This window comes from Cricetulus griseus, chromosome 5 (assembly GCF_003668045.3).
Source record: "Cricetulus griseus strain 17A/GY chromosome 5, alternate assembly CriGri-PICRH-1.0, whole genome shotgun sequence".
NCBI classification, from domain to species: domain Eukaryota; kingdom Metazoa; phylum Chordata; class Mammalia; order Rodentia; family Cricetidae; genus Cricetulus; species Cricetulus griseus.
In genome coordinates, this window is record NC_048598.1 from 123,202,485 (window position 1) to 123,346,663 (window position 144,179).

At 43.6% G+C, this 144,179-nt stretch overlaps 1 protein-coding gene and 1 non-coding gene across 4 annotated transcripts; both read left to right on the forward strand.

Moving 5' to 3' along the window:
• The first annotated feature begins 5,886 nt into the window (after nucleotides 1-5,886).
• Nucleotides 5,887-100,651, forward strand: Dcaf5 (DDB1 and CUL4 associated factor 5). Of its 3 annotated transcripts, none has more exons than XM_027418399.2 (9): nucleotides 5,887-6,015; nucleotides 31,949-32,092; nucleotides 36,775-36,811; nucleotides 37,680-37,819; nucleotides 39,512-39,641; nucleotides 60,130-60,343; nucleotides 75,604-75,670; nucleotides 89,212-89,339; nucleotides 96,035-100,651. In XM_027418399.2, the coding sequence occupies exons 2-9, from the start codon at nucleotides 31,981-31,983 to the stop codon at nucleotides 97,790-97,792; spliced, it is 2,586 nt and encodes an 861-aa protein (XP_027274200.1). In that variant the 5' UTR covers nucleotides 5,887-6,015; nucleotides 31,949-31,980; the 3' UTR covers nucleotides 97,793-100,651. The 3 variants fall into 3 exon arrangements, with proteins under 3 accessions (XP_027274200.1, XP_027274199.1, XP_027274201.1); XM_027418398.2 differs by having other exon boundaries at nucleotides 5,923-6,194; XM_027418400.2 differs by lacking the exon at nucleotides 5,887-6,015 and adding an exon at nucleotides 6,067-6,194 and having other exon boundaries at nucleotides 31,929-32,092.
• Nucleotides 49,241-49,320, forward strand: Mir1843 (microRNA mir-1843). The gene has a single exon (NR_105145.1). It is a non-coding gene; the product is annotated as a microRNA mir-1843 (primary transcript).
• Nucleotides 100,652-144,179: the final 43,528 nt, after the last annotated feature.

The window sequence follows — 144,179 nt, forward strand, 5'->3', positions numbered from 1 at the left end:
GGTGCTGCAAACTGAACTTGGGTCCTCTGCAAGAACAGTGTGTGCTCTTAACCTCTGAGCCACCTCTTTAGCCCCTTACAGCAAGATCGTTACAAAAGCAGTGGTTCTCAACCTGTGGGTTGCAACCCATTTGGGGGTTGCATATCAGATATTTACATTACCATTCTTAACAGCAGCAACATCACAATTATGAAGTAGCAACACAATGAAATAATTTTATGGTTTGGGGTCACAACATGAGGAACTGCATTAAAGAGTCGCAGCATGAGGAAGGTTGAGAACCCCTGAACTACAGTCATCTACAACGAGATATACTGGTTGATCATGAAGGGATTGGTTTCATCCAGGACTATAACAGGTGTTTCAAGGTATTAAAATAGTTGTCAGGATCTATAAATAACTTGTGCTTTTACAAAAAGTCAATCGTTAACAGTCTGCTGACTTTGTCAACAATAATAAGGCAGTTGTCAGTTGTACACTACTTTGCAAATACTAAAAAACAATATTTTTAAATTCTGTTCCAGTGTAGGCTCGGCATTTTGACAAGTGAGAAAACAGCTGCTTTTCAAAAGCTGCTCCAAAGGATATTTTGAAAAATGATATTTAGAAGTATTTCCATTACGGTATATTTTCTGTTTTGTTTATTTATTTAAAAATGCTAGGATCTCTATGTGGTCCTGGCTGGCCTGAGGCTGACTACATAGAGTACATTGGCCCTGAACTTGCCACAGTCTTCCTTGTCTCTACTTCTGTTGTGCTGGGATTATAGTTGAAGTCATTTATTGTTTGATAAGTGGGTCATCAGGCATGTTGACTGACACCTGTAATCCTGTAATCTGTGACACTTCAAGGTCAGCCTGGACTTCATGGTGAGACCCTGTCTCAAGAACACCCAAAACTCAAATCAACATATATATATATATATAATTTCTAAAAGCTTACAAATACCTGCATGAAAATAGTCTTATGTAACTCTGTATAATGGTAACTTTTTATCATTTTTTTATTTGAATTAGAAACAAGATTGAATTACATGACAATCCCAGTTCCCTTCTCCCTCCCGTCCTCCCCTACAACCCCCCAACTAAAACCCTACCTATCACATATCCTTTCTTCTAATCTTCACCTGATTCAACCTTTCTGCTCCCTCATGACCTCTGCATCCTTCCTCTTCTTCCCTTCTCATTCTTGTGGCTCCCTCCCCCCTCTTCCCTCTCAATTTGCTCAGGAGATAGTGACCCTTTCCCCTTCTCCAGGGGACAATGTTTGTCTCTTTTAGGGTCCTCCTTGATTACTAGTTTCTCTGGCAGTATGGATTGTAGGCTGGTAATCCTTTACTCTATGTCTAAAATCCACATATGAGTGAGTACATATCATGTTTATCTTTTTGTGATTGGGTTACCTCACTCAGAATGGTTTCTTCTAGTTCCATCCATTTTCCCGCAAATTTCAAGATTCTATAATGGTAACTTTTTAATGATTATATTTGTGTTCATGTGTAGCTTTGCAAGGTCTTAGGTTAATTCTCAAGCACCAGAGCAGGATATGGTGGCTTACTCAGTACCTCTACAAAGATCAGTGTGTCAAAGGCTTTGAGGTTATGGAAACATTGAGAAGTGGGCCCTACAGGGCGTACGTTAGGCTACTTGCTTATCCCCCATCAGGGTTTCTCTGTGTAGCCCTGATGTCCTGGAACTCTCCCTGTAGATCAAGCTGGCCTCAAACTCAAGAGGTCTGTCTGTCTATGCCTCCTGATTGCTGAGATTAAAGGCATGCACCATTATGCCCTGGCAACTAAATATGCATTCTTGAACTCTTTTAAAGAATTACGTGTTTATATAATCTGTGTGTGGATGGTGATGGTGGGATGCACATGCACACCAGTGGAGGTCAGAGGACAATTTAATGGAGTCAGTTTCTCCTTCCAACCTTATGTGGGTGTGAGCGTTGAACTCAGGTTGTCAAGCTTCCAACCATCAGGTAGCAAGTGCCTTTACCTATTGCAGCATCTCATCACCCAGTATTTTATATACATATACGTGTGTGTGTGTGTGTGTGTGTGTGTGTGTGTGTGTGTGTGTGTGTGTATATATATATATATATATATATATATATATATATATTATTTGGTTTTTCCAGACAGGGTTTCTCTGTGCAGCATTGGAGCCTATCCTGGCAGTCGCTCTGGAGACCAGACTGGCCTTGAGCTCACAGAGATCCCCCTGCCTCTGCCTCCAGAGTCCTGGGATTAAAGGTGTGCACCACCAACGCCCGCTTCTTCTTTTTTTTTTTTTTTTTGGTTTTTTGAGACAGGGTTTCTCTGTGTAGCTTTGGAGCCTATCCTGGCAGTCGCTCTGGAGACCAGGCTGGCCTTGAACTCACAGAGAGCCACCTGCCTCTGCCTCTCGAGTGCTGGGATTAAAGGCATGCGCCACCAACGCCCGGCTTCTTCTTTTTTTTAAGATTTATTTTCATCTGGGCAAGGTGTTGTTCACCGTTAATCCCAGCACTTGGGAGGCAGAGTCAAGCAGATCTCTGAAGTCAAGTCCAGCCTGGTCTTGAAGTGAGTTCCTACACATAGAAGCCCTGTCCCAGAAAAAACAAACAAACAAACAAACAAAAAAACAGATTTATTTTTATATTAGATGTACAAGTGCTTTGCCTGCATGCATTGCCTATGGAAGCCAGAAGAGGCTTCAAGTTCCTTGGAACTGGAGTTGCAGCTGATTGTTAGCAGCCATTTGGGTGCTGAGAATTCCTCTGCAAGAGCAGGCAGTGCTCTAAACTGCTGAGTCATCTCTCCAGCCCCCTACATTCTTAATATAGGCAAATAAAAATGTGGTGCTTCACCTCCTGAAGTTAGTTATTATGGGTAGAGTTAATTTGGCAAATAAAAAATATAGGATACACCAGTGAGTTTCTATTTCAGATGAACAATGATTAATTAATTAAGATGAGTATCCCCGATGTAAATGTACATTTCTCTCTTGCCAGCTAGTTCTCAAATTACCATACAGAGACTTAGTTTAACTGTAAATGCTTGGCCAAATAGCTCAGGCTTATAATTAACTAGCTCTCACATTTAAATTAACCCATTTCTATTAATCTATGTATCACCAAGTGACTCATGGTTTTATCTATCCTTTGGCATCTTGTTCTCTGGAGGGTGGCTGGCATCTCTCTCTGACTCTGCCCTCCTCCCGGCTAGCATTTTCAGTTTGGCTTTCCTGCCTAGCCTTATTCTGCCTTGCTATAGGCCAATCAGTTTTTTTAAATTAACCAATGAAAGTAATACATATTCACAGTGTACAGAAGGATTATCCCACAGCACCCCAAGAGTTCATGGACAGACTAATACTAAAACACAACTCACCATTCTTCTGAAATTCATATTGAACTGAATGAATGCCTTTTATTTTCTCTGGCAACCCTATTTATAGAAAAGGGGATAATCCAGAGAAGCTGAGGGTATAGTTCAGTGGTAGAACACTTGTCTAGCATGCACAAAGCCCTAGATTCAGTCCCTAGATTTGAAAAAAAAAGATAATAAATCTGTCCCGAATACCAGTAGGCTATAGAGACTAGGTGGTACTATGTCTTTGCTCTAGTTGGTCACTAAAAGTTAGGGAACTTTCCAGCAAAGCCCTAGAATTGGGCTAGCTTGTGACCAGATCCTGAACTATTTTTAGGCTGGGGTTTTTCCAGGGATTGGGGGGAAAAGAGAGTCATATTTAAAATAGTGGATTAGAGTATGTACTTAAGAGGGGGAGAAGAAGGTGTGCCTTACATATTGACAGAGTAAAGGCCATTTCAGACACATCATTACTAGGCCTCTCTCTACCCTGAGCAAATAAGGCAGGAAGGAATGATGACTTATTAATTCAAAGGAAACAGAGGTCCCTTTTTAAGTTGAGTATGTCAAGCAAAGGAACTGAGATGAGAAATAACCTTGCAATGAATGGATAAAACTTTATTGCTGTTGTTTTGAGACAGGGTCTCAAGCAGCCCAGGCTGACACTGAACTCCTGATTCTCCTACCTCCACTTCCAAGTCCTTGGATTACATCTCTGCACCACTGTGTACATAGGATAAAACTCTTTTTGTTTTCCAAGACAGGGTTTTTCTGTGTAGCCCTGGCTGTCCTGGAACTTGTTCTGTAGACCAGACTGGCCTTGAACTCACAGAGATCCTCCTGCCTCTGCCTCCTGAGTGCTGGGATTAAAGGCAAGCATTGCCACTGCCTAGCAGGATGAAACTTTAAAAAAAGAAAGCATTACATATTTTCCTATTTAGAGGCGCATATTCCATTAGGGCTCTCATTGTGTTTTTTTTGATTTGGTGACTTTCTAGTAAGTTTAGAATGTTACAATATGGACTTTCAAATTAACTATTTGCAAAAAGACGTAATTTTGCTTGCTAGGTGAACCTCTTCCATGTTCATCCCATCTTTAACGTAAGAATTTCTTTAGTCCATTTTTCATCAATGGTTGTATTCAACCACTCTTGTGCTGTCTCTGGTCCTCAGGATGTAATTCCTATTAAATCAAAACTGACACCTCCCTGTTTCAGGAGTTAATTACCACCAATGACAAAGGATAGTTTCTTGGGAAAGTACTACATTGAAAAGAGGACTTTCAACTGTACCTGGTAAAATTCCAGTGCACTTATCCAATTTCCTCACTGAGGTCAACTTGGGGACTACTGAAATGCAGCTACTTCTGACTTGTATTGTGACTGCTGGCTAACAGGTATGCATCCTCATAGCTCCACACTCCAGACCTTTGGCCTCACCACTAGCAATGAAATAAGATACAGCTAGGTTCTTACAATGTTTCTTGCAAATAAATCTGGAACCAATGGACAGAGGACTTTCTCAATTTAATTTTTTTTCCTTTGGTTTTTTGAGACAGGGCTTCTCTGTGTAGCTTTGGAGCCTATCCTGGCAGTCACTCTAGAGACCAGGCTGGCCTCGAACTCACAGAGATCCGCCTGCCTCTGCCTCCCGAGTGCTGGGATTAAAGGCGTGCGCCACCAACGCCCGGCTTCAACTTAATTTTGGCAATTTTCTTTTCACTTTTTTTTTGGGGGGGGGCGGGGTTGTTAGTGCTAGAGTTGAACCCAGGGTTTGAAGCTTGCTAAAAGCCCATGCTCCACCACAGAGTGACAGGCTCAGTCCCTTCTTTTAACCCCCCTTCTCTTTTCACCTCCGTATACCAAGTGTGTCCTATCTTACAGAACAATTCTGCCTTTTTTTTTTTTTAACCGATGGGCTGGGGGTGGGGCGGGCGAATTAGATAACCGAATCGGGGAATAGAAGGGTAGCGATAAATTTTTTTTGGGGGGGGACAGGTGCACTGACAAAAACAGACAACCTTCTTCCAGACGTCCAGTCCAATGCCGGGTTCCCTCATTTGGACAGGGGCTGGGCGCCCCAGGAGGCAGCCAGCAGCGCTGGGCGAGCCGGGGCCCCTCTGAGAGAGGAGGGGGAGCCCGCGGCCCGGCTGCCACTCTGATTGTTACGCGTGTCCAACTTCACAGAGTGCGGCGCGCCGGTTTGCACCGGGGCCGCCGTCCAGCGCCAACCGTGGTTCGGCGCGGGCAGCCGCCGCCGCTCAGCCACCGCCCGCCGTCACCCGGCAGCCGTCTGCGGGGGAGGGGCGGCTGGCGCCCGCGTTCTCCGGCCCCGCGGCCGGCGGAAGGGCCCCGCACCGCGGAAGCGCGACCGCAGCTGGGGATCAGCTGCTGGAGGAGGCGGAGAGGCGGAGCCTAGGGGGGAAGGGGAGGGAGGGACGCGACTGTGAGGAAGCCGCGAACGCCGCCGACCGTCTGCACACCTCGCTCCGTCTGCCATGGCTGGTTAAAGAAGCCTCGGGCTCGCCGCGCGCGCGGGGAGGGACGGGAGGGGAGCGGCGGCCGGCGTGCGGCCGAGGGAGGGGCGGCGGGCGCGAGCGGCGACGGCGGCGGCGGCGGCGGTTCCAGCATGAAGAGGAGAGCTGGCCTGGGGGGCAGCATGAGGTCAGTGGTGGGCTTCTTGTCCCAGCGGGGCTTGCATGGGGACCCCCTGCTCACTCAGGACTTTCAGAGGAGACGCCTGCGGGGCTGCAGAAACCTCTACAAGAAGGACCTTCTCGGCCACTTCGGCTGTGTCAATGCCATTGAATTCTCCAACAATGGAGGCCAGTGGCTGGTCTCAGGTAAATCAACCCCCTTCCTTCCCCTCCCCGCGCTTCCCGGTCCCCTCTCAGCTGCCCCTTGCCCTTCCCCGCCACCCTCCTGCTGCCCCGAGTCCCCACCCCCGCCCTTGCCAACCCCTCTCCAGCGGTGGGAAGATTTGGTGTGAAATTAATACCATTGCAGGGGGAGGGAGGAGGGACGGAGGGAGGGGGAGGGAAGGAAGGAAAGGGAGAGGAGAAGGAGAGGATGTCTTCTCTCTCTATGTGTGTGTATATATATATATATATATATATATATATAAATATATATATATATATATATATATATATATATAATATGGTTGACAGGTCCTTAATGCGCTTTATTCCAAGTGCAAAGTGGTCCCTCCGGATGCCCGCCCCACGAGTGTGGGTCGGGGAGGGGGGCGAGGTTACGGCTTGACTAAGTTGGATGGCAAACTCTTCCTCTGCGTAGTTTAAAAGGTGCGGGGGGCACTGGGGGAGGAGCAGGGATCGCAGTGGGGAGAGGCCAAGAGAAGCTCGAGTCCCGGTCTTCCGTGTCTTGGAGAAAATAGGCCTCGGAGCCGGAGGCCGGCGGTGACAGGGAGGGACAGCCCAGGGGCCAGCGGGGTCGGGGCGGGTGGTGACGGGCAGCTGAGAGGCGTCCCCTCCCCCGGGCTCTCTCAGGGCCCAGTCCCATCTCCCTCCACGCAGTGGCAGCCTCTTCCGCGTCTTGTTTTTATTATGGTTCGGAGAGTGTCGAGGGCTCTGGAGACCGAGGGACAGCAGCCTGAACTCGGGTGTTCTGCTCCAGGGGCAGGGGTTCGGGGCGACCCCTGAGGGACTTGCTGGCGGGAGGCGGGCCCCAGCACCCCCTTCACCCCGCGGCTCCTGTTGCTGGGCCGCTCGCCTTCTTTCCCCGCCCCCCCCCGCCCCCTTCCCCTGTTTTAGCTAGGCCTACTTGCCTCCAGGGTCTCTCCCCCCCCCGCCCCGCCCCCGGGGTGGGGAAAGTGGTGCAATCGAGGCCGGGGCTCCGGCCGGGCAGTGTAGGCCTTGCTCTCTCGGGGCTCCTAGCGACAGGCATCTGAATCGATAGCCTATTGCTCCCGGGGAGGCCGGGCCCGAGCGGTGGCGGCGCCTGCGTACGCGGCGGTCGGGGTCGCCGGCCGCCGCCCGCTCGCTCCTCCCTGGGGTCGCGGCCCCGAGCGAGGGCGGGTGGAGCTGGGCTCTCGCCGGGGAAGGGGCGGCTCCCACAAACCCGACTGCGTTGCGAAGGGCCTAGACCAGATCGGGCGTTCCCGCTCGCCTCCTTCCTCCGCTCCTTTTCCTACATTGGGAGGGTTGAAGGGGGAGCCCAGCGCTAGACGTGGCGCTTGACTTCACCCAGGTGGATGGATCCCCGAATGGCTTTCTCATTTGCGTCAGTGGGCCAGCTCTCCAGAAACTTAAGCGATTAAGGCAAAGCATCTGCCTTTGCAAGTAACAGGCGGAAGTGACACCATGAGTATGGTCCAGTTTGTGGGTAGCAGAGATAAGAGGTCTGTGATTATTTCATGATAAACCGGAGATTTCTCCAGAACTGACCCCACCTTTTCACACTGGATCATTTTCTCCTTGCATAGAGTTTGGACCCTAGATGACACTCCCACATCACCCCCAAGAAACCTAGTGTGCTACATTAAACAGCTTCCTTCCACACACCACGTCGTAGAATTTTTATCTAATAAATTTCAACTACAAAAATGGAGAAAGACCCCCTTCCTTAAAGGGTGTTTCTGTGTTAGTAATACAACTAATGTATTACGACAGAGAGAGGCTCCCAGACAGTCGGTTTACCTACGGAATGAGGGACTCTGAGGATACTCTTACAATGAGCTAATTAATCATAACCGACCACACATAGCCCCAGCTTAACACACTTTAGATATAAGCTTGAAATATAATAGTCATACCATAAAGTTATCCCGGTCAAAGTTAATGCATTTTATACTTTTTTTGTTTTGTTTTGTTTTTGAGATGGGTTCTCTGTGTAACCCTGGCTGCCTTGGAACTCAATCTGTAAACCAGGCTAGCCTCAAACTCAAGAGATTTGCTTGCCTCTGCCTCCTGGGCGCTGGGATTAATAAAGGCGAGCTCCACCACTGTCCAGTGCATTTTGCACTTAATCTTAAGCAAAAAGGCAGAGAGAAGTAATAGTTAATACATTTTTTAGAAGACCAGAAGGGCCACTGAGCTATGTGTACTCCCAGTATTATTTTGAGATCCTTACCTTGAGTACCTTTTGTTTTTGTTTTGGAGACAGGGTCTTGCTGTGTATGTAGCCCATGCCTTTTTCTATATCCTCTGTATTATAGTTGAGCCCCATTATCTCTAATCTTGGCCGGTTCATTTCTTTTTAATTTTTGTTTGAGAGTGAGTGTGTAGTTCAGGAGGGTCTGAACTCTGTATGCCACTGAGGATGACATTGAACTCCTACCGATGCTACCTCTCAAGTGGTGAGCTTTCTTTCTTTTATTTTTAGGAAACAGTGTCTCACACTTCTCCCAGGCTATTGTGGAACTCACATTGAAGTTCTAACTGGCCCCAGGTGCCTCAGCCTCTAGAGTGCTGGGATTGTAGGTGTGAGCCATGATGCCAGGTTCTTACCTTCAGTTTCTACTGTAGAAAAGGACTTTTCTACATAGGGGCAGGCTCTGGTTTTAGGTATTGGTTTCCTTTTCTGGTCCTGAGTTCATCCCTCTCCATCAGTTAATATTTCCTGGGTTCCAGCCAGCCTGCCCTTCCCCAGTACTCCTCCTGTCCCTGTTCTTCCTGTTTTGATGTGTGTGTGTGTGTGTGTGTGTTTTAATCTACTCCTGCCCTTGTTCTTAGTCCTTCCAGCAGTCAGTTCTTATTGGCCCTTTCAGTTTGACTCAAATATTTATTCCCAGAACACAAATTTTTTTTTTTAAAAGCAGCTCACCTTCCATTATTCGTACACAGCTTGTGTTAACACAGAGTTCTTCCTGCTTGCTTTTGACAAGGAAGCACCCTTGGGGATTGATAATACCCCGTAACTTGTTAAAGCTAATTAAAAAATATGTTTTCCCTTGAGAAGTCCTTTGGTGATCTTCTCACATTTAAAACTATTTGAAGTGTTATATTTTCATGCTTTTTTTTTTTTTTGCTCTCGTAGCCCAGGCTAGTATGGAGTAGATACTGACTCAGTGAACTCCTTGATCCTCCTGTTTCCACCTCACAGGTGGTGGGATTACAAACATGAGAATCCCTCCCCTTTGTAGTTTTTTTTTCCCCACTCATCACTGTCCCTTATTTACAATTATCATCGGAGGGGGTAATCACATACTAGTGTGAGACTAGTGCTCCTATTTCCAGTAAGTCACAATGATATTCACAATAGTATAATGGCATATCAGACTCTAGGATGGAAATTAGAGTTCTTTTGTGCATGTTGTTGTTTTTGTGTCTTGTTTGGATTGGTGATGTGTCTTGTTTGGATTGGTGAAGGCCCTTAGAGAATGGGGATACCTCTGTCATACTGTCTCTAGTTAATTGTTTTCATTTACCAATCGTTGTGGCAGGCCCACACTTTTTGTAATTAATACACAAGATTTGATAGAATTAAGACCTGAGACAAAAATATGTATTTGATTCCTGTGGCTGTATAAAGTGCTATTGCTTAAGGATACATCCTGTCCTAACAGCTGCCTTCCAGGGTTCAGTGAGGTTTACAGATAGTAAATGGAAAGGAAATCAGGACCAAAAAAGGTGTTCCACTATGGCAGCAAGGGTGAGAATAGTTGATGCTTTGAATTATTTGACATTTTTATTTTTATATTTAAACTTTTATTTATTTGTCTTATGTATATAGTTGGTTTGTCTACATATGTCTATGTCTGGTGCCCGAGGAACTCCTTGGATTGGAGTTACTGATGGTTGTGAGCCACCATGTGGTACTGGGAACTGAACCCAGGTGCACTGGAAGAGCAGCCAGTACTGTTAACTGATGAGACATCTCTCCAGTCTTATTTGACACTGTTAAGTTGTGAAAACTGGCCATGGTGGCATACACTTGAAATTCCATCCACTTGGGAGGTTAAGGCAGAAGACTGGAAGTGGCCGGTGTGGGTGTAATTTATCAAGAGTCTGTATTTTAAAAAATGCTTAGTTGTATGTATATCTATAGAGTGATTGGCCTAGGTTTTTTTTTTTTCGAGACAGGGTTTCTCTATGTAGCTTTGGAGCCTATCCTGGCAATCGATCTGGAGACCAGGCTGGCCTTGAACTCACAGAGATCCACCTGCCTCTGCCTCGAGAGTGCTGGGATTAAAGGTGTGCGCCACCAACGCCCTGCTTAACATTACTTCTAACATGAGAGGTAAGTCAAAACCTCTCACTTTTAAGAGTATTTTGTTTCTCAGACGGCGGTGGTGGCGCACCCCTATCTCGACAAACCAAAAAAAAGATTATTTTGTTTCTCATTTACATGTTTCACGTTCCAGATGTTTTTAAAGGGCCTAAAACGCAGCCTTCCTACCCCGGGTGGGACTCGAACTCACAATCTCTGGCTTAGGAGGGATTGGCCTAGTTTTTTAAGGCTCCCTGTCCAATTCTCTCAATCTGGGGTATACATACATACTCCTTAAAGTTCTGATCTTCTCTTTCTACCTCCCCAGTGCTAGGATTACAGGTATGTTCTATGACCATGGCTGGTTTTAAGGAAAATTAGTTTTTTTTGGTTTTTTTTTTTCATCAAAAAAGTTACTTTTGTTATTCTGTATCATTGACCAAACAAACAAACAAACAAACAAACAAACAAAAAACAGTGTCACTATGATACCTACTATGGAAGCAGTGTGGTATTGTGGCATGACAGAAATTGAAATTATTGCGAGGCTACTTAAACCTATGACCCTAGTTTTGTTACTAAGCCTCTCTGTGCTGTTTCCCTGGTCTGTACAATGGGAATACCAGGGCCAACCCGAAGGATTGTTGTGAGACTTAAGAGTAAGCAAAGTAAATGTTGGGTACTTAACAGAAAGCAGATTTCTCATAATAAAAATTGTTGATTTTCTTAACTTTTTTTGGTGCATAATTATATGGTGTTGCTCATAGTTGCCAGTTTGTTATAACACTGTTGGTAATAGACTGTGCAAATTGGACAGACAGTATGGTTTTGTGACTTTTGTTGTTACGATGCTGAGGATTGAACTCAAGTTCTGGGTATTCCAGGCAAGTGCTCTACCACTGAGCTATATCCTTAGCCTTTAATGGATTTTGTTTTGTTTTGAGACAGGGTCTTACTGTGTAGCCTTGAACTCATTATTTAGACCAGACTATCCTTGAACTCAGGATCCACTCAACTCTGCCTCCTGAGTTACTAGGATTAAAGGTATGTACCACCATGCCCTTAAGTATTTTTGAGATATCTCACTCTCAGTTTAGGCTGGCCTAAAACTCTTGATCCTTTTGCCTTGGCTCTAAAATGCTGGGATTACTAGTGTGGTTAGTTTTATGACTTTGTGAAATGAAGAGGCAATGTAATATGGAAAAAACCTGGGTTAGGGTGACATGTGATTTGAAGTTGGACGTCTTAGCAGTCACAGATTGTGTAATTTAGGTAAATTACTTCATTCTTCATAAAATAAGGGTAATAGATTGCTCAAACTACAAGACAGATAGATGGTAGTGAATGGTCAGTGAAATTGCCATGCATGAAAGTGCTGAGGATACGGATGTAGTTCAGTTAACAGATGGCACAAAGTCCTGGGCTCCATCCCCAGCACCACATAAACCTAGCACTGGATTAAGCTGTCAGGATGATTGATGCCTGTGATCCTAGTACTTGAGAAGTAGAGGCAAGAGGATCAGAAATTCAAGGCCATCCTTGGCTACATAGTGAAATTCAGGCCAGCCTAGGTTCATGTTTCCAAAGTCCAAAGCAAACCTATAAAAAGGGCACACAATTTGAAAAAGGGAAAAACTGAAGAGGTAGTGAATACTGTACATACTGGATCTGGGAGTGTGGTTCAGTGGTAAACCACTTGCCTAGCAGACATGAGATCCTAAATTCAAGTCCCACAACTACAGGTAAATAAACTACTCCAAAGTTCCCCTACATAGGTTAAATACAGTGCCCCTAAAAGGTTAAATCCAGAATATCCCATATATATATATATATATATATATATATATATATATATATAGTACTCTAACCTTGTTAGTATCATTAGGTTTGCTTGCAAGAAACACTTCATCCCTTGACCAATAATGCAATATATAACTTTAATATATATAGCTAATTATAAAGCATAAACTAGACTTTTAAAAGTAGTTAAAAGCACTGGCTACTCTTGGAGAAGACCGGGCTCAGTTCCTAGCACTCACATGGCTACTCACAGTCATCCATAACTCTTTGGATGATTGTAAGTACCCTCCAAGTTGAACATCTTTTTGAGATTTGTTTGGAAGACCAATCAGAAAATAGCTCTGTTTGTATCGGATATGAACTATAATATCTGTCTTACATCTTTTTTTAAATATTTTATTTATTTATTATGTATACAACATTCTGCTATAGTGTGTATATCTGCACACTAGAAGAGGGCACCAGATCTCATAACGGATGGTTGTGAGCCACCATGTGGTTGCTGGGAATTGAACTCAGGACCTCTGGAAGAGCAGTCAGTGCTCTTAACCTCTTAGCCATCTCTCCAGCCCACTTACATCTTTTTTTTTTTTTTTTTAATGTTTTACTGCATGTATGTGTCTGCACCACTTTATGCCTGATGCCCGGAAGCCAGAAGAGAGTGTCACATCTCCTGAACTGAAGTTATAGATGGTTGTGAGCCACTGTGTAGGTGCTGGGAAATGAACACAGGTCCTCTAGAAGATCAACCAGTCCCTTTAAATGCTGAACTATCTCTCCAGACTCTCTTATATCTTATAAATGTAAAGGTTTGTGTAAACAGAATCTTAGCAGTTTAAAAAAAAAGGGATTTCTTCTCTTTGGGAATGAAAGTTTGCTGTAATATTTCCTTTTCATTGAGGTTGAAGGCATTGGATTCTGTAGAGTTAGGAATTAGTAGCCCATATATACTAATTCTATATTACAGTAAAATTATTATCTCATTCTAGTGCTTACGACTAAATGTTAAGAAAAGTACCTCCAGCTAGCTAGGTGGTGGTAGCACACACCTTTAATTCCAGCACTTCCCCAGGAGGCAGAGGCAGGTGGATCTATGTGAGTTTGAGGCCAGCCTGGCCTACAAAAGTGAGTTCAGGACAGCCAGAACTGTTACACAGAGAAACCCTGTCTTTAAAGAAAAAGAAAAAGAAAAGTACTTCCAGAAGCTTTTCAAATAGCAGCTATGTTGTTCCAAAGTGAAGAGTTGTGAATAAGGAGAGAAATTTAGTTGTTTGGTCATGTTTTATAAAGGGAAATAGCTATCTAATCTATTGCATTTATATGGACCTCCAACATTGACGATAGGAGTCCATAGCTATGAAGACAGACTGAGATTCTCCACTCTTGCTAACTTAGTTGCCTTTGACTAAGTTATCCTCAGTGTCTCCTCATCCATGTCCTAAGGTCAGCAGTATCTCATGAGTTGTGATGAAGCTGACATAAGGGCCTTAGTCCTGGCTCTTGTCTTGATGTCCTACTGTTGCTACAGTTGCTGTTTCATTTCACCTCACAAATGAACAGAAACAAAGACATGCTCAAGTTGTGTCAAGCTCTCTAAGGGGGTTATCTTGCCAGTGTGGTCTATCTGTAGTTTCGTTGCCCTAAACACAGTTGTTTTTATTAAATCTGTGATGCCCCATAATGGGAGGTTTCCAGGATAGAGATAGGCATTCTCTCCTGTTGAGTCTCCAGTATTAAGCTGAGCTATACCTCTTACTATTGAAGGTCTTTGTTTCCTTTCTAGAATATTACTGAAAAAAGGAATCTGTTTTTCATTCTTAAGGCTGATTTCATGCAGTTACTATATAACTGAGAATGACCTTGAACTTATGATCCTCCTCTTCCTAAGTGCTGTGATTATAGGCGTAGGCTGCCACAGGTGGCTCAGAAGGAGGAATTTTTCTTTTGTAAATCTAGATACCTGTCAAAACCTTGTTACACAGCTTCCTTTCTTCTGAATTCCCATTCTTTATCAAAATTCTAGTTGTACCACCTTGCCTCACAACTGAAGGCGAAGCTTTTCTTTGGGATTGTCTGCTCCCCAAATAACCATACAGAGACTTATTAATTAAAGATGCTTGACCAATAGCTTAGGCTTGTTACTAACTAGCTCTTACAACTTAAATTAAATTAACCCATATTTCTTATCTATGCTCTACCTCATGACAGTACTGTTTTTTTCAGCAGGGCATGTTCATCTCCTGCTTCCTCTGCATCTGGCTGGTGACTCTACCCATTTCTTTCTAGTATTCTTTTTCTGCCTAGCTATCGGGCAGTTGGCTCTTTATTAAACCAATGAGAGCAAAACATCTTCACAGTGTATAAAAGGATTCCACAGGGCACTACTTAATCAGTACCCCTGAGGATTGTTTTTCTTAGTGATAGATAAGTTGACTGAGTTTGATGACTTAATAAATATACTTTAAAAGTTATTTTGCACACTCATATATGTGTGTGCATGATACTCATGATATTTGAGTGTGGGTCTCAGTACATGTGCCAGGGTCAGAGGGCAATTTTTGTGGAGTTGGTTCTCTTCTTCCACCTCCGTGTGGTTTCCAGGGATTGAACCAGGTCTTCAGGCTTGTGCAGCAAGTACATTTTACCCACAGAGTCATCTCCATAGCCTGCTTTATTATTTACTGTTATAACAGGTTCTGACAAGAACAACTGAAATTTGGATGTTTGGCAACTTCGGTTTAGTCTGGTGGGTGGGGAGTGACTGGTGGAGTCTGTATTGATTCAATCTTAGAATTGTTCAAAAAGATAAAAAGCTTTATGGTGTTAATTTTTCCTTTGAAAGAGTTTTGTAAAAGTACAGGCAGGTACAAAAACAAAATCATAAACTGCTCAAAGGTATGCATGGAGTAGCTGGTATAATCAGAGCTTATCATTTCCTATATCAGATGAGTTGAGACTGGAAAGAAAAATGGTCTGGGAATATTTACGTTTGCAATGGCTACTATGTTACTCCTCCATGGAGCCTTACTGTTTAAGCACTGGCAAACACTGTTTTCAATGTCTAGCTCTATTCTAATTGCTTTTGTTCTTTTGAGTGTCAACAATTCTATACTTGGCTTGTGTAATTCAATAGGGCTTTCACAATAGTTATCAGAATATGACAGTTATTAGATAATATCCTCTCATCCATTTGTTATTTTTGTTTATTTTGAGACAGAGTATCACTTTGTATCCTAGGCTGGTCTTGAACTTACAAATATCCAGCTGCCTTAGCCTAGTGTTTTGGGACTACCAGTTATATGCCTTTTATTTTATTTTACTATTTTGTGTGGACCTGTGAATGCACTTAAGAGTCATGGCATGCCCAGTGATGGTGGCACAGACCTTTAATCACAGTACTCAGGAAGCAGAGGCAGGGAGAATGTCTGAGTTTGAGGCCAACCTGGTTCACAGAGTGAGTTCAAGGACAGTCAAGGCTACAGAGAAAAACCCTGTCTCAACCTGCTACCCCCCTCCCCAAAAAAAGAGTCATGATTTGCAAAATGTATGAGGACAACTTGTAGGATTTGATTCTCCCTTCCCACGGTCAGACTTAGCAGTAAGTGCCTTTACCCACTGAGCCACTTTACTGACCCCTTAAAATAAATTTAAATCACTTTGTTAGTGTTGCCATAAATTTCATCAGAAGTAACTTCACACATTAACAAGTATTGAGTTCACTGTGGCAAATACAAGTTTTTGGAAATTCTTTTCACTTGAAAAGTTGAATTTTATCATAGGCTATATATACTGCTAATTATTTTCCTTGAGATCACAGGCTTATCTTGGTCATTTTTGAGAAAATATTGCCAAGTCCCTGAGTCTTGATAACCATAGTTTGTCTGTTTCAGTAAAAACTGGTAAAAATGGAAAAGACATCCAGTTCAGCAATGTTGAAGAAATAATTGTTCTGCATGCTTATGTTTTATTGAGTACTTGGAGTTTTATTATACAGAGTGTTAGGGAGTATTCTGTGGTTAATTTGATTTAATTATTTTTACTGTCTCATCAAGGGCATGTTAAATAAAGATGGCATTTTTGTTTTGTTTTACTGCAAGTGATTAGCAGTTATGAATACACTAATGAGGGGCTGGAGAGATGACTTTGGTCGAGCACTTGCTGTTCTTGCAGAAGGCCAGGGTTTTGTTCCTAGCACCCACTTACTGATTTACTGCCATCCATAACTCTAGTTCCAAAGGATCTATCTTCTGACCTCTGAAGGATACCAGGTCACACATGGTGCACTTACATACCTACAGGCAAAAAGACTCATGCATATAAATTAAGTAAATAAGCAAAAAATATAAAGAATACACTGACCAGTATAACTTGTGTTATTGCTCTAGTCAGCTCTGAGGTATCAGTGGTTTGCTTGTCATTACTTTTGGAATATATCAGTACAGTGTCAACACAATTTTAAAAAATGGCTGGTGAGATGGCTCATTGGCTAAAGGGCACATTGTGCAAGCTTGATATCAGTAGTTTGATTCCTGTTACCCACAGAGGATAGAGAAAACCCAAATCTCAAAAGCTGTTCTCTGACCTTGTGGTGGTTTGAATTAGAATGGCTCCCATAGGCTCATCTATTTGAATGCTTGGTTCCCTAGTTGATAGATGGTTTAGGTGTGTGGCCTTCTTGAAAGAGGTGTGCCAATGGGAGTGGGCTTTGAGGTGTCAAAAGTCTATACCTGCTCTCAGCTACTGCTCTAGCTCCATACCTGCTTGTCTGCCTCCATACTCCCCACCATGATGCTCACAAACTCACCCTTTGTAAGTCAGCTCCAAAATAAATGATTGGGTCATGGTGTCTCTTCACAGCAATAGAACAGTAACTAAGACAAAAGTAACCAGAGAGTGGTACCAGTTACTGTGACAGGTCTGACCAATAAGCACAGAACTGCTTATTGGTGGAATGTAGCCGGCTTAGGAAAGTGGCTGAATACTGTAAATGGGGATTAATGAGTAGTCATCCTAGTAGTAGTCATCCTAGTATGAACATGGAAGACGGTGTGCTGAGAGCAGTATGGACTGTGGGGGCCCAGCTCAAGATTTCAAAGTGAAATGACATTAGCAGCAGTGCTAGAGGCTGTTCTTGGGGTGTTTTGGCAAAGAATGTGACTGCTTTTTGGCCTTGTCCTAAGAATCTGCCAGATGTCAAATTGAAGAGTTTGAACTACTGCCATTGCTAGAGGAGATTTCAAGATAACCTAGTAAGAGCTATGCCATGTGGTTATTAGTAATCACTCTTGTGCAGATCTGCAATGAAAAAGAGCAAGTGGGGCAAAAGAATTCTAAATGTACAGTTTAGGAGAAGAACACCACCAGGAAATGTAATGTTGGAGCCAAATCCTATGTCCAAAGAAATGAGAAGTTTAAAGAAAGGCCTAATAACTAAATGGACTAAAGGGAGTTGTGCCCTCAGGGCAAGACACTACCCAAGTAAGCTTCCAAGTTGTGAAATGCCTGAAGAATCTTCTCCTAAGCCAGGCGTTGGTGGCGCACACCTTTAATCCCAGCACTCTCGAGGCAGAGGCAGGTGGATCTCTGTGAGTTCGAGGCCAGCCTGGTCTCCAGATCGACTGCCAGGATAGGCTCCAAAGCTACACAGAGAAACCCTGTCTCGAAAAACCAGCAAAACAAAACAAGAAACAAAAAAAGAATCTTCTAAAGCAAAGCAAAGTTCTTCAACAAAGCAAAGCATCAACAAAAATCTATGCAAATGTAATTCTTGGAGGGGCCAGATTCCTCCAAGCAAGCAGAACTTAACAGCTTCAACCAAAGTGGTACTGGTTTTAAAGCCAAGGATACAGGAGTAAGGAAGTTGTAGAATCTTCCTCAACAGTTCAGGAAAGCTACTGAGGCCAGGTGTGTGACAGGGGTGGTCCCTGCATGGAGGCCCAGAGAGACCATTGAGTGAAGCTGTGAAGGTGAAGCCTGGGTTTCCTTGGAGACCCCAAGACGTTGACGATGCCAGAACCATGAGGTTCCAGCCAGGGAGAGCCGCAGACAGGGTGTGGAGCCAGCCCAAGAGAGAAAGGATGTTGCAGTCAACAAAGCTGCAAGGAGTGGGGGATCTGAAGAACCATCTAATAAACCCTTCGACATCAGACATAGAGTAACAGGATTTGGAGTTTGACCCAGTGGGTTTCAGTCTTGTTTTGGTTCAGCACTTCCTATTTGTGCCCCCTCCTCCCTTTTGGAATGGTAATGTATATTCTGTGCCACGGTTTGTTGGAAGTATGTAATTTGCTTTTTGATTTTCCCAGGGGTTGTAGTTAAGAGTTTGCCTTGAGTCTCAGAAGAGACTTAGGACTTTTAAACAGGCTTGAGTCTGTGAAAGACTATGGAGACTTTTGGAATTGGACTGAATGCATTTTATTTTATGGTATAGCTATAGTCCTATGGGGGTCAAGGAGTGGAATGTGGTGGTTTGGATGAGAATGGCCCCCATGAGCTCACATATCCTTGAGTGTTTGGTTCTCGGTTGATGGGCTGTTTAGGAGGGATTAGGAGGTGTGGCTTTATTGGAGGAGGTGTGTCAACTAGGGGTAGGCTTTGGGGTTCCAAAAGCCCATGCCAGACCCAGTCTCTCTCTCCCTCCCTCCCTCCCTCCCCCCTCCTCCCTCCCCTCCCCTCCCTCCCTCCCTCCCTCCCTCCCTCTCTCTCTCTCTCTCTCTCTCTCTGTGAGTTCTTAGCTACTGCTCCAGAACTAACCACACCTGCTTGCCTTATTCCACCATCCCCACCCTGATGGTCAAGGTCTCACCCTCTAAAACTGTAATCAAGTCCCGCCTTGGTCATGGTGTCCCTTCTCAGCAATAGAACAGTAACTAAAACACCCTTCTACACTCTTGGATGTCTATTCATACACAATTTTTTTAAAAAAGCAAATGAGCCAGGCTTGTTGAAAACAATAGTAATAATCCCAGCTATTTGTGAGGGTAAGGCATGAATACTTTTTTTTGTTGTTGTTGTTCAAGACAGTTTCTCCGTGTAGCTCTGGTTGTCCTGGACCTCACTCTGTAGCTCAGCTTGCCTTGAACTCACAGAGATCCACTTGCCTCTACCTCCCAAGTGCTGGAACTAAAGGCATGTGCCACTACCTGCTAAGGCAGGAAGATTTTTAAGAGTTCTGTGCCAGTCATCTTAGACCTGGTGGTGTAGCTTAATGGGTAGAATGTTTGTATAACAAACATCCTCAGGCCTTGGGTTCAACCCTCAGTACACTCAGAAGGAAAAAGAAGAGTTGTTTTAGCTTTGCAGACTTTCTGAAGTCTTCCCAATACATTTTGAGACCAGCTGTTATTGAGACATAATATGTCATAAAGCATATTATGACAGCATTATATGTTAAAATTTTTTAATCAATTCTTTCTTGTTCTACTTAGTTTTTGCTTTTTAAAAATTTATTTTATTTTATGTGCATTGGTGTTTTATATGCATGTATGTCTGTGTGAGGGTTTCAGATCCCCTAGAATTGAAGCTCCAGACAGTTGTGAGCCAGCATGTGGGTACTGAGAATTGAACTCAGGACTCTGGAAGAGCAGCCAGTGCTCTTAACCTCTGAGCTATCTTTCCAGCTCTAATTTTTGCTCTTTTCATACTCCTTGTAACTAGATCATCTTGGAAGTTAAATTTTCCTTCAGAACAAATCTTTAAAAATATAATTTCAAACCAATGAGTATGAATTTTTTTTAAAGATTTTATTTATTATGTATACAGTCTTCTGCCTGCATGCCAGCAGAGGGCACCAAATCTCATTCAAGGTGGTTGTGAGCCACCATGTGGTTGCTGGGAATTGAACTCAGGACCTCTGGAAGAACAGTCAGTGATCTTAACCTCTGAGTCATCTCTCCAGCCCGAGTATGAGTATTTTTTATATTTTAAAAATGTTTTGTAGTTTGGTATTGTGGCAAACTCCTATAATTCTTGCCCTTGACAAATGGAGGCAAGAGACTCAGAAGTCCAAAACTAGCATCAGCTATATACTGAGTTTGAGGTTAGTCTGGGCTACATGAGATTCTGTCTCAAAGCACCAGAAAAATAAACAAAATACATTTGATATATATTGCCAAATAATCTTCTAAAGATGCATGTCCATTTTATTCTGAGTCTATCATGTCCACTGCTGACATTATTTTATATTCACCTAATCAACCAGTATGTAAAAATGGAGTTATTTAAATGAGTTTATTGCTTAAGTTCTCTTATAATTGTCCTTGGTTAATAGTGAGGTCAAGTACTTTTATCTTAAGCTTTGACTGTTGTGTAGTCTTCCTTTGGTCTGATGACAGTGCAGCTGATTACTTTGTAACCTTTTAATTTTGTTAAAATAGTTTTCCTGTGCCTTCTGAGATTATTCCATGCTTACAGTGTTTGCATTTGGGAGAGTCTCTGCCTGAGATTAGTGAAGCTAGCTGGTAATTTGAACTCTGTTTTTGTTTTGTTATTAATCTTCATCATATTAAAAGGATGCTACTCATGCTGTTAATTAGCTTTTTCTTTGAATTTACTTTGTCTATCCTATTTGTGTGTGTGTACACACTGTTGCATATGCATATATGGAGTTGCAGTTGCATTAGTGCCTGTGGAGACCAGAAGTCCATGTTGGGTGCATCCCTTAATCACTCTTCACTTTACTGTTTGAGAGAATCTTTTTTTTTTTTTTTTTTTTTTCTTGATAGTCTTACTATGTAACCCTGGGCTGGCCTGGAATACAGTATTGTAGACCATGCTAGCCTTGAACTCAGAGATCCACCTATCTCTCCCTCTGGAGTGCTGGGATTAAAGGCATGCACGACCCTCTGGTCTTGAGTTCCATTTTTGAAATGAGGAACAAAAGGGTCCTTGTTTTAAGATAGTTACATTGTTAATTGCATAACAGCATTTACAGGACCATTGTTGCTTTAGGGCTCCCACAGCCTTTGCGTTCAGTACATCTACTTGTGACTTGACTAATTCTATGTTTTTAACTTCCACACTTGTTAACAGCAAACCCTTTCTCCTCTTGTACAGTTGGAGTCTTATTTTTTTTTTTTGAATGTTTGAAATACCTTCATCTTGTTTCTCAGCAGTTGCCAGCTGTGTGTGCTGAGATAAATCTTTAGCATTGGCTTCTGAAAACCTATGTAGGTAACTGAAGCTGGGCTCCTGTAATCATCTGGTTTTGTGATGACAAGAGGATATTCTTAGATTTCTATGTAATGCCTCTCGTTATCCCTGGAATCTGTGGAAGACTCAATTGGGACATAGCCTTCCATTTCGTTACTGACCTCAGCTGCTGCTGCCGCTGCTTGTGTGTGTAGTCTGTGTGAATCTTAGCCCTCAAGCCCCGGTACCAATTACGGTTGGATTCTGTCCAGACCATGTCTTAACCTGAGGCTGTGGCATCTGTAGCACAGGTGGTTTCTGTGGATTCACTAGGCATTTTGTGTGGAGAAATGGACCCAAAATGGCAGCAGAAAGAAAGCAAGCCCTTGGCTGATGCCTTTTTTTATTTTTTTAATGTAGGTTCTAGGAATTGAGCCCAGGTCCTCCTTCTGGCAAGCAGTCTACTGATAGAACCATCTCTTTAGCCTCTCAAAGTTTATTCCCTTAAAAACAGTATTTACAAAGAAAACTTTTTTCAAGACAGGGTTTCTCTGTGTAACAGCCCCAGCTGTCCTGATCCATGCCGGGATTAAAGGTGTGTGCCACCACACACACACACACACACACACACACACACACACACACACACACACACACACACGGCTTAAAAGGAAATCTTATAGTACTATAATGTCTATGACTCTGTGGGTTATATTGTGCTAGTCTTTTTTAAAAAAATACATCTGAAAACTACAAAAATAATTTCTCCACTGTCTAGAATCATCCAGTTGTGTTTAGGAAGAGCAGGGGACGGATTGGATTTCAGTTCCCCCATTCCTCTGATAGTGGTAGCCCCTTGGACTAGTGAGCTTAACCTCTTTTGTATCTGTTTTTTCATGGGCAAAATGGAGCTATTGAAGAAAATGATCTCCCAGGTACCTTTCCAACCCTATTCTTGACTGTGTGAATAGAAAGCACACTCAAGCATGGTAGATTTCTTCTGTTTCTGCTCAGGAATTAGAGACATTGTCTGGGACGGGATTTGAGTTCAGATTTTAAAGCCATAACTTTATTATATCTCAAGACTACTAGTTGTCTGATTTTAGAGAAACCACTTTATTTCACGGGACTCCTGATATCCAATTAAAATGGTGCTTTGGCGCCCACTTCTTATTTAATGTAAAGTGCCCAAGCCAGAAGTCAAAGCAAGTCAGGCCTCATTTTTTTTCCCTCCTTCCTGAGGCAGGATCTCATTCTGTATGTCAGCCTGACTTCAAATTTACCTCAGTCCTTCTGCCTCTCAAGTATTGGGATTACAGGTGTGTGTCACCATGCCTGGCTCTTATTTTTTGACTCCTTTAAAATGGGACTAACTTTGCTGTTTTACTTAGTTGGGGGTGTGAAATAAAGATAAATAAACAGGCTTATCTTTCAAAATAAAAGTACTAGATAGGGTGCTAGCAGAAGTTAGTACCTGTAGATGCTATTCTGTCCCGCGCGCTCTGTATTTCTCGCCAGCAAGAAATACACGCAGGACACTCGGATCCTTCTGCAGACAAGCTTTAATGCATCTTGAGAGAGGAGAGCATAAGCTTACCAGAGCGGAGACACTAAACCAAGAAAACCATCCCTTATAAAGGCTGGCCAGCCGCCTGGGACGTGTCACCCCATGATTGGCTGCAGCTCATCCGGCCATATGACGCCACGGAATAGGCAGAGATCAAGGAATGGAAAATTACCCAGCGCCTGCGCAATAATCTTGTTTACATTCGGTGCCTGCCGGATGCAGGCGCCATCTTGTAATGGAGAATGCAGGGACGGCTCCCTACACTATTCCACCTCTGGTTTAGTTTGTAGCCTAGGGGAATGCCTTGAAGTTTTTATCTTCTTGCCTCAGCTTCCAGAGTAGTTTTAATTACAGTACTGTTCAGCAAGGCCTGATTCCACCTCTGGCCACTTCTGCACTAAGGTGCAGAGTCCACATGTAACCTTATTTCTTCAGACCTGCTGGTACTTGCCATTTGATTCCCCTTACCCATACACCAGGTTGGTCTCAAACTCACAGAGATCCACCTCCCTCTGCCTCTGAAGTGTTGAGATTAAAAGCATGCGCCACTGTTGTGCCCAAATTCTGAACCCCGGAAATCACCAAGAGACCCATTCCAAAGGAAAAGCAAAGAGTCTTTTCTTCCATCCGTTCATTTCGATGGGTAGCTGGAGAAGGACCCCAAGGGGCTTTGAGGTGGGAAATATATTGGGTAGAGCAAGGGGAGTGTCTAGGGTTCTGCAACAGCCTCAGGATTGGTGTTCTTCTGGGCTTGGGCAGCCTGTTGTTGTTTTTTTTTTTTTAACTTTGTTTTTTTTTTTTTTTTTAAGATTATTTATTTATTTATTAGGTCTTCTGCCTGAGTGCCAGCAGAGGGCACCAGATCTCATTCAAGGCGGTTGTGAGCCACCATGTGGTTGCTGGGAATTGAACTCAGGACCTCTGGAAGAATAGTCTGTGCTCTTAACCGCTGAGCCATCTCTCCAGCCTGGGCAGCCTGTTTTGTGTTGATTGGTCAACTGGTTGTTATGGCCCATTGGCCCTCCCAGGGTGCTTGCTATGTTCTGCATGTCACTGTTGTGCACTTGTACTGAAAAGCACACCCAGAGCCATAAAGCGCAGCGCCGCCAGCTAACTTCAGATTGGTTCCTTGCCTCGAGAGTATCTGACCTATAGTGACTAAGGCAGGAGGGGCAAGGTCAGGCAAGCACATGTTGAGTCTTTTCTGTAGCCTGTCATGGTGAAGGGGGCTTGTTCCTTCACCACCATGCCTGGTTTGGCTTAAAATTTTGTGTGTGCGTGCACCTGCATGTAATACTCACAGAGACCAGAAGAGAGTGTTAGGTCTCCTAGAATTACGTGATGTTGTAAGCCACCTGGAGTGGTTGCTGGAAACCAAACCTAGGTTCTCTGGAGGAGAAGCAATTGCGTTTAACTGGAGCTATTACTCCAGCCCCTTTTTGACTTTTTGAAACAGGGTCTCTGGAACTCAGTAGTCATATTCCAGGCTGACCTCAAACTCATGGCAATCCTGCCACCTCAGTCTCCTGAATGTTGGGAATATGTCACTACTGAACAATGGTTTTAACCAGATTTGAATTTCTGGGCATTTAAATAGTTTTGAGTCTTGACTACTCTCTTGGTCTTGGCCTGTGTGTCCCTATTTCCTCAAAGCACACTGTTTCCTTCTGAACTCATCTGTTCTGGACTATAAAGCAAGAGTGCCAGCTGACTGCTTTTGTATTAGCGTGGTATAGGATTTCATAGTTTTCTGCTTAGTGCTTAAGATCCTCTGGGAAAGGGTGCCCTTCTGTATCTTAAAAGCTTCTGTGTTATTTTATTATTTATTATTATTAATTAGTGATCTTAGTGCAAAGTGAAATGAACCCAAGTATCATCTAGTAGCTGTACTTTCTTCTACTTCTCAGAGAAGCTGAAGCTATTCATTATCTGAGGAAACCTGACCTTTGCTGCAGCTGTTGCTCAGTGGTAGAGCACTTGTGGCATGTGGAGGCCAAGCGTTGGATCCCTAGTGCCACCCAGAACAAACAAGCAACAAATAAACACATACTTGAGTCTGCTTGTCCTGTGCATGGCACTAAAGGCCTAGCTGTCTGTGAGGTACCTTTATGCTCCCTCGGGCACTCAGGAGAGAAGGTGGCCTCTTGTGACCCTGAGTTCCTGGGGACTTGACCAATTGGGGTATGAGGAAATGAAGAGAAGGCAGACACACATGCAGGACAGTTGGGATCCAGTGGGCTGTGTTTACTCTTCTGGGGCAGCAGCATGTCTAAGCACGGCACAGCTGGAGCACAGCTGGAAGAGGTTAGCTAGTCTGGGTAGAAGATCTCTGCAGGGGATTGCAGTCATCCAGGAGGCTAGAGTTGCTAAGGGTTTTGTTTATTTTTATGTGTATGAACATTTTGCCTGCATATATGTCTGTGTACTGCGTACATGCTTGTCAACATTAGCATCAACATTAGCAATGGACCAGAAGAAAATTTTGCTATTCTTCTGGGCCTCACTGGGGAAAGGCTTTGCTGCTCCCATGGTTTGAGACATTGTGATTGTTGACATGGCTGTGCCCATGTCACACAGTCCACATTCATTCAGGACTCTGTCCACTCTGCTCACATTCCCTCCTGGTTTCCTTGGCTCCCCATACTAGGCCTGTACTCTACTGAGGCTGAATCTATAAGCAGCCTCATGGCAGGCTCATGAAATACCTTAAGTGATCTTATTTTTCACTTTAACTGTTTGCAGGTCAGACTTGTTTTTTCAGACATTCTATCTTTTAAAATTGACTAGATGGGGCTGGAGAGATGGCTCAGTGGTTAAGAGCACTGGCTGCTCTTCCAGAGGTCCTGAGTTCAATTCCCAGCAATCACATTGTAGCTCACAACCATCTATAGTGAGATCTGGTGCCCTCTTCTGGCATAAAAACGTACATGCATGCAGAGCACTCACACACATAAAATAAATAAATCTTTTAAAATTGACTAGATGAAGATCCTGGAGAGATTATGCAAGCATAAGGACCAGAGTTCAGATCCCCAGCATCTGTGAAATCTACTACTGGCAACATTTGTGGTAACTCCAGTGCTTCAGGCAGAGAGATTTCAGAGGGACAGAGATAGACAGATCCTGGGAGCTTGCTGGCCAGCCAGTCTAGCCAAAACAGATAGCCACTGGTTCAATGAGAGACCATGTCTGAGTGAGAAAGAAAAAGAGAGAGAGAGGAATAGGGGGAGAGGGAGGGAGAAAGGTGAAGCGCTGTAGAGGAAGACACCTGATAACCTCTGATCCCAACACATACATACATGTGTGAGCACATTCCCACATGAGTGAACACACAGCACATACACACAAATAAAAACTTAAAAAAATAGATAAAATCTGGAGTTGACTTAGTGGAGGATAAAGGTGTAGCTTTTAGTGGTAGAACACTTGCCTAGTATTTGAGAGACTCTGGGTTCAAGCTGCACCACCATACAGACAAGGGAATTGGAACTAAAGAAAAAAGCAGAAATAAAATTGATTAGGTAAAGCATGGTGTGGTGATATTCACCTGTAATCCCAGCAGGGGACTAGGAGTTGAAGGCCAGTCCTGGCTGCAGGAAAGCCTGTCTGGAAGCGAAGCAGCAGGATTTGGTGAGGGATTCAGGGACAGGACAGTGCTAGCTCAGGCTCTTGAGTCCTCCGCTGACTTAAAAGCAGCAGCAGGGCTTCATTTCAGGCCTTGGTTTGTAACACTGAGTTTCTTTGCCACATGTGGTTGAAAGTGTGGTCTCTGCACAGGGTTCTTAGCACCTTGCCTAAGGAGGAGGCAAGAGGGGGTGAGGTGGGACTTCCCATTTCACACTTAGGGCAAGCCCTGCCACTGTGATTTCCCTCAGTGATACCAGTCTCCCATGGAGTTTGCTTTGCACCATCATATTTAATATTAAGGTCATTGTTGCTAATCCCAAAGCACTCAACAAGTAGCCATGCATTTCCAATGACTAAATACTTGGTAAAATTAAATCATCCTGCAAATACCCACAGTGATCAATGATAATGCTGTTTGGATGGTGACACACGTCCAGACTCTTAAGTGCAAAGGTGACACGCTTTTTTTCCAGCTGAGTGATTTTTTTCTTTTTAAATATTATAAACATTTATTGTGTATGTGTGTGCATGCCATAGCAGCATAGGTGTGGAAATCAGGACAGTTTTCAGTAGTCCTTGTGTGTTCCCAGGATTGAACTCAGGTTTGGAACCAGGAGTCTTTACCTGCTGAAGCCTCTCACTTCTGAATGCCTTTTCATTGTTGTTTTGTTTGAGAAAGGAACTCTCAATGTAGCCTTGCCTAGCCTGGCATTAAATATGTAGACCAGGCTGGCCTCTTCAGAGAGCCTCTCATTCCAGCCTCCTGAGTGCAGGGACTAAAGTTTAAAGATGTGTGCTACCACTCCCAGCCTATCTCCCCCACCCCTCCACATGCTGTAATTCGATTCCTGGCCAATGTTTTATTAAGTTTAGTAAGAGGTGTCCTCTATTTCTGTATGTCTTTGCAATAAGTATTCTAACCCATTGCGCAAAGCCTCATTTTCCTTTTCTGTTATGTTTAAAAAGTCCAGGAGAAGAGAGAGAGATAGAGATGGGGGGGGGGAGGAAGGGGAGAGCATGAGCGCATGTATGTCGGTTCTCAGGGTGTCAGATCCCTGGAGTTAGACTTATAGGAGTTAGTAAGCCACCCAGTGTGGGTGCTGGGAATAGAACTCAAGTCCTCTTTAAAAGCAGTGCCCAGCCTTAGCCTCTGAGCCATCTTTCCCACCCCATGTTCTGGATTTATTTATTTAGGTTTTTTGAGACAGGGTTTCTCTGTGTAGCCCTGGCTGTCCTGGAATTCCCCCTATAGACCAGGCTGGCCTCAGACTCACAGAGATCCACCAGCCTCTGCCTCCCAAGTGTTTAGATTAAAGGCGTGTGCTATCACGACCGGTAGAAGCTTTTGAGCATACACAAAAGTAGAATAATGTAGGGTTCCCATCTATAATTTTCTACATTTTCTTAATTCTTTCTTTAAAAATGATTTTTAAAAAAAATCTAGGCATATGCTTTATCACCTCAGTATATATTCCTTGCTGATAGACTTTTTGAAAAATATAACCACAGCACCATTATTTCTATAAGACATAATTTCTTATTTAAATGTAAGAAACTATAAATACAAATTAGATTTGACAAAATGTTGATAACTTGTTAGGTTTACTTTTAGTCTTGTTTGTTTGCTTTTTTATTGAAAATAGATTCTTTCTCATACATATATCCTGATTATAGTTTTCCTTCCCTCTACTCTCCACAGTTCCTCTCTACCTCCTTTCCTCTCCTTTCATTAGAAAAGAGCAGACTTCTAAGAGATTACAACTAAAAATGGTAAAATCTAATGAAGCAGAAACTATGGTATGTAAGGTTGGACATGTCAACTTAATAGAAGGAAGAGTCCAGTGGCAGGCACAAGAGTCAGAGACCGACTCATTCTCAGTCAGGAGGCCCATAAAAATACTAAGCTGACACCTGTAATGTACATGCAGAAGACCGGGTGCAGACCCATGTAAGCCCTGAGCTTGCTGCTTCGGTCTCTGTGAGTGCATGTGCTCCTTACCTAGTTGATTCAGAGGACCTGGTTCTCCCGGTGTCCTTCATTTCCTCTGGCCCTTACAATCTCAGAGGGATTCCCTGAGCTCTGAGGGGAGGGATTTGGTGGAGACTCTCTCCACATAATGTCTGGCTGTGGGTCTCTGCATCTGTTCCTGTCTGCTCCCGGAAGAAGACAATCTGATGAGTGGACACGGCACGGATCTCTGAGTATATAGCAGGATAACATTAGGAATCATTTTATTGATGCTCTTTTTTTTTATTTCATCCTAGGTCTCTGGGATATTTAGTCTCTGGTGTTTGGTCGTCCTAGCAGTGTTGGGTATGAGTTCCTTCTCCCAGAGTGGACCTTAGATGAAATCAGATGTTGGTTGGCTCCTCCCACAAGTTCTGTACCACTATTTCCCTGCAATGTACTCTTCCCACACCAAACAGACCAGAATGGTAGGGGTGAAAGCTCCACCCCTTGACTTCTTCCTGTTCATTGAGTTGCATGAAAGTTGCCCTTAGCAATAGTCCCCCTCTATAGGTTTACAGAGAGTAACCCTTTGTCTTAGAAACAGCTTAGGTTGTTTGGGGATTTCTGTGGGACCCCCTTCGCCAACAACTCAATTAAATGTAACCTGGAAGCCTCCCCTGGCACCAAGAGATGGCCATTTGAGATTCTGTAACTAACATTACTAGGAGTCCTCATTAGGATCACCTTCACAGATTCCAGGCAGTTTCTCCTGCACTAGGTTTCCACGCACCCCTCAAAAGCCCACTAATTCCTTCCCTGTCTCCCTGCACTCTCTCTGTATCTCCTCTCCCCCTTACTTTGTCCTGCAGTTTGGGGTAAGTGCAAAAGAACACAATTCTTGGATTGCATAATAAAAGTGTCTAGTTCTATAAGAAACCATCATAGTATGTTCTCAAGTGGCTGTCTATCCCATCAATCTCCTATCAGTAGATGCTCAGTCTTTGCTCATTTGGTGTTACCCAGATTTGTGCAACATATATGTATATATTTTTTCATTTCCTTAATGGTGTATTGCTTATTTCCCCTTGCTTATCTTTTTTTGATGATGTAGTTGTCATTTTAAAGTCAGATTGATGTTTTTTCTTTTAAGGGAGAAAGAGTTTATTTAGGTTCAAAGTTCAAGGGTAGAGTTCATCATGGAAGGGGAAACCCAGGTGACAGGAGCTTGAAGTAGCTGTCACATGATATCCACAGTCAGGAGAAGAGCAGTGAATGTATGTTTCGTGCCCCCTTTCAGATACTCAGATTATTTCTCATTATCTAGTTCTAGGGGTCCTTTATATAATTTGAATAACTTAAAAGATAGTGTCTAATTCTTTTCCTGTTCTGCAACTTTTTCTCTCTTAACAATGTAGTTCTTTTCCATTTTTACCATATTGAAAAGAAGTGTCCCTATACCAGCCTAAGAGCCACAGTGGGCACTGTAACAACTTCCCATAAAGTCATCTAGGCATGGCTATGGGGGTACAAGCAAAAATGTGCACCTATAATCATGTTCAGGACTTACTTTAAAGAAGATTTTCAGTTTTGTGTGTCTTGTGTGTCTTTGTACATGAGTGCAGTGCCATGGAAGACCACAGGAGGGTGATGGATCCTCTTGGAACTGGAGTTACCTGATGGGAATGCTGAGCACTGAACCCTGTTCCTCTGTGAAAGTAGTATACCTGCTCTTCACTGCTGGGCGGGAGAGGCCCAGCACTTGCTTTTTGGTTCACTCACTTAGGTGCAGGCAATACTACAGAGAACAAAACTGCCAAAATTCCTGCTACTGTGTAGCTTTTAAAAACTTGTTTTACACAAATGGATGATGGTACACCCTTTTTTTTTTTTTTTTTTTTTAAATCCTTAGTAAAGACCTTGGATATCTCTGCACTGGCTCTTAAGTCTAGTGGCTTAATGTCCTGTGGCATGACCTTGTATGGGCATACTTTAAGTGGTGCTAAGTATGTAGTTAGCACAGCTTCATCACTAGCTCGGCTATTTCATTCATTGTAGTTTTTAATCTTGTGTTGGTGGAGAGCCAGAGGCTCAGAGTTGCTGTGATTTGCTGCTCTTGTAACTTAATTTGGGGGGTGGGGTATGTTATTGTCTTGTATGGGAGAGATGACACAGCAGTTATGAGCGTTGGGTGCTCTTCTAGAAGACCCAAGTTGAGTTCTCAGCACCATGTCAGGCAGCTTACAACTATCTGTCACTCCAGTTCCAGGGGATTCAACACCTCTGGCTTCTGTAGGAAGCTGCACTTATGCACACACTACCTGCAGATACACACACCTACATACATATATGTTTTTAAGTAGGAATGGGTATGATTAGTTCAGTGGTGAACACTTGTACCTTGATAGCATGCACAAGGCTTTGAGTTCAGGCTCTGTGATAATAGATAGCATGCACAAGGCTTTAAGTTCATGCCCCAGTAGGGGACAGGAGAGAGAGGGAGAGAGAGGGAGTGTGTGTGTGTGTACCAAGTGGGAAATGCAATCTCCACTTCTGTTTCCTAGAATAGTCTTTATTAATAGCTTGTTCCTAATAGTTTGTTCCTCCTCCCAGACATCTATAAATGTGTAGAATAAGTATATTCTCATTCTCTAGGAGCTAGTTCATACAATATGCTATTGCTTTTGCAATTCAGAGCACTGAAAATTACACAGAGGTAAGAGTCGGGCTCCCATGAGAACTGGGTTACATCAACTTTTTAGTAGTGTCCAGCAGGCTCTTGGTTGTCTGTGTACTGTCCCATAGTCACTAACACCACATCAAAGATTGCTTTGCAAACTATTATGCTAGAAACACTAAGAGTTCTTTGGTTGCAAGCTGTAGAAACCAGTTCAAGTTCTTTTATCTAGTCCCCTCTCCCTTCCCAAGACTCTACTAGAAAGATTCCAGGTAATAAACAAATATTTAAACAGTAGGTCTCTAGAAAGACAGGAGGATCAATATTTGGTGAGGAGTGTGTTCTCAATGTCAGTGCTTATCTATTTTAATTTTGTATTATCTGTTTGTCAAAACTGGGAAAGGGATGGGAATAAAGTGGTAGAGCACTTGCCTAGTGTGCACAAGATAAAACAGTCAACCAGACAACAAAAGTAAAACCCAAACAATACCTGGGAGAATGTGGTGGTTTAGAGTTCATGTCCCTCACAGATAAAAATCCTGGATTTGCGTGCCTTCTCAGAATCTTCCATAGTTGGGTAGGTGTAGGTTCAGAAAGGATGGGAGTTGAGGTGGCAAAACCAAGTGTTAGCCTTGCAATCTCAATGGTTTTAACCCTAGATTCTTGTTGCCTGCTAAAGGAGGAGATGACCGCCGAGTTCTGCTATGGCATATGGAACAAGCTATCCATTCCAGGGTCAAGCCCATACAGCTGAAGGGAGAGCACCATTCCAACATTTTCTGCCTGGCTTTCAATAGTGGGAACACCAGAGTCTTCTCTGGAGGTAAGTGGAGAGACTGTACCTTGGGAAGTTAGTTAAGAGTGATAAGAGAACCTATTTTTCTTTCTACATCTTACTCAGCTGTGAAATTACTGCCTTGCCATAGTTGTTTAGACGTGTGAGTTAGGGTTCTATCCTCTTTCTCCCTACCCTCCATCCCTTCCTCCCTTCCTTGGTCCTTCCTATGGCAGAAAATCTTCATGTTGTCATTTGTTACAGTGCACACACAGGAAACAATAACCTTACTATATATGATGCACTGATTGTGCTTTCTATCCTGTTCTATCTCTTTTGAGATTTTATTTTTGTGACTACTGTACTTATTTTTAATTATTATTGCACATGAAGGTACGTGTTCTCCTTCTATCTTTATATAACTTCCAGGAATTGAATTTGAGTCAACAGGCTGGGTGATAAGCTCTTTGAGGTAAAAGAGCTTGTTTTTCAAAAAAAGGTTTCTCTGTATAGCCCTGGCTGTCCTGGGACTCACTCTGTAGACCAGGCTAACCTCAAACTCACAGAGATCCGCCTGCCTCTGCCTCCCAAGTGCTGGGATTAAAGGTGTGCGCCACCACCACCCGGCATTCTTTTACTTCCTGACCCATGTTTCCTGCTATAAATTGTCATCTAAAAAGAAAGATTTGACCATTATTTTGTTTTTTGAGACAAGGTCTCATGTAGCTGAGTCTGAAGATGACCTTATACTCTCTGACCTTTTGTGTTTGTCTTTCGAGTGCTAGGATTATAGGCATTTCCTGTCTTCCTTGTTTTCCATATCTGCTGCAGCTGCTTCTTTGGTGATGACAAAAGGTCTCAAATAGCCCAGATTGACCTTAAACTCTTATTTCAAGTTATGGGATTGTAGGCCAGTAACATTAGGCTTGATTTAAGGAGCATGCCATGGCAAGCATGTGGAGGTTAGAGGATACTTTTCTAAAGTTGGTTCTCTCCTTCCAATTATATGGGCCCTGGGAATCAAACTCTGCCCCATCAGGCTTGATTTTGTATGTATGTATGTATGTATGTATGTATGTATGTATGTATGTATGTATCCATCCATTTTTTAAAATTTATTATGTATATAATATCCTGCCTGCATGTATGCCTGCAGGCCGGAAGAGGGCACCAGATCTCATTATAGATGGCTGTGAGCCACCATGTGGTTGCTGGGCATTGAACTCAGGCCCTCTGGAAGAGCAGTCGGTGCTCTTAACCTCTGAGCCATCTCTCCAGCCCCCATTCCATCTATTTTTAAAAATACATACTCCGTGTGTGTGTGTGTGTGTGTGTGTGTGTGTGTGTGTGTGTGTGTGTGTGTGTGTCTGCATGAGTGTATTGCACGTGCATGCACTTGTACATGTGTAGAGGTAAAGAGAATATTGCATCCTTCAGAGCAGAAGCTGTGAGCATTTAGGGATGCCTAGCTTGATATGCAGGTTGCTGGAATTTGAGCTCCAGTTCTCATGATTATATAACAAGCACTCTTAAATACCAGAGATATTTTATCTCCCACTATTTCATTTTTAAAGATACTGGTTGTGACTCAATTTGGTGTCCTGACCTATAGATGACTCTTGTTTGAAAAGGAGTGTGTTAGGGTACAGTTGGAGTGGCTAACATGCCACTTGGCGATGGCTACTTCATTAGCCATTCTGACTACAAAATTTCTAGCCCTGCAGATCTTCCCACTGGATGTCTCCCATGTTTCAAAAGCATTTTAAATGCACTTGGCTGTTAGAACACTTGCCTAAGATGTGCAAGGCCTAAGTCATCCTCAGTAGGGCCAAAATAAGGGTTGAAGGGACAACAACTTTGAAAATCACACTAAAATAAACTGCTGAACATACACTTTCAACTTGTCAAAAATGCCGTTCTTATTTTGTGTTGATTGATTTTGCTTTGTGATAAGGTCTCCGAATGTATCCCAAGCTGACTAAAAGCATGAGATTCTCTACCTTAGCCTCTCGAGTGTTAGAAATCCAGGCATGTGCCACCATGCCTGGTTACATGGTTCATCTTAATAGTGGCCTTGAATTCACTGTGTAGACAAGGCGGGCCTTGAACTCCTGTTCTTCATAGCCCTGCTTCTAAATTCTGGGTTTACAGAACCCAGAATTAACTTGTCTTTCCAATGAACTTAAAGTCATGCTCCAACCTGCCTTTTGGTTTGTTTTGTTTTATAGTCTGTCAGACCTCTCACTCTTCTTCAAGTCATTGCTTATACAAATTTTCACTCACTTTTGTCTTTTGGAATGACTTCTTAATTTATTGTGTATGCACAATATGTGATGGCACATTGTGTATACAGAGGTAAAAGGGCAAGTTTATTATAGAGTTGGTTTTGTCTTTCTACCTTTATGTGAGTCTAGGGATCAACAAAGATCACCATACTTTTGTTGCAAATTTGTTGCTCCTAAGCCATCTTTCTCTGGCCATAAATTTTCATTAAAAAAAAAAAAAATTTGCTACATGCCTTTAATCCCAGTACTCAGGAGGCAGAGGCAGGTAGATCTCTTAGTACAAGGGACAACCTGACCTACAGAGCAAGTTCCAGGACAGCCTAGACTAAACAGAAAGAACCCTGTCTTGGGTAAACAAACAAACAAACAAACACAGTTGGCAGTGTTTTCTTTGACCCTCTAATGCCCACAGAATAAGGTCTAACCCAGTTGACCTGCCCAGCCTCATTTCTCTTGCCAACTAAACTAGTTGATGTCTTTGGTGACTTTGGGTGGCTTTATTTGACTTTATTCCTCCCCACCTTTTGACATTTCCTGAGGCAGAGTCTCACTACAGCCCAAGTTGGCCTAGCCTGGCCTGCTGCTCACTATGTAGCCCAGCCTGGTCTTGAACTTGAGGAAATCTTCCTGCCTCTGTTTCCTCAGTTCCAAGCCACACATCCAGCTTATCCTTATCCCATTAGCAGGAGTTTAATGAGTGTCTTTGATATCTGATTCTCTCTCCTGTGTACTTTCTCTCTGAACATGCAGGCTATAATTGTCCCTAAAGCTAAAAGTCCCATTGACCCACAGTTCACCCTCCTACTAGTTTGTGTAGTTGGATTCTTAAATTCTTTTTTCTTTCTTTCTTTTTTCTTTTTTTTTCTTTCTTTCTTTCTTTTTTTTTTTTTTTTTTTTTTTTTTTTTTTTTCGAGGCAGGTTTCTCTGTGTAACAGCTCTGGCTGTCCTGGAACTTGCTCTGTTGACCATGCTGGCCTGGAACTCACAGAGATAAGCCTGCCTCTGGAGCACTGGGATTAAAGGTGTGTGCCACCACCACCCAGCCAGACTCCAATTTTTTTTTTGTTTTTTTTTGTTTGTTTGTTTTTTGTTTTTTGAGGCAGGGTTTCTCTGTGTAGCTTTGGAGCCTATCCTGGCACTCACTCTGTAGACCAGGCTGGCCTCGAACTCACAGGGATCAATCTGCCTCTGCCTCCCGAGTGCTGGGATTAAAGGCGTGTGCCACCAATTCTTGAAGGATAGAATCTTATTTTCATGTCCCTAGTGCCCTATTGTATTAGGTATTAGTGTGAGTTCACTTATGTCATTAGTGTGTACTCACTGGAGAATTTATAGTCAGGACTTTGAGAGTTGCGATGACTTAGACCACGTCCTTACTGCTATTTTTTACCTTCTATTTAGATGTCTTTTGGCTATGTATTTGAAAGTGGGATATGTCTTTCATCTTATACACATGCATGCTTTGTTTTGGGCATTATAAAACATTTGAAGGCATATCATGAATGTAGTGTTTTAGATTCTTAGAATATGAATATAGAGAAAGTTGTGAAAGAAATCTTTACCATCATTTAGAATCACACTCATCATACTTTCATGTTATGAAGGATTAGGTAGAAACAACAAACATTTATTGGGGGCCTATCAAGTACTCAGCCCAACTCTGAGTGCTTTTATAGGCTCATATTCTTGTAATAGCTCAGTAAAGTCAGTAGTTATTATTCACAAAGACAGCCGAAGCCTAGAATTGTTAAGAGATTGTATTCCAACTCTAAGAAGTTGATGGTTGCTTTACCCTGGGGGTAGGGTGGGTTAGTGTGGATGAGTGAACTGTTTGATTATTCACTCATATTTCCCAGTTTATTTTGGTCTGATCCTCTGAATAATGCATTCTAAGAACTATCACCAGGTTTACTTGTTTTTCTAAACAATACATAAACTCTGTAAAGACCACTGTGCCCTTAATTATTTCTTTTTAGAGAAAATATGTGGCTTTTTGAGACAGGTTCTCATGTATCCTAGGCTGACTCTGAGCCTCCTCATCCTTCCGCCTCCACCTCCTCTGAGTGTTGGGATTGTTATGCCTTAAATTGTCTTCATATTTTTTTCTAATTTAACATTCCTATTTTGTATTATGCTGTATTTTTATATTTATTTATTTATTTATTTATTTATTGTGTGTGTGTGTGTGTGTGTGTGTGTGTGTGTGTGTGTGTGTGTGTGTGTAATACACATGCCATGGCAAACGTATAGGATGACTTTTCAGTTTTTCTCCTTCTACCATGGGTTCTAGGGACCAAACTTAGGAAATAAGTTGTCAATGCAAGAGCTTCCACCCACTGATGCCAATTTATGATATTTTTTTCCTGGAAACTTTAAAACTCCATATTGTCATGTGGAAGGGACTACCTTGCAGCATTATGAAATGTCTGTCTTTTTCCTTTGTAGGAAATGATGAGCAAGTTATCCTCCATGATGTTGAAAGGTAAATAGATTATTGGTGTGTGGCACTGACTGACCATTTTTTAGATGAACAGAGGCAAATAGTCCTTAGACATGGATTTTAGTTTTTTCAGAAAATAATATGGAACTAATATTAGTTTTCTGAAAAAAAGAAAATGATTCCTATACTAGCTGAGAAAAATTTTTATTTAAAAAAAGATTTGCAAAGTTGGCATGCAATTATAGAGATAAGAGGGAAGGGTTTTCCTCTTTAATATTTATTATTTATAAATAATAAAAATTAATAGTTAACAATAACTAACATTTGAGTTTCTGCTATCATGTGCCAGACACTATTCTAAGGGTACTTTATGCATTTAACTGTCACATTCATTTGGTGAGGGACGCTATTGTGATAGCCATGACATGTGTTGTTAGGTAACATAGGATCAGGTGATGCTGGGACTTGTGTATGGGGTTCTGTCCAGCTCAGAGCTGTTTTGTTAATCTCTATGCTAGTCTGCTGAGAGGCCCTCTCTACTTCTGCTCTTACCAGGTCTGGCTGCTGTTAAACTTCCCCTTTGTTTTTGGAACTCTTGTACTACTCTTGACTCTCCATACAAGCAGAATGAATTTTGGAAGTATTAAATATGCTTAGCATAAAGCTTAGCATAAATATTATGAAATTTATAAAGGCAGTACCTCTAAATTATACACATATATTATATACTTTTTTATTTGAACATTGAACATCACCTTTTAGCTAATTCAGTATCTTGTTGGTTTACCTGGGTTAACTTTGTCCTGAGAATGAAAGAAACTGAATCCTAGCTAGTTACTATAGGGCTGGGACTCTGCGTCATGTCTGTGTATATGTTTGTGCCAATGTGCTTCTCTCTTCTGTTTCTCAGCAGTGAGACCCTGGATGTGTTTGCTCATGAAGATGCAGTATATGGTTTGTCGGTGAGCCCGGTGAATGACAACATTTTTGCCAGCTCTTCAGATGATGGCCGGGTTCTCATTTGGGACATCCGGGAGTCTCCCCATGGAGGTAGGTCACTGTGTACGAAGTTGCTGGGTTGTGCTGAACAGTCAGATAGCAACTTCATTATGTATTTGCTTTATAATCTGCGTGTGAGTAACATTCAGGAAGAAGAAATCTAAGACTCCGACATGTAGCACAGATACGTTGACGCTGTGGGCTGTCGGAAGTGGAACACATTTACCAGACATTCTACAGCTGCCTGTGACTGTACAAACCCTGCCCCTTGGCACTGAGTGGCCCTAGGAGCAGAAGACGTGATGCTTCGTTATGGAGGGTAGCCACCTAAAGCTCCTTATGTGGTCTGGTCCACACATTGTAGGTTGTTTACAGAGAAGAGGGACACAGTGTACTTCTTGTTTAAGAACTGCACAGACACTCACCTTACCTCCATGTGGGTAAGTGCTGGCAAGTACATTCTGTCCCTGGGGAGTAGTCAGTGAACTCCTCCTCCCCAAGTGCTTGACAGTCTCTGACTGAAGGACTTGTTTTATTGATGCTGAGGTTCTTCAGGAAATGGATCTTCTTAGCTTATTTCCTGCCGAGGGATTTCCCCCTTACAGTTTCTTCTAATTGTACCGTCATGCCTACCTCTGTTTAGTTTGATTCTGTAATGATCAAACTGGTAACCTGTGGACTCGCAGTTATTGTCTTGCCGCCTTTGGCTGGCAGGACCTAGGTCTGTATTTGCTCATATATCAGACCTTTACAGGTTCAGGATAGCAAAGATGCCTGCCCTTGGGGTCAGCAGAGCTGGTCACAACAGACAGTATCTGCTGCATTTCTGGGTGCTTGTATGTACACTATTCCCTTTTCTGCATTGCTCCATAGCTGAGGTGGCTGAGTGCATCCCCTCCCCAGGGCCCTAAAGAGGACTGTATTTGGAAGTCATATATGAAGAGGTGGTTTTTGTCTTTGATTGATTGGAGCAGATCCCAGAGTATGTTATTCCAGTAGCAAAGGAATTCTTTCCTCACCAGGAGCTGATAATTTATGCAAAGGGTGCATGAGTTCCAGGTCAAGTTGATTAGGAACTGGCTGGACTCAAGGGAACTGGCAGCTCAAGTGTTAAACTTTAAAACAAAAACATAATCTGGGTCTTGCTATGTAACTCAGGCTGGCTTTGAACTTATAATCCTTCTCCCTCAGTTACAGAAAAGGGGCACCAGGCTTTTTTTTTTTCCCCTTCCCCAAGGAAGGGAAAACTGTGTAACAGTTCTGCCTGTCCTAGAACTCGCTTTGTAGACCAGGAACTCACAGAGATCCACCTGCCTCTGCCTCCCAAGCACTGGGTTTAAAGCTGTGCGCCACCACCACCTGACTTAACCAGAAGGGAAATTGCTATGTTGTTTTGTCTTCATTTGTTTATAAAACTTTCAATTTTAGAAATAATAAAGGTATAATAACTTTGCCAGGAGTTGTGAAAATTTCTTAGTGGAATTCATTTTTCATCTTTAAACAGCTCATTTTTCCCTTTGAGACACTAGGATCTGAGTATTATTGTTTAAAGTTTGGCTATATGCATTTGATTGATATTGGAGGGCCCAGGGAGGCATAAAGGTAGGGTGCTCGTGGGGCGTGCGCTATATGGAAGTGGTACCACCTTTGGGTTGGTGGTTAAGAGTATGTTCCTGCTTGCATCCACACTCCTGCTCAGCTGCCTGCCCCTGATAAAGCGGTGTCTCATTTCTGTTTTCACAGAGCCCTTCTGCCTGGCAAATTATCCATCAGCCTTCCACAGTGTCATGTTTAACCCCGTGGAGCCCAGGTTATTGGCCACAGCCAATTCAAAGGAAGGAGTGGGACTATGGGACATTAGAAAACCTCAGAGGTAAGCCCCAGATGTGTAAGGACTTTAGACTTTGCCTTCTTCATTTCTCAGGGAGTAGAGTCAGCCAGCAAGTATTGCAAGAACTTGTGTAGCAGCTCAGCTCAATTGAGCATCTCCTTTTTTCGTTTTTGTTTTGTTTGTTTTTTCAAGACAGACTTTCTCTGTGTAGCCCTGGCTGTCCTGGAACTAACTCTCTTTGTAGACCAGGCTGGCCTAGAGCTCACAGAGATCCTCCTGTCTCTGCCTCCTGAGTATGGGATTAAAGGTGTGTACCACCACTGTCCAATTGGGCATCTCTTAACATGTCTTGCTTGTTTAAAGCCAGCAGTTACCTATCCCTTCTCCTTCCTGTGGAGTCAGATATTGTAGTCTGGACTCTAGGCAGGAGTTTCTGGACAATTGTATGAAGAGATGAAGGTCTCCCTTGAGTGCCTCACTACTTGCACAGGAGCTCTTCTGTGTGGGGATGGAGTGGGGTTTCCATGTTCATTGCCACTGAGCTAGGGTTTCTTAACTTCAGGCCACAGGGTGTCCCTCGGTAGGCTTAAAGTAGAACTCCCAAAATTATATGGAAATTGTGTTATCTATTCATATAATATAGTTTTTGAGAAGGAAATTGGTTCACCTTTTTCATTCCCTCAAAAGGACTAGAGACTATAACAACAAAAAGTTCCCGACTAGTTCCGTGGGGTCTTAGAAAGCTAACTTGTTTCTTCTACTGTTATTATTATTAAATAAGTACACCGGCACAGTCCTAATTTGATTGTCTGAAGCACTAATTGGGAAACGTCAGGTATTATTAAGAGTGGTAGGGATGGGGCATAGAGGAGAGACTCTTCCGTGTTCCGTAAGTCCTGTGATGGAGGCAGGGCCTTTGTGGCACTTGTACATAGAGCTTGCTTTATAGTTAACGTCTCTAGAAATCCTGTGTGTAGATAATCTCTCACTCTGTGAAGCAATGTTGCAGAATGCCTTGGAAAGTAAACAAGGTTCTCTTTAATTAATGGACCCTCAATGAAACAGGCAGTTAAGTATAGGAGGCTTATCTTCCTTGATTTTCAGCCCTGGTTGATTCCCTTCACAGGGCAGTTCAGGGATTTGGAACTACTGCAGCAGAACAGTGTCCTTCGTGTTGAGTGGGTTCCCGAGGCTTCACATGGCTGAGGAGATTGCTTTTTCACTCTCACCCCTCCTGCTGTTCTAGTGCACAGAGTGGTAGGCCCCCTCGTGTACCTCTGCACTATGTGCCTAAGGCGAGAGCACTGTCTGCACAGAAGACAGGCCCTTAGGTTCGGCGCAGAGTTCTCTGTCATTATGTGCCATTTCAGAACAATGGTTCAAGCTCATCCATGCTACAAAAGGCAGAACGTGGACTGCCTATGCTAGCCTTCTCCTAGCCTGCTTTCTGCTCTACTTGTAATTGTAATGAATAGCTGGCAATTGGGGTGGAATACTAAATTCATCCCCAGTAAAGCTTGAGTAATTTATGATGTCACAGCAGTGTCTTGAGAGGAGTGTTAGCTATTTATTGTCTTAATTCTGATCCTCTCCCAAGTTCCCTAGTCAATTTCCTGCCGTGCACTGGATGGGCCCCTTTCCCTTTCCCCTTGGTTCCTCACTAAATGTATGGTTTCTTTTAAATTTTCTAAGACATACAACATTTCATGTTTGCTAAGTAGTAGGGACAAGGTGAAAGGATGTATTTGGGGGCAGTTCCAGGTCTGTATGGAAGGGCAGTGTGCAAAGGAACAGGTGGTGCTGGGAGAACAGGGCCTGTGGGAGGGGCCCAGACCCCTAACTGGTGATTTTTTTTTTTTAAACTTAATTTAACCTTTTTCTATTCATCTGCATTTTGCCTTGGGGCTCTTCCCCTGTCTTTCATTCTGTACGTCCTTTCCTGTTTCCTGTGTCTGGCTGGTTGGCCACCAGCATCTCCCTGGCAGGTGATAATTGTTTTATTTGTACAGTAACATCTATTGGATGTAGAGCTTTTATGTAGAAAAGTATAGAGATAAAAGGAAAAATCCATTTGAGTGTACATCAGTTCATTTCTTCTTAGTCTGTAGTCATTCTCTATAAAGGTATATATAGTGAATAGTTTCTTAATGTGTCTGTCTTTTTAAAACATAATTTAATGTATAATAAGTATACATCCTATGAATGAAGGAAATATGCAATAATACCCATGCTATCAACACACATTCATGTTCCACAGTACATGTGTGGCGGTCAAAGGACAACTTGTGGGAGAAAGTACACTCTTCCTCTACTGTATGCATCTTAGGGATCAAACTCAGGTCATCGGGCTTTTCTGTCAGTAAGTGCCTTAAATCCTAGCCATGTTGCTGGCCCTCAACTTTTGTCCTATCTATCTATCTATCTATCTATCTATCTATCTATCTATCTATCTATCTATCTATCTATCACTTCAGATGTCACTACACAGACCAAGCTGGCCTGGAACTCACAGAGATCCACCTGCCTCTGCCTCCCAGGGACTAGGGGATAAAGGTATGCTCCACCATATCCAGCTTAATTTTTTTTTTCAGTTAAGTATGTATTAGAGATCATTTCATATCAGCCCTTAGAGATCTGGGACATTCTTCAAAAGCTACATATTCCATTAATAGTGTGAACCTAGAAGCTAAAACTTGTTTCTGATAAGCAATGCTGTGTTGAACCTGGTTGTATGGCTATTTTGACTTTTGCAAAATGCCTGTAAGGAATTGGTGCACCAAAGGGTGTGTTTTACTTTAAAAGTTATTTATTTGTGTATTGTTTTTATGTGTATGTGTGTGAAGGTGAAGGGGGTACTATAGTAAGCATGTGGGGGGGGGTCAGAGGACAGTGTGCAGAATTTGGTTTTCTGCACCTTGTGGGTCCAGGGAATCAAACTCAGGTCATCAGGCCTTTATCCACGGAACCATCTGCAAGTAGGGTGTGGTCTTTCCCTCCCTCCTTTCTTTCTTTGGTTTTGTTTTTGAGACTGCATTTCATGGAGCCCGTCATTGACTGGAGCTCCTGATCCTCCTTACCTCTACCCCTGAAGCACTGGGACTGATGTGCACCATCATTTCTGTCCTTCCTCCCTCCCTCTCTATCCCCCTTCCTCCCTCCCCCGTCCCTTTCCTTTCATCAGGAGCCTGCTTACTGTATAGCCCAGGCAGCCACTGAACTGAACAAAAGATGCTATTATTATTTTTACTAGACTCCCCTCCTATTGCTGTTATTGTGGGGAGTGTACTACCCATGTGTACATGTGTGGGGAGTGTATTACACCATGTCATGTGAATGGAAGGCCAAGGACAGCTGTCAAGGGTCCATTCTGTCTTTCTGCCTTGGGTATGGCCTTCAAACTTGCATTGTAGGAGTTTTTGCCCAATGACCATCTTGCCTCCTTGTGCTTTGAACTTTGATCTTCTTGTTGCTGCCTCTGAATGATTACAAATGTGTGCCCCCATGCCTAAAGAAGGTGTTTTTGATTTACAAAAAGAAAAAAAAAAGTCAAATTGTACCCTCACCACCAAAGACTACAGTGATTTACAAATCTGCCAATTGTATTAGTGGCCATGTATTTCTCCTGGCCTGTACCAACAAACTGGTGCTAGCCTTCTGGTGGAAAATGATATTTATTGTTTTGGTTTCTTTAGTTATGACTGGAATTTTGTGTTTTCTCTGGTAACCTATAGTTCTTTAAGCACATGTTAAAGAAAAGCACCTAATAAGGCCAATGACAGTCTAGCCTGATTCTGTTTTTGGCTCTGTGGAGCACAGTCCCATGGGAACAAGATCTTTGCCTTGTTATTTCAACCCTTCTAATGTTCTACAAGGCTTTGTTGGTGCCAGGTAGAATGGGGCATGGAATACTCTTAGAGGCCTTCTTAATTTCACATTCTCTGGAATTAAAGGATTCAATTACAGCTCTTCTCTGTTTGAATTCCCTCAGTATAAGTTGGTATAAAGGAGAGGGAGAGAGGACTCTCAGTCTTTTCCATGTAGGATTAATTATGCTGAGTTGCAGTAGATAATTTGTTTCCTGAGTACAGCTCCCTAGAAACCCCAGCCCAGATCTTAGGATAGTTTGGAGGCCCTTGGGAGCACAAGCCTTGAACAGGATAGATCATTTCAGAGATACTTACAGAAAGAAATTTTAGGAGCCTTGGAAACCCCTTACAGTTTCAAATAAAATTTTATGTACTAATCTGAAAGCATAGGAAGTGGTTTTTGTTTTTTTTCTCTAGGACAAAAGATTTTAATTGGTATTGTGGCACACACCTTTAATCCCAGCACTTGGGAGGCAGGGACAGGTGGATCTCTGTGAGTTGGAGGCCAGCCTGGTCTACAAAAGGCACTCCAGGGGCTGCAGAGATAACTCAGAGGTTAAGAGCACTGACTGCTCTTCCAGAGGTCCTGAGTTCAATCCCCAGCAACCACATGGTGGTTCACAACCATCTGTTATGAGATGTGGTGCCCTCTTCTGGTGTGCAGATATACATGGAAACAGAATGTTGTATACATAATAAATAAATAAATAAATAAAAAGGCACTCCAGGCCAGCTAGGGTTACCCTGGTTTTGTTGTTGTTTTAAAGAAAGAAAAAAAAAAAAAAGAAAGCTTTTATCAGGTTTCATGCAAACCTCAGCCCAGAAAGACTATTGTTTGCCCTGCAGGATCTAGGGTTAGTCTGCTGTGAATCTGTACAAAGTTTATACGATTTCCAGTAGCATGTTAGTAAATTCAGGGTCTACTCTGAAGGGCTGTTGGGCTCCTCTTTTTTTTTTTTTTTTTTTTTTTTTTTGGTTTTTCGAGACAGGGTTTCTCTGTGGCTTTGGAGGCTATCCTGGCACTAGCTCTTGTAGACCAGGCTGGTCTCGAACTCACAGAGATCCACCTGCCTCTGCTTCCTGAGTGGCTATTGGGCTCCTTAAGAGCCATAAGGATGCCCTTCTGAGTATCTGTCCTCCTTAGTCCAGTTTATGGATACTAAGTTGTTGAGCATTTTCTTTTGCCTTCTCCTAAACCAGACTGCTCTACTTTAGCTTGAAGCCTGTACGTAGGTGTATGAGCACAGTCATTCTGTTTCACTGCTGCCCTGAAATAAACCAATGGGAGGGCTGGTTGGCAGAATAAAATGTTAGCAGTGGAAAGGACTTGAGTTAGCATCAGGTCTGACCTAAGAGAAGCTAAGGGAAGAGGCTGCAGAGCTTGAGTGCAGCGAAGCGGGGCTGGAGCCTTCGACTGAGTGTGATCTAGGCCGGTGGTTCTCAACCTATGGCTCTGAGATCCCCAAAAGACCACACATAGGAAAACATGGGTATTTACATTGCAATTCATAGCAGCAGCAAAATTACAGTATGAAGTAGCAGCCAAAATAATTTTATGGTTGGGGGCCACCACCTTAGGAGCCATGTGACCCTGAGCTGAGCTATGTTACTCTTCATTACCAGGGATAATGACAATTATATGAGTTTTTACCCTCTCCCTCTCCTCCCTCCCTCCTCCCTCCCTCTCCCCACTCCCCCCTTTCTCTTTAAAGACAGGATTTTTGTGTAGCTCTGGCTGTCCTGAAACTGCTTTGTAGACCAGGCTGACCTCGAACTCACCCAGATCCATCTGCCACTGCCTCCGGAGTAGTGGGAGTGCTGGGATTAAAGCCCTGAACTACCACCTTCCAGCTGACGTATGAGATAGGTTCTTTTTATTGTCTGGGATTTTTTGTTTTGGTTTTGCTTTGGATATTTGTCAGTTTGTTTTTTGTTTTTTTTGAGACAGGGTTTCTTTGTGCAGCCCTGGCTGTCCTGGAACTCGCTCTGTAGACCAGGCTGGTCTCAAACCCATAGAGATCCGCCTACCTCTGCCTCTGCCTCCTGAGTGCTGGGATTAAGAGCCATTAATCCCAGCTGCTGCCACTACCACCTGGTTTATTTTCTGTTTTTTTTTTTTTTTTTTTTTTTTTTTTTTTTTTGCCAGGGTCTTAGAGTCCAGGCATGCCTCAAATTTGCTATGTAACTGAGAATGACCTTGAATTCCTGGTCCTCCTGCCTTTTTCTTGTTACAGGCCTGTGCTATCACATGTGACTAGGTTCTAAGTTTTGTTTTTTTTTTTTTTTAGTATTATCCTTTAAAAAAAGTTTTGTTTATTTTATATGTATGAATGCTTTGCCTACACATATATGTGCACCACTTTAAAAGGTCAAAAGATCTTACATATCATTGAACCTTTTTCTGTATTAATAGCCAAAACTGAGTTAAAGGTTATCCCTTAAACTTCTTGGTGTATTCAAGGTCCCACAACTTTTTTTTTTTAGATTTACTTATTTATTTCCTTTTATGTGTGTGGGTGTGGGTGTTTTGTCGGCATGTATGTCTGTGCACTGTTGTGTGTGCAGTGTCTGCAGAAGGGGCATCAGATCCACTGGAGTTGGAGTTACATATGATTGTGAGCTGCCTTGTAGGTGCTGAGAATAGAACCCAGGTCTTCTAGAAGAGCAGGCAGTGCTCTTAACCACTGAGCCATCTCTCCAGCCCAGTCCCACCACTTCTTGAAGACTTAATATTAATCTTAAAACCTCAGATTACTTGCCTGGCCCTAAATTAGAAAGTTCATCTGTAGGAGTTTGGGTGGTGATGACTGGGCCATAGGGAGGGGAAACTTGCATAATTGACTAAAAAGAGAGAACTTCACACCTATGTATATTTTACATGGTCAAACAAGTTGTGATTGGTTCCATGTAGATATTTCTGATGTATTTCCACAACCTCCCTCCTTTGTCAATGCCAACATCCCACTTACGTCATGCTCGGACTGTTGCAGCAGCCTTGGAATAGTTTTAGAACTGTGGTCTTCTGCCGTCTAGAGCCTGGAAAGAGAGCAAAGCTTCCCCCGTGTTCTGCCTATCTCACTCCTTCATTGCCTGTTTTAGCTGTCTGCTCACCCACCATCTCTTTTCCTTTCAATCTGTTTAGGCTCTGTCAGGAACTAACAAGTAGCAATTTATGCCAAGTAGCAATCTCTAGCTTTGACAAGGATAATAGAGAAAAACCAGGAATTCCTATTTACCTTAGTGGATGATATTTTAGGCATTGTATAAACGATACATGAAAATATGGGTAGTGAGAAAATACAAATTCCTACTTGTATGGTTAGTTTCTGTCAACCTGACACAAACCTAGACTTACCTGGGAAGAAGGAATCTCAGGTATAGAATTGCCTCCATCAGATTGGCATGCAAGTGTGTGTATGAGACCTGTTTTTGATTGTTGATTGATGTGGGAGGTCTCAGCCCGCTGGGGTGGTGCCACCCTGTGCAGGTCCTGGGAAGAGGTGTAGGAAAGGGACCCTGAAACAGTGCAGTAAGGAGCAGTCCTCTGTGGCCTCCCTTCAGTTCCTACTCTGGCTTCCTCACTGGCTTTCCTCGCTGCTGATGGGCTGTGGCCTGCGAGTGAGCCAAGTAAACCCTTTCCTCCCCACGCTGCTTTTGTCTGTGTTAATCACACTGACAGAAGCAAACCAGGACACGACTCTTAGAGGAAATTGCTCTTGGGACCTGGGCTGGCTCTTTCGATCTCTAGGTTGAAATGTCTGCTCTTTGAGACCTGTGCCAATCCTACTTTAATAGAGACCAAAATAAATGTGACTCCTTGCTTTATGGACCATCCAAGAAATGTCTGCCATATTGCATTTGAGGGTTCCTCAAATAAAATTGTTAAAACCTGGCATCCAACATCAAAGCCTTTGGTATTTGCTTCAACTTGGAAGAATGAGGCTCTCCTGACCTTGACCTCTTCTCTTAGCAAAATAGTCAAGGCATTTGAGACAGGGCCTTGCTAAGTCTCTCTGGCTAGCCTGGAATTCACAGTACTGACAAGAGATCTGCCTGTTTCTGCCTCTGCTTCCCAAGTGCACAACAAAGGTGACAGACTTCTTAAATAACCAGTTGGACACTCTGCCCCCAGCACTCGAACCCACGTGCACATGTACACGCTCACACTTACATAATTAGTTCTGTTCATAAAAGAAAATGTTACCAAGGCCAGGCGGTGGTGACACACACTTTTGATCCTAGCAGTTGAGAAGCAGAGGCAGGTGGATCTCTGAGTTCCAGGCCCGTCTGGTCACAGAGTGATTTCCAGGACATCCAGGGCTACACAGAGAAACCCTGTCTTGAAAAAACAGATTGGATTTCATTAAAATTAAGAACTTTTGTTAATCAAAGACAGCATTACATCTGTGAAAAGATAAGCCAAGGACAGGTACTGTATGTGTAATACATATTGAATAAGAATTCATATCCAGAGTATATAAAGAAGTATGAATCTGTAAACAATAGAATTCCATTTTTAAGTAATTTAAAATTTTTATTTTGAATGTATATGGGTATTTTGCTTACATGTATGTCTGTAAACTCTCTTTCTCTCCCTCTGTGTGTGTATGTGTGTGTGCATGCACATGTATGTGCGTGCACACGTGTGTCTGGTGCCCAAAGAGGTCAGAAGTAGGTGTAGAACTCCCTGGAGTTAGACATGTGGGTGCTGGGAATCTAAGCCAGGTTCTCTGGAAGGTCAGCCAGTGCTCTTAACCACTGATTCATCTCTCCAGCCTTTAAGTTCCATCTTTAAAATGAGAAGAAATGCTTTATCAAATAAGATAACCAGAGAATAAGGATTTGAAAGTTTAAAATCTCTGGCTCATAACCAGAAGTGAAACCAAGAGGATCATCTTTACCTGAATGGCAGGTTCAAGGCCAGCCTGAGTTAATGAGACTTAAAAAAGTTAAAGTTAAAGCTTTGCAACTTCATTACTCACAAGGCAACTGAAAAGGCTCAGAATGACTACAGTGGAAAAGATTGATGGTGTGACAAGGCTGTGAAACTAATGTAGCCATCGTAATTTGTACACATGTGAATAGGTACAACTGTCAGGGAAAACTGTCAATGTCTACCGAGGCTAAACATAGGACCCGGCAGCCTCACTCTTAGCCCTGCCTAAGGGATATGACTATCTATCTATTTTCAATGAAGATAAACACAAGCGTATTCCCAGCTGCTTTATTCACAGTAGCCAAAAGTTGGAACAGCCTAAGTGTCCAGTGAAGGAAAGTGGATAAGCAGGAGTGTATAGCAGCCATGTAACAAAACATGAAAAGAACAAACACGCTGACGTGGATGAGCCTCCTGGTTGTAGTTTTGAGTGAAAGAAGACAGCTTAGCCTCTATGATTCCGTTTGTGTGGCATTTGCAGACAGGCAGGTTATAGGTTTCAGCATAGTGGTTACCCCAGGGCGGGATACTGACTGAGCTTAAAGTCATCTCTTGATCTAGGTGTGGTTTGTTGGTGTACATACACTTAAGAAATAATGTGTTTATACACACAGAGTTAGAGCATAGTACTGTATTGTGTTCATTGTTGTGCGTAGGTGCATGGTACAGAGGATCAAACCCTGAGACCTTACACTTGATAGACATTCTACCAATAAGGTACATCCCAAGCTTGTGTTGTATCGGAAAATAAGTTTAGCAACAAAGAATCCAAAATGGAAGCTGCAAACCCAACCATGTAGGCAAAGGAGAGATGTCTTTTGTCTGCAGAAGGCAGCAGTCCTACATGAATATGGAGGTCTCTGTCTGACTTAGGGCAGCTGGCTAAGTCTGATCGTTCACCTCCATACAAGCTTTTAAACTGTCTCCCTAAATATTGTTTGCCGTATTATCTTTGTTCAGTATCTGCTGATCAAATGTACTATATTACATTACAAAAGCAAACAAAGAGGAAGCCAAGTGAAGTCATTCCTCCATTAAAAAAAGAAAAACAAAGAGAAAAAAATAATCCAAGGCTACTCTTGCTTCTGCGTATTTACCTTCTTCCCTGTGAGTCCAGTGCCAGTCACAACCCCAATAACTCCATAGAGAGCTGACCTGAAGAGACAAAGAGAACAGGATCAGCAGGCCCCAGAAGTTTAGATGACATGGTAGGAAACTACAGCAGAAAGCCAGGCCTCATTGGAGTGGTTGTCAGATCAATCATCTCTCATCAGAGGACAGCTAGTAAGAACCTCCGTCCTTTCCACCCTTCTCCCCTTCCCATCTCTCTTCCCTTTTCTTATTTTCTTTGTATTTTGAGACAAGGTCTCACAGTGGGGCCCGAAATAGCCTTAATTTCTGGCAGTCCTGCTGTGTCAGCCTTCCAAGTGCTAGGGTTACAAGGGGGAGCCACCATCCCGGGCTTAGCTGTCCTTCTCTCCCACTCATCTTTACCATACAATACTTGTGTAATGTTCCACCCACTGGAATGCTTGCAAAAAGCCTGCTTTCTCCCCCAGCACCATATTCCCTTCTTCTTTGCTTTGTTAATGTGGTCCTCACTCTTACAGTTTTTCTTGGTGAAACCCCAGAGTCCTGCATAAGTTTCCTGTCATTACCCATCCTCTGATTATTCCTGGAACCTTTTGAGCTCCAAGACCCTTTCTCCGTCTCATAGTCATTACCATCTTTCCATTGGTGCTGTCTGCACTGGCTCTTGACCTGTTATGTTTAGTGCAGATTCTTAAACATGTTTTGCTGTTCTTTTATACCTTGCGTGGGTTATCTTTGTTCATATACATACCCCCAGAACCTATATTGTGTAGGGTGCTATAAAAATATAAGTATTTTTTGAGTGAATAAACTATTTTACTAGATAAAAAAACAAAAGCTGCCTAAGCAGTCTGCCTTTCTCTGTGTAATCTTTCTTCTCCCTGGACACTAATCTCCCACATAGAAACAAACACAAGATAATTTGTTCTTTTAAATTTTTTTTTAAGATTTTGTGTTATAGGCATGTTTATTTTGTCTGTATCTGCATCTTATATGTGCCTAGTGCCTGTGGTGCTGTGATAAAGTGCGAGGGGAACCTAGGCGGATTCCATGGCAGGCGGAGGGACAAACTTGCCAGGCAAACAACTTAGTGAGAAGTTTTGTTAGAAAGGGAAAGGGGAGTAGAGAGACACAGAGACAGAGGGGACAGAAGATAAGAGGGAGACAGGAAAAGTTCTGTCTGCCCCAGGGGAAAGCCGGAAAGAGTGGGAAAGAGAGCGCAGAAAGAGGGTGGGCGGAGGTCTTTCTTTTAAAGGGGTCCTTTGTACCTGGGCTGACCAGGGTACTGCCTGAGTGCATTCTGCCCGCTGACAGGAGCAGGCCAGCATAATGCCTGAATCCTTACACATAGTGCTATGCTCATCCCTAAATAGTTTGTTCTCAGTGTTCTTTTTTAGGGCTGAGGTGGGATTAAGACCAGTGTAATCTCCATCCTAGTCGTCTGTATTTTCAAAGTGTAATAATGTGGACCAGAGACCTGTATCTAAGGACTAAGTCCTCAGGTACAGACATTCTTGTTGGGCTTTGGGGGGTTGGGGGGAGTAGTTAGGCGGAAAAAGACCAGGTATTCTAGTGAAGTTGCTTTCTAGCTTTAAGTCACGAGGTGGCGCTGTGAAACCAGTTTTGCTCACTGATGGACTCTAGCTAGGCTCGCATGTCCTCCTGACATCATGTTTGTCAAACATCAAGATCACCTGGTTGCTGCTTGAAGCACTCTTTAGTGAAATTTGTACCCAAGGGTTGAATTTTTGGTACAGACCAGTGGTTCTCAACCTTCCTAATGCTGTGACTCTACAGTTCCTCATGTCCTGGTGACCCCCAACCATAAAATTATTTTTGTTGCTACTTCATAACTGTAATTTTGGTACTGTTAGGAATCATAATGTAAATATATTTGGAGATAGAGGTTTTCCAAAGGGGTCATGACCCACATTTTAAGAACCACTAGTCTAGAGACCTATGAGCTGCTGGTTTTAAGTAAATACTCTATAAGCAATTTTAGCAACTTGGCTTTTCTCCAACGGTGCAAGGTATCGCTGGTTATGTAGAGAGGTCCATGTTGAATGGTCTACATGGCAAGTTCCAGAACAGCCAGGCTTACCTAGAAAAATCCTGTCTCAAATTTTTAAAAAATGTGCACACACACACACACACACACACACACACACACACACACACACACACCCTGTCTCAAATTTTAAAAAATTTGCACACACATGTACACACACAAACACAGATACACACACCCGGTCTCAAATTTAAAATACACACACACACACACACACACACACACACACACACACAATCCATATAGCCTGTCATATGGGCTAGATATTCCCTTTATGTATGCAAAGATATCTGTCAGAAATTTAGTTAGCTCTTTTAGTAAAATTTCAGTTTCTAGATATTCAAAATTTTGGAAAAACAAAAGCATCTTGTGGACAGGAGATTGATGTTTGAGTTTAGTAATATGAGACCAGTATGGGAAGCAAGGGGGGGGGAGAAGAAAGGGGAATAAGAGTGTACCATCAGTCATTTCTGTGGAACAGTAGAGACAGTGGCAAAGGAGGAGAGGCTCTTTGCTCCCAGCTCACATAAAAGCATAGTTAAGGGTTTATCGAGTTACTAAGCACAATTAAGTGGATATTATACCTATTTCTAGTGTCTTCCAGTATTCTTTGTATTCTATATGTTGAATTATAGAGATTACAAAATGTCCCAGGTTCCATATAGGTGACCCTAAAACAGAAACTCACATGGAGAGATTTTCTCCCTTTTTATTAACTTTACTTTCTCCTCTCTGCTTGCAACATGAACCAGCTCTGATGCCTGAGTTGTAATATCAGTGCCTTGACCCAAACATTAGTGTTCTGGGGAAGTTGGTGCCAATGTGTATTGGAAATCTTGTTGGCATCACCCAGGCAGCATGAGATGAGTTGCTTAGCCATGGATTTATGGTCATGGACTTTGTAGGGTCTATACTTGGAAGCTTTTTCAGTTCCCCATTGTGGTGGTTTGAATGAGAATACCCCCCACCCCCACAGGTCACCAGGGAGCGGCACTATTTGAAGATTAGGAGGTGTGGCCTTGGAGGAAGTGTGTCACTGGAGGTGGGCTTTGGATCCATATATAGAACTCTCAGCTACTTCTCCAGCATCCTGGCTGCCTACGTGCCCCCATACTCCCCACCTTGCTCACTGCCATGACAACAATGGACTAAACTTCTGAAACTGTAAGCCAGTCCCAATTAAATGCTTTCCTTTATAAGGGTTGCCATGGCCGTGGTGTCTCTTCACAACAATAGAGCACTGACTAAGAGACTCATATTTGAGCTAGACATGATGCTCCTAATCACTTCCTTGGCCTGTTTTCTTTTCTCTTCCAAGGTCTTGGCTAAGTATTTTTTATCGTGCTAGAGCAATAAAGAGGTCCTGCTGAGTGTTTCCTTCCTGTACCTTAAACAAAAACCAACAAACCAAGTGTAGAAGTCCACAGTAGTATGGGCTACAGGGTCTGGTCCTCCTCAAATCCTGAGGTGCTCTGCCTATAGTCTAAGGTCTTGCATGCTGACCCTACATCATCTCCTACTCTGCTCATGTTGCATTTTACAGCAAGTCACTGGTTGAAAATATTTTGGAAATAACCTGTTATCCCTCTTTTAGGGATGTTTTTACTTGACTCATTTTAATGTGTTGACCAGTGCTTCAAGATGTCACCCACATTTGGGTATGCAGCAGCAGCCATTTCTTGAACAGTAAAGAGAGTGGCAGCTTTGTCATTGGTGTTTTGAGCTGGGCAGTGGTAATGCACACCTTTAATCCTAGCACATGGAGATGGGGGTAGAGGCAGGCAGATTTCTGTGAGTTTCAGGACAGCCAAGGCTACATACCTTGTCTTGCCGGGCGTTGGTGGCGCACGCCTTTAATCCCAGCACTCGGGAGGTAGAGGCAGGCGGATGTCTGTGAGTTCAAGGCCAGCCTGGTCTACATAGCGAGTGCCAGGATAGGCTCCAAAGCTACACAGAGAAACCCTGTCTCGAAAAACCAAAACCAAAACCAAACCAAACCAAAACAAAACAAAAGACCTTGTCTTTAAAAAATAAAAAATGGGGGTGGGTTTCTGAGAGCAAGTCAGGATAGAGGCATTCTTATATAAAACTACTCAGTTCTTGCTGGGTGTGGTGGCAAATGCCTTTAGTCCCAGCACTCTGACAGGCAGAGGCAAGTGTATTTACATGAGTTCCAGGTCAGCCTGGTCTACAAAGTGAGTTCCAGGACAGCCAGGGCTACACAGAGGAAATCCTGTCTCAAAATGTAAAAAAAGAAAATCACTCAGTCCTCATAGAGGAATGAAGATTTTCTTTTTCCAGGGAATATGTTGAGGATGGAGGGTCAGGTAGAAACAGGCATTGTAGATATTGTTGGAGGAGTGGTACTGTGGTCTCAAAGGGAATTTTTCTGGTAATAGACCAGGGCCTGCAAAAGTTTCCATATCGTTTGGTTTGCATTTCATTGAGACTCTGGTAATCGCTCTCCATTCCAAAATGGAATCATGTTTCTGAGAAGTCTACATTTTAAAAAATTGTTTTTTCTTTGACAATTTCATATGTGTATATAGTATATCTTGAGCATATTCAGTGCCCCCCCCATTGTCCTCTCTGATTTCCGTCCCACTGCCACCAAACCCCTTCACCCCAGCAAGCTCCCCTCCTGCTTTCTTATTTTTTAGACAGGGTCTCACTATGTGCCCCTGGATGTCCTGGAGTTCTCCATGTAACCAGCTGTTCTCGAACTCACAGAGATCCTCCATCTCTGCCCAAGTGCTGGGATTAAAGTAATGAGTTTAATTAAAGCTGCTTACATGAGCATAGGTGTGGAATTATGAGGGTGTGGGAGCAATTCACCAGTGGCTACACTCCTAAAGACAATGGCTCCTTCTCCGCAGTGGCCAGTAACTACCAATAGCTCCTTAGCCAGGAGTACAGCTCCTGATGGGATGTTGATGGGCTCAGTCTCCTGCAGGTATCACACACAGCTGCTGTGTGAGTTCAGGGCAGATTGGTCATGCTCCAAAGAGCACTCCAGAGCACTATTTCCTACCCCCTTGCTCTTAAATTGTTTTTATCATCTCTTCAACAGTTCTCTGAGCCTTGTAGTGGGTGGTAGGTATGCCCTGTTTAGGGTTGGTCACTCAACAGTCACGAGGCTGTGTATTAACTTCTGCCCATTATAAAAGCTTCTTTGGCTGGCAGTAGTGGCACAAGCCTTTAATCCCAGCACTCGGAGGCAAAGGCAGGTGGATCTATCGCTGAGTTAGAGATCAGCCTGGTCTAAGAGTGAGTTCCAGGACAGCCAGGACTGTTTCACAGAGAAACCCTGTCTCAAAAAAACAAAAATAAATAAATGGGGGTGGGGGCGGGGGAAAGAAGCAAGTATAAGAGCTTTTCTGACCAAGACTAAGAGCGGTACTCACCTGTGGGCATAAACATAAAGATTTAGGATTGTCGAGATGGTTCAGTGGGTAAAGTCACTTGCCATAAAACCTGATGATCTGAGTTCAATGCCCAGGACCCACATGGTAGAAGGAGAACCAGTTTCCACATGCAAGTACCCATATGCATGTATACACACAGAAGAGAGAAAATATAATAATCATAAATACTTAACAGATCATTTGGCAACATATCCATTTAGCAAGCAAACAATATTGTGTTCCTCCCTGGAGCCTATGGCCTTCCCAGCCATGACCCTTTGACCAAGTTTGCATACAGTACCAGGGGTGGGTTCTGTCCTGTGAATGCAGGCCTCAAATTCAATAGGAGTGTGGCTGGTCACTCCCATAACAGGCCACTATTGCGCAGTGGGCACATCTTGCCCAGGAGGATGGTATTGTAGCTTAAAATGCAGTGTCCCCTGCTGGGTACTTGGATGGTTTTTCTGCCCCAGTAGCCTGAATAGCATCTTTCAGCACTGTGAAAGCTAGCCAGTAGTGAGGGAACGTCCCCTTTCCATTCAAGCTTGGTTTCTCTGTCCTGTAACCAAGTGTAGTGTCTTCAGCAACATCTCGTTCTGGTGGGCAGCCAAGAGCAATGATGATAGTGTGTATTCTTTTGAAGCGTCCCTGATGGATAGATAACTCATAGGGAAGTAAGAAGTATCCAATGGAGGGATTTTGATTTAATAATCTAGAAGCAAACATTATATCTGTATGCAGGGGACCTGAGTTCAAACTTTTTTTTTCCTTTAATACAAGCTAATTTTCTAAATTTAAAAATTTTATCAGGAATGGTGGTAGCACATGCCTTTAATCCCAGCACTTTGGAGGCAGAGGCAAGTGGATCTCTATGAGTTTGAGGCCAGCCTGGTCTATAGAGTGAGTGCCAGGGCAGGCTCCAAAGCTACACAGAGAAACCCTGTCTTGAAAAACAAACAAAGAAAGAAACAAAAACTCAGAAATTATTACATTTGTTTGTGTACATGTGTGTGAGCACACACATGCCACAGTGCAGATGTGGTATCAGAGGACAACTGTTGGGTGTTGATTCCCGCCTTCTACCAAGTGGGTCTGGCGATGGATCTGGAGTTGTCAGGCTTGGTGGCAAGTACCTTACCTGCTTGAAACACCTCTCTAGCCCTCCATATACCTCTTTAAAATGCCCCTGGTTTTAGTTAACTTTCCCCCTCACCACCACCTCCTCTCCACCCCCCACTTAAGTCTTTGTACCCCTGGAATCCTCCCCCAGTACTCATCTCATATCATGTATGTTCTACTACTGTTACCACAGCTACCCAACCCCACTCTGCTGCCTTAAGTCCCTCCTGCCCCTAATCATGAGCCCTTTTAGCTTACTGGCCTCTACAGAAAATCCAAGTTAAACAATCGTCTAAAAGTTCAAAGGTAGGATGTATATGATAGAGAACATATGGGGGCCTGGGTTACCACACTCAGAATAACATTTTCCTCCAAATTTCATAATTTCAGTTTCCTTTACAACTGAATAAAATTCCATAGTGTGTAGGTCCCACATTTTTATTATCCACTCAACAGTTGATGAACATCAAGACTGATTCCATTTCCCAGTTATTGTGCCCAAGAGTGGTATAGGTGGGTCTTAGGAAAACCTACATTTTAAAAACTTCTAGATCACCTTTAATCCTAGCACTGTAGAGGCAGAGGCAGGCAGATCTCTATGAGTTTGAGGCCAGCCAGAACTACATAGTGAGTTCCAGAACAGTCAGGACTATGTAGAGAAATTCTGTTTCAATAACAATTTTTTTCAATAAAAATTAAAGTTGTAGATATCCTCTAGCCTCTAATGGGGTCTTAGTGTGTCGTTCATGTTAACCTTCAACTCGTATCTCCTGAATGTTGTGATTATAGGTGTATGCCATTATGCCTGGTCTCTGGATGACACACTCTGTCTCTGTCTGTCTGTCTGTCTGTCTGTCTGTCTGTCTGTCTCTGTGTGTGTGTGTGTGTGTGTGTGTGTGTGTGTGTGTGTGTGTGTGTATGTGTGTGTATGTATCTGTGTGTGTGTGTGTGTGTGTGTGTTTATACTCTGGAGACCAGCAGAGGGCATTAGGTCCCCTGTAGCAGAAGTTACAGAAGTGAGCCCCCCAACCTGTGTGGGAATCAAACCCAGGTCCTCTGGAAGAGCAGTACATGCTCTTAACCACTCTAGCACTGAGCTATAGAATCTTGAACAGTACTGTCTCCTGACTGATGATAAACTGCTTTTAAGCCATTTTTCCTGGCAAAATAAGCCATTCCTTATTCTCACTGAGAGTGGCCAGCCACATTCTCCATTCCTGCTGAGAACTAGCTATTCATGAGATTCCCTTTCTGGAGTCAAGGTATCATTCCATCCTTCTGGAAGGATTCACATTTTGTTCTCTATGAAGCACCCCCTAACTACAGCAGACATTTAGACGTCCTCTTCGTGTGAGATGAATGTTCCTACCCAGAAGTGCAGGAGGAGAAAAATCTCCAGAGCCACAGACACCTGCACTGTGACCAAATTACATGTAGCGGGTCAAGAAGCTTGGGTGGGAATAGAATAGACCCACAGGCTGGTGCTGGGCAGGCTCCTCTTTAGGCCTGACTGGAATGGACAGAGAAAATTGCTGTTAACTGATGGAAAGGGGTTGGTAGAGGCCCCAGCTTCTGTCGGGGGACCTGAGCTAAAGCAAACCCTCTGCTGTGTGGGTGTGGCTGACCAAGCTTGTTTCTGTTGAGTCTTGTTTCACCCCCACCCACCCTCAGCTCCACAGATGCTGGTCTATTTGCAAGCTCCATGCTGACTGTAGCCTGAAAGCCTCTCATTGTTTTTAAACTCATGTTTAGATAACAGCACATGCCTGTGGTGGCCAGGGCACCCCATAAAGGAAATGCCTGGGCTCCAACAGCCCAGTCTTTCTTTCTCTGTGTGAATGTGTGAGTGTGGCTTGTACTCAGGGCATTATAAGATCGTTATTTCTTTGCAGGGTTTATTACTTGGGGACTTGAGGGATTCTAGGTGTCTCCGTGGTTCTTGGAGTTCTGGGATGGTTTTATGTCTTTGCTCCCTTCCATCCATTCCACCCAGGAGGATTGCAGGCTATTTTATTCCAGCCTTGTCTCTACATACAGCTGGAATACCACAGCATTCCCTCTCCTTGGTGAGAAGATTGCTCTGGGAGGGTGAGGTAGGCATGACTGTGGCTGGTGTTGGCTGGCTGTTCTTATGACCATGTAGGTTGGCAGCCGTCATGACTTTTTCAGAGCAACTCTTCCCATAGGTTATCTTCATTGTCATCACTCTCCTACCCCCCAAAGCTTTCACTTGGATGGCTCAGTAAGCCGTCTGCTTTTGCAGAGGACTCAGGTTAGCTTCCCAGCACCCCCTTGGTAGCTCACAGCCATCTATAACTCCAGTTCAGTGGGGCTGATGCCCTTTTATGACTTCCATGGTACCAGGTACACATATAGTAACATTCATATTTGTAGGTAAAATATACCAATACATAAATTTTAAAAAATCTAAATCTGGGCTGCATATGTAGTTCATTTGATATTGTTTGCCTACCATGCATGAAACCATGGTTTCAGTCTTCAGCACCACATGCGAACCTGCTGTGGTGGCTCTCACGTGTAACACCGGCACTCAGGAGGTGGAGACCTGAGGATCAGTCAGGCATATCAGGACCTTGTCATCAAAAGAAGTTATTTAGAAGAAAGTTTTTTTTTTTATTTCCTGTGCATTTGTGTTTTGCCTGCATGAATGTCTGTATGAGGGTGTCAGATCTCCTAGAACTGGAGCTACAGATAGCTGTGATCTGCCATGTTGGTGCTGAGAATTGAACCTGGTCCTCTGGAAGAGAAGGCAGTGCTCTCCAGCTCCCACCTCCACCCCCCACCCCACCCTGCCAAAAAACCTTTTAAGTTTTTTAGGTATGTGTTTTGTGTGTGTGTGTGTGTGTGTGTGTGTGTGTGTGTGTGTGTGTGTGTGTGTGTGTGTGTCTCCCTCTACCATATGTGTCCTTGGAACTGAGCTTGCATGTCAGGCATCTTACTGGTTCATCTTTTAACAAATTAAAAATAGAAATAAATGCTGCTTATGCTTGTGTAAGCATTGAAAATTACCAGGAAAAAGAGTAATGATTCTTGTGTTTCTAATACAAAAGAGAAATATATTGCTTAAAAATACATTATTAGTTAATCCCAGCATTCGGGAGGGAGAGGCAAGGCAGATCTCTGAGTTTGAGGCCAGCCTGGTCTACAGAGCAAGTTCTAGGACAGCCAGGGCTACACAGAGAAACCCTGTCTTGAGCAACCCTAGACCCCCTCCAAAAAAAGAAAATCCATTATTGGACAATGGGGGTAGACACTACTCCCTTCACCAGGGTCTTTCAAGTGTCTATTTGGGGCATGGTTAAACAAATAATTAATGATTTTAATGTCTCCTTTTTTTCAAGATAATGTTGATACCTTTGCTATTAATTTTTTTACATTTATTTGTGTATGTGTAGAAGTCAAAGGATAACTTTCAGGTGTCTGTTCTTTTCCCACCATGTGGGTCCCAAGGTCCAAAGACTTTGCTGCAAGTACCCTTATTACCCACTAAACCATCTCGCCCTTAGTAATCTTTTCTTGTAAAATTATTCGCAATTTATCTTTGGAGGTTGAAAGAGAGGGTGACATTTTAAGTAACTTATTTTAATGTAACCAAGGAGCCTGTTCCTTCCCTTCCCCTTCCCCTTCCCCTTCCCCCTCTTTCATTTCTTTCATTTTTCTTTCAAGGAACCTTTTTGTTGTTGTTGTTTTGTTTTGATTTGGTTTTTTGGCCTTGTTTTGTTGTTGAGACAGGTTTTCTCTGTGAAGCCCTGACTGTCCTGGAATTCCTTCTATAGACCAGACTCTTGAACTCAGAGATCTGCTTGCCTCTGCCTCTGAGTGCTAGGATTAAGGCATGTGCCACCACTGCTCAGCTTCAAGGAGCCATTCTTAACATAATTATTATATTCAAATAGGAGATGCTCTTGCATTTTAATGCCCCTTATTACAGGCCTGCCTGGACAGAAGCTAATTAAGTGTGTTTTGCAGGCTTTTATCCTATCTGCCTCAGATTTATTTGATCCTTGTACTTTTTGCCTTCCAGTTCTCTCTTGCGCTATGGTGGCAACTTATCTCTCCAAAGTGCCATGAGTGTGCGATTCAACAGCAATGGGACCCAACTCCTGGCCCTGCGGCGGCGCCTGCCTCCTGTCCTCTATGACATCCACTCCCGCCTACCAGTGTTCCAGTTTGACAATCAGGGTTACTTCAACTCGTGCACTATGAAGAGCTGCTGCTTTGCAGGGGATCGTGACCAGGTCGGTGCCTTCGCCATCTGCATCCCTATGTCTTACTATATTGCTCTCAATTTCTCTTTTGTACCACATGAAGTAGAAACTGTTGAGAGGAATAGTGATTCTGATATATAGTGTTTTGCCTGCTGCATGTAAGGGTGTCAGATCCCCTGAAACTGGAGTTACAGTTGTGAGCTGCCATGTGGGTGCTGGGGGATTGAACCCAGATCCTCTGGAAGAGCAGTCAATGCTCCCAACTGCTGAGCCATCTCTCCAGCCCCTGATTCTGATATTTTTGCATCATAGTAAAACTGTCTTCATCCAGGACGCCAGGGGTACATTCATTCAAGGAACACCCTGTAAAACCAAGTCTAACTACAACATGGTTCTAAGCAACTAGCTCTGCCACATTTGTGAGTGGATGTTGAGATTCTAAGAAGGTGCCATTTTAAAGAGGAGCTTGTGGCAAATTATTCTGCCAGTGGAAGACATTTTAGTAACAGACGATGAATGAAAACCCACACGCCTTCCAGGAGACATGTATCTTGGATGGCATCATTTTCTTGAATGAAATGGCCTCAGCAGCTTTGTTTGAGAAAAACATCCTTCGTAAGACTGTCCAACCCTAGATGTGTGTTTATAGTCTTTTTCAAATTGCTGGGATTGGAGATACTATTGTTGACTTAATGGGGACAGTTTAGGGTCTAGAGAGAAGATCTAGGGGTTAAGCGTACTTGCTGTTCTCTCAGAGGACCTGAGTCCACATCAGGCGACAGCCCACAACCACCTATAACTCCAGCTCCAGGGTATCCTCTACCTGCTTCTCTCCTCTGAGAGCACCCACACATAGACGTACAATTGTGCACATAAATAAGCTAAAAAGGTGGCAGTTTAACAGTGGACTTGGCACACTCACATCTGTCTGGGCCATAGGAATTCTGAAGTAGTTGCCTTACATCCAGATGGGGGAGAAAGAGATGCTAGTTTCTTACTAATGCTGTGGACCCATCAGCTGTGCCCCATTTTGACATTAAATTTAACACAGGCAGCTGGTAATGGTAGCACACACCTTTAATACCAGTACTCCAGAGGCAGAGGCAGAGGCAGAGGCAGAAGCAGATGACTCTCTGTGGGTTTGAGGCCAGCCACTATTTACATAGTGAGTTCCAGGCCAGCCGGAGCTGCATAGTGAGACTGTCTCAAAATTAATCAATCAGCCAACTAATTAATTAAGGTCTCATAAGCTGTGCCTCATCTCTTTAGGGATATTTTTTGTTTGCTTTTTTAAAGAGGCATAAAGAATTCCTTGAATTTCAAAAGACCCTGGTTTTCTTTTTCTTTCTTTCTTTCTTTCTTTCTTTCTTTTTTTTTTTTGTTGTTGTTTTGTTTTTCAAGACAGGGTTTCTCTGTGCACCCCTGGCTGCCCTAGAACTCACTCTGGAGATCAGGCTGACATTGAACTCACAGAGATCTGCCTGCCTCTGCCTCCTGAGTGCTGGAATAAAAGGTGTGCACCACTACCACCCAGGCTAAGATAGTCACCTTTTATAGGTAGAGAATAGGTATCCAAATAATGTAGGATTTATTCTAGGGTCTACTTAATTGAGATCCACATTGAACACCACTAGATGGCCTCAGTTAGATAAGGGGTGTCACCTCTGGAAGGCCACAGAACCTAAATGATTTTGTTTTTATTTGTCTGTGTGGTATTATAGACTTCAAAAACAATTGTGTATGTGTGTCTGCATGAGTATGGGTATCACGTGCATGGAGACTAGAAGAGGGTGTTGGGTTCTCTGGAACTAGAGTTAACAGGTGGTTATGAGCTACCGTGTGGGTGCTGGGAACCAAACCCAAGTCCTCTGCAAGAGCAGCAAATGCTATTAACCATTGAGCCATATCTCCAGCTCTCCACTTCCTTTTTTTTTTGTTGTTGTTGTTTTTTTTTTTTGAGGTAGCTCAGACTGGCCTGGAACTCACCATGTAGCTGAAACACCTTAAACTTGTTGATCCTCTTTTCCTGAGTCACATGTTAAGGTTACAGCTATAAGTCACCAACAATCAATGCTGATGCTGTTCTGGAGATTGAACCCAGGGCTTTGTGCATGCTAGAGAAGTACGCTGCCAACTGAGCCACTCTCTCAGACAGTTTTTTTCTTGAGTGGAAAGAAAAATTGTGCTCTAGAGATGAAGTAGTAGGATTCAACTTTGTTATGTAGAATGATTGATTTGATTTTGTGTCACTGTGGAAGTGTCAACCAGGCCTCCTTGTCCCTTTTTTCCTTTGTGTTTTTGTTGATCTTTTTCTATCATCTTTTAACCTGTTATACATGGGATTATTTTCTCATGACTAATATGAATATATAATAAATGTAATAATTTCTTCTCTTACTGCCAAGAAAGTAGGCTGCAGGAAAGATGAAATAGGTAAAGAAAGTAGATACTATGTTTTCTTCAGACTATATTAGCATCCAAAGCATATGGTATCTTTAAAACACTCAGATCAAAGGCCTCTGCCGACAGGTAGACCCTGGTCTCTCAATCTTAGCACTTAGTATTTTGGCCTGATGAGTCTCTTCTGTGATAGGTTGGTTGTTCTGTGTGTTGTGAGATGGGTAACAGCAGGGGGCCTCTCCTCACTAGATGCCAATAATGTCATCCTCATTTGTCCTCCTGAAAGACAAAAAAAAAAGTCAAACATGGCCAAACGCCCCTTAAAAGAGGAATGTGTTCCCTGGTTGAGAAACTAATCTAGAGATTGTAAATACCCAGCATGCCCAGAGGCACTTGGGTAGGTATTGTCAGAAGCAGAGCCATGTAAAGTGGGTTTTGCCTTGTAGATTAATATATAATGATAAAAAAACATTGAGCGAGGGCAGTGGTGGCACACGCCTTTTTAGTCCCAGCACTCAGGAGGCAGAGGCAGGGGGATCTCTGTGAGTTCAAGACCAGCCTGGTCTACATGAGCTAGTTCCAGGACAGCCTCCAAAGCCACAGAGAAACTCTGTCTCGAAAAAACAAAAACAAAAAACAAAACAAAAAACCCAAAAAACAAAAAACATTGAGTATCTTTTGATTTTCTTTGTTCAGATTTGACTAAGTTATTTTTATGGCTTTTATCCTAGTGAGAGTTTATAGACATTATAGTTTCTTTGATAAACTACATTGCTTTTGGGTTACAGTAAATTTTTTTTTTTTTTTTTTGGATGAAGAGGATGTGAAAGTTATTAACTCTGGCCTTGAATCAGTCTTCAGTCTACTTGTATCCCCCTTATAGATATCAGAGACATCTAACCCTGTGGGTTAGGAAATAGATTTATGTCTGACATTTTTGTTTATTCCTTAGGGACTAAGAGCATAGCTAACCCATCATTGTCTTTTCTCCAAGTCCCAGGATGTAGTAAAAGCACAATAAATACTTGCTGAAGTCACTCGTTGAGTACTTTGATCAATGTGTGGTATTTAGCTTTCTGGACAGAAAGCTTCTACAGCTGTAAATCAGGATTGATAATCATTTCTTCTGTTCAACTTTGAGAGGCCTTGATTAGGATGAATTAAGTAATGGATTTATGATGAAACTAGTCCTCTAAGCTCATAGTTTTAAGTGTACAAACAGTTTTAAGTGCCAGACAGATTTACTGTCCTAGTCGTGGAACATGTCTCTCAAAAGTGATTCATAGACTCTGACTTCCTCCACAGTCAAGGCTTACTCAGCCAGTTAACTGTGATCTCTACAACTGGGAGTATTTTACTAGTCCAGACAGGATCTTCTTGCTGCTTTTAAGTTGTTTGGGATAGGGTCTCAATATATTTGCCTAGTCTGGCCTCAAACTTGCAATCATAATGTCTCAGCCTTCTAAGTGGGTAGGATTACAGGCATTTGCTACTACTTCCATGTTTATATTGTCATCATTCCTATGTCTATACTCTGAAAACTCCCGTACCCTGGGGCTCTGTGCTGTGCACTCTTTATTTAGTCATAGGCAGGGTAATCATCCTAGAGAGGAATTTGAGAATTTCCATAATAGGAATGAATGAACATGGATGATCCTATCTATCTGAGACAGCCTTCTAGCTTTTAATTACAAGGAAATTAGTCAGGCCCATGAATGGATTCAGATATTGTGTCGGAGGGCCTGAACTTATTTTATTTTTTTTTTACTATCTTACATTTAGTAGGTAGTTTATTTGCCTCAAAATAAAATTAATATTTTGAGAAATAAGACCAAGGAATAAAGTATGAAATATTGCTGATACCACTTTGTGTCTTATAAGTTCTAATCACAGAGCTTTCAGAGATCATTTTGAACCAATTCTTACTTTTGAGAAAGCTGAGGTTCAGAAAGGTAAGGAGCCCAAATTGCACATGTGTGCTTACAACTGATACATATGTGTTTACAGCAAGGACTAGAACTCAGACTCTTAGGAACATGACAGACTACAAAAATGAGTGAATTTGTCTGGAGTACACAATAAGTGGAAACTCTGGGCAACTGGAAAGCCTGTATTCTGTTAAAGTGGGGTAGCTTCCACTCAGTTTCAGTCCATCACCACCATGACAGCCTCTGTGTCGTCAAGTAGATGATTTTTTTCTTTAAACAAAGGTAGATTTTCTTGTGAAATCTTTTTTTTTAATTACTGTAGCAAGTTGATACCTCACTGTAATAATAGAGCAAATCTGTGTGTTATCTGTACTCTGATATGGGCCATCATGAGATCTCTGTGCCTTACTCCACAGGGTATTTTATCTCATGTTTGCTTTCATGGTCTGTCTGATTAATAGGTGAATGAAAACAATATTTCCTAGCTTTGTGTCTTTTAAAAGTAATAAAGCAGATGTTTGCTGAACATTTATTATGCTCCAGATGTTATGGTGGCCCAGTTCACATGATCTTGCATGGTTTGATTTTCAGTCAAAGCTCTCTCTATAGTTTTCTATCCCTGCTTTAGGCTGGCTACTAATGCATGGTTTGTTTATCTCTAGTATATTTGAAATATCCAAATTTAATAATATTCACTGCTAGATTAGGTGACAGTAGCATTTAGTTTGCTCAATATCAACAGAAACAAAACCCTAATAATAGATTTGAGCTTTTTCATTTCTTTTTTTTTTTTTTTTTTTTTTTGAGACACAGTCTCACTATGTTGTAGCAGGCTTTCTTTTGGCCACCAAACCAGCTCCCAAATCATGACTCGGAAACTTATTATTAGTTATGAATGTTTGGCCTTATCTTGTGCTTTCCCCAGTAGCTCTTATAACTTAATTTAACCTGTTTCTCTTCATCTACATTTTGCCTCAGGGCTTTTTACCTTTTTTTCATTCGGTATGTTGTTCTACTCCATGTCTGGCTGATTGGCGGGTAGCCCCGGGCATCTCCCTTTCCTTCTCCCTCTTTTCTCTCTCCCTTTCTCCTGTGAACCTAGATTCCTCCTCCTACTTATTCTCTCTGCCTGCAGCCCTGCCTATCCCTCTCCTGCCTAGCTATTGGCCATTCAGCTTTTTATTAGACCAATCAGGTGCCTTTAGGCAGGCAAAGCAACACATCTTTCTTTACACCATTAAACAAATGTAACACTTCTTTACATAGTTAAATATGTGGCCCTGGCTGGCCATGAACTTTTGGTCTAAAATGATCCCCCAGCCTCAGCTTCCTCCCTTGAGCAGTAAGGGCTACATGCTGCCTGCCCCATTCTTGGACTTGATTCTCAGCAAGTACACCTAGTTCTAGGGTCTAGTGAGTGACCTTGCAGCAGAACAGCATTCCTTCCCTAGTTCTCAATAGTTCTCTCTTCTTTCACAAATCCTTACATTTTGTTGGTTTTCTTACTGAAGCTGGACTGGCTACATGTTGTTCTAAGGTTTACAATTCCCTGTATATCCTGGCAAGCAAAGCTCTTCACAGGGTTGAAAAGAATGTTACTATTCCACCTGCTGGCTTTGCTGGTGCACACTCGGAGGGCAGCACTTGCCTTTTATTCCCTTTCTTTAATAATTCTTTAAATGGCTCCTGTTCTAGCCTGGGTCCAGCAGAATGCTCAGGCTTCTGAGAAGCCAGCGATTTCGTGCTAACAGCTTGTATACCTGGAAATGGACATGCTGATTATTTAAAAATCTCCTCTTTTTAGTCTCGATTAATGGTTAGGCCTGCTTGTCTCTGTGTCTTGCTGAAAGAGGAATGGGGAAGGAAAGAAAAATAGAGGCAAGTGTTCTTGAAAAGGCTGCGCAGCAGGGTGACAGAGCATTGGGATCTTTCTAGTGGAGTTGACAGTTGGCAAGGGCACCCAAAATCATGGCAGTGAAATCATTTGGTCCCCTCTTCCCAAAAACCTGTCTTGAATCCAACAAAATGACCACAAATTTGTGGCCTGGCTTCAGACATGATGTCACTGCTTGCCCTCTCTCTGTTGATGCAGTGTGTGGGGGTGGGTGTACAGTAGGAATGTATATGTAAAAACCAGATTGAAGAATTGCCCTGTAAACTGTAGCTCTAGTTTCTAGACATTCATTTGACCCCACATGTGATATATTCTTCTTCATAGGAAATAAAAATAGACTTTTTCTACAGGAAAATTTAACTCTTGGGTTCCATCCTTTGGTTTGTGTTATGACTTTAGGGTATTGTCCCACTTCCCTGCTTTCCCAGAGTGGTTTGAAATGTCTGGGAGTGTTGGGGTTGACCCAGGACTAAATTCACTTCCTTTGCTATGGTTGTGACCTTTTCTCATAATCATGAAGTGGCCTTCGTGGGCCAATGAGGTCCAGCTACATACAGAGCGTATGGCCAATGAATTCCTTGTATGTATTATTTAGGGAGTGAATTTTTAAAGGTTGTTTTTGTTTTTATGTGTGTGCACGTGCGCCTCAGTACTTATGTGGAGGACAGCCTTCGGGTACTGTTCCTCACCTTTCCACTTTGTTAGAGATAGTAAGTGTGAGACGGAGGTCTTTTTTGTGCTTCTGATTGCCTTCTAGGCGCAGGCTGAGCATTAGAGATGATTCTTATGTGGGTCTGGGGAGCCACAAGCATAGCAAGTGCTTTTACCTGCTGAGCCACCAGGGAGTAGATATTTTACTTGTTTGTGTATTTTGTTTTCTTGAGACACAGTCCTACTGTGTAGCCCTGGGAGACACGGAACTGGCTACATAGACCACTCATGGAGATCCATTTACCTCTGATTAAAGGCATGTACCACCATGGCCCGTGATCGGATATTTTAGAGGATTTTGTTTTAACCAGGTGCAGACCTGTGTAGTTGCGGCTGCAGAGGCTGAGGCAGGAGGATCCTACCATCCCCAAATAAAAAGTTGAAGGAGGACTAGGAAGGGGTATAGCTCAGTGGTGGCATGCTTGCCTTCCATGTGTAAGGTTTTAAAATTTGATCCCCAATACCAGGGGTGGGGGGGGTCGGGGGTGGATTGAAGAGAACTTGTTTATTAAATCCGCTATTTTGAATTCTTTTAAACCTTGGGCCATTTTGAAAATCTGAGAGCTGTGAACACTATCAGAAAGTGCATATAGCCAGACGATGGTGGTGCATGCCTTTAATCCCAGCACTTGGTAAAGAAAGGAAGATCTCTTGAGTTCGAGGCCAACCTGGTCTACAGAGTTCCAGGATAGTCAAGGCTACACAGAAACCCTGTCTCAAAAAACAAAACAACAACAACAAAAAAACCATTGCATATAACCACATAATATTGGAGCTAATGTTAAGGGTTTACAGGACTCCTGAGTCCTGAATGCTCAGCTGTTGTCAATCTTGAACAAAGGAATTTTTCCTTGGGTGAAGTTCATCCTGTAGTCCATTTACTGACTCAGTTTAAGAACTTAGAAATCAGGGAAAGCCCACTAGAGGTGGTCTAATAATAACTGTTGGGCTGAAAACTAACACAAGGTAATGTGGATTTGTTCTTAGGTTAGGGACAAGTGGAATTGCTGTGTTCTCTGTAACACAGCATGACAGTTCTCCTTTAAGCACAACCCTAGATAGGAATGTGGACCCACTTGGAAGCCTCCACAGACATTAATGAAGCAGGATGGGTCATAGTACCTGCTCTGCCTGCCAGCCTCCTTCAACATTTAACTCAGTCAATAGCTTTGCCTCTTTCTCCTGCTTCCTCAAGGTTTGGAGGAAAGGGAAAATCATCTTCTTGAGAATACTTAGAACCTTTACTTAAGTAATGTATACAGTTGGACTCCAGTGAGACAGTCTAGTCCCTGGCTATCAAAACTATGGCCATTGGAGGGAAGACTGGGTACTGATGCCATTTGGCTAGTGCCGCTTCAGCCCAAACCTAGGTTTCCAAAATGAATTTACAGAAATTCTTATCCTCAAGTAAGTCTGCTGACTTGGACAGAGCTTTTTGTAGAAGGTTTTTTTTTTTTTCTTATTAATTCATTTGAATATTACCAGCTGCTGTTATGAAACATTTTTTATTAATCTATTTTCCCTACTCAGACCTCATAAAATTTAGTTATTAATAAACCAAAGAATTTTAGGAGTTTAATAGAGCTGAAATGCCAAGTGATCTAAAACAATGAGAATAATCTAACTCCACATGAAAAGCTAATATTCTTATATGTATGAATATGTATGTATGCTCCTCCTCAGTGTGTAAGTATGCATATGTGCCCCTCCTTCAGGTGTGTATATGCATATGTTCTCATCCTCTGGGTGTGCATATATGTATGCTTTCATTAAGAGCCAATGCAATTCTATTTGTCTTATTACCAGTTAAATCTGTTGCTTGCCCTTTTCCAGAGAAAATTTGCTGTAATGCTTTAGATAATATTTGTGGCAGGTACTAGTATAAATAAATGGTATAATCAGATGTGTATTTATACAGGTAGCAAACCTTTCTCTGGAAATGATCTCTATAAAGAATCTGTCACAAAGTTGTGCAGCCTTATTTTTTTCCCCTTCTAACAAAGGTCAGGGGAGCTAAAGAGCTCTGTTTAATTAAATAAAGTATCTATTTCTCTTCTATTACTGATCCTGGCCAGAGAGCCATCTGGTTTTCCTAGCCTAGTCAATAGTTAATTAGACAGACATGCCATTTACTGGAGAATAATCAATCAATTACTGTGGAAGAAGCCTTTGGAGAGAACTAAGTTGATCAACACACAATGAGTAGTGACTGATGGGTGTATTTTCTTCAGTAGATGTAAGGGAACATTGAAAGCTGTGCAGACATGCAAACCACACACACGCTTGCATGCATAAGCGCGCACGCATACACACACACATGCATGCATATTTTTGTGTGTGCTTATCTTTCCATCCATCCAGCCCTCCACATAGCTGTCAAGAGAACAGCAAGAGATTTTTTTTTTCTCTTACCAAAGGGCCTGTTGAGACCTCTTCTGAGTATTAATTGTACTATGTCCAGCGGTTGGCTTGTCTCTCTTGATTTTTTTTCCTTTTAACTCAGATTATTTTTTTGTTGATTACCATATTTATAAAATCATATAAAATAAATGATCCAGAGACTGATATTGTGGTTCAAGCTTCAAGCTGAATTTCAGAAAAGCAAAGTAGTGGGCTACTAGTTTCTTACTCTACCTTACACTGAAAGGGCTGATCCTGTCTCCATGAGCTCTCACGAAGCCTCAGACTGTTGCCTTTCTCAGCATGGGTGGAGAATGCATGACTCGATCTTCAGTGTGGCTGGAGAATGAATGCCTCCTACTCATCTTGCTCCTGTCTTATATACCCGTCTAGTGCTGGGATTAAAGGCGCGTGATCTGTTACTCTTTTAGACGGATTCAAGCTCGTGTATCCCTGGGTGGCCTTGAACTCAGAGAGATACATCTACCTCTTAATCCCGAATCCTAGGATTAAAAGTGTGTAACACCACCTCCTAGCTTCTGGCTGCTGGGATTAAAGGTGCATGCCTGGCTTCTATGGCTTGTGGCTGACTTTGCTTTCTGAATCCTCAAGCAAGCTTTAATAAATAATAAAGAATGTATCACTACATTGTAGCTGCTAGAAATTTACCTGTAATCCAGATAGTACTTTGAAATCAATTTTTCTGTGGTAGGCCTAATTTAGATCTTTATTTGATTTGAGATTTCAAGTCATTAAAGTGTGTGTATGTGTGTGCGTGTGCATTTATGTCTTGGAAAGAGAAATTTCTAGAGGAAGTTGTTATTTAAGAGATGAAGAAGGGGAAGATGGTGTGTTAGTTACTTTTCTATCGCTTTGCTAAATCACATGGCCAAGGTAACCTATAAAAGAAATTAATTTGGTTTACAGTTTCATGGGGTTAGGGCTCATAATGGTGTTATGAAGGAACAGATGAGTGCTCACATCTTGATTCACAAATAGTGATGGGACGGAGAGGGGGAGAGGAGAGAACAAGCAAATCCATAGTGACACACATTTCTCCAAAAGGCCACACCTCTTAATCTTTTCCAAACAGTTCTATAAACTGGAGACCAAGGATTCAAGTATATGAGCCTATGGGGACAGTTTTCGTTCAAACCATCACAAATGACTCAGTGGTTAAGAGCACTTGTTGCTCTTGCAGAGGACCCAGGTTCGAGTTTCAGCACCCACATGGTGGCTCACAACCACCTGCAACTCCAGTTTCAGGAGATCTGATACATGCACATGGTACACTTATATACATACAGGTAAAACATTCGTACACATAAATACATTTTTAAATTTTTTTAAAAGAGAGATGAAAAAGTAGGCGCTGGAGAAATGGCTCGGTGGTTAAAAGCACAGTTTGTTCTTCCTGAAGAACTGAGTTCAGTTACCAGCATCAACACCAGGCAGCTCACTGGTGGGTCTGGTGACATGGCTCACCAAGCCTGCCAGCCTGTGTTTCATCCCTTTGATCCATATGGTAGAAGGACAGAACCAGCTCCCAAAAGTTGTCCTCTGAGTTCCACATGCCTTCCATGATACAGGTGGCCACTCACATACACAGCACACATACACTTAAATAAATAAATATCACCGTGGGAAAATCTCACACATTACTGTGAAGTTTTACAAGAGGACTGAGGCTGGAGATCTGATAGTTCTAAATCAGTCTAGGCCAATAGTGAGACTATCTCAAACAGAGGTGGGGAAGGAGGGAGGGGAGGAACATCAGGTTAAGAGAGGAGGAGATGAGGAGGAGGAGGTAGAGGATGGTCAAGGGAAAATGGAGAGGCTGAGTAAAGTCAGAAGACCAGGAGTGCAAGGCTATTTTTAAGTTGGAGGACAGCCTGGGCTGTATAAGACTCTTAAAAATTAACTAAACAAAACAATTTTTAAAAACCCAATTAAAATTAGGTGTCAAGATAGAGACTGTTAGAGCTGGGGAGCTAGCTAGGTTGGTAAAGTGCTTATATGTAAGTATGAGGATCCAATCCAGCACTCCACACCCCAGCCCCAGTATTCTCACAACCCATGTGGGAAACTGGATCATGATGGCCCAGTCTTTAATCCAGCAATATGGAAAAAGAGATACCAAGAGAAAGAGAGAAATTACACCTCTGTTTTGATTTAGTCCAAATGATTATTATCATTTATGTTAATAAGATGATATACTGTAGATTTCTCTTGGTATTGACTGGCATGAGAGCTCTTCTGTTTTTGTTCAGTTTCCATTGTACCCCACAGCAGAATGCTTTTGAGAGAGCCCACCAGGACTTAGTTAGTGCCTTGAGCACTAACCATTAGGCAGTCCTCACTCAGTCTGAGGCTTCAACTAGCCCAGCCCTAGGAGGCAACTTTAGGAAAGGAGATTCTTCCAGTGGTGAAATAAATCCCTCTCTACACCAGGCCCACAGCTTTGAAAAACAGCAGGGCCTGATGACAAAGGCCTGTGGTCACAAGTTCAAGGCCAGCTGGGGCTAGCTAGTAAGACCCAGTCTCAAGACAGTGGTTTTTAAAAGACTTGAGAAAGAGTTGAGTGGTAAAGTACCACTCAGAGTATGTGGGGCCTAGGTTCACTGGCTAATTAATTTGTTCTGCGTTTTGTTTTGTGACGGGTTCTTTCTGTGTAGACCAGGCTGACTTGGAAATGTCGTTTAGGCTAGGACCTTCCTCACTCAGCTCTTTGCTTCAAAGCCTTCTGAACACTTGGATTACAGGTTTGAGACATTACACACAGTTTACTAATTTATATTTTGGAATAGCTCAGAATTCTCTGCCCTTTTCTGGAATAGTCTTCTCCCAAATAGCCACATAATTTGCTCCCTCATTTCCTTCAGGGCTTTGCTCAAAATGCCTTTTTATCAGAGAGGCCTTCTGTGAACAACACACACACACACACACACACACACACACACACACACACACACACACACAGAGAGAGAGAGAGAGAGAGAGAGAGAGAGAGAGAGAGAGAGAGAGAGAGAGAGAGAGAAACAAGCTGCCCCACCACTCCCTAATTCTCTACCCTGAGATGATTTGCTTTTCTTTTAACATTTACCCACCCTGGGAGCATCATGTATTCCTTCCTTCCTTCCTTCCTTCCTTCCTTCCTTCCTTCCTTCCTTCCTTCCTTCCTTCCTTTTTCTGTTTTTGGGGGGGTGTGTTTTTTTTTGGGGGGGGTTGGTTTTGGTTTTTTGGTTTGGTTTTTTGAGATGGGGTTTCTCTGTGTAGCCCTGGCTGTCCTGGAACTCAGTAGACCGGGCTGGCCTTGAACTCACAGAGATCCGCCTGGGCGCATACCATGTGTGTGTATCTTTCTTGTTCCTAGTGTTGTACCCTTTTTCCACTTTATATAAGATGATAGGTCCATGAGGGCAGGGACAGAGTCCCTTTTTGCCAGTTCTTTATTTCCTTCCCTGGATCAGTGCTCAGTACATAGTAGACACTCAATAAATATTTGTTTAAAGAATAAAAGAATGAACTCATTTTTATTTCAGACTCTCCCAGTTAACAGTATCCCAGGCAGCCAACTGTTAATGTTGGCAGGAGTTCCACAGACAACCACTAAATGCTGTAAATGAAGTCCTCAGGGCATCTTGTAATTCCAGTGTTGGTGAGCACTTACACACTTACACAGTCTGACTAGATAACAGTGGGTCGAGACCCCCTCCCTGGAAATTATCCCAAGCAGTTCTCTCCTGGTAGATAGAAGAGTCGTTTTAAGGGACGAGCTTCAGAACTTGTCTTATCCCCAAAAGCATTTAAAGCATTCTAAGCATTTTCTGTGTGTTTGAGTAGCTAGCATATTACAACCAACATGCTTAACTCTGTGGGAGCATTTTCTTCCTTCTAAGGCTGTCTTCTGAGTCAGCGTTCTGTCTAGGCCGACCCTTTAACATTCCCAGGGCTCTGCCCCAGGGAATACTAAGCAAGTAGCAAAGTACTGATCCTTCAGTAAAGTAAGACCTCTGATAAGCATAGCCTTGCTGTACTTTTTTTAGTATGCGTTTTGTTGTTGTTTGTTGTTGTTGTTGTTGTTGTTGTTGTGATTTAGTTTGGGGAAGGAAGGAAGCAGGAACTCTATGGCAGGTTTACAGCCTCTTTTAAGCAGAACATGGAACAGCGAGATATTGACAAGAGAGTTTTATTCTGTACATACATACATGCATACATACAGGCATGCATGCATGCATGTAATTAGTAGATGGTTCTTTTGTGTTCTGGCTCCCTCCACCTGTGTCTTATAGTGGGTGCAGTTTTCAGGTGTAACTAATTCTTTGGAAATGCAGTAAGCAACAGCAGAGCTGTTGGGAGGGTAGAGGAAGTCTAAAAGAGCCGCCTTGCCTAGAGGGCGAGGATGTAAAGCACAAACTTCCATGTCAGGTTCTTTTGTCAGGACAGGAAGCCAGGCTGCTCCTAAACTGCTCATATCAGTCTTTGGTTAATGGCTGCTCCTGTGCAGTTCTCATTTCTTGGTGTGATCTGCCGATCTGCCGAAAGGCTTTGGAGAAAGCCTTTGGCATAGAGATGTGGAGCCTGGCAGGAGGTAACCCGAGGGATAAATAGGGGGCTGCACCCGTTGATCCCACAGGCTACAGGAGAGCCATGGCTATATCTTTGGCCCTCGTGACTCTGAAGCTAGCTTAATGCTCACACTGATCTTGTCTCCACTCTTATTATGGTTTTAAAAAATCCATTTCCTAGCCTTCAAAAACTTTGAGAAGCATGAATGAGAAGTGAAGGTAGGGCAGTTACAGTGAAGCTATGCTCTCCTCAAGGTTGGGGCATCGAGGAGAAAGCGCTGATTTAGTATCTTCACCTGCTAAATGAGAGAACCAAGTTGGTTGTTCTCCAAGAATGAATGGTGGAACCCAGATGAGACCCTAATGTCCCTAATCTACCACCTAAGTGGTTGACAAATCACTATGTAAATTTGCTCAAGACTCAAAGGTAATATATTACACTCCAATTGAAAAGTTTCCTTGCAGTTCGAAAGTTGGAATCCAGGAGCCCAGGAATTTCACAAGATTAACAAATGATGTACCACTGCATGCTACCCCAGAGGGGCTGATATGCCAGCTACTCTCTTGCTTACAAAGACATGCAAAGTGACACCTGAATTCCCAAGGGGCTTGCATCAGGTAGACAACGTAAAGCATGTAGGTATACAAGTTGCTAGGTTCCATTAAGAGAATACAGGCTCGGCAATTCCCAGAAGAGTTGGAGACAGGATCAGTGTGAGCACTAGGCTAGCTTCAGAGAACGTCATGAAGGCCAAAGATGCACACAGTGTGTTTGTGTGTCTAATTAATTAGATCAAGCAATATTGACCCCTTTCAGACCAGGCAATTTGAAGCTGCTACATAAAACAATGCTATGTCCTTGGCACTGAGTCATGTTTGGGTTGGCGGCAGCTTGCTCCTCCAGGATGTCAGGAGGATGCAGAGAAATTTAGGATGCTTGACCTCACATTAATGATCTCTATGAAGATCTGTTTTTATTTCCTACTTTGTGGTCTGTGAATATTTGTGCAAGGCCATTTGCTTTGTGACACCTAAAATATATGACAGTTTATACTGTTTTTTAAAATTGTGTGTGTGTGTGTGTGTGTGTGTGAGAGAGAGAGAGAGAGAGAGAGAGAGAGAGAGAGAGAGAGAGGGAGAGAGGGAGAGGGAGAAACATGATGCACATGATCTGTTCTTGCCCTCCACTGTGGGATCAAACTCAGGTCATTGGGCTTGCACGGCAATTGCTTTTGCCCACTGAGACATCTCACTGGCCCTGTTTTAAATAAAATTTCTTTACAGACTGATATAGGTATATCACAAGGCTAAATGTTGTATTACATATGTAATTGAATAATCATCTCCAATTATAAAATAATATATACAATATCTCTTTTGTTCCAACAGTATATCCTTTCAGGCTCTGATGACTTCAACCTGTATATGTGGAAGATTCCTGCAGATCCAGAAGCAGGTTAGTATGTCTCACTGTGGATAATACAACTCTGGTGGCTTTCTTGTCCCACTGTGGAATGCAGTTCCCTGAGAGAACACTATTACAAGAGACGGGTATACTTCTTTAAAAAACTTTTTTTTAGATTTTTATTTCATTTTATGTGTATGAATGTTTTGCATGTTTATGAATGTATGTATATATGTGTGTCTGGTACTTTCAAGTGTGAGGTCCCTTGGAACTAGGCTTACAGCTGATTTTGAGCCACCATGTGGCTGATGGGAAACCAACCTGGGTCCTCTGCAAAAGCAACAAGTGCTCTTCTCTTCAACCCTCAATACTTCTTTCTTTTAAGATAAGCAGCTTATCAAAAAATGTCCAAGGGAATTGTAAAAATCAAGATTAGAAGAAACCAAGTCATTTATACATGGTCATAACTAGCACAAGTGATACTTAGATATTTTTTCCTAAGAACCTCCTTTCTTTTTTAAACATTTATTTTACATTTACTTATTGAGTGTGTGTACGTACACATGCACAAATGCACATTAGCCATGGCTCACATGTAGACGTTAGAGGACAATTAATTTGCCAGAGTCAGTTTTCTCTTCTACCATGTGGGGCCAGGGATTGAACTCAGGTTGTCTGGCTTGGCGGCAGGGTCTTTATCCACTATACCGTGTCTCTAATCCCAGAATCTTTTCTACGTTCATTCACTCTTTATGAGTGAGATTGGAGGAAGTTCCTGGAAATCGGGATTCACTATGTACTCCAGGCTAGCCTGGAGTTCTGAATCCTCCTGCCTGAATCTCCAGATTGCAGAGATTCTAAGTGTGTGCCTCCACACCCTACTCCTAAAAATCTTTCCTTTGACCCTAGGAATTTCCTTTATATCCTGTCTTGAAGGATATTCCCAGAACACTTAAACATTTTTATTATTTTAAATTGTGTGTGTGCCTGTCTGTCTGTAGGTATGTGCACATGAGTGTCAGTATCCTTGGAGTTGAGAGGCCTTGATCCCTTGGAGTTGGGAACATGGATTCTGGGAAATGAACTCTAGTCGTCTACAAGAATAGGGAGCTCTTGTCTTCTGAAGCATTTCTCCAGCCCGGGAGTCTTTCAGTTTTTTATTGTTGTTGTTATTTTATTGCTGTTAAATGCTTTCCCTCATCCATCACATATCCTGCTTGTTGTTTTATATGTGATTGGTTCCTTGGTGATGTTAACTAAAGGAGGGCTTCTCTGATGATGGGCAGGACTGTTTCTTGAGGTTTGGTAACCCCAGGCATCAAGCAACCATTCCTATATTTGCTCTAGATATATTCTGACAAAAGCCTATAGTTTTTCATAAATTGAATCTAAGTCATCTTGAGTTTTTAACATTTTTTAAAGATTTTATTTATTATGTGTATAGTGTTCTTGTTAGTATTTAGGCATTTTACTGGCCTGTCCTTGGAGCTCTGCCAAGATATGTCCTCAGCTGCTGCCACTAAGAGCACCACTTTTATCTATTCAGTATTCTCCCTTTTAAATGGGCCCTTCCCACCTGTGTCATTGTCTGTACCTCCTTATTCCTATTAGGATGTTTTTTTGGAAATCCAGTGACCATTTTCCTAATGTTATTGTTGCAGTTCTGTCTGCATGTTTGCCTGCAGGCCAGAAGAGGGCATCAGATCTTATTATAGATGGTTGTGAGCCACCATATGGTTGCTACGAATGGATCTCAGGACCTTTGGAAGAGTAGGCAGTGCTCTTAACTGCTGAGCCATCTCTCCAGCCCAGTTTTATGTGCATTGGTGTTTCGCCATGTGTGTCTGTACAGACAATTGTGAGCTGCCATTTGGTGCTGGGAATTGAACCAGGGTCCTCTGGAAAGAGCAGTCAGTGCTCCTAACCCCTCAGCCATCTCTCCAGCCTCTCAATGTCATTTTTTTTTTTTTAAAGATTTACTCATTTTTAATTGTATGTATTTTGCCTCCATATTAGTCTGGTCTGTACACCATATGCGGACTTGGTGTACTTAGAGGTCAGATTCCCTGGAACTGGAGTTACACATGTTTGTGAGTCCCCATGTAGGTGCTGGGAATCTAACCTTAGTCCTCTGAGCAACAAGTGTTCTTCTAACTGTTGAACGATCTCTCCAGCCTCTCAAACCTCATTTTTTCAATAATGGCATTCTCACCTATTTAATATTACCTGCTGCCAGAAAAATGTCTTGTTTTTATTTTGTGTATGCTCAGCTCAACCATCTGCTATAGGTGATCATGGACGGCATCAAACTGGAAATGATCATCAGAAAAATAACAGAGGACTCTGCCAAGTAAATGGCACAAAATATGTCTGGTGGTCAGAGTTGAGAACGTTTTTTTGGCTCTGTCTGTTGCTGAATGAATAAAATCACTACCAAACTTTTAAATGGGGGTAGGGGTAGGGTTTATCTAATATTTATGGTCTAATTACTAAATAAGTTAAAAAGCATTTTCCTTCTGGAATTTGGAAGTGTAGAGAAGCAGTGTCACTCTCAGGCACAGCCAGATGTCCAGCAGTGTGCCAGAGCAGAGAGAGCTGTGGTCCTGGAGTTCATTCTGGAGTTTCCCACCCCCACAGATCATAGATTGATTAGCTGAGAAATAACCTTTGGGCTTAATTGTAGCTTTTACCTGGACTTGCAATGTTTTTAATTATTAAACCAATGTAACTTTTAAAATAGAAAGTAAGTTACTCCCCCCTCCTCCTTTTCAGGAACTATTCTCTGTCGTCTTTTCACACTTGTATAAAGAAAAATGGGAATTATTGACTGACTGGGGGTTTGTTTGTTTGTTTGTTTGTTTGGGTTGTTTTGTTTTTTCTTTAGGGTATCCCTCAAGTCCTTTGTGTGCTCGCCTCGGGGAATGAGCTTCTTAGTCTACCAGGGGTTCAATACCAGAATAGCACAAACCTGACAGATTAAAAGATAAATTTTAAAGCCAGGCATAGTGGTACACACCTTTAATCCTTGCATTTAGGAGGCAGAGTTCAAGGCCAGCCTGGTCTACATAGCAAGTTCCAAGAGAGCCATATAAAAAGACCATATCTCAAAAAAAACAAACAAAAAAACCATTAATTTATTCCCTCATATTTCTGAAAGTTGGAAGATCAAGGTATCACCAGTAAATTGTGTTTCTCTCTTTGGCTTGAAGATGGTCTTCCTCCTATGTCCCTGCTTTTCTCTGTGCATGCACTCCTGATGTTCCTTCCTCTTCTTGCAAGGTAGCTCTCAATTCCCTCAGTTCTGAAGGGGTTCTTCAGAGATGGTTTATTTTTCAGTTCCTCAAGGAAGGGAGGCTGGTGCTTGCTGCACTGATTTCTCTCTGAGTCTGTCCTGTGTCTGTGTGTTAGTTATTCCAGTTGGTGGATTCTGAAGATACAGTGAGAATGGTCCAAAGGGAAAAAAGTCTTTGCCATGTTGATTTTTAAACTGTGCTACCTGGTGATTCAGAAAGCACACCCAGGGCCAGGCACACACCTTTGATTCCAGTACTAGGAAACAGAGACAGGTAGATCTCTATGAATTCCAGATCAACCAGAAATAAATAGTGAGACCCCAATCTTTAAAATAAATAATAATAAACCAGAAAGTAGAGCAGGTTTCATATAAGCTGTTGAAGGCCACAAACCTCACATCCACTTACATTACACTTGAGTTGGCCAGAAGCCCATCATTTCTACACTGGCTAGTGCTGGCCTCAGTGTCAGGGTCTCTGTTTGCAAGGGCAGGGCCATATGGTTTCCCTCTTGTTGGTTTCAGTAGCTGGTAGTTGTGGGCTTTGCTTTCTCTGTATGTCTCTCCAGCATTATTACATCATCAGTCACAGAAAGCCAGTTCCTTTAATCAGCATCTTGTTCTACATGGAATGAAAGTCCCTTTTGCAGCTATTTTTAGGAAGCCTTGACTCATTTGGGAATCTAGCCTTGCTTCCACTACCCGACAGAACCCACCCACATTTTCTCGTCTATGTGTGGACTTTCTGGGCATCCTTCTTCTTTTTTCTCTACTTGTGCTTTTATTGTAATTAAATTATTTTTATTGAAGTCATACATGTGTATAACTTTTAAATCAAATAATTACTTAAAGCCTTCTCTGCTTTGATAAGAGCTTATAATTTATCCATTCATTTGCTTAATTTTTTGTAGTTCTTGAACTTTGGCAGGGAGGTTGAGTTTTCCTTGTTATTATTTTGGTTTTTTTGTGTAGAAAGGGTTTCTCTGTATAACCCTGGCTGTCTTGGAACTGGCTCTGTAGATCAGGCTGTCCTCAAACTCGGATCTACCCGCCTCTGTCTCCCAAGTCCTGGGATTAAAGGCATGCACCACCACACCCAGTTTATTTATTTTGAGACAGGCTCTCACTATTGTAGCACTGGTTAACCTGGGACTTGCTATGTATCTCAATTCTATACAAAAGCTATCGGAGGGACAGTTAAAATATGACTGTAAAGGCGAGCAAGATGGTTCAACTGATAGAGATGCTAGTGTACAAGCCTGAGTTCAATCCCTGGACTCCACAAGATGCCTGGAAACAAAGACTGTCTTCTGACCTCTACCCAAAGTACTGTGACAAGAATAAGCCCACACCCATGTGTGTGTGTGTGTGTGTGTGTGTGTGTGTGTGTGTGTGTGAGAGAGAGAGAGAGAGAGAGAGAGAGAGAGAAAGAGAGACAGAGACAGAGACAGAGACAGAGAATTTAAATTTAATCTGACTATAAGAACCATGCAGCAATGATTCTCCTAGATTTCCAAGTTTGTCTTTAGTTCTACCTTCAGTTTATGCCCCCAGAGTGAAACCTTTCAGATTCCTGTCAGTTGACAACACCCAACTTAAATGGGGTGTGCAGTTCCTGGCAGGTGGGCTCTAGAGAAGTGTGTGATGATGTAACTGCTCCCTGTGCATGTTCTCAGCCTTCTTCAGACATTGCCAGGTGGTGGTGGCTCACGACTTTACTCCCACGGGGGAGGCAGAGGCAGGCAGATCTCTGAGTTCAAGGCCAGCCTGGTCTGGTCTACAGAGCCAGTTCCAGGACAGCCAGGGCTATACAGAGAAACTCTTGTCTTGAAGAAGAAAAAAAGGAAATGCTTGACATCTTTTTATATGATTATATTTTTAAAACATAATATGATTTAAATTTTTAAATTAAAATTTAAAAATTATATTTACTATGTTGTACACAAGCATACATGTACACATCTGCACTCAAGCACACATACCCATGTGCCTGGGGGCATGTGGAGATCAGAGAACAACTTTTGGGAGTTTATTCTCTCCCACCATAAGGTTCCTCAGGGTTGAACTCAGGTTGGAAGATTTACGAGTAAATCCCTTTACTTGCTGAGCCATCCTTCTGGCCCACTAATTTTTAAAGGCTAGCAATTAATTCATAGTTTAAAAAAAAAAAAAAAGCCTGCAAGTTTCAGCCAGGCCAGCTGCCCATGTGAGACCTACATGTGGCCCTTGAGTTTTTGTTTTGACTTCGTCAATGAGAAATGATTTAATCCATCCTACTGCCTTTTTAAATTATCTGATTCTGGACTGAAGACAAGAATGGTTTCCCTCTCTAGTCATACTTCTTGAATATAAAACACTAAGGTGAGCTAATAAGGGAAGCTGGCTGATTATTATGTATCTTAATGTCACAATTAATTCATGACTCTAAATGACAAGTAATCAACATTAACTGAATGCCTGCTGTGTGCTTCACAGTGAATGCCAAATGCTGAGAGTCCTGAGTGTGAGCCAAAGTCAAGGGCATTATTTTTCCTTCCTCACCTTCCTGTTCAGAAAGACTATTGATTAGTTGGTCTGCTCCCCCCGCCCTTTTCTTTTTGTGTATTTGGGATGTGGTCTCTTTTTTTTTTTTTTAAAGATTTTATTTATTTAGTATACAACATTCTGCTTCCATGTATATCTGCACACCAGAAGAGGGCACCAAATCTCATAATGGATGGTTGTGAGCCACCATGTGGTTGCTGGGAACCAAACTCAGGACTTCTGGAAGGACAGCTGATGCTCCCAACCTCTGAATCATCTCTCCAGCCCTCTTTTTTTTAATATTATACAAATTTTAAAGAAAATTTTTAATGCAAATCATTCCAACTTAATGATTTGGCCAGTGATTCATGTAAGACTTCAGATTGGGCTGAGGAGAGCATTTCTTATTTGTAAGACCCATACCCTGTAAAATGTCTTCCTAGCAGGATTAGATCACCTTTTTTAGTTGATAGAACTGGGTTTTGTTTTTTGTTTGTTTGTTTTGTTTGTTTGTCTGTTTTGAGACAGGGTTTCTCTATGTAGCTTTGGAACCTCTCCTGGCACTCACTGTGTAGGCCTTGAACTCTCAGATCTACCAGCCTCTGCCTCCTGAGTGCTGGGATTAAAGGTGTTCACCACCAAGACAAGTCTCAAAAGCAGGAATTGTCTAAGGCAATTTCTCCTGTAAAATGGCCCCACCCTTGCTATTTTTTTTAAGATTTATTTATTTATCATGTATACAGTGTTCTGTCTGCATGTATGCCTGTGCTCCAGATGAGGGCACCAGATCTCATTACAGATGGTTGTGAGCCACCATGTCGTTGCTGGGAACTGAACTCAGGACCTCTGTAGGAGCAACCAGTGCTCCCAACCTCTGAGCCATTTCTCCAGCCCCTCTTGCCATATTTTAATTATTTAATAGTCCAAGAAGCTTTCTGAAAACAGTATATAGAAATAGAAAACATGGGCAGCCAAGATGCCAAAGGCCTTTGCTGCCAAGCCTGTTACTTGAATTTGGTTCTCAGGACCCATGTGATAGAAAGAGAGAACCATCCCGTACAAGTCTGCAAGTTGTTCTCTGGCCACCACACATATACTGTACCGTGTGTATACCCACACATATAAGCACACACATAAATAAATCTTTTTTTAAGACAGGGTCCTGCTATGTAGCTCCGGCTAACCTAGAACGCGCTATGTAGAACATGCTGGCCTTGAATTCAGAGATCTTCCTGCCTCTGCGGCACTACTGTTGCTAGGAATATTATGATCAGTGTAGATACAAAGCATTTTCTTTCTAGAGTTAGGTATGGAAGTAATAGATTTGGCAAAGTAGTGGGTGAGATAGGTTATTCTTTAAGTATTTGTGTTTCTCTTTCTTCTAGCTTGTGTAGGCTTTAAGGTTTTCACAGATAGAGCAGCTTTCCCTTTAATACCTGCTTTAATACCATATTTATTTCTTTTCTTCTCTTTCTCTGCCTCTGTGTGTGTGTGTGTGTGTGTGTGTGTGTGTGTGTGTGTGTGTTATTGTGTTTGAACCTAGAGCCTCTTGCATGCTCTAAAGCTTACCACTAAGCTATATATCTCTAGCCCTGGCCCTATTATTTATGGAGAAAAGTAAAATGCAGATGTAGTGATAGTCCTATTTTTAATTTCCATATCCATTCATCTTATAATCGGGGACACTATGAAAACACTCCATCTCTTCCAAACTTTCTTTCTATGTAAAATAAAAATGATGGCATCAACCAAAGTGATAATGTCTGCTTTCTTAGTGTTACTATGAGAGTACTTAGTCGCTAGCTATTCAGTGATTATTCTTCCTCACTTAAGGTTTCTTCCCTTTCTGAGCACTCGCTGTTAAAAAAAGGCAGGCTGGAGACATTGTCCTTTGCATCCTTGTGAATGACTGACACAGTGGTTTTCTATGAAGACTGCTAGAGTCAAGAGTCATCTAAAGGGTTCCCTTTTCGACAAACTTTGCTTGACTGGAAGGGGAAACCCATGCATTTTCACTATCAGCCACCTCTACAGTCAGTAGGCTAGAAACAGCTGGAAGGTGTATTTGTCAGCCAACATGTATGTGTAGACAATATCTCTTCTTTTTTTTCTATATGTAACTTTATTTTGTGTGTGTGTGTGTACATATGCACAAAGGTCAGAGGACAACTTACAGAAATTGGATCCCAGGGATCAAACTGCTCATCAGGCCTGGGAGTTGCCTCTACCTGCTGAGCCATGTCACTGGCCCTCTTTTGCTTTTCCTAGATGTAACTAATTTGCTCTCAGTTAGGCTTAGGCATCTGGTTTGTGCCTTCCTTGTAACTGGAAAAACAACTGTTTTCAGTTGGTCACACATAGTTGGCTGCAAACACATGTGAAACACATATGAAGGAAGAGCTCAGTGTAATTGTCTCTTTGTACAATTAAACATTGCTGCTTGTGGAGTCCTGGAGCTCTACTGATAGTGCTGTTGTCCCCATCTGGCTTCTCTCATCTCTTCAGTGGTTACATGTTCCCCAAGAAACAGCCACTAGCTCCCTCTGTCTTGTCAGTATCCTTGATTGTGTTTCTCTGTGATTTGAAACTTAAACACTGAACCTGTTGGTTCAGGCGTTTTGGAAATGTAAGGTTTCTTAAGACCTTCTTTTGCCCTTCATATTTGTAAGCTCTAACTCTACCAGTGGAATCAAAAATGAAGTAGGCTGATTTTCTCAGCAGCTCTTTACCAAACCTTACCTTTGCAGTTTATAGCTCTAGCTTACTCCTTCAAGCTTTGTTCCAGAGAGTATGACAAGGGGCTTAACTTGCATGGGTTCACGTACTGAGTATCTTAGATAAGATATTACTACAAAATTGTTTGGATAGATCATGAAAAGATAAAATACTTTTTATTTTTCTTCACAGTGCTGGGGGGAGCTTAACCCAAGGCCTTGAATACACTAAGCAAATGCTGTACCACTGAGTCACACTCCCAGCCAATAAATACTTTCTTGACTTAAGAATTTCTTATATAAGAGGGGTGGGGAAAAGGGAATTACCTGCATGTGCATATACTCAACTTAAAAGTGATTCTGGTTAGGTATCTCAAGACTGTTGTGGGATATTTATACACTGTGAAGATGTGTCTTTACCAAGGAGCCTTCTGGTGGGTTTAATAAAAGGCTGAATGGCCAGTAACTAGGCAGTGGAGCATAGACAGTGTTTCCAGGGAGGAGGAAGAGGAGGAGGAATCGAGGCATGCAGATTTTGCCCTAGACCCTAAAGACATGGGACATAGGGTACAGAACAGAGGTAGCCGTGCCTTGTGGCAGAGTGTAAATTAATAGAGACAGGTTGATTTAAGTTGTAAGAGCTAGTCAGAAAAAATTCTAAGCTAAGGCCAAGCTTTCATAATTAGGAAGTCTACAGTCATTATTTTGGGGCTGGTAGTCCAAAGATAGTCCAACAAGAAAGCTTGCTACCCAAGATGCGACAATTCCAAGGTTCATAAAAAGATAATTAAGAAGAGTGTGAATAGACTCTAGCAGCTTGGTAAAATTTTCATGGAACTGACATTTTAAAGCATCATGAAGTATAGGTGGGAGTTTAACTTTTTTTCTTTGCCCTTATTGTAGTAAAAATGCTAATAGCAACATCCAGCTAGGTGGTGGTGGTGGCACATGCCTTTAATCCCAGCACTTGGGAGGCAGAGGCAGGCGGATCTCTGTGAGTTTGAGGCCAGCCTGGTCTACAGAGTGAGTTCCAGCCAAGGCTACACAGAAAAATCCTGTCTCCCAAAAAAAAAAAAAAAAAAAAAAAAAAAAAAAAAGGAGAAGAAGAAAAAGGGAGGAAGGGAGGGAGGGAGGAAGAAAAGAAGAGAAAGGAAAGAAGGAAGGAAGGAAGAGAAAAACGTCCAAAATTAGCATCAGGTCATAGAGACAAGGAAACATAATCCAGATAAATCCATTTGCTGGGTAATAGAGCCTACAAGTGGAGTTGGTTTGTTTTTTCCCTTGTATTCTACAGTCTAATATATTTATGTTTCAATTTGCTCATCAAATATTTATTGAAAACATGCTGCTAGGCAATGTTCTAGAGACTGAGATACAGCAGAGCCAGAGTCCTGCCATCACAGAGTTCGCCTGTCCTTCTTCCTGAGTATGTTTATTTGTTTAAACTGTTTACTAGCATTTTATTTGTTGATACTCACTATTAGTGACTAATAGGTTATGATTCACCAAATCATTTACATAAACTGTACAATTACATCTAAATTAGGCCATTTGGAGCCCAAGAACCAGAATTCGGAGCTTTAGCTTTTCCCACTTGCAACTCTTTTTTACCTTCCCTGGGTATGTAGGCATATCAAATAGGTATACAAATCAGTTACTGATAATAAATGATAAAAAATTGCTTCAAAACAATTATTTGGTGTCCATGTAATTTTAGCATTTGCATTAGCAAATTCGCATTCTAATGCAGCAGACATGCTTGTTCATATACTTACTGAACTACTGGAGATTGACTTATCACCTTGGGCTTGCTGGGCACTGCTCCACCACTGAGCCGCATCCCCAGCTTGATTATTTATTTTTATGTAAGGAACAAATTCCACCTTGGCTGAGTTTTTGATACTGCAGACATAGAGCATCTTCAGCATTGTCCAGAGCTGATGGATACTTTGATTCTGTAGTCATCAATACAGAGTATGCTGCTTCACGTCAATAGGTAGTACAAAGTGACAGACCATATTTGGGGACATTTGAAAATTTGTGGGGCATTCTGACCTAAAGCCAAGCAAAACTCATTTTAACAATTTTTTTTTTTTATGAAACTCAAGTTAGCAACTCAAGCAGCAGGTTTTGGAATTGAACATTTTAGCACAATGCAGTCCAGAGATACGCTGAGGCTTATTTGTGCTTCTCTGCTGAGCAAAGTGCGTAGAGAGCCCATCCACTGCTGTGGCTCTGGGAAATACCACCTCGGTTGCCCTAACAAATGGCAGAAATGCTTCCTGTACCTGCTTTACCATCAGAGCCTTGGCCCTGATGACCTGAAACCCTGTTCAGATTTGCTGGATACCAGTTTGGATAGAAGGAGGAAAAAAACCACAGTAGGATTAAACAAAACACGGCACTAGCTTTAATCCAGTTTCTTTACTAGTTACCACCTGAATTTGGGGGTAGGGACAAGAATAGGGTATTTAAAAAGTTGAATTCAGAGAACCATGGCCAGGCTGTTCCTTGACAAATCAACCTTTCTTACAACAGAAATAGACACATGGCTGCTCATGATAGTTAGTTTTCATTGTCAACCTGGGATTTCTTGGGAAGAGGGTTGCAGGAAGGATTGTCTAGATGAGGTTGGCCTGTAGGCATTCTCTGGAAGATTGTTTTTTTTATTTATTCTGGATTTTTTTTTTTTTTTGAGATGGGATCTCACTTTGTAGCCTTGGTGTCATAGAACTCACTATGTAAATCAAGCTGACCTTGAACTCAAAGAGATACACTTCCTCTGCCACCTGAGTGCTGGAGTTAAGGGTGTGCTCGCCACAACCAGCTGGAAGATTGTTTGGGTAGCCTTATTTGATGTGAAGTGTACAGGACCAGTTGGGCCCTGGACTGCATGAGTAGAAAGCTAGCTGAATACCAAGCATGCCTGCATTCCTTCTCTCTGCTCTTGACTATGATGTGATATGGCCAGCTGTCTCAGGTCCTGCTCCAACACTTGCCCCTAGTAATGGACTATACTGTGGAATTATTAGCCAGAATAAACCCTTTCTTCCCTAAATTGCTTTTTGTTGGGATGTTTTATCACAGCAATAAAAGTAAAACTAAAAGGTGCACCTGAGGGAAGCTGTGAGCCCTGTGTCTAGACTGCTGTTGTGTGCCCTTAGGTTCCCATGGATCCCTTTCCTCTCCCTAGACCCAAGCCATCTTTCGCTCCTCCCTCCCACCCTCAGACACTTGACATTGTGACACAATGTGTTAGGCTATATACTCTTGTCCTGGGAAACATGCAGCCCATGGGCCACAGGTCAGACACACCTGTATCCCACTATATCAGCCTACTTTATCCATGAGGCAAATGAAGAATCATGCCAGGAGGACAAATGCAGAAAAGCTCCTAGAAAGAGATTAACTGGGGGAGGCACATTGTTGTAGTCATTGTTCCTTCACTGAGATATTGGGAAATGTCTGGAATGAGTGTTGATCCAAGTATTACCGGGAGTGGAATGGGGTACATAGAGCAGAAACAGTATTTAATAGTCATTTACCTCCATGGTAGAAGCACAAAGAAAGTATCCATTGGTCAAATAACACTCTTTGGTTTGTGTCTAGACGCTCCACACTCTGTCTTATTAGCTTTACATGTACTTAGTTGTAGGTGACTCAGAAGCAACTCTGTTCAGAATGCAGTGTATGTGTTCTGTATGGATGTAATTGTGTGTAACTATAAATGTAATGTAGCCATTGCAGTGTATGTTGTGCCTCTGAGTCTATCCCAAGTTAGTGACAGTATCTTTACTGTGTTAACACATTCCAGACACTTGGTACTTCTCTCATTCTCTAAACAAGATGTTCTTTAAAATATTGCTTTCAAGCCGGGCATGATGCTACACACCTTTAAGCCCAGCACTTGGGAGGCAGAGGGAGGTGGATCTCTGAGTTTGAGGCCAGCCTGGTCTACAAAATAAATTTCAGGACAGCCAGGGGTACACAGAGAAACCCTGTCTCAAAAAACCAAAACCAAACAAAAGATAGAACTTTCTATCAGTGGACTATTGACTGGAACTGTACATGTTGTTTTCAAGGCCCACTTTGTAATTTAAAATTATTTTTAATTATATGTATTTATTTACTCTGTGGAGGGGCAAACGTGCCATAGCACATGGAAGGAGAACAACTTCTACCATGGTTGTGAGGCCCTAGGATTGAACTCAGATTATGAGTCTGGCAACAAGTGCTTTTATCCACTGAGCCATCTCACTGGTCCTTCTTCCAACTCTTTTCTGGAGACAGGGTTTCTCTGTGTAGCTTTGGAGCCTGTCCTGGCCCTCACTCTGTACACCAGGCTGACCTTTCAAACTAACAGAGATTGGCCTGTCTCTGCCTCCCAAGTGCTGGGATTAAAGGCGTGCACCATCACCACCCGGCTGGATGTTTCTTTTATAGCATTTTTACTACAATAAGGGCAAAGAAAAAAAGTTAACTTCTACCACCCAGCCCTACTTCCAACTCTTAATAGTTGCTTACTATGAATGTGATCCAGGTCTCCTTTGTCTTCAGTTCTCCCCGCTGTCAAAGGGCAAAAAAGGATTGTTTGCATTGTTTTCCTCCCTCTAATGTCATCTTAATATAAACTGAGAGTTTAACAGATTAAAGATGTCTTGTGTATTTAAATCATCACATATTCCTGGGTTTGCATGTTCCTGGCTTAGCTGCATGACTCGTCCCAAGCATTCAGTTTGATTTTGCTCTATTGCTTTGTCTAAGATGACATATGGATTAGAATTTGGAGACCAAAAACTTGAAGTTGTAAGTGTCTTTGGGTCGTTGACAGTGGAATTGCTGTGGGTGGTCGTGGGCATTGCTTACAGGCTAAATAAAGGCTCTAGAGAAGAGCACATATGCTGAGAGGTGTTCCATCCCTCTTCCCATGGCAACTTTATCTATGAGATTATGCATTCTGTTCTCAACTCAGTGGTAAAAAATCTCAGCTCCTATTCAAAGTTGTTTGTGCCATTACTGGAACCTGTTTTATCATCTGATTTTGTTTCCTTCTGTCTTCCCAGGTGGCATTGGCAGGGTGGTCAATGGAGCCTTCATGGTGCTGAAAGGGCATCGGTCCATTGTTAACCAGGTCCGGTTTAACCCTCACACGTACATGATCTGCTCTTCTGGTGTAGAAAAGATTATCAAGGTGAGGCACCTTCCCTTTCTGTCCTCTTTAGGGAAACACTGGTAGTTCATGATTGAAAGAAACCAGAACTATGTCTATAGGGATTTATAGATAAATATATTGAGCATTTATCAAAATTCTCAATGAGTGCCAAGAATGGTGGTCTATTGTCTATAACCCTGACACTTAGAGCTGAGGTTAGGAGAATCACAAGCCCAAAGCCAGCTGTGCTACAAAGCAAGACTCTGTCTTTAAGTGGGGAGGGTGTCAGTGATATTGACATATTATAAAATATTAGAAGTTAATATTTTAAAAGTAGGTAGGGGGCAAGCTGTAGTAGTATACACCTTTAATGCCAGCACTCAGGAGGCAGAGGCAGGTGGATCTCTGTAAATTTGAGACAGCCTAGTCTACAGAGTTAGTTCCAGGACAGCCAGGGCTACATAAAGAAATCCTGTCCCCAAACCTACCCACCTTCCCCCCAAAAAAGTAAGTGGGACATGGTGGGACATGGTGTGGTACATGTTTAAATGTATTTAATACTAGCTCTCAGGAGGCAGAGGCCGGCAGATCTCTGAATTTAAGTTAACATAGTCTACACAGTGAATTCAGGCCAGGCAGATTTACACAGTAGGAGCCTGTCTTTGTTGCTGTTCTTGTTGCTGTTTTGTTTGTTTGTTTTTAGAGGCAGGGTTTCTGTGCATGCAGTCCTGACTGTCCAGGAACTCACTTTGTAGACCAGAGATCTACCTGCCTCTCTGTCTCCTGAGTGCTGGGATTAAAGGTGTGCTCCATTATACCCTGATCTTTTTTGTTTTGTTTTGTTTTTCAACTTTTTTTTATTTGAATTAGAAACAGGATTGTTTTTACATGACAATCCCAGTTCCCTTCTCTCTCCTGTCCTCCCCTACCACACCCGCACAACTATAACCCTATCTATCACATATCCTTTCTGCTCCCCCTGGATGGTGAGGCCTTCCATAGGGTGTCATCAGAGTCTATTGTATCCTTTGGGTTAGGGCCTAGGCCCACCCCTGTGTGTGTTGGCTCAGGGAATATCCCTCTATATGGCATGGGCTCCCAAAGGCCACACCTATGCTAGGGATAAGTACTGAACTTCTACAGGAGGTCCCATAGATTTTCGAGGCTTCCTCCAGAAACCCATGTTCCTGGGGTCTGGATCAGTCCCATACTGGTATTCTAGCTATCAGTCTGGGGAGCAAGAGTTCCCTGGTGTGCATACATATATATTCCATAAATAATCCCTTCATGTGCTTATCAGTAACTGCTAATCAAACCAGCTTATTTTTATGGAGGGCCTATATACAGTTCTCAGTCTAGATTTGATGGCCTTAAACCAAATTTTCAGGCTACTGGCCCAGCATCCCCTGACTTCCCTTTGGCTTTGAGTTGTATCTCCAGATCTACTTTTAAAACTAGTCGGCAGGCTTCAAAGCAGGAAGTGTATTCTGTGTTACATTCAGTGGCTTCTGATCCTGGCTGCTGAGTTCTGTTCTCCACTCCCGTGTGATCTGGAGAACCACTGTCACTTCTGTTACCTAGCCTCCAAGTTCATATGTGAAGATGTCCTGCTGTATCCTAAAGGTGGTTTTGTTGTAGTCTTTCCACCCCGTCTTGTGTAGTGACCCCTAAGTTTTAGGAGGGAGAGGATGTAGATACATCGTCTGCAATGGAGTACTCTGAAGTCTCTCATATTTACAGCTGATGAAATGTAAATTACAGAGTGCTGTTGGGGTCATGTGGCTAATGTGTGGCAATTCAGGCTAGAGCCTTATTCTACCACGTTCACCATGCTGGTGGCAAGGGAGTGGACAGCTGACTGGACCATCTCAGTTTCCTTTACTTAGACAGTCATTGAAATAGCCCTGTCCCTCACATTACTTCCCCCTTTCCTTTGGCCTATGAGTAATAGGTTGGCACTGTAACATGCCCTTTCTAGGCCTGTTGACGTCATTCTCTACAGCGAGCTTTCTGCTTGGGCATCTCCTTTAGAAGAGAAATTCCTGTTTGGCATGTGCTCGGATGCTTCTGTGCTGAGTCTACCCAGATATTGTTTAGTCAACTGAAGTCTTAACTCTAAAGGTCATAGGTTGGAAACTGGCCAAGTTCTCAAGAAAGAGGAGAAAATGTTTTCTCTGTGAGGTTATCCAGACTGAGCTGTGGAACTCACTGCTCCCAGGTTCCCATAGGAACAGAGAGGCACAGTTGACCATTTAAACCTTAAATGTGCACAGTGAGAGAGAAACCCAAGGGGCTTCTCAACTTCAGTTCTCACAGGTGTTTCCCCATCTGTGGTCTTGCTGGGAATAGCACAGGATGAAAAGCATTACAGTTTGGGTTTGGTGTTGCACACTCAAGAGGCTGAGGCAGGAAGATAGCATATTCTCAGGTCAGCCTGAGCTACCCAGTAAGGCTTTGTCTCAAAAAAAAAAAAAAAAGAAAGAAAGAAAGAAAGAAAGAAAGAAAGAAAGAAAGAAAGAAAGAAAGAAAGAAAGAAAGGAAAGGAAAAATAAATGCAGGAGAGGCAAAGGGAAGGATAAGGTTGAAAGTAAGTGCTTGCCCTTCTCTGTTGGAATTACTACCCTGCCTAAGATTACATCATCCTGAAAGATCCCTAGTTCTCAGCAGTCTCTGTGTGTGTCCTGTTTGTAAGAGAGGGTGTGCCACACACCTGCCTTGGGTTTTACCAGGGCCTGACAATTGCTATTTAATCAAATGTTACTTTGCTGCTTGTTGGTTCAACAGGGTCAGGTCATCGGCTCCAGAAGCATCACCTACCATGAAATCTGATTTTCTGTGTCTACTCTCCTTTCTCCCTGTCCACATCCTTTACTGCCATGTTTTCAACTTGGAAAAGAGCCCTCTTTCAGAGAGCCAGTCTCCTCTTCACATCCAGAACAAGTCCTCTGTTTGCCTGAATGCCCACACTTAGCAAAAGAAGGGATTTGTTTTATGGTGGGGGGGGAGTGGGGTGTAGATTCTTTTTTCCCTCAAATCTCTACTTTATGTCTACTGGATGCTGTTCATGGTAGGCACTGTGGGGAGCATAAAGATAAAGAAAGATCTCACAAGTTTCCCTAGGAATTGATGGCCCAAAACGGGGGAGAGATAAAGATAAAGTGTTCCCAAGACATGGAGACAAAACACTATAGAGAGGGATTTTTCTGATTTGGGAAAATCTCAATAGAGGTCACTGTTTGAACCATCTTTTCAGCCCTTAAAGTTTAAATGCTGTTCCAGGGACCCATATGGTAGAAGGAAAGAACCAACTCCTGCACTACAGTTGTCTTCTGACCTTGATACAAGCACTGTGGTTCGCACCTACACACACACACACACACACACACACACACACACACACACACACACACACACAAATAAATAAATGTGGGGGGGGGGACGACAAGTTTTTTGTTGTTGTTGTTTGTTGTTGTTGTTGTTGGATTAAAAAGTATTAGTTCACCACTTGCTCTGTGCCAGGCATTGTGCTGGTGAAGAAATGTTCAGAAATAGGAAAGCGTATGGCTGTTGAGAAAATGATCTTTAGTTGTCAAAGGCAGAGGGTAAGGAGAGGGCTAGAGTATCGTCTAGAGTACCTGGAGGGCCCCAGAGGGTCCTGGCAGCTGGCAGCCACATTGCAGAGTCTGTAAACCCCACTTAACAGTTGAGGACCTTTACCTAGGTACAGGTGATGATGGTCAAATTCAAAGGACTTACACAGAGAAGAGGACTTGGAGCTGCTACTTCAGCATGTCCAGGCCACTCTATTCAGACATTTGCTTTCCATAAGAACTGAGTTTTATCCTTTTCTGCAGTAGCTTGAGAAAACTGTACTGTTTCAAGAAAGCTGCTCAGATTTCAAGGAGGCACACCTAACCACTTAATAAGTATCAGGGTCTCCCTCCCCTTCTCAGAGTTGTCATTTATTAAGAGATAGTTGTAATATAGATTTAAGCACAGTTGCTAAAATAGAGAGCGGGCACTTGAAAATGACTACATACCTAAGATGCAGGTTTCCCAAATAAATCTAGCAAGTTGGGTTTTTTTTTTCATTGATTTGCTTTTAAAAGAATAATTTGTGTGTGAGTGTCTTGTCTGCATGTATGTGTGTGTGATACCACATGTGTGCAGATGCCTGTGGAGTCCAGAAGGTATCAGATCCCCTGGAACTGGAGTTACAGGTGATTGCCTGCAACTGCCATGTGAATGCTGGGAACTGAACCTTGATCCTCTGGAAGAGCAGCCAGTGCTCTTAATCACTGAGCCATCTCTCCAGCCCCCAGCATTGCTTCACTTTTGAATTGTTAACTTTGAGGTAAAGAAATGGACAGTTTCATAAATAATTGAAATGATTCTGGACCAGGATAATAGGGAATCAGTAATTCTGATATCCAGCTAAAGCAGTTTGATCTTAAAGCTTTCTGGCTGTGGGGTTCAGCCAACACATTAAAGAGAAAGCAGCCTGGCGATTAGTGCTTGGCTATAGCTTCTGTCATTTTATCATCCTCACATGTGTGGTTGAGAAATAGAGGCTTTCCAGGGTGAAGGCATCTGCTTAGGACTGTGGGAAATGGTGGAATTTGGGCTCCTGCTGCTCTCAAATACACACTGACTTCTAGGAGGGCATTTGTTTCCCATCGAATCTTAGGACTACATTAGGGCCCATCTAATCCACTGTTTAGATGAAGAGCCAAGCCTCACCCAGGATCACCAGTTAGTTAGGAGCTAAGCCTAGGAGCCCACTTTCCAAGTCTCCTGCCTTTTGATCCAGTCATATTCCATTACCCCAAGCTCCAGAAATACGTAGTTCAGCTCAACTCGTCACATTCCAGAGCCCAAATAAAACTGACTTTTAATGTTGTGATTTTCATTCCTGAAGAGAAAATGTGGGGGCCAGGAGATTAGAACTTTTAAAAAATGGCTTGTCAAGGGGCTTGAGAGATGGCTTAGTGGTTGAGAACACTGGCTGTTCTTGCAGAGAACCTGGGTTCAATTTCCAGCACCCATGTGGTACCCCCTAATTGTCTGTAAGTCCAGTTTCAGGGGATCCGACTACCTCTTCTGGCCTCTGAGGAAGGCAAAACACCTATATACATAAAATAAAGTTTTAATTTTAAAAGTGACTTGTGGTCGGGTGATGGTGGCACATGTCTTTAATCCCAGCACTGGGGAGGCAGAGGCAGTTGGATCTCTGTGAGTTTAAGGCCAGCCTGTTCTACAGAGCGAGTTCCAGGACAGGCTCCAAAGCTACACAGAGAAACTCTGTCTGGGGTAGGCGGGGTGATTTATGAAGTAGTTAGGCCATTTCTGTTAGCAGAGTCTGGAAATTTATGAAGGACAAGTTGATTTGTTGTCGTATTAGGGAAGATGGCAAATAACTTTTGTTTTGTTTTGTTTTTTGGTTTTTTTGTTTTTCAAGACAGGGTTTCTCTGTGTAGCCTTGGCTGTCTTGGAACTTACAGAGATCCGCCTGCCTCTACCTCCTGAGTGCTGGGATTTAAGGTGTACACCACCACCGCCTGACACATTTTGGTACTTTTAAACTGGGAAAATGAAGCACTTGGCTCAGAATTAAAAATGAGACCCAGAAAGCGTCCTAAGGTTCCAAGGACAGTATAATATATCTCGCCTCTTCCTGAAGCTGAGAAAATTACCTGTGAAGCAAACAAGAGCCTCCCTGGTTAACAAAACCCAGTTTCCTGGGTAACCAATGCCTGCAGTGCCAAGAAGGAGGAGCAGTGTAGGCAGTTGTCTATTCTTACCAAGCTCCAATGAGTAATTCTTATTGGTTAAAAATAGTATATTACAGCACCAGGCAGTGATGGTGCACACCTTTAATTCCAGTACTTGGAAGGCAGAGGCAAGCAAATCTCTGTGAGTTTAAGGCCAGGGTAGCCATGGCTACACAGAGGAAACCTGAAAAGTGGAATGATAAAGCTGAAATCTCTTAGGGGTGTCTGTGTGTGTGTGTGTGTGTGTGTGTGTGTGTGTGTGTGTGTGAAATCTGTTGATCTGGATGATGTGGATAGTCTAGTGTTCCTTTTTTACACAAGATCTTACAATGAGGCCCTAGCAGGCCTGGAACTTAACTGTGTAGACCAGGCTGACTTTGAACTCAGAGAGATCTGTCTGCCTCTGCCTCCCAAGTGCATCACCATGCCTGGCAAGGTATATTTTCAAATGTACCACCTAATTAATATTCAAGTCATCTTCCACCCCTCCTTTTAGATTAAGGTTATAATTTCCAATGTACTGATAGAAAACATAAGAGGAAAGAGACAATATGGGGGTTATCCTCCACCTACAGATGTCCTGAATACAGTCTAAGTCTATGCTCTAACTGGCGTTTACCCACCTCTAAAAGTCTCACTTTAGATACACATTGTATAAGAACCAGTTTACTGAAGACTTCTGTTTTGTCTAGGCGTTGGTGGCTATTTGTTTTGTTTTGTGTTTACATAAGTTCTGGCTGTGTAGCTCAGGTGGTGAGGCCTTGTGATCCTCCTGTCTCTGCCTCCCAAGTGCACTCCAGGAGTGTACCGTTGTACCTGTAAAGAAAATAGGTTTAAAGTTGCTCGGTGACTTTAATATGAAGACATCTGGGAGAAGCTCTTCTTTAGTGGTGTTTAACATGGCCAGCTATCGAACACTTCCCATTCAATCCTGGTTGCTTTTGTTTTCCGTCTTCTATGTAGATCTGGAGCCCATACAAGCAGCCAGGATGTACAGGAGACCTCGACGGTCGGATTGAAGATGATTCCCGCTGCCTCTACACCCATGAAGAGTATATCAGCCTTGTATTGAACAGTGGGAGTGGCCTGTCCCACGACTACGCTAACCAGTCTGTCCAGGAAGACCCCCGGATGATGGCTTTCTTTGACTCTTTGGTGCGCCGTGAGATCGAGGGCTGGAGCTCTGACTCAGACAGTGACCTCAGCGAGAGTACCATCCTTCAGCTGCATGCGGGGGTCAGTGAGCGCTCTGGCTACACCGACTCAGAATCCTCAGCCTCACTGCCCCGCTCCCCACCTCCCACAGTGGACGAGTCTGCTGACAACGCCTTCCATCTGGGGCCATTACGTGTCACCACCACAAATGCAGTGGTGTCAACCCCAGCAACGCCGACCTGTGAGGATGCAGCCTCTCGCCAGCAGCGCCTGTCTGCTCTGCGGCGCTACCAGGACAAGCGCCTCCTGGCCCTGTCCAATGAGTCCGATTCTGAAGAGAACGCCTGTGAGGCTGAACTGGACACAGATCTCTTCCCTCGGCCAAGGTCGCCCAGCCCCGAGGATGGATCCAGCAGTTCCAGCAGCTCTAGTAGCTCGGAGGAAGAAGAGGAACTGAACCAACGCCGAGCCAACACCCGGCAGCGAAATGCCATGCGGAGGCGACAGAAGACCCCCCGGGAAGAGCGGCCCAACGCTCCAGTCAAGCCCACCAACACCTACATTGGGGAGGACAATTACGACTACCCCCAGATCAAGGTGGATGACCTCTCCTCCTCCCCTAACTCCTCCCCTGAGCGGAGTGCTTCCAATCTGGATATCCAACCAAGCCGGGCACCACCAACTGCCAACATGGAATCAGTAGAGCGAAAGATTTATAAAGCTTACAAATGGCTCCGCTACTCCTATATCTCTTACTCGAATAACAAAGATGGAGAGACCTCTTTAGTGTCAGAGGAGACAGATGAAGGGAGAGCAGGAACCAGCTCCAAAGACAACCCAATCCCTTCTTCCAGTAAAGAAGCCTGCTGCCCAACCCAGAGAGATCAGGAGCTGCCCCCTGAAGGCTGCAGCAAAGACGCTTGCAAAGAAGGGACTTCCACCAGAAATCCCAGCAGTGGCGCATGCCATGAGCACAGTAGCCATCCCTGGGCAGAGGTGCCAGAGGGCACCTCTCAGGACACTAACAATAGCGGCCCTCTAGAACACCCTTTTGAAACCAAGAAGCTCAATGGAAAGGCCCTGAGCAAGGCCCTGAGCAGCCGGGCTGAGGAGCCACCCTCTCCTGTCCCCAAGGCATCTGGTTCCACTCTCAACAGTGCGTCTGGCAACTGTCCCAGGACCCAGTCTGATGACAGTGAGGAGAGGAGCCTTGAAACCCTCTGTACCAACCACAACAATGGACACTTGCACCCCCGACCCCCTCACCCCCACAATAACGGGCAGAACTCTGGGGAGCTGGAGACAGTGGTCTACTCGTCCCCAGGACACCCAAACACTGACCATGATAACTCATCCCTGACAGGGACATTTCTACACAAAGATTGTTGTGGGTCTGAAATGGCCTGTGAGACCCCCAATGCTGGAATGAGAGAAGACCCCACTGACCCCTCAGCCATGGACAGCAGCAAGGTTGTTCATGGCCACAGTGGCCTCAAAAGGCACCGAATTGAATTGGAAGACACAGATTCAGAGAATTCCTCCTCAGAGAAGAAATTAAAAACATGATAAATACAAAGGGAAAACAAAAAGCTACAAAAAGTAGCCTTACAAAATAATTTTTTCTTGTTTAGTGAACACAGAGGAAAGGAAAAAGTATTAAAGGCACATAAAACCAGAGCCTGAACCGTGTCTGCTGCTGCTCCCTTCTGTTCACCACTCTGCAGTGGGTCGGAATGTCCAGCTGGCACTGCCTCGTGCTCCGCTGAGAAGGGGGGAGACTCCCAATGGCTGTTTGCTAGTGAGATGCAAGCATAGCATTCCTGTGCAGGCTCTGTGACAATGACCCTGTCTTGGGACATTTGGCTTGTTCTTGTGTGTACGTACCCGCTGGCACATGTGGGCTTGTTGTTTTATGAGGCCTTTCTTTTAACTGTCCATCGGCGAAGCCATCTCACCTGTTCATTGTTCACGCGACATAGGTGTTCTGGTCTTAACGAAGATTGTCCCCTAGATGAGATTGTGCTGCAGTGAATTGTAGATTTACGCTAGCCAAACGGAGAGGCCTGCCTTCAGCTCATTGGCTGTGCTGAAGAGGAAAATATGGCTCCTTTTTCAGTGCTCTGTGTTTTCTCCAGCTAACACATCGTCAAGCACTTACTGTGACTCTGTGAAACATCGTTCCTGCTAAGAAGAGGTTGACACTTAGCTCAGATCCTGATAGTGTCACTGTTCGCAGAAGGGGCAGAGCCACCCTCTGAGCTGTGAGGTCCATACAGTAACTAGTGAACAACACACTTTAACCACTTACATGCTGGCTCCTAAGAGGCACTCAAGGCCAGCAGGTGCTTCCTTGGCTCCAAGTAACGGAGTCCAGGCATACTGAAAGAAGAAAGGACCCCTCGGGAGAGCTTTTTACCCAAACTAATAAAATGGCTGGTAGAAGGATGCTAATGAGTTTTAGTAAAGAGCAGAATGCGGTACTGTATCCGGTGCCAGTCCCATCAGGCAGAATGTGGTACTGTATCCGGTGCCAGTCCATCAGGCAGAATGTGGTACTGTATCCGGTGCCAGTCCATCAGGCAGAATGTGGTACTGTATCCGGTGCCAGTTCCATCAGGCAGAATGCGGTACTGTATCCGATGCCAGTCCCATCAGGCAGAATGTGGTACTGTATCCGGTGTCAATCCATCAGGCAGAACTGGCAGGCCTGGCACCTTCCCTCAGGCTTGGAGTTGTCAGAAGCTGTGGGGTCCACGTCAACTTTGCAGATTAGTGGGCATCTGTTAGGAGGCAGGGAGTGACGAGAGACAATTCTCTGGTTTGTCTCCTGGCTCCGAGAAGACATTCTGTTCTGTTGAAGTAGGTAACAATGGAGAGAAGAAAATATCAAATTTCCAGTGTATAGTGGTGATGGTAGTTCCTGAGTTGTCATTGAAGGGTTGTGCAAGACAGGAAGACTTGAGGATACCCAGATGTCCTGTTGGTGTAGATGTTAAAGCAGGAGGAACAGTGGAACGTTGGATGCAGAGGTGCTAGACAGCTGAAGCCTGGCTGGAACTGGCCTAGGGAGGACTTAGCTGAAGGCAACTGTGGCCTCACTGATGAAGCGTTCCTTTCAGAGGAGGACCTGTCCTGCTGGGATGGAGCCAAGAGAAGACCACCTGTGGAAGCTGAAGAATGGATGATGTTCAGTGCTGGGAGCCAGGGTTCTTATAAAAGGAAGGTGGTTGATAAGAGCCAGGAGGATATCTCATCTTGCTGAGCTTTTTGGAAGGGAGATGAGCTTAGTATCTGATGTGGCTGAGGTATGAAAGCACAGTTTGGGAAGGAGAGGAAGGCGCCTAAGTAGAGTGGGGATGCATACAGTCAGCGGCTGGACTCTTCCTGGGGAGTGGGACAGCAGTTCTGTAACCACCTTAGAATTACTTTAGATTTGTAATTAAAATGGTTCTATGATTTATCTTTTGACTATTCACAGATAATTGTAAATTCTGGTTTTATAAGCCCAAGTCATTTTACATTTGCTTTTCCAAAATGATTAAATTGGAATTTTTAATCCTTTATATACAAAAAAGTTATAACCACTCAGTGTGTGTGTCTCTTCCCCTTAGTCAGCATGGTTCTTCTATTCCATTTTATCTTAATCTAATCAGATAGATTCACACTCCGCATATCTTCCTTGAGGCAAAAGAAAGCAAAATTAGCTAATGATAATTAGTTTCCAACTGCCAAGTGTCAGTCTCATTTGGGTACTCAAAAACATTCAAAAGTCAAAGTACACTTAGTCCATAACCATAGACGCCGAGAGAGGTCATCCTTTGAGGGATGTGTTCCATCCGGGGGAGAGACTTCCAAGAGATGGTCCCTGAAATAACCACCAGAGCAAGAGGAAGAGGGATGCTGCTTTTAGCCACTCTGCACTCCTTTCCAGAGGTCTTGTTTTGTGTAGTCCTGGTACTGGAAGCCTGATGTGAACCACTTCAAAGTTCCCTTTGCCTGGACCATTGTAGAATCCAGGCCTCCCATGTTGAGGACATATTTAATCCCCAAATCCTTCCATGATGGTTGTTTTTCCTAGCAGGAGAGGGCACTGATCAGGCTAAGAACTCCTGGAAGTGCCTCTTAAGGATTTTTTCTGCATCCTGTACATAATGTTTTAAGCAGCAGGTTCAGGTACGTGAATGTTTCTCTTCCCTTTCTTTACCACCTGGTTTTGTAAATGATTCTCAACCGATAAATGAATTCATTGAGTTGTTGGTTTGAGGCAAAAGAAGTTTGCAACTGTGCTGATTTAATAGGAGTCTCGTGTTGTCTGTCAAGGTGCCTTCCTCTGCTGAAGCCTTACCTCCTCACAGCCCTGCCTCTTCTCACCCAGCAACGCTGACTCTTCTCTGTGTATATGCAAATAAACCTATTAATCACTTCTCCCCGGCTTCCTCCTCTCTTCCTGAGAAGACTTGGTTGCTTAGACACCCTCTTCCTTTATTTCTTTGCTGTTTCAATGCCTGCCTGGTTGGAAACTTGATTTAGAGCTACACTGAAGACTAAAAGACAAATCCCATGTCTAACAATGGTCATGTCACTTGTAGGTATTGGGACAGAGGTCGCATCTGAATAAAAGGGAGATGCTGCGTCCCTTAGTCTCCCTCTCCAGGCTTAAGGGGACTCAGGATAGTGAGCTCCTGTACCTGACATTTTTATTAGTTGGAATTTCACATTGTAGCAAAGTAACATGGCCAACCCCTCCCCCAGTGGATGTTTTCAGATGCTTCCAGATACCATGATGCTCTTCATGACATCTTTGATACATTGCACACAGAGAACAGAGTGGAAAATAGCAAAACTTGTGTCATTCTATAAAGCTGTTGGATATAGGAGGCTGTGTTTAACTGAAACATTCCTACCAACCAAGATGCTTGTCAGGAGAACACTCCAAAGGAAGCCTGTTCTTCCCTTACAACCCATACAACTGTGTAGTACACGAGGGGGATCACCAAAGTGCAGTCACACTCCTAAGTCCTGGGCTTGTCCCCAATGGCAGGATAATGGCTTTAATTTAATGCAGGAGGAGGGAAATAAGCTTGGGTGTTTAATTTTATTGTATTAAGATTCAAAAAATGACCGGGTGGTGGTGATGCATGCTTTTAATCTCAGCACTGGGGGGGAGGGGGCAGAGGCAGGCAGATTTCAGTGAGTTCCAGGACAGCCAGAACTGTTACACAGAGAAACCCTGTCTTGGGAAAAAAGAAAGAAAAGAAAAGAAAAAGAAAAAGAAATTAGTCTCAAAGTAAAGCCCAGGCTAGTCTCAAACTGACAGCCCTCCTGCCTCAGCCTCAGCCTCCTGAGTGCTAAGTTTGAGAATGTAAGCCACCATTTTCTGCTTGTACTCTTTTTAGGACAAGTTTTCACTAGCTAGCCTCTACTGCTTAGAGTGCTGGGATTGCAGATGGACACACACACACAATTGCACCCAGCTCTAAGGTCATGGTCTTCAGCAAGCTGTGTGGCTCTCTAGTGGGGTTATTCCGGTCAGAGTGTTTATTTGTCCTTGAGCATTCATACTAGAATGAAATAACATGAGTTTGAGTCAACAGTAACTTTCAGAGTCTTCTAAGATCAGTGCTCTGACAGTATAAATGAAAATCTGATTCATCTGGACTCTAGCTGTATTTCATTGCTAGTAGGTAAGAAGCTTCCTGGGATGGAAACTTAGAGACAAAGGTGACTGGGGAATAGGCCTATGCAATACGCCACAGGAGGAGTCAGTTCCAGTCACAGTGTGTTGAAGGGTCCTGTGGAGCTTATCCTACTGTGAGGAAGTAGGTCATCTAGCATTTCAGATGGCCTAAGTTGGGAAATGACTCCTTTCTGAGCTCATGGGCTATTCCAGCAGAACTTTATCTGTCGCTACTCCACCAATGCTAGCTAGGGAAAGACACACACTAAGATACCCAGGTGCCCACAAGAGTAATTGGACAGGAGAAAAGTTGTGTTGTTCAGGGAAGTTGAAAGGAAAGAAGACATTGAGGATTTAGAAAACTTTTAAAGACTCCGCAGTGGAAGAGATGGAATGTTAAGCAGAGTCAGCAGCTTCCTGGATCCACATAGCTAGCATTCAACATGCTGATTAGGGGAGGAGGCCCAGTGGTATAGTACTTGCCTGCTATACCTCAAGCCCTGAGTTTGATATTCAGGGCTGAACAACAGAACAAACACCAACCAAAACTCTCAGGTACAAACCCAGATTCATCATTGAAGTCAATAGAAATGTAAAGAAACTCTCCTAGAATCCATAAAAAAAAAGGAAAAAGGAGGGGGTAGAATATGATAACCAGAACACCAGCATAGTTAAACATGGTGAGTGTGGTGTTGATTGGCAGGATTTCACACGGAAATGCACTTCTCTTTGACTGTTCCAGACTGGTTATTGAAGGCTTGCACCTGCCGATATATTTTTATTATTTTAGTTACATATGTGGGTGTGTGAGTATGTGCATGTAATTGCAGATGCCCACCAAGGCCAGAGGCATCAGATCTCTTAGAACTTGAATTTACAGGTGATTGTGAGCCACCTAATGTAGGTGCTAGAAACCAAACTTTGGTCTTCTGCCAGAATAGTAGTCACTCTTAACTGCCTGAGCCACCTCTCTAGCCCCCACCTTATCCTTTCAGTGTCTCAGAGTCAGTGTATCCCAACATTTCTAGATGCTCCAAGACCCCACCTTAAATAATCCCAGCTAAGTTCTTTTCTTCTTAAGAGACCTGTGAGTGGAAATAGCACTGAATTCACACAAGAAGCGCATCCTACATTGCTTTTGAGTGAAGAACATCCATGAGTTGGGCAACTCTCCCGTACTCCTGGGAACTGTCAGGTCCCTCAACTCTCAAATGTGGCTCCTCCTGTTTGAGAACCTTGGCTCAGAAGACTCTCTAGATTCTACTCAAAACATTACCATTTTTTGAGACATTTCTATAGTGCCCACCAGAGCTGGTTGGTGAACCAAGATCTTTGGCAAATACACAACTGCTCAAAGCCTCAAGCTCCTCTGTGTGTGTGTGTGAGAGAGAGAGAGAGAGAGAGCAGAGACAGAGACAGAGACAGAGCCAACATAGGGTCTATATATGTGTATGTTTGTAAAAGAATGTGATGTACAATAAGGCACATATCTGAGAATGACATGATATAGAGAGAACCCAAGTACTTAATGTTGTCAGCACATCTCTTTGTTGTGCTTGTTGACATGACATCCATGTGCACACCACTAGAAGGATTTTGGATAGCAGTCCACCAAGCAACATGGGTAGTCAGCATCCTTCAGAGAAAGAATGGCTGTTTATCAGCAGTCTCAGAAACCACAGTAAAAGAGAGTGTTCCCATTCCTGTGGACCCAATGAAGCTTGCTTTGGAGCCTTTGGCATGACCTCTGAGATCCCTGGCTCAGAAAGCAAGCCCTAAGGGCTGGAAAGCTAAAAGTCAGGCATGGCTGACAGAGACCTCAGATCCTTGCTCACAGCAAGCTTACAAAGGTTGGAATAAGGAGTGGTAAATTTTATTAAGCTAAAAATCTTAATATGGTGATACTGGAGAAGACCTGGGCCTTAAGAGCTGGGACATCAATGTTCTCTGAGATTCTGAGGTCAAGTACTTGGACCTGGTGCAGGACCAACCCTAAGACAACCTGGAAAGGGGGAAGTCATGGAAAAGTGCTGCATACGCCAAAGAAGACTTAACCAGTTTTCCATGCAGAGTTGATTGAGAGAGAGAGTGCATATGTGTGTGCGTGTGCGTGTGCGTGTGCGTGTGCGTGTGCGTGTGTGTGTGTGTGTGTGTGTGTGTAAAGTCTCGGTATTTCATCCAAGAAGAAGCTAAACTATAAACACCAACAAAGAAGTCTGACTGACAGACCAAAGAAGGAAAGGTGAAGTTCACTGCCCCGTCTCTATAATAAAGGAGTCAGATTGGCAACTGGGGCGGGAGGGGGCGGAGCATGGCTGTGGTTCTTGGAGGGGGCAGAGAAATGTGGGAGAGGTTTTGCATTGCTGGTGGAAAGAGGCAATGGAATTACACTTAAATTACAATTTACTTGAAACTTAAATAGTTTCAAGTAAAGCACATCTGCCTGAAGAAAAGACCAGAACACAGGGTATCATGGGGCAGACAAGACATAGAGGAGTCAGAACCTAGAGAAGCACTGTTGAGCTGACACTACAGGAGAGGGGAAAGGGCCCTCATCAGCTGCTCCTGTTCCATTATAAAGGTGGAAAATGAATTCCTAGTTGGTGGTGATCATGAAGGCTAGCGCTTTCCTAAGGTCTCACTGCTTCCTGCATATGCTCCTGGGTCCTTCCCACATGAAGTTCCATTGGGCCTCACTCCTACCAAGTGACTGGGGCTTATTCACAATATACTACAGCAATAGTAAGGGATTGTGAATGGTCACATGGAAGCAGGTTGACAAAAGAGCATTTGGAGCATTTGGCAAAAGAGTGAATTGCATTTGGACCACCCTTGTCCTACATCCAAGAGTTTGTGCCCCTGACCACATTGGCAGCTGATTTGGCTGTGAAAAACCATCAACATGCTAGGGGGCTAGGAAAAAAGACAAAAGGAACTAGAGAGTAGGAGCCTGATTGCTTAGTTCTAAAGCACACATGGGCTTAAGACCAAGAGAAGACACTTCAAGAAAAGGCTTGATACCTGTGTATAGTGGTGCATGGCTTTGGGCCCAGCACTTTGGAGGCAGAGGCCTACACATCAAGTCCCAAGCCAGCCAGGAGAGGGGGGAGGGGAGGGTCCTGATGAGGAATCATTTCAAATGCAATCCTCCCAGTTACAAGCCCAACCATATTACCTTCTTGAACGTTGGGTCTTCTTCTTAACTAAGATACGCAGTTTGCAGCTCATGTCTCTTTATGGCTTGGGGTGAATTTGTTTTGTGGTACAAAGGGTTGAACCCACTCAGGAGGTAGATCAGCACAGAAGGTGGACAGCTGGCCTCAACTCTACCTGCTTCCATACCTGATTTTCTGTGGGAGCAAGAGTTGGCTGGCATAAAGGTCAGTTCATGGGTCACCAATTCCCCAAGCTTGAACCTCCCATGGAGAGACCTAATGGAGATGACACAGATCTGAGTCCCTGCTGCTGCCATGGGATGCTACTCACGTTCTTCCTCAGTCAGCAGCTATTCTATTTCTATCTACACACACACACACACACACACACACACAGTTTCAAGTCCAGTAGGCAAACACTTTCTAAGACCAGAAGATAAGTTCCTCCTGAGGGGACAGTTTAGACCTGCTAAACACTGCACCCTCTTTACCCTCCAAATATACACAAAAGGAATCCAGCGGAAGGTGAGTTCTTAGATTCTACTTGGAATAAAGGAAGGAAATGAATGGTAGGCTGGGCTGATGCTGGTGACACAATGGCAAGTGTGACTCTAGGGTCTTCTAAGCAGGAGCAGGACTTACCCTAAAGACTCAAATTGCTGGGGGATTGGGTTTACAAAGCCATGATAGAACTGGAGGTGCGGGTGCACATCTGTAATCCCAGCACCTGGGAGATAGAGGCTGAAAGATTAGGAGTACAAGGCCAAACTGGTCTATATAAGCAGTCCCAGACCAGCCAGGGCTACATAGTGAGACCCTGTCTCAAAATAAAGAATACCTCCCCCCTAAAAAAAGCCTGCAAGGCAATGGTGCACACCTTTAATCCTAGCACTTGGGAGGCAGAGGCAGGTAGATTTCTGAGTTCAAGGCCAGCCTGGTTTACAGGGTGAGTTGCAGGACAGCTCATCTGTTCTAGTAGGAATTGTCTCTTGTTATCATTAATGCAGTCATAGATCATGGACTCTCTTGTAGGGCTGGGACCAGGCCTTGGCAGACAGGAAGGAGATAGGGTCACTACTCTTCCCCAGGCTCTAGGCTTCCCACCCTCAAAATCTAGATGATCTAGACTAGAGGGCAATGCCAAACTCCACACAACCTCACCACACAACCAGCTTGACTGCCATGGGTCATACAATCCATAGTAACTAGAGCAGCTAGTCCAGAAAGGGGCATTAGTGCCTCAGGTCTTTTTTTCCTCCTCTTTTCTCCAAAGCATGCACATTGCCATTCCAGTCTCCCTTTCCCCCACTCTCCCAACCCCAACAGCAGCTAGCCCAGGTTGTGTGGTTGAGAGATGAGGTGAAGGGCAAACCTGAGCCAACATGTAAGACCCCCAGATGCTCAGGCCTCCAGGATCTCAGCCCAGGACCACGGTCACCCCAATCACCAGGTGGAGTCGAAAGCTTGATGCAAACTGCACGAGGCTTTATTCTAGTTGTTTAACGAGCTAACTCCATGTTAGTTCAGGTCTTTCATCCATCCACCATAGCGGATGGCTAGGAAAGACAGCTCGAAGTATCTGCATAGAGATCTTATAGGGCAGCGTAAGGGGAATGTCTAGGGATGCGCACAGGCTCAGGATTGGTGTGCCTCCAGGCTTGGAGGGTTTGCCCTGTGTTGATTGGTCAACTGGTTGTTATGGCCCATAGGCCCTCCCAGTGTGGTTGCTATGCTCTGCGCATCATTGTTGTGCACTTGTCCGTAAAGCACACCCAGAGCTGTAAAGCATAGCGCCACCAGCTAACTCCTGATTGGTTCCTTGCCACGAAGCAGGCGTCTGACCTCTTTAAGAGTGACTAAGACAAGGTCAGACAAGCATGTGTTCCGCTGTTATGGCTGCCAAAATGGGGAGCTGGCCCCTTCAAACAAACAAATAAACACACACACACACACACACACACACACACACACACACACACACACACACACACAGTGGGCACCTGCAGAGTTACAGGTGGTTTCTTCCTGTCCACCCTCATTAGGAATCAAGGCACAGGAGTGGTTATGCTACACAGTTCTCAGACCTCTCCTACTTTTCAAATTCTGACCCCTCGAGAGAACATCACAGACCCCACTCTGTAGGCAGCAGCGTAAGCCACGCCTGCTAGAAGCTGGCTACAGGTGTGCCTAACCATGCCCATCAGGGCGTGGTCAAGGTGAGGTCAGGCGGGATAGGGTTTAAAGGGACAGACAAGGCACATGAGAGCCCCTTCTCTCTGGCCTCCCTGCCTTGCTGCCCCTGGCACGATCTGGCTTGCATTTGGCTGGTGTTTTCTAATAAAAGATGTCTTAACATCACCCGTTACTAAGCTGAGAAGGAGCTTTTTTGTCCAGGTCTTGCACCCCACACTGTTCTGCGTCATTTCCTGCCCTTTGCTGGGCATTGACCTCCAGCTCCTGCTGTCCCTCAGTTCCAGCAGAGAGGGAACAAAATATGGAGAGAGGGTCCTGGGGCTCTCTAAAACTCATCTCTCAATCTTCATTCTCAACATTTATGTGAGCACACATGAAAATGAAGCTCAGTGTTGCAAAACTGGGGTTCCCTTCATTTCCTAAGCACTTGTGAGTAAAGCGAGCCACAGAAGCATCTAGAAAACCAGACGCTTTGAAAGGAGTGAAATGGTAGCAGCTTGGGGGAGCCCTAGGCACCAGTAGCTATTGCTTCCCATCCCATCTGGCTCCAGGCCTCCAGTAACAACATTGCTGGTGACGTGCTGGTACTGAGTGTTCACTTAGGGTTGTGGTCTGTCAAGCAGGGTTATTGCTTTCACTTTAAAAAGAGCCTATTATGAGAAAAGCAAACTCATGAAACCAAAATGAGGACAAAGTGATTCACATTACATACAAGTGGATTCTCTGCCTAAGACTTCTGCAGATACCCCACTGCACCGTGAGGTGGAGGGATTCAAGGCAGCTCTTGAATGGGATCTTGAAGGAACCCATATGGTGTGAGCCCACAAGGCCCTCAGCTTTGCCCGAGTAACCAACATCCTCTACATTCTTAAGGTATTCCTCTACATAGGAGGATTGTGTGTCTCTCTCTGGGACACCATCAGACCTCATAGGTTAAAACTCCCATCGAATCATTTCTCCCCTTTCCCCGGTCATCCCAGTGCCAGCAAGGGTCTTCAGAATCATTCCTTCCATGACTTCTCCTCAGTTACAAAACACAGACATCATGATTATGGGTTATTGGACCTCTGGAACAAAAGCAAGTTCTTGGAGTAGTTGTTTCCCTTGAAAACTCCTAAGTCATGAGGTATAAAAAATTACCTCAGTAGGGCCAGGACTTTTAAGGGGGATTAGTGAGACAAGAAGGACCTGGGCCAGCGAGATGGCTCAGCAAGTTGAGGAGCTTCCATGCAAGCCAGGTGACATGAGTTCCATCCCTGGAACCCACATAAAGATGGAGGGAAGCCAGGCATTGATGGCGCACGCCTTTAATCCCAGCACTCGGGAGGCAGAGGCAGTGGATCTCTGTGAGTTCCAGGCCAACCTGGTCTACAGAGCAAGTTTCAGGACAGGCTCCAAAACAATACAGAGAAACCCTGTCTTGAAAAACCAAAAATAAATAAATAAATATTTTAAAATGAAAATTAAAAAATAAAGATGGAAGAAGAGAACCAACTCCACAAATTCATCTTATGACCTGTACACCTGTACTGTGACATATGTTCCCCCCAGCTCTGCTCACACAATAAAAAATAAAAGATGGAGCTAGCAACTGCCCTCCTGCAGCTGAGTGGACCTCATCATGGAGAGCCTGAGGTTTTCAGATCTGCCTGCACAGGGAGTGTGTCCTAGCTGCTGTGTCAGTGTGGGAAATCCGTGAGAACAGTCCTGTCTTCCTGTGGTCTTAACCCAATTGCCAACCAAGAGGGGAAAGACTGCTCACAATCTAGAACCTCAAAGGAGGTGACCACTCATTCTCTGATAGCAATCAACTCCTGGACACGTATACTAGATGTTCCCATCTGGGCCTGAAACACACCTACTTGGATGTCCATGGCAGGTCCCTGGTAGCAGAGAGCAGGTCCCTGGGGCCAAGAGGCATGCATCCTTATAGGAGATAGATATGCAAAATGTGGCAGCAACCCACTCCCAGAGGCTACACAGCTACTGTCAGGAATAACCAGACACGCTCATGGCAGCATGGATCAGCCTAAAAAACACAGTGCTAGAGAAGAGAAAAGTACAGAGTGATAGTCAAGGTAGTACTATGTATGAAAATGAAAATTGCTTGTACAGGACCAGGCATGGTGGCATGTGCTTTTAGTCCCAGCACTCCAGAGGCAGAGGCAGGCAGATCTCTATTGATCTCAAGGCCAGTCTGGCCTATATAACAGATTCCAGACCAGCAAACAGTACATAGACACTGTCTGGAAAAACGTTTTTTAAAAGGATGAAGAAAAATGCATGTACATAAAGGGAGAATGCACATTGTCCATGCCATATAAAACAAAGGGCATTTATACCACACACTAGAACTGAGACCCAAGTGAAGGCAGACCAGGTGGGTCACATAAGAGGGGACCTCACAATCACACAAAGATGTTGCTAGCAGTGGACCACCCAACTGATGGTCAACTGACACAATGGGTTATTATGCAACCAAAGAAGAAAGAGGCTCAGAGCTGGGTATGGAGCTTACTTACACCACTGACATCCTAGCACTTGAGAGGGAGAATCAGGATTAGGAGTTTAGAGCCAGTCTCAACTATCTAGTGAGTTCAGGTCCAGCCTGAGCTACATGAGGCCATTTCAGAAAAGGGTGGTAGGGAGGGAAGAAGGGAGAAGATTATGGCTGTATGCTTCATTATAGGTGGACTTTTAAAATATGCTAAGTGACAGACATCAGTCACAGAGACCACGTGCTGTATGTATGATTCTGCATGTTACATGAAAATGTCCCAGGCTGATAGCAATAGTACAGCTGATTAAAAGCACTACAAAACACCGAATTGTGTACTTTGGATGGGTAAGTTTTAGGGCACACAGACTATCTCAGTAAAAAATGTTTAAGAGGAAAATTGAAAGAGGGAAAAAAAGCTCCAGTGAATTGGCCTTGGCGACTTCCTCTTTATGCTTCTGGTTTCCACCAGGAACTTGATGAGTGAGGTTCACCTACCTTGACCCTGCCTAAGGGCCATTGCACTCTAGTGGCACGTAGTTGCCTCTGGCCCTTCAGGCTTGGGAAAACCAGAGTCCCCAGAAGGAACTCAGGACTGACCACAGTGAGTACTGATTGGCTATCTCTGTCATCTGCTCTCCGAACACTTCTTTCCCTGTCTAAGGACCTCACTACTATACCTGCCTCTAGGCCTTCACCACAATCCAAGAGCAGGAAAGGGACATCAGAGCCGCCGACTCAAACTTCATCAGAAGGAGCCAGAAGAAAACTGTTTTCTTCTTGACAGAACCAGTATGGGTTGGGTGATGTTAGAATTCTTAGTGACTCAGTTTCTTTCTTGGAAACAGGCGTGCAATCCCAGGGGCAATTTGGATAGGAAATAAGGAAATAATATGTGAAAACTCTTAACACTCTCCTATCCCACAGATAGAACCTGCTGGAATTTTGCTGAATCTCAAACCTAACCGGTCCCTCCAACAGGCAGCCAAAAACAGGATATGATCTTGAGTTTGGGGAAGTTGATGGAGGGGTTAAGATGGAAGTAAATGAACCATCGTAGTTGAAATTCTGTGTGTCAAAGAGTGTTGAGTGCTGAGAAACAAAGATGAACAAAGTGATTCTGAGTCGGCTGCCCTGGGTACGAGGAGACAGAAACCCAGCTGAAACACAGTGGCCAGCCAGGAAATGAGAGGCTCACTAACAGTTTCCAGAACTATCCAGACTAGAAAAAAATGCTCCTCCTTCTCAACTTACTAACAAAGGTAGACATGAGAAAAATCTCCAACAGATCCCAGACCACCCTTTCTGTGGAAACAGGGTGGGTGTGTCCAGTGAGCCACCCAGGGTGCAGCTGTGGTCACAGAGAAAAGATAACAGAAGCCAGTTTCTCACTAGGAGACTTTGAAGTCTGAGTCAGTTCTTGGTTCATAAAGATACTGGTGATGACAGGTGACAGAAAATGCCTCTCAAGCCCAGAACAAACGGCTGAGTTGCCCGTTAACATATCAAAGCAGACTTGGCCTCCAGGTTCTCCCTGCATCCCTCAGTACCTACCTGTTACACGGTATGGCTGGCCTACCCCACCCTCTACCCTGAACTTTTTCTGCCCAAGAACTGGACTGCCCTTCCAAAGCTGTCCTTGGCTATAGAATCCAGCCATTTGCTATGCTGGTCCTTTTGTCTCTTTCATCTACCCTTTACCCTCCTAGCCTCTGTGTCTGGCTCTTCTCTCTCCCCTCCCAGCTGTCCTCACGTGGTCCAGCTCAGGGGCATATTCACTCTGGACTCTCCCAGATGTCTTCGCCTGTAATAAACCTCTTCTACCATATCTGGAGCAAGTCATGCCTCTTTCCTTCTTTGATTTCTTTCTTTCTTTCTTTCTTTCTTTCTTTCTTTCTTTCTTTCTTTCTTTTTTTTCATTTACAAACTACATGAAGTAATGAGTGTCATTACCTGCCAGTATTGCTGAAAAGTTCCAGAATGTAGTGGCCTGAACATTTTTTTTTGGGGGGGGGGGCTCTAGTTTTTCCTGTGCAGTTCTCTAGGCTCTATCATCTACTGTGTGTGAATGCTTTCTTTCAAGCTGGCGTCTTCTGAGGTGTTGAGGTAGCTGCCACCACATTCAGGACAACACACTGCCTTGTTCTAGGGACAAGACGGTGAAGCTTTCTGAAGTCCATAATTGAGTCTGAGGGTGGCCCTGCCTGGACCACTGCAGCCAGCACAAGGCCTCCGGCTCCCGAGGCTCAGAGGGTAAGGAGCTGGCGAGAAGCCTCCTGGAGATCATGATTTGCCATCCAGAATATGATGAATGGAAGCCAAGAGTACAGCTCCTAATGTCTCTCACAGGGTCATAAATCTCTTTTACAGGTGAAATTGATGCCAAAGACATCCCAAAGTTCAATATCTGGTTTATGACAAATCCAAGACCAGCTGTCCCCAGTCTCAGTGACAAGGCAGTCACCTGCCTTTGAATCAGTACTGTCACTGAAGGCCTTGGCACCACCCCATCACTAAGGCAACTGCTAGAGCAGATAAGCCCATCACTAGGGAGACTGAGCTAGTGCTGATATAAAGGATGCCTACGTTGATCTCCAAGGGATAGCCGGGGCCTCTGCAGCCGGTGCTTGATAAGAACAGTGCAGAGATGAGCCTGTTAATTCCAGGATGGGCCTCAGGGAGGCTGAGGTGGGTTTGTCATGGCTGTGTTTTCAGATTTGTCATTTCCTGAGAGGCTCCAGCTTTCCCTCTGCTCTCACCTCCTGCTTCCCTATTCTCAGGCTAAAATGGACAAACCAGGGCTGATAATTGAGTTAGGTCAGTTTCCTCCCTGGCCCCTGCCCTCCCCATAATCTCATTTCCAAGGGATGAGGGATGGCAGTATCCTGGCTCAGGAAGAAATCCATTCCCTCATGTCCGCTGGGCTTATTAATTGGACAGGACTGGCTGAGTTTGTACAGAACCCCATTAGTAGATTTCCTCTGGTTCCCACAGGCCGAGGCCTGGAGAGCTCTCCAGGCCTCGGCCTACAGGGAAATTCAGCTTCCAACTCGATTTCCATATAAATGAGTTAAGTCTTTTTTTAACTTTATTTTATCTGTGTGGGTGTTTGGCCTACATATTGATCTGTGCACCATGTGCGTGTAGTACCTGTAGGAACTGGAAGAGGGCATCAGGTCCCCTGGAACTGGAGTTACAGATGGTTGTAAGCCACCATGTGGGCGCTGGGAATTCCAATCCAGGTCCTCTGGAAGAGCAATCAGTGCCCTTAACCACTGCACTTTCTCTCCGGGCCACAAGTAACCTAAGTCTTTATTAAAATAGTAGCTGCCAATGACTGAGTGCCTACTATGCGTCAGACATAATGCTGGAGACCTTAGCATCTCCATTGGTGTTCTCTGGACTAAGCAGGATGAAACTGTCACTCTTGGCTGAGGGTCCCTTTTGCCATAAGAACCTCCCTCTATTTGAATGGATAGATATATCCTTGAGCAGAATTTTCAGCAGTATCTTAATTAGGGTTTCTATTGCTATGAAGAGACACCATGACCACAGCAACTCTTATAAGGACCAGAGTTGAGGTTCAGTCCATTGTCATCATGGCATGGAGCATGGCGGCATGCAGGCAGATGTGGTGTTGGCTACATCTTGATCAGAAAGCAACAGGAAGTAGACTGAGACACTTGACACTATCCTGAACATAGGCAACCTCAAAGTCTGCCCCCACAGTGACACTCTTCCTCTAAGGCCATACCTACTCCAACAAAGCCACATCTTCTTTTTTTTTTAAAGATTTTATTTATTTATTATGTATACAACATTCTACTTCCATGTATATCTGCACATCAGGAGAGGGCACCAGATCACATAAGGGATGGTTCTGAGCCACCATGTGGTTGCTGGGAATTGAACTCAGGACCTCTGGAAGAGCAGTTGGTGCTCTTAACCTCTGAGCCATCTCTCCAGCCCCCAAAGCCACATCTTCTAATAGTGCCAGTCCCTATGAGCTTATGAGCGAATGGATGAAAAAAATGATGAAAACATTCGGTACAACATTTTTTCCTAGGTAACTTTTATTTTAGTTTTGATTTTTTTTCTCTTCTACCCAAGAGTTAAATGTGCTTCTTTCTGCTTTCTTTCTTTCCATCTCTTCTTCCTCTTCTCTCCTTTTTTTTTCTTTTAATATAGCCTCATGTAGCCCAGCCTGGCTTCTAGTTCTCTATGTAGCAGAGGATTGATTTTCTAATCTTCCTGCCTCCCCCTCCTGAGTGCTGAGATTACAGGTGTGTACCATTTATGCCTGTTTTTATTTGGTGCTAGGAATCAAACCCAAGTTTTCATGAATACCAGGTAAGCACTTTGCCCTAATTTCTATATACAGTTATTTGTCTTTACGTGAGGGTTCCACACTCTTTAACTGAGCTAACTGAAGACTGGAAAAGGCTAATGCATCTACACTGAACCTTACAACATCTTTCTTTGCTGTTATTCCCAGAACAACACAGTCCAACTGCTGTTGCATAGTGTGATGTATCGTTAGATTGGTATGATTCATCTTGTCATCTTGATGGGAATTGAGGGATACCTAAGAGATGGGTGAAGTATGCTTCACTGTGTGTCTATGAGGGCATTCCCTAAGATGATTATGCAAGGAAGACCCTTGCCAAGTGGTAGTGGTGGTGCATGCTGTTAATCCCAGCACTTGGGAGGCAGAGACAGATGGATCTCTGTGAGTTTGAGGCCAGCCTGGTCTACAGAGAGAGTTCCAGGACAGCCAGGGCTACAGAGAAACCTTGCCTCAAAGAACAAGACCCATCCTGTGGGGTACTCCACTTAGTCGGGTGGAACAAAAGGGGCGAGCGTATTTCTTCCGGCTTCCTGGCTGTCATGGACGAACTGCTCTGCCCCACCTTACCCTTCCAGCATGTGCTCTCTGTTGGCACAGCTGACCATGCTGTAACCTCTGAAGCTGTGAGCCAACATAATCCTCTCCTCTCTTGAATTGCCCCATTGGGTATTTTGCCATCATGACCAAAGAGACTAATCTAGAGCTATCACAGGTTATCTGGAGAGTAAAGTATGCAGAAGTATATGCATAGGTTATATGCAAAAACAGCAACGTTTCTAAGGGGTGCGTGCATCTGCAGGTCTGGTGTGCTAGGAAACCTTGGAACAACTGCCCCCCCCCCAGGACACTTAGGTAGAACTATAAATACAATTTGGGGGATTATTATTATTTTGAGCAAACCAAACACGATTTATTAAGGACACCTGAGAACTCAAAAATGGGAGGGGCTCCGAAGGAGGAATACCCTGAACTATGTTCATGACTAATTGTAATAATCTTCTGTGCTCAGAACCTATTCATTCTCTGTTCAGTTTTTCACTCGGGTCTTCTTTCTACCTAAGCAGGATTGATTGAAAGCTTCGTAGAGCCAGGTGAGGCTGTACTTCAGCACTTGGAAGGCAAGATTGTTGTGAATTTCAGGCTAGTCAGGACTACCCAATGAGAATTCATCTCAAAAGCATGAAAGAAAAGAATTAAAAAAAAGCATGTTCTACAGAAAAAGAAAACACACACACACACACACACACACACACACACACACACACACACACACACACGAAAACAGGATAGATAGTTCATGAAGTTCCATGTCTCAGTCAGGTGAGACAGCCTCAGTCTCAGTCAGCCTCCCACAGTTGCCAGTTCATCACCAAATTTGTTTCATTACTGCTCCTATTATTTCTAAACATCTCTCACACAGGATTTTTTTTTAAAAAAGAAATACTTTATGGTCATAGCCTCATCAACAGAAGGAAAATCATGGTGTGTTCAATTGAGTGTGTATTGCTAAAACCCATTATAATTGTTTTTAGTGACTAGTTCTGGTTACTTCCAAGAAATAAGTGAAAACATCTGACTTTAATTGTTATGAACTTCCCTTTGGATATTGTTTTACATTTATTATTTATTTTATGGGGAAGGGTACACACACCACACCAAATACATGGATATCAGAGAAAAACTATGGGAATTAGTCCCCTCTTTCTACCATGTTGGTCCTGGGCATCAAACTCAGGCTGCAAGGTTTAGCAGCAGGCACCTATACCCACTGAGCAATCTTGCCTCCCCTCCTATTACATTTGTTTGCTTGTTTGAGACTGGCCTCACTATGTAGCCTTTGCTGGCCCAGAATTTGCTGTGTAGACCAGGCTAGCCTGGAACTCATGGAGAAATGCCGGCACCACTACACCCCGCCTTGCATTTTGAGTAATCTTTGTCATCTGTTATTAAACACTATTTATTTGATGCACACAGATTTGTGGGTGCTTTCAGGCTGGTTTTTATGGAACACTTAGGTTGGAAATAGATCCAGAGAGACAGACCCCTTCATTCTCAGAAAATGCTGGTGAAAATCTGCTTCCTATTGGCGTGTAGACTAGGAACACAGCTGGAACAGCTCGGAAAACTGCCAGCCCTCAGCGGGGAGGGGAAAGAAGGAAAATGGGACCTCAGCCTATGGTGGAGAGAACTATATGCCTGAACCCTCCATCAAGGTGCTTGAACAATAGTTCATCTGTAGAGGGAATCCAGGTTCCTCAGAGTTTCCAGGACTCACAGCATAGCTCCCTTCACACCGTGGGGCCCATGCCCCCTTACTCTGGCATGTGACATGTCCCTGCACTGTGACTTTTCACACCTAAGGCCTCACTTCAGCATAAGCTACATTTTGTTTGATTTTGTTTTTGTCTTTCAAGACAGCATTTCTCTGTGTAGCTCATTGTCCTGGAACTCACTCTGTAGACCAGAGATCCTCCTGTCTCTGCCTTCAGAGTTCTGGGATTAAAGGTGTCTGCCACCACTTTCCAGCAAAGCCACATTCTTTACTTTGGGATTAAAGAACAAGGAGATACTTTGGAGAAAGTTTGGGTTTGGTTTTGGTTCTGTAATATGGAATTTTTAATTTTCTTTTTTTGAGACAAGAGCTTGCTATAAAGTCCTGGCTGGCCTGCAACTTCCTATGTAGACCAGACTGGCCTTGAAATTGTGGCAACCTTTCTTCTTTGGCCTCTGGAATGCTCAAAAATGGAGTTGCAAGCTGTATTCAATAAAGTGCACTGATCTTCAATGCATTCCAGTGAAAATTCCAGTGGTTTTTACATCACATACCTGTGAAACCATACCCCAACCCAAGACATGGAACACTCCTGTTACCTCAAGGCACTCCCGGTGTCCTTTCCTGTCCTTACCCTACACCCCACCCCAGCCTGTAGGAAACTTTGCTCTGCTCTAATGTTCCAGTGCCAGCAATTCTTCAGTCTGTCTCTGACAGTGTATGCAAGCCTTCTGGGGACTCGGCTCTTCCTTTCCTATGCTCTAAGGTCAGGTGGTCCAGGAAGACCTTCTGTACAGACAGCAGCTTCACAGGAACACTGCCTAGTGAGACCAGGGCCAGCCCCCACTGTCCTGATTGTGATGAGACACACCCCAGGCCTTGACCTTGAACCTGACCTGCCCGTCCTTGCTTCCTTACATACTGAACACTGAACATAGAAACTCAATATCAAGAGTATGAGAGCCAGCTGGGCATTGGTGGCACACGCCTTTAATCCCAGCACTCGGGAGGCAGAGGCAAGTGGATCTCTGTGAGTTCGAGGCCAGCCTGGTCTACAGAGCGAGTTCCAGGACAGCCTCTAAAACAACACCGAGAAACCCTGACTCAAAAAAACAAAAACAAAACAAAACAAAACAAAAAAAGAGTATGAGAGCCAAAACCAGCTGGGAAAGCTCAAAGTCATAGGGGCTAGAGTCTGTAGAGTCTGCTACCCTGGGTAGCTGTGAAACCTCCTTTAGCCCCACTCCTGCCCCTCTCAGTTTCTTCTTCTGTAAAATGGAATTATAATGAAACCTTTTTCAGAAGCTACCCAAAATACTTTATAAACCCACAAGGGCCATAAAAGTATAAGGAGTCATTACCATTACCATACTAAATCCCAAATCCTGTAATGGCTGCAGCCCAGGAACTGCTAATCTAGGTAGTTTACAAAGGTCACACAGCACCACTGTCTTCTTCAAAGCAAGGAATGCAAAGTCTTCTGGGAACTCCTGGAAAGCTTGATATAGCCTCTTTGCTACTTTAATCACAGTTATTTTATTGAGGGCTCATTGTATGCCTAGTAAAGCACTTTGAATTGAATATGCCAAAGCCAGGCATGGCAGTATATGCCTGTTAATTCCAGGAGTTGAAGAATGGAGGCAAGAGACTCAACTATATAGTGAAATCTACATAAGGCTCTCTCTCAGGAAAAAAAAAATCTCTTAACAAGTCTTCATAGGTTCTGCTTGTTTGCTATTGTTCAAATACACAGGAGTTTAAGTGACATGTCCAAAGTCATATAGCAAGTGATAGACCTATATTTTGTACCAAGAAGTATGATTCTAAACCTTCAGTCTTTAAAAAATATTTAGGTTTATTTTATGTGTATGCTTTGCCTGTATAATGAATGTGAGACACCTTGTGGGTGCTGGAAATTGAACCCAGGTCCTCTGAGAGAGCAGACAGTGCTCTTAGCCACTGAGCTATCTGTCTCTCCAGCCACTATACCTTTCCTGAGGGATCCTATGATTTCTATCATGAAAGAGAAATATTACCAGCTTCGTGTAATTGAAACACTATGTGAGAGAGTTTGACATGTATTAATATCTGTAAATGCTATTTTCCCTTTACACCATGTGTGCAGTGGGTGAATTTAGAAGGACAGATACTAATGTCTCAATGGCTTCCAGGCACCACTGAAGATAATTAATAACAGCATGATCAGAGGTTCCCTGGTGCAAACACTTAGCACTTTACCAGGCATGCGTATCCAGCCTGCCCTGAACACTTGCAGTTAATGCTTTACAGAATGATGGGATAACTGTAAGACCCAGTGTACTTGTTGGAACTGTAAGATCTTATCTTTTAAGATTTCATTTAAGATTTTTGAGAATTTCATACATGAGTATTATATTTCTCTCTGTTTTTCTATGTTTCCTGTAACTTCTAAGTTGTCTGTAATATTTGTATATTACTTTTTTTTAGATTTTATTTATTTATTATGTATACAACATTCTACTTCCATGTATATCTGCACATCAGGAGAGGGCACCAGATCACATAAGGGATGGTTGTGAGCCACCATGTGGTTGCTGGGAATTGAACTCAGGACCTCTGGAAGAGCAGTCGGTGCTCTTAACCTCTGAGCCATCTCTCCAGCCCTGGTATATTACTTTAAGGGGGTTCAGTGTGTGTGTGTGTGTGCATGTGTATGTACACTGGAGATTGGACCTAGGGCCTTGCACTGCTAAACATGTGCTCTGGGTCCTTTTCAACACTTAAATCGCATTTATCCATTCCTTTGGATTCACTTCACTGTGTTTTTCCTGTGCTGGGGTCTAATGCTGGGGCCTTGCACGTGCTAGACAGGCATCCTGCTCCTGGTGTGCATCTGTAGGCCTATTGTACCAATCTTAACATGTGTGATGACTATGGCCCCACAAATCCATGCTACCAGCATAGTCACAATCTGAGCATCCTCATCACCCAGAGGGCTGGCTCCCTGGTGCCCTCAGTTGACCTAGCCTGCAGGGCTACAGCTCTGCCACCATGTAGGTTAGATCTGTCCTTTCTAGAGTTCCACGTATATGGGAGCACTCAAGTGGACACCTCTCCACCTCTCTTTTTTCTCTCATTGTGATTTTTTTTTCAGGTGCAGACATATTATTATGTCTGTCACTAGTTAATTCCTTATTATTGAGTAGTAGTCCATTATCTGGACATGCCCTATTTTTTATTAGTTCATCTGTTGATGGGCATCTCAGTTGTTAACACTTTGGGCTCCTATGAATATAGCTAAATACTGATGTACAAGTGGACATGTGTTCCTGTTTCTCTGAGATAAATATATAAGAGTAAATTATCAAGTTACATAAACATTTAAGTTTATAGAAAACTGCAAAATTGCTTTTGAAAGTGGCCATACCATTTCACATGTCAAATAAATTCATATCTTTGCCCAAACTTGTGCTGTTAGTAGTTGTTAGTTTTAGCTACTGTACTGAGTAGGGAGTAGTGTTTCTTGTGGTTATAAATCATTGTTTTCCTGGTGGCCACTGAGACTTGGGATCATTTCACATAGTTCTCTTCCATATATCTTCTGAGTGATGTGTTCATTCAAACCTTAACCTATGAAAACAAAAACCAAGGGGCCAGCAAGGTGGCTCAGAATACTTGCTGCCCAGACTGAAGAGACAGCACAATGATTAATGAAGCCCACTGTGTAGTTTGCCAACTAGGTTTGTGAAAGTATACCAATAAAAATCAAAATGCTTCTGGGGCTTGGTGCTGTACACTTTTTTGGAAATCTTTTCTCTTTTTTTATTTTATTTAATCTATTTTGCAGGGTCTTAGCCCAACCACAGAAAGCTGAGGTGGGACCAGGGAAGGATAAGTGCATCAGAGACTATCAGACACAGCGGGGGGTCTAGTCAAGCAGGAACTCATTTATTGCCCCACAGCAAGCATCTTTTAAAGTAAAAAACCATAGAGCAGGGAAAACAACCCGCCAATGGTTTTAAAGGTCAGCCTATCATATACCTATGCTTTACCTAGTGAACACGTACTGTTCATGCAGTGACCTACCTCATCTGGTTCAGTCTTGGCAACCAATCACCCTTTTTTGTAAACATCTCAGGACTCACCCTCCTGACTTCCCTTCAGTGCCATCTTTAACTGGCTCATGTGTCCTTTTGTTTTAGATTATGGCCCACCTCATTTTGAAGTATGGTCCTCTTGGGCCCTCTGCAGTGGTTCACTTCTAATAGCACCTTTTGTTAAGGTTCACTCAAAAGGGAGATATCCTCAGGGCTGAGCCCATCACATTGTATGTGGCAGGTCATCAGTTGGGTCTCTTGAGTCTTTGTTCTGATTAGTCTGACCAGCCTATTGAAAAGGCAAGGCTCAAAGACACAAATTAAAGTTATTATTATAAAGGGACCCAACAGGGTGAAGATCAGGCTCATTAATGGCCCAATGAGCTAGGGGCCTTGTGTTGGCTGGACTGTTCTTCTAATGATAAAGAGTAGCCCTTGGTCTTGTGCCTTTTGATATAGTCAGAGCCCCCATGTCATCCCAATCTCCCAATGGGGAATCCTCTTTCCCTGTTCAGTAAGGGTACTCTTAAGGGGGTTACACCGATATGATGTACATTTCCCATACAGAGGATTCCAGATGAGCTTGGGATAGTTCACTCTCTGGACCTTAATGGGCCCGCTCTGCCTTATCCAAGAGCCAGTCCCTGTTTTCTCACTCCACCACATTTGGATATGTCCGCTGCTGTTCGATTGCTCCCCTGGCATACGTAAAAGTCAGTGTCCCATAAGGCTGCCCTATTGGGAACATGTGAGCAGCCCAGGGATTGGGGATCCAATACATGGATCAGGTGACACCCCCTCCCAAGCGCAAATCTCCACATTCAGACAGTCCTTGATGAAAAGGGATCCAGTCTCCCATGTCCCAAGATCCTCAGGCCAGGTCACAGAGGTGGAAGAAGAGAGTGGGCCACCAGATCTAGGGGACTGTCTCATTCATGGTGCTGTTGAGGACATCTCCATTGGTGGCATTGGTACCATCCATGTCACCTTTTGGGGATGATAAGGCTTCTTCTGGTGGTCACTGGAGTAGTCAGCATCAGCAGTGGGAGCGTTAGCGCGGTCAATAAGCAGGACATCATCTGTAATTTTTAAAGAACATAACAGCTTCTCAAGGGTCTGTCGCCCTTGGACATGGTTAGGTACCATTGTATTGGCCCTCTTATTTCAGAAGACAAGCCTTGACCACCACTGTCTCTTCCTCTTCTTGTTGGTCAACCTGTTCTTGGTCATCCTCCTGCATTGTGGGAACAGACAGGAATTTTAGATTTTTGGCCAGAAGCTAGATGGGCGCTTCCTCCCCTATGAGGAAGACACATCCAAATCCTCTTCCCATTGCAATTAACGGGTCTGAGCCCCTCCGTTGGGATGTTAGAGGGTCTTTCCCTTTGACCTTAACTTGGGGTTTGGGTTTTAGGTGGCACCAATGTTTTTGGAACTTAGATTCAGTTGCTCACTTAGAAAAATTCAAAATATTAGTAGTAAATAAAGCCATTCCTAGTTGTAAATGGGGACTGATTCCCCCTTTTTGCTTTAAAAGTTGTTCTTTAAGACACTGATGGTTTCTTTCTACAATTGCTTGTCCCTGAGGGTTGTAAGGGATTTCTGTAGTATGTTTGATGTGCCATCTATTGAAAAATTCTGCCATGGAATTATCAGTCTTTTTTTGTTTTGTTTTGGTTTTTGGTTTTTTGTTTGTTTGTTTGTTTTTCGAGACAGGGTTTTTCTGTGGCTTTGGAGGCTGTCCTGGAACTAGCTCTTGTAGACCAGGCTGGTCTCGAACTCACAGAGATCCGCCTGCCTCTGTCTCCCAAGTGCTGGGATTAAAGACATGTGCCACCACTGCCAGGCCAGAATTATCAGTCTTAACCTGTGTGGTAATCCTAGGGCTGTAAAACGTTAGAGGAAGTAGGCTTGAGCATGTTTAGTTTCCCCCACCCATATGTTCAGTGGTCCAACAGCCCTTGAATAAGTATCTATGGAGACAAAAACATACTTCTGTTTGCTGGAAACAGAAAAGGCTGGAAAATGAGTAACATCGATTTGGCAGAGGGTATTGGGCTGTAGGCCTCTAGGGTTAACTCCTGGTGGCTATAGAGGGGAAACTCTTAGATATGGTTGACATGATTTGCAGGTGTAAACTATCTTTTTTAGATCTTTTTATAGGAATCATTGGGAATTTATTATGTAGTCTCCTCCATCTGGCATGGGTCATATCATGCAATTGGGTGGCTTCCTGTAGGGTTAGTGCCTCTGGGGCCATTGCCAGTCCATCTGCCCATTCATTGACCTTAGTCAGCAACTCTAGGAGGCCGGAGTGCCCCCAAAGGTGGTGAAGGTAAATTGGTGCCTCTTGACCCTCTATAAGGGCCTTAAGAGCCACCATGAGGGGGGATATAGGGTTATTATCTACCCGGATGTGTGCTTGTGGGATATGGGGAAGTAAGTTAACCACATAGAGACTGACTGAAAAAAGATTGCAGGGCTTGGAGATGTCCTGTAATGCCAGCATCACAGCCAGCATTTCCTTATATTGGGCAGAACCCTGTCAGGGTTGAAATCTTTGGTGGCTTGGTGTTGCTTGGTATCCCCAAAGGCAACATAGGCAGAGCCTGCTCAACCCCCATCAGTGAAGATGCAAATGGCTTCAGAATGGGCTCAGATGGAAACAAGTGTTGGGACCCAGCCCCCATGGGGTCTCTAAGAGTTGTTTTCCAGCATAACCACAGGTACCTCCTGTTTTCCTGACCTTACCCCACTAGCATCAATATTCTGTTGTGAACCCTTCACCTGGGGTTTTTGTAAGTTTGTATATAAGGCTGCTCCACAATAAAGGTGAGAGACATTCTCTCAGAAAGTGGACCAGGTGTCTTGTCGTTCATCCAAATCTCCAGACTTTCACCTGATACTTGGACTTAGTGGTGGCCAAGAACAGCCACAAGTGGAGGTTCTACTGAGATCAGAAAAGAAAAGGGACCCTGAGAGATCACCCTCAGAAGGCTGGCCAGCAAGTAAGGAGTTATGAGGGTGGATTGTTAAAGACATTGAAAAATGGGTGCTTCAACTCCTAAGACAGTTGGACTGTAAAGGCACTGGAAAAGGGGTGCCTCAACTCCAAAGAGAGTAGGACTGTAAAGGCACTGAAGAAGGGTGCCTCAACTCCTAAGAGAGTTGGACTGTAAAGGCACTGGAAAAGGGGTACCTCAACTCCTAAGAGAGTTGGATTGGAAAGGTACTGGAAGGGTGCCTTAACTCCTAAGAGAGTTGGATTGAAATAGAGAAAATACATAGAGAAAGTTTAAAGAGACAAGATACTGGTAAGATCTCATTTTAACTTTGGATTAAGTAATAATGTTAAGAAAATTATTCAAGAAATGTGGGAAATCCTCCTCTGAGGAATCCTTCCCCTGTGAGCTGCGCACCAGCAGCCAGCTGACCCAACAGCCCATGCCCTTGTCCACTTGAGCCAGCTGCAGGCCTCAGTCAGCCAGCAATGATGTGGTGTGCACAGGCTGGCTGGAGAAAGCGCCTCCTGAGAAAAAGTTGGGGTGCTAAGCTTGGAAGAAACAGCTGGTTTGTCCTGCAGAGCAGTCAGATGAATGGTGATCCAGATGTTCTAGAATACTATAAGAATGAACACTCCAAAAAACCCCTACAGACCATCAACCTAAACTTCTGTAAGCAGTTGGATATAGGCCTGACCTTCAACAAAAAAGAGCTCCAAAAGAGTTTTATGTTTAATATCAAGACTAATGAACGCACTTTCTACCTGGTGGCTGAGACAGAGGCCGACATGAATAGGTGGGTCCAGAGCATCTGACAGATCTGCGCTGACTCCCTGAGAAACCTTTCTTCAGTCAGTCATAATCTCCGCTCTTCTCCAGCTGAGTTCAGCAGCTCCAGTCAGCACCTGCTCTGAGTAAGAAAGTCCTCAGCCCTTTTATACTCTAGCCAGCCCTCCATGTCAAGCCACACCCAGCCTGTCTTGTCCACCAATGCACCTCAGGAGTATCAACACTTGTACCACAGGTACCTCCTGTTTTCCTGACCTCACCCCACTAGCATCAATATTCTGTTGTGAACCCTTCACCTGGGGTTTTTGTAAGTTTGTATATAAGGCTGCTCCTCAATAAAGATGAGAGACATTCTCTCAGAAAGTGGACCAGGCGTCTTGCCGTTCATCCAAATCTCCAGGCTTTCGCCCAATACTTCAACTTAGTGGTAGCCAAGGGTGGCCACAAACAAGGAGGGCATCTTGAGGGGGAGTCTCTGTAATGGCCCATAATGGCAATCAACACTCCCCATAAATCCCTCTAAGGCAAGAGCAAGGGGGGCATTAGCCCGGGGAAGCCATTCAACATCTGCTACTCGGAAGAGGAAGACAATGGTATGGGGGTCTAGCCCATAGTGTCGCTGGGCTTGGGTCCTGCCCTTTATGATGGCATCTGCGAGCTGATCTGCCCGAGAGTAGACCCAGCGTGTTTCTCCCGAAGACATATGGATCCATTCGAATGGCTCCCCCTCCTGGATTAGAACCACTGTAATCAGGGAGGCTCCAGCAAACAGCCAGCGGGACAAGGGCCTAGTCACCAAATACCTCCTTAGAGAGCATTTACCTTCTGAAAGACAAGGAGCATCTCGCAGTGTTCCTTTGTCATGGTTATACTATCATGATGCTCCTTGTCCTTTAGCAGGGCATACAGGCGTACCAGGTCTTCTGTGGGTTTTGACGCCCAGGGTCTCAGCCAATTCATCACCTCCAGTAAGCGCTGGAGCTGGGTCAGGGTCATAGATTCAGGCACCTCCAGAGCAGGCTTAAGTGGGCTAGCCTGTGTCAGTGTGAGGCACAACCCAAGTACTTTGAAGGAGGGCACCTTTTGGACCTTTTCTGGGACCACAGGAAAGCCCCCTTTTTAAGCAATTGGAGCACCTGGGCCACAAAACCCTGCAGATATGCTGGATCCTGATGTCCCAAAATTAAATCATCAATATAAGCATATATTATTGAATCCTTTGACTTTAGCATAAGCTTTAAGAAAGTAGCAAGACAATGTTGACAGGAAGCTGGGCTATTAGCCATTCCCTGTGGTAGCACTACCCATTCAAAATGTTGATCAGGTTTGGAATAATTAAGTGAAGGAACAGAGAAGGCAAATTTATCACAATCCTCTGGATGTAGCAGAGATGTACAGAAAAGAAGCAATCCTTAATATCAATTACCACAAATGTATATTCTGTGGGAATAGCAGGAGTCCTGGGCATGCCCCTAAAGGAGGTGCCCACCAGTTCCATCCTCTCATTTATCTTGTGCAAATCTTGGAGCATGTGCCAAGCCCCAGATGCCTTTTGAATTACAGACACTGGGGTGTCCATGGGCTCATAGAAGGGTGGGTATGTCTGAGCCTCAATTGTTCATCCACTAGCTGATGGAGTGCTAGCAGCTTAGGTTTAGTCAGTGGCCACTGCTCCATCCATACGGGTTTTCTCAGTGCCCATCTGATAGGCGGCCCTCAGGGGGCAGTGGCCCTTATGATTGGGGGTACTCCGGGATAGGCCTCTCAGTCCCCCGTAGTTATGGATGTTGAAAAAAATCCTCTGTGACCCCCTTTAAGTCCTTTCCCACCCTTTGTGCCTCTTCCTTTTCCAGGATATCCTCATAAAAAGCCTGATCATCTGTGGTCACATCAGCGTTCATTTGGTCCAGCATGTCCTGTCCCAGCAAAAGCAGTAAGGCCTTTGACCACTAAGGGGTATATCTTTCCGTGGTCCCGGTCTAGGTTGGTCCAGCGCATTAAGGTCACTTTTTCTCTTGATTGGGGGTTACCTCCCACCTCCAAAACAGGGGGCCCAGGTGCAAGCTCTCAGGTGGAAGTTACTTCCTCCCGGAGTACTGTCCTGTCTGCCCCTTTGTCTACCAGACAGTGAAACTTCTTACTGCCCATAAAAATAGTCATTTTTGCCGGGTGTTGGTGTTGCAAGCCTTTAATCCCAACACTAGGGAGGCAGAGGCAGGTGGATCTCTATGAGTTCGAGACCAGCCTAGTCTACAAGAGCTAGTTCCACGACAGCCTCCAAAGCCACAGAAAAACCCTGTCTCGAAAAAACAACAACAACAAAAAAGGTCATTTTTGGGCAAAGTCCTTCAATCAAGGGGACAGTAGTCCAGTAGGCTTGTGTTATCAGGGTATGAGACCTTCTGATCCTATCTCTAGAGAGGCTTCCTCCCTTTTCTAACAGGGCTGGAGGCTGCCCCTCCTCTAGTTTAAAGGCTTCCCCTCCAGGTCAAATTTTGATCTACAGTCCTTCTTCCAATGGTAATGCTTCCAGATTAGAAAGTCCCCTTCTATATTTAGTTTATTGAGTGGCTTTTAAATTTTCTCAAGTCATTTTTTATATAGTTCTAATGAGATGACCATTCAATTTTTAAGACTTGTGCTACTGTGGTAAGTTCCGACGACTGATTCTCCATGCTGAAGCAGGTTTCCCTGACTAGCGTCAACCTGATTTGGTGGTGCCTCATTTCCCTTTCTCTCTATGGCTAGATTTGATTAGCTAAAATGTTGATAAGTATCCTGTGTCTGTGCTCATTACAGATTCATTTTGTCCTTGTAATCTTATAATCAAATGTATTGTCTGATTTGGGTATTCACAGGAGGCTGGCCTTTGAAATGAGCTGACACATGCCATTTCCTTTCATTTTCTGAAGGACTTTGATCCTATTTCTTCCTTAAGTTTAGGTGGAATTCACTACTGAAGCCAGCTGGACCTGGAGTTTTCCTTGAGGGAAGAGGTTTTGTTTTTTGTTTTTTGTTTTTTTTTTTTAATTAATTTAACCAGCTGGATGGTGGTGGTGTATGCCTTTAGTCCCAGCACTTGGGAGGCAGCAACAGGAGGATCTCTGTGAATTGGAGGTCAGCCTGGATTACAGAGCAAGTTCCAGGATAGCCAGGGCTACACAGAGAAACTCTGTCTCAAAAAGCCAAATAATAATAATAATAATAATAATAATAATAATAATAATAATAATAATAATAAATTTAACTTTTTTTTCTTTGAGACAGGGTTTCTCCATAGCTTTGTAGCCTGTCCTGGAACTTGCTCTGTAGACCAAGCTGCCCTCAAACTCACAGAGATCTGCCTTTCCTGAGTATGGGATTAAAGGCTTCTGTCTCTCCCACTTTTTTTTTTTTTTTTTTTTTTTTTTTTTTTTGGTTTTTCAAGACAGGGTTTCTCTGTGTAGCTTTGGAGCCTATCCTGGCACTCACTCTGGAGACCAGGCTGGCCTCTAACTCACAGAAATCCACCTGCCTCTGCCTCCCGAGTGCTGGGATTAAAGGTGTGCACCACCAACGCCGGCTCTCCCACTTTTTTTTTTTTTTTATTGAAATAAATTTCACATAACACCAAAGCCATCATTTTAACCATTTCAGAGGTTTCCTTCTTTTTTTTTACTAGACTCACAGTGTTATTTGTCCATCACCATTATCTCATTCAAGAATATTCCCATTACTCCAAAAAGAAGCTTCACACCTCTCCAGCCCCCCAGTTAACCATTCTGCCGCTGTGGAAACTGCTCGGGGTGTGGACTCTTGAGTCTATCACCATCAATTAGCATAACTATGCAAGGCCCTTGTACTGTGCATGGATACCTCAGTCCCCTTATTGCTGACTAATAGGTTTTCTGTAATGGGGTAATAGGATTCTCAGCTGTCACGGTAAGCCAGATCAAGCTGAACTGAAAAAGTATAAGAAAAGATTTATCCTGAGCGAAGCAACTCCCAGGTAAGCCCTTCAGCCCCAGAGATCGGGGCAGGAGAAGTCATGTGGCCAAATTAAAACAAAGAGCTCATATACCCTGTAGGCAGGAGGTGATGGTGTGTCCTCCACAATCTGGGTTTGTGCCCAAGGATGGTCAAAAACTGACCACTTAGGTGGGGGTCTTGGGCTACTAGCAACTTCAGGGGAGGAGCTGCAGAAGGCTCCAAGAATGCAGAATTGGGCTTTTGGCACCTTTTCTTTGTTGGAGATTTTCTGAGAGGCTGAGGTTTGGAAAGAGAGGAATGGGGCTTTCCAGAACAAGCAGGAGTGAGCTGGAGGTTCCAGACAAGCATTGACTAATAATTCAGTGATATCCCACATGTTGCTTCTCTGTTCATCAGCCGGTGAAAACTAAACTCTTCCCATTTTTGTCTGTTATTAATAGTGCTGCCATGAGCGTTTATATATAACTTTTTGTGTGATTTCAGTTATTTTGGATGTAAACCAAGAAGTGGAATTCTACAGATGGTAACTCCAAGTTTATTTGTCTGAAAAGATTTATTTTGTTATTTGTGTGTGTGTGTGTGTGTGTGTGTGTGTGTGTGTGTGTGTGTGTACATGTATGTATGTATGTATGTGAATTTGTGTGTGTTCTTATGGGTGGAACTGGAGTCACAAGTAGCTGTGAGTCACCCAGCATAGGTGCTGAGATCCAAACTCTGGTTCTCTGCAGGAGCAGCAAGTACTCTTAGCCACTTAGCCACTTTTTTTAGGTCCTCTACTTTTCTCTCTTTCAGTAAAACATAGCTGGTTATGGGATCCCAGAAGTTGAGAGCCTGAAACAGGCAGATCCCAAGTGTGAGAACAGGTTAGGCTCTATATCAAAACTCTGACCCAATGCATATGCACTGTAATTATTCTCCTGGGTGTGGACTGGTGTACTACTGTGACTTTTAGTTGTATGTCTCTAACCATCAGTGTCATTTAGCCTCTTCTCATTTGCTTATTAGGTTTATTTTTATATCTTCTTTGGAATAGCATCTATGCAAATCCTTTCCTGAATTTATTTTTGTTTTGTTTTATTTATTTATTTTTTGGTGGTGATGCTGGTGTTTTTGACACAGCATCTCATGTAGCTCAGGCTAGCCTAGAACTTGTTATGTAGCTGTTGACCTTAAACTCCTGATGATCCTACTTCCACCTTCCAAATTCTGGGATTAGGATTATAGCCAGCACCGGCACACCTGTTTTCTGTGGTGCTGAACTGAATCCAGAGCTTTGTGTACACTAAGCAGGCAACTCTAGCAGCCTTCTCTGATAAATTTCATAGGGGCCGTTTGTCTTTTATTGTTGAGTTGTAGAGTCCCTTGTGTATTGTGAGTACTAGACCCTTAATAGATATATAATTTATACTTTGTCCAAATTGATGGGTGGATTGCTTCTTCCAGACTGGGTCTCATGTATGACAGACCAACCTCAAACTCTCTGTCAAACTGAAGGTGACCTTGAGCCCCTGATCTTTCCCATTCACCTCCCAGGAGTTGACAACAACAGTTGGCAATCAACTGACTGCATCTATATGAATTTCCTTCTGTTTTGTTTTTATATAGGGGCCCTGTGTCACCCTGGCTGGCTTGGAACTGTCTATGTAGACTGTGCTGACCTCGAACTCACAGAGATCCACTGCCTCTGCCTCCTGAGTGCTGGCCTGACCTTACCTCTGTACTTTTGGTTCTATCCCATTGATGTATGTGGCTATGCATAAGTCCACACCACATGTTTTTACTGCAGTAGCTTTCTTTTTCTTTTTCCTTTTTTTAGTTTTCAAGATAGGGTCTGTGTAGCCTTGGCAGTCCAGAACTCACTTTGTAGACCAGGCTGACCTCACAGAGATCTGCCTGTCTCTGTCTCCCAAGTGCTGAGTTAAAAGGCGTGTGTCACAACATCCAGCTAGTTTTTTTTTTTTTTGTAAATATGCCTTTTCTTCTTTCTTCCTTCCTTCCATCCTCCCTTCCTTCCTTCCTTCCCTCCCTCCCCTCCCTTTCCTTCCTTCTTCCTTCCTGTCTGTCTGCCTATCTGTCTTTCTATCATTTAAAAGAATTTGAACATTTCAGGGATGAGTACAACATACTTTATCATAGCTATCCCCTATCCAGATCCTCCCATACCTGCCCAACACACCACTTTTAGACCACGTTAAGACTAGTAAGTGTTGATTTCCAACTTTGTGCATTTTCTTCAAAATTGCTTTAGTTGCTCCGATTCCTCTGCATTTCCATATGGAATTTTAAAGTCACCCTGTCTTAAATGTCTGTTTAAATGGCTGTTGTACTTGGGCTGAAGTTGCGTTGAAACTGTAAATGGATTTGGGAGCACTGTGAACTTAATAGCAGTAACTCTTCATTCCTACATGGAAGACTGTTTTAGATTTCTGTTGCTGTGAAGACACACCTTGACCACGAAACTCTCATAAAGAAAAACATTTAATTGGGGTAGCTTATAGCTCAGAGGATTAGTCCACTATGGTCATGGCAAGAAACCTGGCAGCATGCAGGTCAACATGGCGCTGGAGAAGAAGCTGAGAGTTCAGTATCTTCATCAGCAGGCAACAGGAAGTGAGGTATGTTCCATACTGGAATTAAAGGTGTGCATCACCAACGTCTGGCTTGGTAGATGGGTAATTTAAAAAAAGCTGACTAGAAAGGAGCCAAGCTAATCCTGAGTATTTATAAGTAATAATAAGTCTTTATGTGTGTTTTTTTGAGGGGATCTGGATGGTGGAGGCTCCCCCAAAAGAGCCAAAGAGTAAAAACAACCAACACTTCTCCATCACATCGTTGCCTTTTCTTTGTGCCAGGGTCTCTCCTTGAACCTGGGTCTTATGCTTTTTTAGTTAGATTGAAAGCCAGCAAGCCCCAGCAATCCTCCTGTCTCTGTGTCTTAGGAGCCAAGTTTCCAAAGTGTGTGCAAGACACCCAGCAATCTTCCTGTCTCTGTGTCTTAGGGGCCGGGATTCCAAGTGTGTGCAGAACACCCAGCAATCCTCCTGTCTCTGTGTCTTAGGGGCTGGGGTTCCAAGTGTGTGCAGGACGCCCAGCAGACTTCCAGTCCTCTTGTCTTCATCTCCCTAGCATCAGGATTACAGGCCTCGGGCACCATACTTGGCTAAGCAATTTTAGTTTTTAAGATCTGGACAAATAGTAAGTTACATTTTTAACACTTCACTTGCCCTTTGTTCCTCTGGGTGAACCCAGGCTGGTCTGTCGATCCCTTTCCTCCATATCCTCAGGTCAGGTCTGCAAAAGAGGCATTCCTTCAACATGTGTTTCTCTGCAAGGCCTTGATTTTTTTTTTTTTTTTACTTCCTTTTTGGAAAGTATTTCCACTGGGCATGACATCCAAGTTTTTTTTTCCTTCAATGCTCTAAAAAACACCATTCCATTCTCTCTTGGCTTGCATAATTTCCACAAGAAATCTGCTTTAGTTCTTAGGTTTCTTTCTATTATTTCTTTTTTTAAAAATTACTGTTTTTAAGATTTTCTTTTTGTTGTTGTTCTTTTGTGATTTTTTTTCAAGTATTTCCTGACTCCATTATTTCTGGCTCTAGTTGCATGCACAATAGCCCTCTTGATATTGTCTTGCAAGTCTCCTAGTTTCTATCTTGTTTTTTTCTGTATTAGCTATTTTGTTGTTACTGCTACTGCAGTAAAATGCCTGAAAATAAAAGTAATGTAAGGAAGAGAGGGAGGGGGGAAGAGAGAAAGAAAGGAAGTAAGGAAGGAAGGAAGGAAGAAAGAAAGAAAGAAAGAAAGAAAGAAAGAAAGAAAGAAAGAGGAAAGAAAGAGTGGGTGGGTGGGTGAGTTTATATGTGGTCGTGACTAGAGGGTACATCCATCAAGTAGGGGGATGCCTATGGTGTCGAGAGTGTGAGGCAGGTGTTGTGTCCTCAGTCAAGAAGCAAAGACAGACTGAATTCTAGCACTTGACTCATTTCTTCCTTTTTGTTCAGCCTGGAGCCACAGTCCATGGAAATGTGCTCCCCACATTCAGGATGCACTGTCTCTCCTTGAATAAACCTTTCTGGTACCACCTTTATACACACATGATGATTCCACACTCAATCAAAATGACAATGAACATTAAGCATCACAACTCCATCACTTGTCAACTGGGCACCCAATCACTAACTTGCAGTGCCCATGCCTTGGCTCTTGAAGTCTCATGTTTGTCTCATAATGCAAAGTGCATTTAGTCTATCTCTACAAGTTCCCAAAGTTTCAACATTCCTAACACTGTCTTGCAGGGCAGTGGTAGCACACGCCTTTAGTCCCAGCACTCGGGAGGCAGAGGCAGGTGGATCTCTGTGAGTTGGAGACCAGCCTGGTCTACAAGAGCTAGTTCCAGGACAGCTTCCAAAGCCACAGAGAAACCCTGTCTCGAAAAACAAACAAACAAAAAACAAAAAAAGACTCCAAAGTCCCATGTCTTAATTGTGATTCCCTGGGGTGGGTTGGGGGAGAGTCATAGCTCAGCAGTGGTGGCACACGCCTTTAATCCCAGCACTTGCAGAGACAGGCCAGTCTCTGAGTTCTAGGACAGTTAGGGCTACACAGAAACCTTGTCTTGAAAAACCAAAAAACAAACAAAAAGTGACATACAATATACAATGGCATAGGTAGAATAAAGCATCTGTATTGTGTAATATTTGTGTAAAACACAGCCAGATAGTTTTCAATATATAAATTTCAGGATATATTTCAAAAGACCTGTAGCCTAGTTCTCAATAGAGTCTTCCCTGAAACCTCAAGAGCCTGATCTCCACTGTCTGCTTTTCTCTTTGCTGTGTCCATGTGGTATTACTCACATCCAGTGTAATTCTTTTTATTGTTCAGTTTGGGTATTTTGTGTCAGAAAGACAAGTTTCAGGAGACTGTTGGGTGTGTTTGTAAAGGCCACTCTTACATATTTGATCTCCTAATCCTATCATTTCTGGGTATGTCTCATTTCCCCTCATCGTTCACCTTTTCCTGCTTTATAATGCTAACTTTTTAAAATTCCAGTAGAGGTATTATGAATTTTATATTGTTGAGTGCTGGATTACGTTGTCTCCTTTGCAGAGTGATAGACTCTTCCTCTTAGGCAACTAAGTCAGTTGCACACAGATAAACCTATCCCTTCCAGGCTTGATTGTAAGCTCCTCTAGGGATGAGCTAGGAAGCCTTTCTTCCAGGACTCATTGGATGCACCTCCCAGACACAGACCGTGGGAACATGGCTGTAATGCCAATACATGGGAGGCTGGGTCAGGAAGGTCATGATCCTGGGCAGCATACTAAGACTGTTAAAAATATATATTATCATGAGGGGCTGATTCTAAAATTTACAGAGAAATACAAAGGAAAGCCAAAATCATCTGGAGGCAGGGGGGTGGTGGTTTGGAGGGTGAGGGGAGATGTAGGACTTACACATGGCAAACCTATCCTAATCAGATGGTATGGTGGCAAAAGGTACCCAACAGCAAGGTCCCAGGCCAGCCTGAACTGCGTGAGAAAGTGGCTAAAAAATAAATTAATTGAAAATGTTATCCACCTAAAAACTAAAATACTAAAGTTTCTAGAAGAAAACCTAAGAGGATGTCTGTATGAGCCAGGTTTAGAGAGAGACTTCGGAGGCAGAGCCCAAATATTAGTAAGCATAACACTAACACTAACTCCCCCACCCCCACTTCCCCTGCAGGTCCCAGCTCTTCCTGTGGTCACAAGACCTGCAGCACATGGAGGCTCTGCCCCCCCCCCAGCGCCATACTTGAGCAGCTATGCTCCCAGGCCAGGCACCATGTTCCACAGTCAGAGAGCTTGGGGTGTGGGGGGCAGGGAGGCATACCACATGGCCTTTTACACAAGTTACCCAACTTTTCCCTTAAAGTGACTCAAACTGGCCATGGTGATGCTTAGCTTTAATCCCAGCACTTGGAAGGTGAAGGCAAGAAGATCTCTGTGAGTTCAAGGTTAGCCTGGTCTACAGAGGTCGTTCCAGAACAGCCAGAGCTACACGGTGAAACCCAGGCTTAAAAACAAAACAAGCTCAATATTAGCCTGGGCTATATGAGACCCTGTCTCAATGTATGTATGTATGTTTGTATGTATGTATGTATGTATGTATGTATGTATGTATGTGTATGTATATATGTATTATATATATATATAATTTGTATATATATATATATATATAGAGAGAGAGAGAGAGAGAGAGAGAGAGAGAGAGTCAAAAGTGGTGGCACACACTTGTCATCTTACCACTCAGAAAGCTGAGACAGTAGGATAATGAGTTCAAGGTTGGTTAGGGCTACATAGAAAGACCATACTCAAATAGCCTAGGACTCCCAAAATGATGGTGCCAGCCCTTTGTGCCTTGAAAGAAAGACTTTTTTTTAATTATTATTTTATTAGTTCAAATTAGGAACAAGCTTGCTTTAGATGTCAATCCCTTCTCCCTCTCCCTCCCCTACCCCCCCAACATCCCACCTGCCCCTAGCCATCGAAAGAAAGACTTTTTAAAGGTTTATTTATTTGATTTTATGTCTACCTGTCTGTATGTGCACCACATGCATTGAGGGGCCCCAAAGAGGCCAGAAGAATTGGAGCTACAGTTTATGAGCCAGCGATTGGCTGGTGTTAGGAACTGAACTCGGGTCCTTCGGAAGAGTGGTAAGTGCTTTTAACCACTGAGCAGTCTCTCTAGCCCCCAAAACAAGTTTTTAAAAGGATGTGTGGTATACCTGAAATGACTTTATATGTATTGTACATGTCCTCTTGTAAGGAGTGTTGTGTTTGGGTAAATATAGGTGAGGGGAGGGAAATCCGAATATACAAGCATGTGTCTGAATGTGTGAAAGAATTCACCAGCCGAGTGTGTACAGTGCAGGTGTAGTGTGGGATGGAAATGGAGCTGACCACACACTGATGATTCATAGCAGGAGGGAGCCCTTCCAGCAACGGTCCACACTCACCAGGACCAAGCCAGGCAGTGGAGAGGCGGGTGTGGAGAGCCCCTCTTTGTACATTCCCTTTTGGCATCCAAAAGCCTGAAGAGCGGGGAAGACTCCTTGGCCCAGGGAGCATCTAGTTATAATGCAGCCTCCTGGCAACCGTCAGCAGATATGGGAGCGCTTCTGGGAACAGTGTGAACCAGAGAGCCAGCAAGCGGGGGCAGATCCGTCTCTGCTATATTTACAGGTCTGGATTTAGCAAAGGACCTTGAGAAGAGGACTGAGCTGTTTTCAATACTTTTATCCCCCTGGGCAACCTTGTCCAGGGAGGTTTTTACAGGAGTTCGGAGATGCTGAGTATTGTCTGCCATTGGAGAGCCAGAGCAGGACCCAGCTTTTCTCACTCTAAGGTCAAGGGCTTTTCTAACACAGACTAAATAGTTTGGGTCACCAAAGGGACTGCATTGGTACTACCTGGGTATGAGAACAGGCAGAAGAGCTTTGCGGTGTGAAGGCACAATGTCCCCAGTGGGCTCCTGTATTTGTATTCTTGGTTCCCAACTGTTTGGTTGGCAATACGGGAGAAGAAAGTTCTCACAGCTGCCAGAGCTATGGTCACCATGTCTTTCCATCAGGATGCACTATATACCCTCCGAGACAAAATAAACGCTGCTGAATTTAAGATGCTTTTGTCATAAGGATGAGAAAAGTAATTAATATAGTGCCAATAAATAAAAAGGAAGTGTAAAAATTAAAAATAAGCCAGGTGGTGGTGGCGCATGCCTTTAATCCCAGCACTCAAGAGGCAGAGGCAGGTGGATCTCTGAGTTCAAGGCCAGCTTGGTCTACATACAGAGTTCTAGAACAGCTAGAGATACAACTTAGAGATACCCTGTCTCAAAAATATTAGAGGATAATAGAAGGCAAGTGACATGTTTGACTAAGCAGTCTGGTAAAGATATGGTCCTTGCCCACCGTTATTTCAGCTCAGAATCTCTTTACAAGGTCACCTGGCAAGTCTTATTAGCTTCAACCTTTTCTTCAGGAATATGCTCCTGAGAGCATTGTATTTTGGGGGCCAGGGGATTCTTTTGTCTAATAAACAAAGGCAGAAACAAAAGGCCTGGACCATCCATCTTTTTCAGCAACTTTTTATACCCAAGCCCTGGCCAGTGATGGCTTTATTTCTCCTCCTGCAGAGTTGATTGGTTGTTGTGGGGTTTTTGTTTTTGTTGTTGTTATTGTTTGGGTTTTTTTAAGTTTTTTTGTTTTGAGACTGGTTCTCACTATGTAGACAAGGCTGGCTTTGAACTCACAGAGATCTGCCTGCCTCTGCCTCCTGCGTTCTGCAATTAAAGATGGGCACGACCACTCTTGGCATGGTTGGTAGTTTTTCCAGTTTTCTTTCTCTGCCTAGAATGTTCTTTAAGATTCCAAACTACCAGGTAGTGGTGGCTCATGCTTTTAATCCAAGCACTTGGGAGGCAGAGGCAGGTGGATCTCTATGAGTTCAAGGCCAACCTGGTCTACAAAGCCACACAGAGAGATCTTGTCTCCCCCCCAAAAAAAGAAAGAAAAAAAAGATTCCAAAAGTTTCCAAACTCTACTGAGAGAGATCAGTTCCTCTCCTAGTTGGAAGAGAAAAATTTCAGTGTCTTACAAAGAAACATGTGAACACAGCAAAAGCAACCTGGCAAGGCACGTTCTGTTTGCAAAAAGGACATGTGATGTCCCAAATGGGGTGATTGAGCACACCGACTGATGTGGGCAGTTCACTTAGCTTTAATTCTAACATGGTGGAGACTGTATCTCATCACATTGCTGGGACCTTGACCTTACAACATGGCACACTTGACTAAATTATAATCTGTGCAAAGCGGGGAAATGTGCTGGAGTGTAGTCTCAGGAATGTCCAGGTGTGAGCAAACAGACACATGCACCAAAGTTTCAAGGTGGAAGACTGTTATGGAATATTGGTCTTTGGAGGGCTGTCCACCACTGATAAAAACAAACAAACAAACAAAAAAACCGTTTTTTTACATCTTGAATCAAACAGCTGAGGTTGATTCTTTCAAAGGATTGAGGTCCTTTGTCGAGATCAAATCACACAGCCCCAGGCTCAGCTTTCTTTCTCTGTCTGGTTTGGAGCTCTTCCACTATCTTGGGAAACTGGGGTTTTTCCTTGTTTGTTTGGGCTTGGCTGTGTGTCTTCAAGTATTTTCTGTAACATTTCTATATAATAGAAAGAGCCATCTGGAATAGAAATTTCCAGCTCTCCAGATAAGATCGGCCATTCTTCTAGATGGTCAATGAGCCCATCGCCAGCAGAGCCCAAGTCCCTGAGAAATCCATCAATATCACAGATTAAGTGAGGACAGTCACTTCCTTTATTTTTTCAAACAAGCATCTGAGTTAGATTAGCATGGATATAACAGAAGAAATTACTCTCGAGTATGTAGGCCCAGAATAGCAAAGTAAAGAAGCAGAGGAAAGTCCATGGTCTCAACCCAAGGAAGAGGACCCTTAGAGGAAGGGATTGATGATATGCTAGGGACCTCAGCAAGTGTGTTGTGTGTGTGACATGCTGATGCCTGCAGGTATTTAGCCCTGTGAATTAAACTCAGAGCCTTGTGGATTCTAGGCAAACACTGTATCACTGAGCCATATCCATTGTCTTTGATCTTGCTGAGACAGCCTTGCTATTTAGCCCCACTTGCCTGGAACTCACTCTGTATCCAGGTTTCCTTAAACTTGCAGTTATCTTGCTTTTCCAGCTTCTGAATATTTGCATTACAGAGGTATGCCAACATACCAATAAATGTATGTGTGCACATGCATTGTGTGTGCATTTGCATGGAGGCCAGATATTAACACTGAGTGTCTTCCTCAATCATTCTCCACCTTATTTTTTGAGACAGAGACTGATGAGAGAATTCAGTAAGAAAATGTGTAATGTCTTGGCATATGGTGGGACTTCAGAAAAGATAAATATTATGATGTCCGTGTCTATGAAGGCAAAGACCTACAAAAATGGTTTCCCTTAATTAAGCTCTCACACACGTCTTGGACAATAGTCCTGGCCTAAGGTGAAGGCAAGTAGTGGGTGTGACTTCCTGCTACTTCTCAAGAGTATAGGTCAACCCTTTCCACCAGAATTGCCCCAATAGCTGAGTTTTTGACCTTGCCCATGCCTGAAAATAAGTTGACTAAAAGGATCCCACTGTTTAGAGTTGTTGGAGTCTGGCTGGGCATTTCCAGGTTCTTGACCTCTTATCCAAAGAACTGAACGTAAGGGTTCACACAGATTTGCAAAAGATGCAAGATAATTTTACTTGAAGCAAAGTGATAGTGCGGATGAAAAAGGTCTACACTGTCCAGATTGACTGCAGGCCACATGAGTGAGAATACTCAAGGGTCCCTGGCTGCAGCCTGGGGTCCCTTTTTATGGGGTCTAAGGGAAGGAGGAGCTGTTTTTAAAGGGCTGTAGTTTGGGTGGTTCCCTAATTTGATTGATAGGTTAGATTATATAATCATTTCTCTACTGCAAATATCCCTTCCCATAATGCATCTGATTTTAATTATATACACACCCAAGTTATACATAGGCATAAGATGGTAACTAAGGGGTTCTCCCTGAAAGGTTACTAAAGGACATGGTTTTGTCTTCTACGCATGCACCCAAAGGTAGTTCAGGCAGCATTGGCCTGTCTAGTCTTCAGACCTGGATACATGGGGAATAGATTTGATTAGAAACTATTGACATTTGGTTGTTACCAGGGAAACTCATACTGTTGTTCAGAGGCGGGAAGATGTGTCTCCCAGTGCAGGTGGGGCGTTAGAATCTCTGAGGGTTTCAGGTACCTTGTTTGAAGATGTGCATATGTGCATAGTATTGCAGGGGGAGGAACAAGGCTGCCAAGTGCATCACTACAAGATCGGGGAACATGCAGAGCCAAAGCCAAATGGGGCCCCAGGGGACTAAGCTGTCTCCTATGCTTGCCTGATCCACCACCAGTTCCTGACTGGTCCCGTCTTGTATGGGGTCCCTGATCGCATTACTACTAAGATCTCCCTCTGGTCTCCGCTTGGTTCCATAGTCTTTGCAGTCTCTGCCAAGTGAATTCAAACAAGACACATAGAGTGTGGTGTAAAAGACAGGTGGTGTTTATTACAAAATAACAGGCCCTCCAAAGGGTGATAAAAGGCAATGGCCAAAGTGCCCATTGTAGAGGAAAACACTCTTAGGCTTTATACTTGTGCTTGAAGTTTCTGGGATAGTTTCCTGAAGTGTGTTTCCTGTCCAGGGATTGACAGGCTTATTTGAACTAACTTTTTGGCAGTATTGAGGATTGAACCTAAGGCCCCATACATGTTAGGCAAGTGCTCTACCACTAAGCTACAGCCCCAGCCCCTGTTTAGACTAACCCTTCTGCTATATCTTGTAATTACCCTGTAACTCATCTTCTAGTCTTCCCCATAATTTTAAAGGTATAACTCATAAGCCAGGTAGTGATAGTGCATGCCTTTAGTCCCAGCACTCTGGAGGCAGAGGCAGGCAGATCTCTGTGAGTTCAAGGCTAGCCTGGTCACACACAGAGCAAGTTCCAGGATAGCTTCAAAACAAAACAAAAAACAAAGGAAAACTCTTATTCTATCCTTTTGACAACTCCTCAGAGCTCTTCTGTTCTAGTTTCTGGGTTTTCAAGCTGCTGATTATGAGGGAGGGCTCCAGCCTCAGTGACCTTCAAGCCTGCTAACCAATTTAAGGAACCCATTTCCTGTGGACCCTTGTGCTACTGAGAGTTTTTCTCTAGAAATTGTGTGCTTGAGAGATTTGTGGGGAAGAACACGTGTTTAATAAGTAATAACGGACTTATTTCTGCATTTTAATTAATTGAAAGGATTCAGCTGCCAGAACCTCCAATCAGCATGAGGTAAGATAATTTTAGCCCAAAGCAAGGAAACAAAACTTTGGAGCTGGGTTGTGCAGCTCTTGCTGGGTGGTTGCATTGGGAGCCCCTCCTCATTCCTAACCCCAGAATTTGAAAGCTCTAAATAAGAAAGCCCTGCCCAGAAGAATCTTCCAGCAGCAGCAGTGCCATCAAATGGGACCCAAGGATGGCCCTGAAGTGAGATCTGAGATGGTTCCCAGGGGCAACCCCATAAACATGACAATCTCAGGAAGCTAGCTGGAGATGGGGACAGAAGAGGGGAGCTGACACAGCTTAGAACAAGAGAATGTGGTGTGCAAGCATGTATGTGCATGCCTGTAAGTATGTGTGTGTGCATACATGGGCATGCACATGAGCGTGTACAGTGTGTGTGTGTGTGTGTGTGTGTGTGTGTGTGTGTGTGTGTGTGGTTATAAAAATTTATCCAGTTGTTGGAAAGAGGTCCCATCATCAAGTGATTTTCAGCTATGGATATAATAATTATATATAATAAATGTCTGTTTGCTGGGTGGTGGTAGCACATGCCTTTAATCCCAGCACTCGGGAGGTAGAGGCAGGCGGATCTCTGTGAGTTCAAGACCAGCCTGGTCTACAAGAGCTAGTTCCAGGACAGCCTCCAAAGCCACAGAGAAATTCTTCCTCACAACCCACCCCCCCTAAAAAATAAAAAATAAATTAATAAATGTCTGTCATATGTCAGGCACCATATTTAACTTAAATCTGTTCTTCAAGACCCATCTGTTAATCAGTGTCATCCCCACTCCCTTACAAATGAGGAAACTGAGTCTTTGCTGACTTAAACATTCTCAAGATTAAGTTGTCAGTAGGTCAAAGGCCAAACTCCTCTGACTCCCAGGGCCAGTCTACAATCAACAAAAGATTGCCTCTCCTGTGCATGAGTCAGTAGCTTGGAATCCAGCTTCCAACTCCGCTCTGGAATCTTCTGGGAACTTTCAAAAACACCCATGCCTGACTCCTGCTCCCAGGGATTTTAATTTAGGGGTATGCAGAGCTCTAAAAGCTCTGCAGGTGGTTTTAATGTGCAACCCAGGTTGAGCACCACTGGCTTAGTGGGGGCTGTCCTGCAAGTCCACCAAACTCATTTGCTGTGTCACTTGGTCTGACCATCCCTAGGATAAGACTGAAGATGCCCAGAGCTGCAGTCCAGTCTGAGATCTGTACTTAGGTCTGGCCCAGAGTCAAACCACAGAACAGGCAACAATAACCAAACAATAATGGCGGTGGTGGTCAGAACAGGACCTTGCTGATTGTTGGCTGTGATGTTTCGGGTCCTCTGTGGTTCATCTCATTTGTTTCTCACACGTGCAACAGAGACACTTTACATTTGTAGAAGAAGACACTGAGGCACAGTCATATTAAGGCACCAGTCAGGGACATTCAGCTAGGCTGGGTAACCTGTGCTTGGGAGCACTGGATTCTCTGTCCTGCCAGGTTGCCCCCAACTTTGTAGGCCTAGGACTACCCCAGGACTTGCCCGCCACTCACAGGCCTTGCTGAATGCTTCTCTGCCCCAAAGAAGTGGGGTAGTCATGGTAGGTGGAATGGGGTCTTGCTCAGCCTGGATCTCATTCGTGCTCTGTGGGGGCAATCAGGCCAGAGCAGGTGGAATGAGACATCCGTGGGGTGACTCCCCCTCAACCCTCCTGCTCGGTAGACTTCCAGTTCCCACAGTTCCCTTGCATAAGAGGCAAGAGTAGGGCTTGATCTAGGGCTCCTTCTGCACCGTGTAGTGTTTAGAGAGATGCCTGGTCCAGGTTAGGCACACCTTTCTTCATGGTCATCCACCTCATATTTGTGGACCTCATTTTCTCACCTGTGACACCCCAACTTGCAAGACTGCTGGGAAGACTGGACTAGTCCAGACACAGCCTGGGCTGGAGTGTTCCTGGCACCGAGTGGACACCCGGCGCCACAGACACCCCCTTATCCTTCATCCCGACGCCTAGGCTGGCTGTGAATTACTTCCCAGCACTGGCTTCCATGGGGGTGGAAACTCTGAGACAGTAGTGTCTCTTTGTATTTCCTCAGCAACCAGCAGTGCTCTGGAGCTGCTGGCCAGACCCAACTGTTTGCAGTTGGCAGCCTGCTGGAATGACTCACCCCTCCCAGGAAGATGCCCGGATCGATCTAGCAACCCTCAGGTCAATACTTGCTGAAGTACACAATAAGTGCTGGTTCTCAACTGAGACTGCCCAGCAGAGTTGGGGAAAAGATGGAGAACAAGAGAGGGGTTTAAAGTTCTGATGCTCAGGGCACCTACCCAGCCCAAAGAAAGCAGTGTCTGGCACCAGCAGACCTTGCAGTCCTTGTTTAAAATACAGACTCAGGTGCAGGACACAGCTGAATGCATGGGGCTCTGGGGAATGGGAACTAGGATTTGCCCCTTAGCCCCCTTCCCTGGCGTGTTAGGCTCAGCTGATCGACACCTTTCAGTGGGTGGATGGGCACGTGTGTCTGGTTCTGCCCAGAAGGAGGAGACTTTGCTGAGTGTGTTGGGGGAGGGCACACTCTGAAGGGGTAGGGAAGATGTCATCAGAGGCTTCCTGGAGGACACAGCTGCCTAGTACATTGCTTGGGGAAAGCTCTTTGGGTAGGCTTTCAGGGGCTGGCTAGAGAGTAAGGTGGTACACATTCATTCCCACAGTTCCCTGTCCCCTGCCTAGGTCATCTGCTGACCCTAGGGCTGCTGAGCCTCTTGGGTGGATGTGGCAGTGTGTTGAGGCTACAATAACAAGATGTCACAGCCTTAACACAGAAATTTCTTTCTCATAATTCAAAGACAGAAAAGCCTGAGATCAAGATGCCTATAGGCCACCTTTAGCCTAAGTTCTGTTCGCCTCCTCAGACAGATGCCTTCTTGCTGTGCATCCAGTACCTCTTCTGTGCCAGGGAGAGGTGAGTAGAGAGAAGGGGGGAGGAGGGTTGGGGCCAGGTAAAGCACACACTTGTTCTCCTGTGTCTTCCTCTAATCTATAGGAGCGCCCCACCCTTACAACCTCATTTAGGAAGACTAGCATCCAGTGAGCATCCCCAAGCTGTTTAAACCCAGATTGGAGGTCAGGGCAGTCTCAAGGTCAAGGCCAGGAGAGAATGCGATGTTAGGGACCCACCTACAAGGAGCTGTGAGTTAGTTGAGGGATTATTCTGAAAAGGGGACCAGAGGAAGTGAGCAAAATAGACTAGCCAGGCAGATGTGCAGGGGAAGGAGAGGCTAGTTGGTACATTCTGGCAGAGGCTTCAGAACTGCAGGGTCTGGGGGCTGCTGTGCTGGTCAGGCATGCATGGAGCAGGGGCAGGAGGAAGTGGGAGCAGGTGTAGGGACAGCAGGCATCTGCCCGAATTTCTCAATGGCCTGAAGTACCATCAGTACCGTTCTTCTCTTCTCTTCTCTTCTCTTCTCTTCTCTTCTCTTCTCTTCTCTTCTCTTCTCTTCTCTTCTCTTCTCTTCTCTCTTCTCTCCTCTCCTCTCCTCTCCTCTCCTCTCCTCTCCTCTCCTCTTCTCCTTTATTTCTTGCTTTCTTTTTAAAAACACTTAGATAAGATGAGCATAGTCATGCATACCATTAATCCCAGCACTCAGGAAGCAGAAGCAGGCGATCTCTATGAGTTCCAGGCCAGCCTGGTCTACATAGTGAGTCTGGAGCAGCTAGAGCTACATAGTGAGACCCTGTCTTAAAACAACAACAGCAACAAAAACCAACCACTTAGCTAGTTATAGTGTACACACACACACACACACACACACACACACACACACACACACACCTATCATCACAGCCTGAATGTGGTTGTTTGTTAGAGGACAACTTGCAGAGTCAGTTCTCTCCTTCTACCACATAGGTCCCAGTGATGGAACTCGGGTCTCTAGTCTTGGCAGCAAGCACACTTACCTGCTGGGCCATCTTACCAGCACCATTGTTTTGTTTTTTGAGACACTATCTTATTTTGTCACTTGGGTTGGCTGGCACTCACTATATAGACCAGGCTGGCATTGAATTTGAGGCTATCTCCCTGCCTATG

Excerpts from the sequence above, each read along its gene's own strand:
- Dcaf5 (XM_027418398.2), top strand. The coding sequence starts at position 5,981 with ATGAAGAGGAGAGCTGGCCTGGGGGGCAGCATGAGGTCAGTGGTGGGC. Across the intron at positions 37,820-39,511 it reads CCGGGAGTCTCCCCATGGAG|AGCCCTTCTGCCTGGCAAAT; the intron begins GTAGGTCACTGT and ends CTGTTTTCACAG. Across the intron at positions 75,671-89,211 it reads TCCTGCAGATCCAGAAGCAG|GTGGCATTGGCAGGGTGGTC; the intron begins GTTAGTATGTCT and ends CTGTCTTCCCAG.